The 144,179-nt window shown below is 47.1% G+C and overlaps 1 protein-coding gene and 1 pseudogene across 5 annotated transcripts; both read right to left on the bottom strand.

Moving 5' to 3' along the window:
• Window positions 1-28,013: 28,013 nt before the first annotated feature.
• LOC141241680 (uncharacterized) lies at window positions 28,014-48,131 on the bottom strand. 5 transcript variants are annotated; one of them, XM_073668794.1, is made up of 12 exons: window positions 47,845-48,129; window positions 47,356-47,496; window positions 46,857-47,036; window positions 46,195-46,315; window positions 37,793-37,920; window positions 37,291-37,473; window positions 36,567-36,690; window positions 34,337-34,434; window positions 34,180-34,258; window positions 33,764-33,861; window positions 33,524-33,641; window positions 28,014-29,561 (listed from the first exon to the last, which is right to left on the bottom strand). In XM_073668794.1, the coding sequence occupies exons 2-12, from the start codon at window positions 47,437-47,439 to the stop codon at window positions 28,153-28,155; spliced, it is 2,622 nt and encodes an 873-aa protein (XP_073524895.1). In that variant the 5' UTR covers window positions 47,440-47,496; window positions 47,845-48,129; the 3' UTR covers window positions 28,014-28,152. The 5 variants fall into 5 exon arrangements, with proteins under 5 accessions (XP_073524895.1, XP_073524894.1, XP_073524897.1 ...); XM_073668793.1 differs by having other exon boundaries at window positions 47,915-48,128; XM_073668796.1 differs by lacking the exons at window positions 46,195-46,315; window positions 46,857-47,036 and having other exon boundaries at window positions 47,915-48,131.
• Window positions 48,132-101,864: 53,733 nt separating this feature from the next.
• LOC141241681 (uncharacterized) lies at window positions 101,865-144,162 on the bottom strand (annotated as a pseudogene).
• Window positions 144,163-144,179: the final 17 nt, after the last annotated feature.

Here is a 144,179-nt window from a genome sequence, read left to right as displayed (position 1 = left end):
CTCTGCCCTTCAAAGCGCAGGCCCCCATCACGGACATTTGTGCCGAGTACTTGGCCTCCTACTTCACAGAGAAAATAGACACCATCCATCAGGAAATCAGCTCCCAGCCACCAAGAGCCGTGAATCCCATCCCTCCCCACATCCCCTCTGCATCACTCTCCACATATGACCCAGTCACAGAAGACAAAGTCTCCAGGCTCCTCTCTTCTTCCCATCCCACTACATGCACCACTGACCCCATCCCCTCACATCTACTCCAGTCTCTTTCTTCAGTCGTCACTACTCGCCTAACTAAAATCTTCAACCTCTCCCTCTCTTCTGGTATCTTCCCCTCCTCCTTCAAACACTCCATCATTACTCCATTATTAAAAAAGCCCTCTCTTGACCTTTCCTGCACAAACAACTACAGACCAGTCTCCAATCTTCCCTTCATCTCTAAACTCTTGGAGCGCCTGGTCTACTCCCGCCTTACCAGTTACCTCTCCACTCACTCTCTTCTAGACCCATCACAGTTCGGCTTCCATCCCCTATATTCTACAGAAACTGCACTCATCAAAGTAACCAATGACCTTCTGACAGCAAAATGTAATGGTGACCCTCATTCTTCTTGACCTCTCTGCAGCCTTTGACACCGTTGACCACCACCTCCTACTCTCTACGCTCCACTCAATCGGCATTAAGGACACTGCTCTCTCCTGGTTCTCCTCCTACCTATCTGACCGCTCTTTCAGTGTATCGTTCGCTGGCTCCACTTCTTCCCCTCTTCCTCTCACTATTGGGGTTCCTCAGGGTTCAGTCCTTGGCCCTCTTCTATTCTCTCTCTACACAGCCCCAGTTGGACAGACCATCAGCAAACTTGGTTTTCAGTACCATCTTTATGCTGATGACACACAACTATACACCTCATCCCCTGACCTTACCCCCGCTGTACTACAGAACACCAGTGACTGTCTGGCCGCAGTTTCTAACATCATGTCCGCTCTCTACCTGAAACTCAACCTTTCCAAAACTGAACTTCTTCTACTCCCGCCGTCTGCTCACCTCTCTAAATCTGACATCTCTCTTTCCGTGTGTGGCACCACAATAATGCCGAGCCAGCAGGCGCGTTGTCTGGGCGTTGTGTTTGACACCAAGCTTTCCTTCACCTTCCACATACAATCTCTTGCCCACTCTTGTCGCTTGCACCTGAAGAACATCTCTAGAATCCGCCACTTTCTCACCTTGAAAACAACAAAAACCCTCACTGTTGCCCTGATCCACTCCCACCTCGACTACTGTAACTCTCTATTAATTGGCCTCCCCCTCACTCGACTTTCCCCCCTCCAGTCCATCTTTAATGCTGCTGCCAGGGTCATCTATTTGGCTAACCGTTACTCAGACTCCTCCGCTCTGTGCCAGTCATTGCACTGGCTGCCCATGAATTATAGGATCCAATTTAAATTGCTTATTCTCACCCACAAAGCTCTCCACAGTGCGGCACCACCCTACATCTCTTCCCTCATTTCTGTTTATCGGCCTACCCGTTCTCTACGCTCCGCAAGCGACTTTCGACTAACATCCACACTAATCCGTACCTCCCACTCCCTGCTTCAAAACATCTCCTGAGCTGCACCTATTCTTTGGAATGCTCTACCCCAAGAAATTAGGATGAACCACTATTTACACAGTTTTAGGTGCTTCCTAAAACACACCTGTTTAGGGCAGCCTATCACCTTCCCTAATCGAAGTCCTTTATCTTCTTATAGCCCATCCCTTATTTCTCCACACAACTCTCCACCGAACCAAAAAGCACCACAAATACTGGCTGGTAATGAGCTCATGCAGCCTTTATCTATCCCTCATCCCCTCAAGATGGCTGGACCATCCTTGCAAATAAGCCATTGTACTTTGTGTCACCCCACGTCATTGTAGATTGTAAGCTCTTACGAGCAGGGTCACCATTATTTTTGCTGTAATTATTGTATTATCTTTAGCTATGTTACTTATGACTGTTGTTTATGAACCTGTGAATTGTTAAGAGCTGCGGAATATGTCGGCGCTATATAAATAGATTATTATTATTATTATATTATACAGGCTGCTCCTGAGGGCATGCAGAATAATGCACACCCTGTCCTAGGAGCTTACAATCTAATATACAATATACAGGCTGCTCCTGAGGGCATACAGAATAATGCACACCCTGTCCTAGGAGCTTACAATCTAATATACAATATACAGACTGCTCCTGAGGGCATGCAGAATAATGCACACCCTGTCCTAGGAGCTTACAATCTAATATACAATATACAGGCTGCTCCTGAGGGCATGCAGAATAATGCACACCCTGTCCTAGGAGCCTACAATCTAATATACAATATACAGACTGCTCCTGAGGGCATGCAGAATAATGAACACCCTGTCCTAGGAGCTTACAATCTAATATACAATATACAGACTGCTCCTGAGGGCATGCAGAATAATGCACACCCTGTCCTAGGAGCTTACAATCTAATATACAATATACAGACTGCTCCTGAGGGCATGCAGAATAATGCACACCCTGTCCTAGGAGCTTACAATCTAATATACAATATACAGACTGCTCCTGAGGGCATGTGGAATAATGCACACCCTGTCCTAGGAGCTTACAATCTAATATACAGTATACAGGCTGCTCCTGAGGGCATGCAGAATAATGCACACCCTGTCCTAGGAGCTTACAATCTAATGTACAATATACAGACTGGTCCTGAGGGCATGCAGAATAATGCACACCCTGTCCTAGGAGCTTACAATCTAATATACAATATACAGACTGCTCCTGAGGGCATGTGGAATAATGCACACCCTGTCCTAGGAGCTTACAATCTAATATACAGTATACAGGCTGCTCCTGAGGGCATGCAGAATAATGCACACCCTGTCCTAGGAGCTTACAATCTAATGTACAATATACAGACTGGTCCTGAGGGCATGCAGAATAATGCACACCCTGTCCTAGGAGCTTACAATCTAACATACAGTATACAGACTGCTCCTGAGGGCATGCAGAATAATGCACACCCTGTCCTAGGAGCTTACAATCTAATATGCAATATACAGACTGCTCCTGAGGGCATGCAGAATAATGCACACCCTGTCCTAGGAGCTTACAATCTAATATACAGTATACAGACTGCTCCAGAGGGCATGCAGAATAATGCACACCCTGTCCTAGGAGCTTACAATCTAATATACAATATACAGACTGCTCCTGAGGGCATGCAGAATAATGTACACCCTGTCCTAGGAGCTAACAATCTAATATATAATATACAGGGTGCTCCTGAGGGCATGCAGAACAATGTACACCCTGTCCTTTGAGCTTACAATCTAATATACAGTATACAGACTGCTCCTGAGGGCATGCAGAATAATGCACACCCTGTCCTTTGAGCTTACAATCTAATATACAATATACAGACTGCTCCTGAGGGCATGCAGAATAATGTACACCCTGTCCTAGGAGCTTACAATCTAATATATAATATACAGACTGCTCCTGAGGGCATGCAGAATAATGTACACCCTGTCCTAGGAGCTTACAATCTAATATACAATATACAGACTGCTCCTGAGGGCATGCAGAATAATGCACACCCTGTCCTAGGAGCTTACAATCTAATGTACAATATACAGACTGCTCCTGAGGGCATGCAGAATAATGCACACCCTGTCCTAAGAGCTTACAATCTATTATACAGTATACAGACTGCTCCTGAGGGCATGCAGAATAATGCACACCCTGTCCTAGGACCTTATAATCTAATATACAGTATACAGGCTGCTCCTGAGGGCATGCAGAATAATGTACACCCTGTCCTAGGAGCTTACAATCTAATATACAGTATACAGGCTGCTCATAAGGGCATGCAGAATAATGTACACCCTGTCCTAGGAGCTTACAATCTAATATACAATATACAGGCTGCTCCTGAGGGCATGCAGAATAATGTACACCCTGTCCTAGGAGCTTACAATCTAATATACAATATACAGGCTGCTCCTGAGGGCATGCAGAATAATGTACACCCTGTCCTAGGAGCTTACAATCTAATATACAATATACAGACTGCTCCTGAAGGCATGCAGAATAATGTACACCCTGTCCTAGGAGCTTACAATCTAATATACAGTATACAGGCTGCTCATAAGGGCATGCAGAATAATGCACACCCTGTCCTAGGAGCTTACAATCTAATATACAATATATAGGCTGCTCCTGAGGGCATGCAGAATAATGCACACCCTGTCCTAGGAGCTTACAATCTAATATACAATATACAGACTGCTCCTGAGGGCATGCAGAATAATGTACACCCTGTCCTAGGAGCTTACAATCTAATATACAGTATACAGGCTGCTCATAAGGGCATGCAGAATAATGCACACCCTGTCCTAAGAGCTTACAATCTAATATACAGTATACAGACTGCTCCTGAGGGCATGCAGAATAATGTACATCCTGTCCTAGGAGCTTACAATCTAATATACAATATACAGACTGCTCCTGAGGGCATGCAGAATAATGTACACCCTGTCCTAAGAGCTTACAATCTAATATACAGTATACAGGCTGCTCCTGAGGGCATGCAGAATAATGCACACCCTGTCCTAGGAGCTTACAATCTAATATACAGTATACAGACTGCTCCTGAGGGCATGCAGAATAATGCACACCCTGTCCTAGGAGCTTACAATCTAATATACAATATACAGGCTGCTCCTGAGGGCATGCAGAATAATGCACACCCTGTCCTAGGAGCTTACAATCTAGTATACAATATACAGACTGCTCCTGAGGGCATGCAGAATAATGCACACCCTGTCCTAGGAGCTTACAATCTAATATACAGTATACAGGCTGCTCCTGAGGGCATGCAGAATAATGCACACCCTGTCCTAGGAGCTTACAATCTAATATACAATATACAGACTACTCCTGAGGGCATGCAAAATAATGCACACCCTGTCCTAGGAGCTTACAATCTAATATACAATATACAGGCTGTTCCTGAGGGCATGCAGAATAATGTACACCCTGTCCTAGGAGCTTACAATCTAGTATACAATATACAGACTGCTCCTGAGGGCATGCAGAATAATGTACACCCTGTCCTAGGAGCTTACAATCTAATATACAGTATACAGACTGCTCCAGAGGGCATGCAGAATAATGCACACCCTGTCCTAGGAGCTTACAATCTAATATACAATATACAGACTGCTCCTGAGGGCATGCAAAATAATGCACACCCTGTCCTAGGAGCTTACAATCTAGTATACAATATACAGACTGCTCCTGAGGGCATGCAGAATAATGTACACCCTGTCCTAGGAGCTTACAATCTAATAAACAATATACAGACTGCTCCTGAGGGCATGCAGAATAATGCACACCCTGTCCTAGGAGCTTACAATCTAATATACAATATATAGGCTGCTCCTGAGGGCATGCAGAATAATGTACACCCTGTCCTAGGAGCTTACAATCTAATATACAATATATAGGCTGCTCCTGAGGGCATGCAGAATAATGCACACACTGTCCTAGGAGCTTACAATCTAATATACAATATACAGACTGCTCCTGAGGGCATGCAGAATAATGCACACCCTGTCCTAGGAGCTTACAATCTAATATACAATATACAGACTGCTCCTGAGGGCATGCAGAATAATGCACACCCTGTCCTAGGAGCTTACAATCTAATATACAATATACAGACTGCTCCTGAGGGCATGCAGAATAATGCACACCCTGTCCTAGGAGCTTACAATCTAATATACAGTATACAGACTGCTCCTGAGGGCATGCAGAATAATGCACACCCTGTCCTAGGAGCTTACAATCTAATATACAATATATAGACTGCTCCTGAGGGCATGCAGAATAATGTACACCCTGTCCTAGGAGCTTACAATCTAATATACAGTATACAGACTGCTCCTGAGGGCATGCAGAATAATGTACACCCTGTCCTAGGAGCTTACAATCTAATATACAGTATAGAGACTGCTCCTGAGGGCATGCAGAATAATGCACACCCTGTCCTAGGAGCTTACAATCTAATATACAGTATACAGACTGCTCCTGAGGTCATGCAGAATAATGTACACCCTGTCCTAGGAGCTTACAATCTAATATACAGTATACAGACTGCTCCTGAGGGCATGCAGAATAATGTACACCCTGTCCTAGGAGCTTACAATCTAATATACAGTATAGAGACTGCTCCTGAGGGCATGCAGAATAATGTACACCCTGTCCTAGGAGCTTACAATCTAATATACAATATACAGACTGCTCCTGAGGGCATGCAGAATAATGTACACCCTGTCCTAGGAGCTTACAATCTAATATACAATATACAGACTGCTCCTGAGGCCATGCAGAATAATGCACACCCTGTCCTAGGACATTACAATCTAATATACAATATATAGGCTGCTCCTGAGGGCATGCAGAATAATGTACACCCTGTCCTAGGAGCTTACAATCTAATATACAGTATACAGACTGCTCCTGAGGTCATGCAGAATAATGTACACCCTGTCCTAGGAGCTTACAATCTAATATACAATATACAGACTGCTCCTGAGGGCATGCAGAATAATGCACACCCTGTCCTAGGAGCTTACAATCTAATATACAATATACAGACTGCTCCTGAGGGCATGCAGAATAATGTACACCCTGTCCTAGGAGCTTACAATCTAATATACAATATACAGACTGCTCCTGAGGCCATGCAGAATAATGTACACCCTGTCCTAGGACATTACAATCTAATATACAATATATAGGCTGCTCCTGAGGGCATGCAGAATAATGCACACCCTGTCCTAGGAGCTTACAATCTAATATACAATATACAGACTGCTCCTGAGGGCATGCAGAATAATGTACACCCTGTCCTAGGAGCTTACAATCTAATATACAGTATACAGACTGCTTCTGAGGTCATGCAGAATAATGTACACCCTGTCCTAGGAGCTTACAATCTAATATACAGTATACAGACTGCTCCTGAGGTCATGCAGAATAATGTACACCCTGTCCTAGGAGCTTACAATCTAATATACAGTATACAGACTGCTCCTGAGGGCATGCAGAATAATGCACACCCTGTCCTAGGAGCTTACAATCTAATATACAGTATACAGACTGCTCCTGAGGTCATGCAGAATAATGTACACCCTGTCCTAGGAGCTTACAATCTAATATACAGTATACAGACTGCTCCTGAGGGCATGCAGAATAATGTACACCCTGTCCTAGGAGCTTACAATCTAATATACAGTATAGAGACTGCTCCTGAGGGCATGCAGAATAATGTACACCCTGTCCTAGGAGCTTACAATCTAATATACAATATCCGAATGTAAAACCTACAAAAGACAAAAGACAAAATATATCTCATACCCTACCATCATTATATATAAATGTAAAGCAAAGTTGCATAATAAATATAGGGTACTTAGTGAACTATTTTTGATCAAAAAAAGTATACAAGCCGTCCCACCAGCGGAAAGGTGACCCTAAATTGGGACGGTACCTATACTGCCTATATTAAAAACCTTACTGTATATCAAAGTTGAAGTAATGCATATAAAAGGGTAGACAAATAGGACCGGGTCCCAACTCCAGACCACCCAGGCCCGTGGTAAGCTACATATATACCAGTCAGCTCAGCTAGTGTGAACATGCTCCTATTTCTTGCATGTCTACCATCTTAGACCTCAGTTCACATTGCCTGGTTTTTTGTCTTGTTTGCATTCTGTGCAATTTAAGGGTGTGGCATGCCCTTTGTTGAGCTGACTGGTATATATGTAGCTTACCACGGGCCTAGGTGGTCTGGAGTTGGGACCCGGTCCTATTTGTCTACCCTTTTATATGCATTGCTTCAACTTTGATATACAGTAAGGTTTTTAATATAGGCAGTATAGGTACCGTCCCAATTTAGGGTCACCTTGCCGCTGGTGGGACGGCTTGTATACTTTTTTTGATCAAAAATAGTTCACTAAGTACCCTATATTTATTATGCAACTTTGCTTTACATTTATATATAATGATGGTAGGGTATGAGATATATTTTTGTCTTTTGTCTTTTGTAGGTTTTGTTTCTTTTTTGCTAGTGTGAACATGCTCCTATTTCTTGCATGTCTACCATCTTAGACCTCAGTTCACATTGTTTAATATCCGAATGTAGCTTACTGGGGGTTGGTTGCGGTGGAGCGCGGTCACAGGAGGCCGGTGTCGGCGGGCCCTGGGCTCTCATAAGATGTCGGCGCCGGTGAGCAGAGTAGCTTTTCCCATTTATCGCCCTGCAGTGGGCTTTGGGAAAATGGACGCTTGAGGCGGCGCATGCATCTCCCGAGATCTCAATCTGCACATGCGTCACCTCCAGCAGCCATTTTCCCAAAGCCTACTGCAGGGCAATCTATAGGAAAGGGGACTCTGCTCACCGGCGCCGACATCTTATGAGAGCCCAGGGTCCGCAGCATCGCCCCACTCCTGTCGCTGCCGACTGCCTAAAGCAGTGGCCCTGCCTCCTGTTACCCCGCTCCACCACCGCCACCCCCTGGTAACCTACTGTTAAACGGACTATAAGAGGCACCACCATTTTATTTAAAAAAATGATTTTCCACCCCAAAATTTGGGGTGCGTCTTATAGTCTGCAAAATATGGCAATGGCAATGCAAGTCTATGCGCTTGTGGAAAAATTGGACCGCGCTTTGACATCGGAGTGTGGTCCGATTTTCACCGACTTGCAGAAGGGAGAAGGTGAGAAACCTTTTCTTTCTCCTCTCCATGTCCGAGAAAACCTGATACCACTCTGATGAAAGTCTGATCAGAGTCTGTCCCTCTATTATACCAGGTGCCGCTGCTTCAATTCTGCTCCTGATTTCCTGTGGTTCCAGTGCTGGTCTTCCTGCTGCCATCAAGCCACGGCGTTCTCTGTTGTTTCTGCTCGGCCATCCTGCTGCGCCGCCGTCATCTGTCCGTGCTTCATTACTGCTGCTCATCTGAACTAGATGAGACATAACACCTATCATTACAAAAAAGAGGATTACATGATAGGTCCTATTTAAGGAATCATCCTGATGCACAAGAGAGAACACGTCGCTCAGAGATGTTTGCTGAGATTTTTTTAGGGGTAAATGATGAAGTTCTAAACTTCACCAGAAACTCCGCACAGCTACACAATGTGTGAACAGGGCCTTAGTGCTAAGTGAAGAGCTACCTACATAGACTTGTCTTCCTCAAGATGCCGCCTCTGGGACACAAGATGGTTCAGGATTAGAACTTTACACATTCTGTACCAACTGTGATGTCATGTGATATCTATGATGTCATGTGCCCTGTGATGTCATGTCCCCTGTGATGTCATAATAACTGCCACTGCTGTGTTATGTATCGAGTTTCCAACATCAACGAAGAGTTGAATTAATAAAAAGAAATCACCGGCTGCAAATAACCACCGGCCTCATTTTTAATTGAGTCATGACGCAGATAATAACCGAAACATTTCCACTCTTTTATTCTAATCCGCATCACCTACTGCTCTATGACCTAAAGGGAAACACCGGCGCCATCCTGCAACTCCTGATCACCATAAACCGTCAGCTCCCGGTCACTCCGGATCCAGCAGGACCATGAGAGCGGATAATGGAGAACTGGACCCGTCTGCTATTAAATGGATGTTCTGAAAACGCTAGGTTCTGACAACATTAATGGCAAAGCTGCTCAAAAATGGAGCCAAATGGGGTGGTGTCAGCTGGCGCTCCCCTTTCTATATGCTTTTATTAGAGCACATGGGGGTCATAGAGGGCAAAGCCAGCCGATTGCTGAGGGTCTTCAAGACCAGTGATACATGATCAGGTGATCTCCAGCAAGTCCTCATTTAGGGAAGGGTTTGTCCAGATTGGTAGCCCCTGTTAGGCCGGGCTCACACTGCTTTACTAAAGCCCCCAAATGATTTTCCATGGAATCTGCTCAATAACATTTTTTTGTAAATCATAGACTCATTCTAACAATCCCAGCACGGGACACATGATCCAGCGCCATCTGCTGAGATTTTCAGGTTAATGATGCAGTTCTGAATCCCACTACTAGCCCCCCATCTATACAATGTATGAGTGAGGTCATAGGTGAAGAGTTCCCGACCTGGACTTGTCACCTTCCAGCAGTCAGCCTGGAATGACACAAGATGGCTCAGGAGTTACACTCTGTACATTCTATACCAATTGTGATGTCATAGGATGTCTATGATGTCTATGTGCTTTGTGATGTCATCAGAACTGCCTGTTTAACCCCTTCCAACCCAATGACATACTTTGATTTTGTGAACAGGTTATTTGGATGCAACGACGCAGACAATGAAGGGACAATAGTAATCATCCAAAACTATAACTATAGGGACACATACACACACAGCTGACACCAGAAGTTTCCATACACTATATAAAAAGACGCAGGTTTTTCTCAATATCTGACATGAAATCAGAATAAACCTTTCCCGTTTTAGGTCAATTAGGATTTTACCATCATTTTTAATATTTGCCAAATGCCAGAATAATGAGAGAGAGAGAAGGTTTTAAGGCATTTTTATTACTTACTGATTCCAGTGATTCAGCTCCAGGTGCGATATCACAGTGTTCAGGATCCAGCAGGATGGATCAGTGTTCTGGTCAGTATGAGGAGTGAGCCGCTGTCTGCAGCTGGAGAGATTCAGTGACCCGTGCACTGCTCTCCCGGGATGTCTAATGCTGGGAGGAGCAGTCAGCAGCACTCAGTGCACTAGCACATGACATGCTGCAAGCACGGCAGCTCACACGTGTCACTGATTACTATTCACCGCTCCTCCAGCATTAGACATCCCGGCAGAGTACGGGAGTCACTGGATCTGTTCTGCTGCAGTGCAGACAGCAGCTCACTTCAGGGACTGACTGATCGCTGATCAATAATGCTGAATCTCTGCCTCTGCGATACCGCACCTGGAGCAACCAGGGAGAGCGGTGCTGCTGCTGGTAAGTCTAATAGTGATTGGCAGCATCGCAGCCAATCAGTGTTAGTTTTGTTTGTGGCCTCTTCCCCGTGCTGACAGCAGAGCTGAGGTAATGAGCCATGATGTGCTGAGTAACAGCGCTCCTCCCTAACTGTGTCCCAGGCTGACAGTGAGAAGCACAGGGAGATGGATGGCCGCCTGCTACATCACTCACCAAAGGTCAGATATATGTAGCTGAGCAGGATTATCACATAACTAAGTGACCCCCATCAACACCAACAGTGAGGGGCTTTACTCATTGGTGATAGAGGGTGAGAGGGCTCAGTCACTAAGGGAGGATTTCCCTCAATGTTTTGTTTCACCCCTGACTGACTGAGCCTCCCCTGTATTACCCCTGAGTGCCCCTGTATCAACCCTGACTGATGCCCACCCTGTACCACCCCTGACTGATATAATGTCCCCATTTTGGTATAATGTCCCCCATCCTGGGCTCCATGCTATAACCATGTCCACCATTCTGGTGTAATGTCACTCATCCTGGTATATTGTCCCCATCTTAATATACTGTAATGTTCCCAGCCTGGTATCTTATCTCCCATCCTGATATAATGTCCTTCATTCTGATATAATTTCCCCATCCTGATATAGTGTCCGACATCCTGATATAATGTCCGCCATCCTGATGCAATGTCCGCCATCCTTATGTAATGTCCGTCACCCCAAGGTAATGTCCGTCACCCGGATGTAATGTCCGCCATCCTGGTATAAGGTCCGCCATCCTGGTATAAGGTCCGCCATCCTGGTATAAGGTCCGCCATCCTGGTATAAGGTCCGCCATCCTGGTATAAGGTCCGCCATCCTGGTATAATGTCCGTCATCCTGATATAGTGTCCGCCATCCCAGTGTAATGTCCGCCATCCTGGTATAATGTCCTTCATTCTGATATAATTTCCCCATCCTGGTATAAGGTCTGCCATCCTGGTATAATGTCCGACATCCTGATATAGTGTCCGCCATCCCAGTGTAATGTCCGCCATCCTGGTATAAGGTCTGCCATCCTGGTATAAGGTCCGCCATCCTGGTATAAGGTCCGCCATCCTGGTATAAGGTCCGCCATCCTGGTATAATGTTCCCCCAGCCGGTAGCTGACTTCTGCGGGCCGCCAGCACCTGCTGCTTGCCTCTGATTGGCTGGCAGCATGTCTTGAAGTGCAGGGATCCGGCGGGTCTCAGCGTCACAATACATTTCAGCAGAATGTGTGTCAGAGAATGCACATCCAGGTGAAATTGGTGTCGTCGAGCCACGCACAAGCATGGGTCTGGTCCCGGTTGTACCCTCTATGACCGCGATCATTACGCCCCTGCTTGTTTTGTGTGTTTTAATATAACAGTAACAGTATTGCAGTATATAGTGGAAATAATGATCCCATATGAATCCAGCCTAATGCTGGATATCACAGGAGTATCAAGATGGGTGCGCACAGCTGAATGGTCGCCATACAGGCACATGCCCGCTGTATGTTGCGTGTGCACAGCTGAATGGTCACCATACAGGCACATGCCCGCTGTATGTTGCGTGTGCACAGCTGAATGGTCACCATACAGGCACATGCCCGCTGTATGTTGTGTGTGCACAGCTGAATGGTCACCATACTGGCACATGCCCGCTGTATGTTGCGTGTGCACAGCTGAATGGTCACCATACAGGCACATGCCCGCTGTATGCTGCGTGTGCACAGCTGAATGGTCACCATACAGGCACATGCCCGCTGTATGTTGCGTGTGCACAGCTGAATGGTCACCATACAGGCACATGCCCGCTGTATGTTGTGTGTGCACAGCTGAATGGTCACCATACAGGCACATGCCCGCTGTATGTTGCGTGTGCACAGCTGAATGGTCACCATACAGGCACATGCCTGCTATATGTTGCGTGTGCACAGCTGAATGGTCACCATACAGGCACATGCCCGCTCTATGTTGCGTGTGCACAGCTGAATGGTCACCATACAGGCACATGAACGCTGTATGTTGCGTGTGCACAGCTGAATGGTCACCATACAGGCACATGCCCGCTGTATGTTGCGTGCGCACAGCTGAATGGTCACCATACAGGCACATGCCCGCTGTATGTTGCGTGTGCACAGCTGAATGGTCACCATACAGGCACATGCCCGCTGTATGTTGTGTGTGTACAGCTGAATGGTCACCATACAGGCACATGCCCGCTCTATGTTGCGTGTGCACAGCTGAATGGTCACCATACAGGCACATGAACGCTGTATGTTGCGTGTGCACAGCTGAATGGTCACCATACAGGCACATGCCTGCTGTATGTTGTGTGTGCACAGCTGAATGGTCACCATACAGGCACATGCCCGCTGTATGTTGTGTGTGCACAGCTGAATGGTCACCATACAGGCACATGCCCGCTGTATGCTGCGTGTGCACAGCTGAATGGTCACCATACAGGCACATGCCCGCTGTATGTTGCGTGTGCACAGCTGAATGGTCACCATACAGGCACATGCCCGCTGTATGTTGCGTGTGCACAGCTGAATGGTCACCATACAGGCACATGCCTGCTGTATGTTGCGTGTGCACAGCTGAATGGTCACCATACAGGCACATGCCCACTGTATGTTGCGTGTGCACAGCTGAATGGTCACCATACAGGCACATGCCCGCTGTATGTTGCGTGCGCACAGCTGAATGGTCACCATACAGGCACATGCCCGCTGTATGTTGCGTGCGCACAGCTGAATGGTCACCATACAGGCACATGCCCGCTGTATGTTGCATGTGCACAGCTGAATGGTCACCATACAGGCACATGCTCGCTGTATGTTGTGTGTGCACAGCTGAATGGTCACCATACAGGCACATGCCCGCTGTATGTTGCGTGTGCACAGCTGAATGGTCACCATACAGGCACATGCCCGCTGTATGTTGCATGTGCACAGCTGAATGGTTACCATACAGGCACATGCCCGCTGTATGTTGTGTGTGCACAGCTGAATGGTCACCATACAGGCACATGCCCGCTGTATGTTGCATGTGCACAGCTGAATGGTTACCATACAGGCACATGCCCGCTGTATGTTGCGTGTGCACAGCTGAATGGTCACCATACAGGCACATGCCCACTGTATGTTGCGTGTGCACAGCTGAATGGTCACCATACAGGCACATGCCCGCTGTATGTTGCGTGCGCACAGCTGAATGGTCACCATACAGGCACATGCCCGCTGTATGCTGCGTGTGCACAGCTGAATGGTCACCATACAGGCACATGCCCGCTGTATGTTGCGTGTGCACAGCTGAATGGTCACCATACAGGCACATGCCCGCTGTATGTTGCGTGTGCACAGCTGAATGGTCACCATACAGGCACATGCCCGCTGTATGTTGCGTGCGCACAGCTGAATGGTCACCATACAGGCACATGCCCGCTGTATGTTGCGTGTGCACAGCTGAATGGTCACCATACAGGCACATGCCCGCTGTATGTTGTGTGTGTACAGCTGAATGGTCACCATACAGGCACATGCCCGCTGTATGTTGTGTGTGCACAGCTGAATGGTCACCATACAGGCACATGCCCGCTGTATGTTGTGTGTGCACAGCTGAATGGTCACCATACAGGCACATGCCCGCTGTATGTTGTGTGTGTACAGCTGAATGGTCACCATACAGGCACATGCCCGCTGTATGTTGCGTGTGCACAGCTGAATGGTCACCATACAGGCACATGCCCGCTGTATGTTGTGTGTGCACAGCTGAATGGTCACCATACAGGCACATGCCCGCTGTATGTTGCGTGTGCACAGCTGAATGGTCACCATACAGGCACATGCCCGCTGTATGTTGCGTGTGCACAGCTGAATGGTCACCATACAGGCACATGCCCGCTGTATGTTGTGTGTGCACAGCTGAATGGTCACCATACAGGCACATGCCCGCTGTATGTTGCGTGCGCACAGCTGAATGGTCACCATACAGGCACATGCCCGCTGTATGCTGCGTGTGAAGTGGTCTCCACTCCTGAGCCAACTCCACACACGTGGACCCTGCTGTGGACGTACTGGTACTGTATGTTCATCTGTGCCAAGGGATTAATATATTTCTAATTGATTTGATGTATGTGCTGGGGACAGGAGCACCCTGGCACCGGCTGTCTTAAGAAAGGCGCGGAACAAATGCATTCATATTAAAACCATTTTTACATGCAGAAAAAGTTGCAATTTGTACAAAATGATATTACTATGCAACATTTGACCCACTGGATGTCAGCTCTTTTTTAACATTGAGACGTGTGCTACCATGCTTAAAATGTTCTGCTTAAATAATTTGCACCAAATGTATCATTAGTGACGAAATGTGATAAATATGGAATAATGGAGTTGAAGTGAGTACAAAGGATTTTGCTCAAATTCTGCCATTTTTGATAAATGTGAACCATTGTGTTTTTATGTTACACCACAATACTAGCATATTTTATCTCACAATTGGTGGGCTTGTATTATTTCTATGTAGTTACATATTGGGCCCCAGGAATAATTTCCTCTGGTGGGCCCAAGGCTCAGCAGTACGAGGCTGCACCTGAGTATGGAGCTAGCATTGGAGCGCCCCCCCTCTGCTCTGCAATCTTGCCCCTCTGTCTGATACACTGTGACTGGCAGCCGCCTACAGACCTGTGTCTAGTGTCTCTGAGGGGGCAGCAGCTGCCTACAGGCCTGTGTCTAGTGTCTCTGAGGGGGCAGCAGCCGCCTACAGGCCTGTGTCTAGTGTCTCTGAGGGGGCAGCAGCCGCCTACAGGCCTGTGTCTAGTGTCTCTGAGGGGGCAGCAGCCGCCTACAGGCCTGTGTCTAGTGTCTCTGAGGGGGCAGCAGCAGCCTACAGGCCTGTGTCTAGTGTCTCTGAGGGGGCAGCAGCTGCCTACAGGCCTGTGTCTAGTGTCTCTGAGGGGGCAGCAGCCGCCTACAGGCCTGTGTCTAGTGTCTCTGAGGGGGCAGCAGCTGCCTACAGGCCTGTGTCTAATGTCTCTGAGGGGGCAGCAGCTGCCTACAGGCCTGTGTCTAGTGTCTCTGAGGGGTCAGCAGCCGCCTACAGGCCTGTGTCTAGTGTCTCTGAGGGGGCAGCAGCCGCCTTCAGGCCTGTGTCTAGTGCCTCTGAGGGAGCAGCAGCCGCCTACAGGCCTGTGTCTAGTGTCTCTGAGGGGGCAGCAGCCGCCAACAGGCCTGTGTCTAGTGTCTCTGAGTGGGCAGCAGCCGCCTACAGGCCTGTGTCTAGTGTCTCTGAGGGGGCAGCAGCCGCCTACAGGCCTGTGTCTAGTGTCTCTGAGGGGGCAGCAGCCGCCAACAGGCCTGTGTCTAAGGTCTCTGAGTGGGCAGCAGCCGCCTACAGGCCTGTGTCTAGTGTCTCTGAGGGGGCAGCAGCCGCCTACAGGCCTGTGTCTAGTGTCTCTGAGGGGGCAGCAGCTGCCTACAGGCCTGTGTCTAGTGTCTCTGAGGGGGCAGCAGCCGCCTACAGGCCTGTGTCTAGTGTCTCTGAGGGGGCAGCAGCCGCCTACAGGCCTGTGTCTAGTGTCTCTGAGGGGGCAGCAGCCGCCTACAGGCCTGTGTCTAGTGTCTCTGAGGGGGCAGCAGCCGCCTACAGGCCTGTGTCTGGTGTCTCTGAGGGGGCAGCAGCCGCCAACAGGCCTGTGTCTAGTGTCTCTGAGTGGGCAGCAGCCGCCTACAGGCCTGTGTCTAGTGTCTCTGAGGGGGCAGCAGCCGCCTACAGGCCTGTGTCTAGTGTCTCTGAGGGGGCAGCAGCCGCCTACAGGCCTGTGTCTAGTGTCTCTGAGGGGGCAGCAGCCACCTACAGGCCTGTGTCTAGTGTCTCTGAGGGGGCAGCAGCCGCCTACAGGCATGTGTCTGGTGTCTCTGAGGGGGCAGCAGCCGCCTACAGGCCTGTGTCTAGTGTCTCTGAGGGGGCAGCAGCCGCCTACAGGCCTGTGTCTAGTGTCTCTGAGGGGGCAGCAGCCGCCTACAGGCCTGTGTCTGGTGTCTCTGAGGGGGCAGCAGCAGCCTACAGGCCTGTGTCTAGTGTCTCTGAGGGGGCAGCAGCTGCCTACAGGCCTGTGTCTAGTGTCTCTGAGGGGGCAGCAGCCGCCTACAGGCCTGTGTCTAGTGTCTCTGAGGGGGCAGCAGCCGCCTACAGGCCTGTGTCTGGTGTCTCTGAGGGGGCAGCAGCCGCCTACAGGCCTGTGTCTGGTGTCTCTGGGGGGGCAGCAGCCGCCTACAGGCCTGTGTCTAGTGTCTCTGAGGGGGCAGCAGCTGCCTACAGGCCTGTGTCTAGTGTCTCTGAGGGGGCAGCAGCTGCCTACAGGCCTGTGTCTAGTGTCTCTGAGGGGGCAGCAGCCGCCTACAGGCCTGTGTCTAGTGTCTCTGAGGGGGCAGCAGCCGCCTACAGGCCTGTGTCTGGTGTCTCTGAGGGGGCAGCAGCCGCCTACAGGCCTGTGTCTGGTGTCTCTGGGGGGGCAGCAGCCGCCTACAGGCCTGTGTCTAGTGTCTCTGAGGGGGCAGCAGCTGCCTACAGGCCTGTGTCTAGTGTCTCTGAGGGGGCAGCAGCAGCATTCTGCCACCCCTTTCACACAGCTCCAACAAGTGCCTGGGGCAAGATGCTCATCTCACCTCATGACAGAAGCAGCCCTGGTTGACATATAGAGAATGAGTAGAAGGAATGATGGTGCAGAGAACCGCTACAGTACAGACCAAAAGTTTGGACACACCTTCTCATTTAAAATTTTTTCTGTATTTTCATGACTATGAAAATTGTACATTCACACTGAAGGCATCAAAACTATGAATTAACATGTCTTGAAGCTCATCAAGAGAATACCAAGAGTGTGCAAAGCAGTCATCAAAGCAAAAGGTGGCTACTGTGAAGAACCTAGAATATAAGACATATTTCCAGTTGTTTCACACTTTTTTGTTAAGTATATAATTCCACATGTGGTAATTCATAGTTTTGATGCCTTCAGTGTGAATGTACAATTATCATAGTCATGAAAATACAGAAAAATCTTTAAATGAGAAGGTGTGTCCAAACTTTTGGTCTGTACTGTATATACAATGTGTGTACATTTCAATTCCACTACATTGCAGTCTATGAGGATCCGGGAATCTGCTCCATTCTGGACATTGGAGATGAGTTTTTGAGGAACATCACTGTAGAAACTGAACTGTCTAGAATGGAGAAGCTGCAGAGAGATCATCAAAAGATCCACTCCGATCCAGTCACCTCCCCAGTGATCAGCGAGAGGGAGACGCTAAAATGAGGTCCTCAAAAACATGTGACTACAGTGAGGCCTCAAAAACTCAACTCCAATCCAGTCACCTCAGCAGTGAACCGTCTAGAGGGGAGATGCTGGAATGAGGACCACAAAGTATCCCCCCGATCCAGCCACTTCAGTGGTGACCGCCTAGAGAGGAGCTGATAAAATGAGGCCTCAAAAAATCACCTCCCAACCAGACGCAACCATAAACTATAAAGTTATTATAATGGTGAAGGAGCTGTGATGAGGCTGCGGTCATGTGACAGTGATGACGTCACAGCAGCTCCTCCCCCTCAGGGGTCATTGCCCCGCCCAGATCTGCAGATGATCCCGGCAGTCGCTCCTCCGGCTCCTCCTCCCTCTGACGTCACATAGTGGCCGCTTTCTCCAGTGATAAGGATTTCTCCGCTCCCGGAGGTTTTGTAAGTCCAGTAGTCTCATCAGGTCCACATCTATAGTAAGTTCACCTGTTTCCCCAGTCAGGGCTCGCTCTCACTTGTGATTAAATCGGATGAATGCAATCAGATAAAACATCAGACTCCATTGTACCCATTTAGTCCTATGTTTCTCTGCTCAGTGCTGTTTTTTTTTCCAGCTCCGATCGGATTGCGATCGGGCTGGAAAAAAATCGCAGCATGGTGGATTAGGATCGCACGCATCTATATAATCTACAGGTGCGGGTGAAACATCGCACTGCACTCAGATACCACCCGAGTGCAGTGCGATTCCTGCAATTCCAGCACCAGAGGAGATGGAGATAGTGATTTCCCCATCCCCTCCGCAGCCGTGCGAGAGGATCAGAGCATGGAGCACTGACATTCGGCTCCCGCTCGCAGCAGAGCAGCAGCGAGTGTCATTAGCATATCGCATCGGGGGTCTCGCATCGGATACCGTACGCTAGTGGGACCCCGGCCTAAGAGATACGTCTGTGTCTTGTATAGCAGAGCGGAGTTGTACAGATACCTGTCTTTACGTAGGCTCAGGTTCTCCCGGGTGCGACTCAGCCTCAGCATCCTCCCGCGCCATCTCCTCCTCTCCATGTTGTTGTGCAGAGTTCTCGGCGCCATCTTGTGATGAGGGTCTGGCGAATTTTTCATATTTTATTTATTATTTTTTTTCTATTTTTTTAATTTTAAAATTTTTTATTAAAATGTTCTAATGCTGATAATTTAGTCGTCCGTTCAGATATTAAAATATTCACCCAATGAGAAATGAAAGCAATTCTAAACCCATAACCCTTCTATGACCTGATCACTGTCTACATACTGAAAAACCAATGAGTATACCGACATTATCACAACATAAGAGCCGAAGCCACAAATAGTAATGTGAAAGCTTCTTCCCCGGAATCCAATGTTGCTCTATCCATAAAAAACCTTCATCAAATCTCAACTTCATTCCTGACCCCGATCATTTCTATAACCATAGATGTGTTAGTGCACAATGCGGTATCTGCTCCAGCGAGACCACCGTGTCTGTACTGTCTGCAAGAAGAAAGAAAAGAAAGGGAACATTTGTCCCCCAGCTCTACTGACGGACTCACATTATACTCTAGATTCAGGCCTTTAGGAGACAGACGATTTACAGTCAATATCCAGAAGGCTTCCCTCCTTAATAACCTTCTCTTAATGCCGCCTCCTCTCCTACGAGCACTCACTTGTTCTATCACCTGGGATTTTGTCTCAGACAACGATATCTACGGACTTTCTCAAAATATCCACAAGTGAATTCAGGAGACGTGACTGGGAAAAGAATCCAAAAGGTGAGTCTCCTATGAACTTCATGCTGCAACTGTAATGGAATACTGTGGAGAAAAACGCCTATCGCGAGGACTGCGAGTCCATCTGCGCCCCACTCTGTTTTCAGAGGATGGGACTTTCTGCGATCAATTCGAGCAGATTAATAAGTGTTCCCTGGATTTAATCTTGTTGACTGCTGATAGACTTCACGCAGCAGATACAGATTTAAAAGTGGAGATTGCGAAAAATATAAAATAAATAATATATAAATTAGGTCAATAATTTTTCCTTCCCATTTATGATATACAGAGGAGAATTAGAATGTGTTGTGGGTGAATGATGATATGTTTTTTAGACTTTGGTGCGTATAGTTAAATGGTACAATGATTATTATCTTACTTGTTTTAACTTCTGCTTTCTCACATCTCGCCCACCCTTTAACACATTCTGTGCACTCTCTCCATATCCACCCCTCCCTTCTCCCCTCTCATGTATAAATCTGAGGCTCTACTGATATTTCTCACCCACTCCAATCCATCCACTTCCTCCGTACAGCACTCAAAACGTTCCTACAAATCATTGCACCACCTGCTCTTTCTCTTTTATCTCCTTCTTCTTGTCGCTGGCGACATCTCCCCCAACCCTGGACCTCCCTCCACTAGCATACACCACTCTCCTCCAGCTGCATATAGAAACCCTGCTAATCGTATTAACATTCTGTGTATGCCCTCTCCTATTGCTTTCCATTGTGCTCTCTGGAACGCACGGTCTGTGTGTAACAAACTAACTTACACTCACGATTTTTTCCTCACTAATTCCCTTAACATTCTGGCTATTACAGAAACCTGGATCCAGCATTCAGACACCACCGCAGCTGCTGCTCTCTCATTTGGTGGGCTGAAATTTTCACATATGGCCAGACCTGAGAACAGACAAGGTGGAGGTGTTGGTTTGCTCCTTTCACCACAATGTGCTTTCCAGGTCATCCCCGGTTCCCTCACTTATGTTTCCTTCCTTTGAAGTCCACACCGTCAGACTCTTCAAACCCTTCTCCCTGTGAGTGGCGGTTGTGTATCGCCCTCCAGACTCCTGTCGCCAGTTCCTGGATCAATTTTTCATCCTGGCTTCCTCACTTTCTATCCTGTGACTTCCCCACCATCATCATGGGAGACTTTAACATCCCCATCAATGATCCCCTCTCCCAATCTGCCTCTCATCTACTTTCTCTAACCCCCTCATTCCGCCTCTCACAGGTTACTAATTCTCCTACACATGAAAACGGGAATACTCTGGACCTGGTTTTCTCCCGTCTCTGCTCGCTGCATGACTTTACTAACTCAACTCCCCTCTCCCGCTCTCGGACCACAACCTTCTTTCCTTCTCTGTCAAGAACTTTCTCCTCCCCCGGGACACCCCCACTTACCAAAGTTATAGGAATACACCTACCATTAATACCCAGCAGCTTATGGACAATCTCCACACATCTTCTGCCCCCATCTCCTCCCTCTCCTGTCCAGACTTGGCATTATCACACTACAATAATACACTGAAGAGCGTCCTAGATGAAGCAGCACCTTCTACACGCAGAAAGACCCTACACAGACAATGGCAGCCTTGGCACACGATGCAAAAACGTTTTCTTCAGCGTTGCTCAAGGTGTGCGGAGCGAAAGTGGAGAAAATCACTTTTAGCAGAGGACTTCATCCATTATAAATTCATGCTCAAATCCTATAACTCTGCCCTTCATCTGGCCAAACAATCCTACTTCACCCCCCTCATCACTTCACTGCCCAACAATCCAAAATGACTTTTTGAAACCTTAAACTCCCTCCTGAAACCTAATGCACAGGCCCCCACCACCAACCTCAGCGGGGAGGATCTGGCCACTTATTTCCTAGAAAAAATCAACCACATCCATCAGGACATCTCAGCCCAATCTCCTCAGTGCCTGGATCCCCTTCCCTGCCGCACTTCAAGCTCACTAGCCATCTTTGAGCCAGTTACAGAAGAAGAAGTTACCCAGCTCCTCACTTCTTCTCGACCTACAACCTTCACATCTCATGCAGTCTCTCTCACCGGTGGTCACCACTCACCTGACTAAAATATTTAACCTCTCCCTTTCTTCCGGTATCTTTCCCTCCTCATTTAAACATGGTATCATAACCCCTTTACTTAAAAAGCCATCCCTGGACCAGAACTGCACTGCTAACTACAGACCTGTCTCTAATCTTCCTTACATCTCTAAACTCCTGGAACGCTTGGTCCACTCCAGTCTAATACGCTATCTCTCAGATAACTCTCTCCTCGACCCTCTACAATCTGGTTTCTGCTCCTTACACTCCACTGAAACTGCCCTCACTAAAGTCTCTAATGATCTACTAACAGCTAAATCCAAAGGTCACTGCTCCCTGCTGATTCTCCTGGATCTCTCCGCCGCATTTGACACTGTGGATCACCAGCTCCTCCTCACTATGCTCCGCTCTATAGTTCTCAAGGAAACCGTCCTCTCCTGGTTCTCCTCCTACCTCTCTGACCCTCCTTCACTGTATCTTTTGCCGACTCCTCTTCCTCTCCTCGTCCCCTTACTATCGGGGTCCGCATGGCTCAGTCCTAGGCCCCCTCCTCTTCTCTCTATACACTGCCCCTATTGGACAAACAATCAGCAGATTTGGGTTCCAGTATCATCTCTCTGCTGAAGACACCCAATTATACACCTCTTCCCCTGACATCACCCCTACCCTAATAGAAAATACCAAGGATTGTCTGTCTGCTGTCTCTAACATCATGTCCTCCATCTAAACTTAAACTGAATCTCTCCAAAACTGAACTTCTTGTGTTTCTCCCCTCTACTAACCCAACTATGCCTGACATCGAAATTACCTTGGAGGGTTCAACCATAACCCCCAAGCAGCACGGCCGCTGCCTTGGGGTCATATTCGACACTAACCTTTCCTTTACTCCCTATATCCAATCACTCACCCACTCTTGTCACCTGCATCTTAAAAACATCTCCAGAATCCGACCTTTTCTCACCTTTGAAACTGCTAAAACTCTTACTGTCGCTTTTATTCACTTTCACCTGGACTACTGCAACTCTCTTCTGATTGGTCTCCCTCTTACCAAACTTTCTCCTCTTCAATCCGTCCTGAATGCAGCAGCCAAGGTCGTATTTCTGTCCAGCCGCTTCACCGATGCCTCCATCTTGTGCCAGTTATTACACTGATTGCCCATTCGCTACAGGGTCCAATATAAACTCATCGCTCTCACCCACAAAGCTCTCCACAGTTCTGCGCCGCCTTATATCTGCTCTCTCATCTCTGTCTATCGCCCTACACGTGCCCTCCATTCTACAAATAACCTAACATCCCCCATAATCCGAACCTCGCACCTTTGTTTGCAAGGCTTCTCTCGTGCTGCGCCAGTTCTCTGGAATGCTCTACCCCAGACGATCCGACTGATGCCTAGCCCCCATGTCTTCAAGCACGCTTTAAAAACCCATCTCTTTAAACAAGCCGACCACCTTAACTACTCAGTAAACCAACTTTCCCCTGTTAAAAATTAACCTTTAATAGAAACGTTTAAAATAGACCCAAAGTGCAATTGTGCATCCAAAAGTATAAGATGTACCATATAGTACTAAATGGTATAATGAAAAATCGCATAAAGGCGGAGGTAGCGGTCCTGCTGCTGGGTTGTTGCCCTCCTACGGCTCCCTCCACGTCTCCTGGTGTATTGGCCTGTCTCCTGGTACCGCCTCCAGCCTCTGGACACTAAGCTGACAGACCCAGAAAACCTACTTGCCACAGCTCGCATTGATGTGCCATCCTGGATGAGCTGTACTACCTGAGCAACTTCTGTGGGTTGTAGAGTTGGTCTCATGCTAACACGAGTGTGAAAGCACAACCAACATTCAAAAGTGACCAAAACATCAGCCAGAAAGCATTGGTACTTTGAAGTGGTCTGTGGTCCCCACCTGCAGAACCACTCCTTTATTGAGTGTGTCTGGATAATTGACAATAATTTCCATTTGCACAACAGCATGTGAAATTGATTGTCAATCAGTGTTGCTTCCTAAGTGGACAGTTTGATTTCACAGAAGTTTGATCCACTTGGAGTTATATTCTGTTGTTTAAGTGTTCCCTTTATTTTTTTGAGCAGTGTATATTTTATATAATGAGACTAATATGATTATATTGTTATGGAGACCCTCTTTGTTTTAAGGAGAACTTTGGAATAGACAGCAAAGGGTCTTCACATTGCCAGTGAGATTCAAATTAAGATACTTCATCGATGAAGGAAGAGAGACAGAATACATGTGACATATATTGTCAGCAGGTAGAGTCTTCCTCGTGTGGCAGCAAAGACTCGCCATATTTATTAGCTAGACAGAACAGAACTTCATTGTTACAGAAAACTGAAATAGACTTATTAGTAACAAATTTCCCTTGGCTCAGCGTAAACCTTCTTGACAAGGACTTTTCAGGAAACAAGTATCTTAGTCAGACATTCCACAATGTAAAATTAGAAAACACTCAAGCAGACTTCAGACATAGCAAAAATATACATTGTTTTTATCTAAATTAATAATGATATCTAGATATTAAAAAAATTAACCACAACAATATGAATGTTTGTGGTTTTCTTCATTTTTTATTTCATTGTGATGTCATTTCCTTGTTTTTTTTCTATATAAATGTTGTATTTCTATGTGATTGCCCACAATTGACAAAAGCTCTGGAGGAGCTGAAACGTTTTGCAGATTTGTGGATGTGAAATAAATGATTGACTACAGGTGAGTGCCGGGATCTCTTTCCTTTCCCTCTCCATTACTAACCTGAGGCCTTGAAGACAGCTGTGTTTTTTGACAAATCACAACTGTCCTCAACGCTAACCACCATTACCCCGATTGCCACCGCACCAGGGCAATCGTGAAGAGCTGTGCAAAGCACCTGAATTGGTGCGCCATTTCTGAGGCGGCTGAGGGCTGGTATTTTTAGGCTGGGAAGGGCCCAGTAACCGAGGACCTTCCCACCCTGATAATATCCGCTCACAGCTGTCTGCTTTACCTTTGCTGGTTATCAAAAATAGGGAGGATTCCACGTCTCTTTTTTAATTTATTAGCTAAACACAAGTACAGTAAACTCCACACACAGGGCAGTAATTATATATCTCACGGATATCTATCATCTATCTCGCTCTTTGCACATCTAACACCTAAATATCTGTCATTTCTATTCTGCACTCTCTTCCGGCACGTGTCACACAGACGTGTGTGCGGATGTCACACTTTATGTCATCTGTGTGCAGGACGTACTGACGTCTGAGCTGCAGACAAAAAACGGACATGTCCGGTCCGTGTGACCATGTGCGCAGCCTATAGATTATAATGGGTGTACGTGTGTGTCTCCGGTACGTGTGAAGGGGGCCTAAAGGGAATGAGCACTTCTAGTATGAATTACCAGTAGGGGGCGTGACCACTTAAAGTGTCTAGGGCAGCATGAATGCCAGATACGGCCCTGAGCACAGCCCTAATAAAGTCATTAGAGCTGCAGATAAAGGGGGCTCGATTACAGCTCTGGATAGTGGGTTGTATGAGCCGGAGGTTATGAACATGGATGACGATACTAATATATGCCGCACTCTAGATGGAGATCCTACTAATTCATACAATACCCCCTTACATTGTCTTTTGGAGGAGGGTTTGGTATCGGCTGTACTTAATGCCAAACAAATACAACGATTAAAGGAAAATCACTCACAATGTCCAATATTTCATACATTACCGAAAACGCACAAAGAAGGAAACATCCATCAGTCTAGAGATACATTCAATACTGGCTGCAGAGAAGATTCCTATAATATAGTGAATATTACCAGAAAACATTTACCTATGTTATACACCGACAAGGATCCAGCAACAAGAAAGACAACTGACACGTGGAGGACAAACACCAAAGGTTTCATTGAATGTGGGAGAAATAAATGTGGTTTGTGCAAGTCTGTGCACAAAGCAAAAATGTCTGCATCTACTAACCATAATAAACCCTATAATATCCGACATCTCATTAGTTGTAGCTCCACACGTCATTGACACCATACAATGTGAAGCTTGTCTGCTGCAATATGTGGGGGGCACGGTCAGACCCTTACGTCACCGCATTGGGGGACACGTTAGGGACGTTCTTGGCCCCACAACACGTAATACATCTGCAGCATCACAACATCTCATACAACACAATAGGGATTAATCACTTTACAGTTGTGGGTATTGAATATGTCACCAGACCAGCTAAGGGGGGAGATTGGTATAAAAAGTACACCCCCGAGAAGCCTTGTGGATTCTGGAATTGGCCTCCAGATTCCCCAGTGATATGAAGCTTCGTTCAGACCTTGTATCCATTTACTGAATTGTGTTTTTCCTCTTTTATAGTAATTATACATAATATACACATTATAGATGCAGACACTTCATTCTTCTATTGCACGGATGCTTCTTGTTGTGGACATATGATCATCCATAGGGGTAATGTAGACATACTTGCACACGTCCATTTGGGGCTGGGGGTCTCCGCTGTGCATTAGACACTATGATGTGTAGAAGAAGCCGGTTACTGGTGATTTATTATGTCATGAAGAAGAACTGAACACAAATACCAGGTAGAAACGCAGAGATGTTTTGCTCCTATCTGTTTTTTAATGTTTCTATGATTTTAATTTGGATTGTTCAATAAAAGTTTTTGGTTTTATTCACACTGGAAAACAAGTGCTGGATTATCAGTAACTTTCTTTGTCCCGTCCATTCTTTCCCAACTGTGATTTTTCATCCAAGCATTGAGAGATGAGCTGAAAGCAGACAATGTTTTCTATAGAGGAATGGCAGACATGGGTGTTGTCCACATAGAAAGCCTCTCCTAAATCCCATACACAAAAAAGCCGCCCTACAATCTGCCAGGACACATGCGGAAACATATGAAGACTCCTGGGACTTTATACTCTGGAGTGATGACACCAAGATAAAGGTTTTTTTTGGAACTGATGGCTTCAAAACTGTATGACATTGAAGAGGTGAGGAATACAATGAGAATGCATGGTGTCTACAGTGAGACCTGGTGGTGGCCGTGTCCTTATGTGCGGCTGCATGAGGAGCTACATTTCATTGATGGTATCATGAATTCACAGATGTTCTGCTCTGTAGTGACAGAAAAGATGCTGCCATCACTCTGTTCCCTTGGTAGGCCACTGTTACATTTCTGAAGAACAGGGTGACAGTGATTCTGTGGCCAAGTGTCTCCTGATCTGAACCCAACCAAACACCTATGGGGAATTCTGAAGAGACAAGTTGTCATCGCTCCCTCCAGCATCCAGGCTCTAAGAGCTCGTTATCGAAAGAGAGATAAAAGATAGATGTAGTATTGTCACTAACTTGTTCATTCCAGGCCTAGAAAACTTGGTGCCGTCCTTTAAAATTATGGAGGCCATACAAAATAATAGATGTAGTAGCTTTTGATGTGGGGTGTACTCATTTTTGCATCAACTAATTTGAGTAAAACTGAAGATTTTGTAATGAGAGTTATATTATTACCTTTTACTTTCATGTTTTGATTGCAAAAAAATGTTCTATGAAACTTAGTGTTGACAAAATTGTAGAAATTGATCTTGTGTTCAGTGAGCTATTAAATAAAATCTTACTCATTAAAGGGGGTGTACTCATTTATGCTGAACAATGTTTATTAAACTTTATAAAACACAGTGAACATAATTACAGTTTCTTTCCCATATGACTTCTCTCATGTTTTACAAGGTGTGATTTTTGTATAAAAGATTTCCCACATTCTGAACATGAATACGGCTTCTCTCCTGTGTGACTTCTCTCATGCTGCACAAGATAATTTTTTTTTGTAAAGCATTTCTCACAGAATGAACATGAATACGGCTTTTCTCCTCTGTGAATTCGTTGATGTATAACAAGCTCCGATTTATTTGCGAAGCATCTTCCACATGCAAAACATGAAAAAAGTTTTTCTCCTGTGTGAATTCTTTGATGTATAACAAGCGCTGATTTATATATAAAACATTTCCCACATTCTGAACAAGAAAATAGCATTTCTCCTGTATGAATTTATCTTATGAGCAGAAAGATTTGATTTACGCATAAAAGATTTCCCGCATTCTGAACATAAATACGGCTGCTCTCCTGTGTGAATTTTCTGATGTGTAATAAGATTCCCTTTATTTGTAAAGCATTTCCCACATTCTGAACATGAATACTGCTTTTCTCCTGTGTGAATTCTCTGATGTTTAACAAGATCTGATTTATAACTAAAACACTTCCCACATTCTGAACATGAATATGGCTTCTTTCCAGTATGAATGTTCTGATGTCTACTAAGATGCCCTTTAGCTGTGAAGGTCTTCCCACATAGTGAACACAAAAATGGTTTTTCTCCTGTGTGAATTCTCTGATGTGTTATAAAACTCCCTTTATTTGTGAAGGACTTCTCACATAGTGAACATGAAAATGTTTTTTCTCCTGTGTGATTTCTCTGATGTGTAATAAGACTCCCTTTAAATGTAAAGCATTTCCCACATTCTGAACAGGAATATGGCTTCTCTCCTGTGTGAATTTTCTGATGTGTAATAACACTCCCTTTAAATGTAAAGCATTTCCCACATTCTGAACATGAATACGGCTTTTCTCCTGTGTGAATTCTCTGATGTATAACAAGCTGTGATTGCTCTGGAAAGCACCTTCCACATTGTAAACATGAAAAAGGTTTTTCCCCTGTGTGAATTCTTTGATGTTTAACAAGGTCTGATTTACTTCTACAACATTTCCCACATTCTGAACATGAATATGGCTTCTCTCCTCTGTGAATTCTCTGATGTATAATAAGACTTCCTTTACCTGTGAAGGACTTTCCACATTCTGAACATGAATACGGCTTTTCTCCTGTGTGAATTCTTTGATGTTTAACAAGGTCTGATTTATTTTTACAACATTTCCCACATTCCGAACATGAAAATGGCTTCTCCCCTGTATGATTTCTCTGATGTGTAATAAGATCCCCTTTATGTTTGAAGGACTTCCCACATTCCGAACAAGAAAATGGCTTCTCTCCTGTGTGAATTCTCTCATGTATAACAAATTGTGATTTATATGTAAAGCATTTCCCACATTCTGAACAGGAGTATGTTTTTTTTCCTTTGTGTTTTCTGTGTGTTAAAAAATCTGAGCTTTTTGTAAATTTCTTGTCACTCTGAAATCTTGAATCCATTTTGCCCCCTGGACTTTTGGTAATAATGCGAGATTGCTCAGGAGATGATTCCTCATGATTAGGATTATAAGAAGGTGAAGTGCTGTGAAGTCCAGGAGGTGCAGGAAGGGTGATGAGGTTTTCTCCATTAGAGTGCTTCATGATATCTTCTTTTTTACAATTTAGTGATGAACCGTTATTCTCACAAGGATTTCCTATCAGGAGGAAAGATAAATTAGATGTGAGTTTTTTCTTCAACACAAAAGAGATTTCTGAATGTATTTTCTGGATCTCACAATAAAGACCCTCGTCAGTGAAAGTACCAGTAATAAGGAGGACAACTACATGCCATAACATTAACACAATGACGGGTAAAGTGAATAACACTTATAAACTGGTGACATTGGCACAAGTCAGGGGTGGCAGAGATTAGACAGCAAATAGTTCGTTAAGTGGTAATTACTGATGACAGGTTCCCTTAATGGACCTCCAGTGCCATTTCACTCTCTCAAGCTTCGTATCTTGGCCTTAGTATAGAAAAGTGTCCACGTAATTAAAGAAGTTGTACACTACTATTAAAAATGCCCCCAATGTAATTAACCCATTGAGAGAAGATTTCTTTTAATTACCTAGCTTTGTCTTTATTGGCTGTGAGCGGCGCTATCGCTGGCCACTCACCGGCATCACGCGACCCCCGGCTGCAGCCGGCTCTTGCTTCCCCTGATGTCACGTCAAGTGAGGCGTGACTCGGTGATGCGATCCCCGCGGTGGATGCCGGGCTGTGGGTGGGGTTTCCCCGCGCGTCACACCCAGCATCCACCGCGCACTTTCCCAATGAATACAAGGTAATTGTGATTCACAAAATGTTATACAATTGAACGGTGAAGAAAAAAAAAAAAACATTTTTACCACTATAATGTTATTTTAGCCCCAGATTTTACATTTTCACAAGGGAAAATGGGTAAAAATGACCACATAATTTGTTGTACAATTTCTGCTGAACGGGGCAATACCCCACATGTGGCTGTACTGTACTGCTTAGCCACATGGCGAGACTCGGGAGGGAAGGAGCGCTATTTTACTCTTGGAGAACAAACTTTAGTAGAACAGTTTGCAGACTCCATATACAGAGCCCCAAAGTGGCAAAAGAGCAGAATCCCCCCTCAAGTGACACCAGTTTGGAAATTACACCCCTATGGAAATGTATCTACAGGTGTAGTGATGAATCTGACTCCATGGGTGCTTTCCAGAAACGAGCAGTAATGGATGTTGCAAAGTAAAAATGCAAATATTTCATTATAGTGGGCAGTACATTGTAGTGTCCGGTACATTGCAGTGCCCTTACGTTGTAGCGCCCAGTACATGATTCCCAGCTAGTGCCTTCTGGAGAAATAAATTGGCTCTCCTCGCTACAGTAATGCCAAACATGTGGATGCTAACTGCACACGGTGGGGCCCAGGAGGAGGGGGCATTTGGATTTGGGAGCGCAGATGTCACTGGATTTCTTTAAGTGGGAGCCAAGTCACTTTTCCAGAGACTTTGTGCTACCAGTAATATGGACACCCCCTATATTACCGTTTACAGATGATGAACCTGAGTGGGGACTTGTTTTTTGTGGGTTGAGTAGAAGCTCTTGGTGGCATTTTGGGGTACAGAATATTTTGGATCATATTTATCCTGTGAAGTACGCTGAACACTTACAGTGGGTACGGGAAGTATTCAGACCCCTTTACATTTTTCACTCTTTGCTTCATTGCAGCCATTTGGTAAATTCTAAAAAGTTCATTTATTTTTCTCATTAAAGTCCACTCTGCACCCCATCTTGACTGAAAAAAAAGCAAAAATGCAGACAATTTTGCAAATTTATTAAAAAAGAAAAACTGAAATATCACATGGTCATAAGTATTCAGACCCTTTGCTCAGACACTCATATTTAATTCACATGCTGTCCATTTCCTTGTGATCCTCCTTGAAATGGTTCTACTGTTCTACTCCTTCATTGGAGTCCAGCTGTGTTTAATTAAACTGATAGGACTTGATTTGGAAAGGCACACACCTGTCTATATAAGATGTCACCGCTCACAGTGCATGTCAGACCAAATGAGAATCATCAGCTCAAAGGAACTGCCCAAGGAGCTCAGAGACAGAATTGTGGCAAGGCACAGATGTGGCCAAGGTTACAAAAGTATTTCTGAATTACTCAAGGTTCCTAAGAGCACAGTGGCCTCCATAATCCTTAAACAGAAGACGCTTGGGACCACCAGAAGTCTTCCTAGACCTGGCCGTCCAGCCAAACTGAGCAATCGTGGAAGAAGAGCCTTGGTAGGAGAGGTAAAGAAAACCCCCAAGATCACTGTGGCTGAGCTCCAGAGATGCAGTAGGGAGATGGGAGAAAGTTCCACAAAGTCAACGATCACTGCAGCCCTCCACCAGTCAGGCATTTATGGCAGAGTGGCCAGATGGAAGCCTCTCCTCAGTGCAAGACATGAAAGCCCGCATAGAGTTTGCTCAAAACACATGAAGGACTCACAGACTGTGAGAAATAAGATTCTCTGATCTGATGAGACGAAGATAGAACTTTTTGGTGATAATTCTAAGCGGTATGTGTGGAGAAAACCAGGCACTGCTCATGATCTGCCCAATACAATCCCTACAGTGAAACATGGTGGTGGCAGCATCATGTTATGGGGGTATTTTTCAGCTGCAGGGACAGGATGACTGGTTGCAATTGAAGGAAACATGAATGCAGCCAAGTACAGAGATATCCTGGATGAAAACCTCTTCCAGAGTGCTCTGGACCTCAGACTTGGCTGAAGGTTCACCTTCCAACAAGACAATAACCCTAAGCACACAGCTAAAATGACAAAGGAGTGGCTTCAGAACAACTCTGTGGCCATTCTTGACTGGCCCAGCCAGAGCCCTGACCTAAACCCAATTGAGCATCTCTGCAGAGACCTGAAAATGTCTGTCCACCAACGTTCACCATCCAACCTATGGAACTGGAGAGGATCTGCAAGGAAGAATGGCAGAGGATCCCTAAATCCAGGTGTGAACAACTTGTTGCATCATTCCCTAGAAGACTCATGGCTGTACTAGCTCAAAAGGGGGCTTCTACTCAACACTGAGCAAAGGGTCTGAATACTTATGACCATGTGATATTTCAGTTTTTCTTTTTTAATAAATTTGCAAAAATGTCTACATTTCTGTTTTTTTTCAGTCAAGATGGGGTGCAGAGTGTACTATAATGAGAAAAAAATGAACTTTTTAGAACTTACCGAATAGATGCAATAAAACAAAGAGTGAAAAATTTAAAGGGGTCTGAATACTTTCCGTACCCACTGTACATCGGGGTTTCCATCTAAATCTACAAAACACATGATTCAGATGACACCCCCGAGGGATCCATTCAGAATAATGAGGCAGCAGAGTTACACCGGACTCTGTCTAGCCTCTGGTCGACTGCGCTTTTATGCACGCTGAAAAAGATGGACATCACTGGATCATAGGCCAGACGGCGTCCACAGCGCCTCATTATACGGAATCTTCCCCCGGGGTTCTTTCCGAACCGCAAGCTCGGTTATTTATATGGCAGCATGAGACTTGTGTAAGAATAATATGAAAATAAAAGATATAATAAGTAATATTAAAAAACACAATTAGGAAAATTAAAAATGTGCTTATTAAATCATTAAGAAGAAGTGTGAATGCGGCCCAGTTATTCATCGGTGCGCAACCGGACTCTGTACAAGAGCAGCCGCGCCATCACCGGACGCTTCTGCTGTGATGTGGACGGCGGATAAAGATTCACTGCACCGGAGACTTCATACAATAATCACACACCGGTCATCGTCAGGCACCGCTAATCATAGTCACATGCCAATCATCATCATCATACGCCAGTCATCATCATCACACGCCGCTAATCATAGTCACATGCCAACCATCATCGTCATACGCCAGTCATCATCATCACACGCCGCTAATCATAGTCACATGCCAATCATCATCGTCATACGCCAGTCATCATCATCACACGCCGCTAATCATAGTCACATGCCAATCATCATCATCATACGCCAGTCATCATCATCACACGCCGCTAATCATAGTCACATGCCAATCATCATCGTCATACGCCAGTCATCATCATCGTCATACGCCGGTCATTATTACACACCTGTGGAAACATCTACCGGAATCTCCTCCTTCCCGTCACTCACACACGGCTGATCCCCCCTCGTCATCGCTTCTTCTTCTGTCTCGTCCTTCACTTTATTCTTAGTCGGATCTTCCTCCTGATATATCAGATGTAACAATCAGCACAATACAAGAAACCACCAAAATCTGTGACATCTATGACCTCGATCAGAAATGTCCCCCCATATACAGATCCGGTACAGGGCTCAGCACCGTCTACCTGATGACTCTCCGGGATGTTGTGATTCTCTTCTGGACAGTCCTGGGGATACAGAGGACGGGGACATCTCTCTGGTGGATTTCTTTCCATGAGTCCTTCTGTAGGAGACACATAGTGACAGAATACAGTGACATGTAAAAGTTTGGGCACCAATGGTCAAAATTACTGTTATTGTGAACAGTTAAGTTGAAGATGAAATAATCTCTAAAAGGCCTAAAGTTAAAGACGACATTTCCTTTGTATTTCAGGCAAAACAATAAATTATATATATTTTCATCTTTTACATTTAAAAAAAAATTCAATAAGGGAAAATAAGGGGTGCCTATACTTTTACATGACACTGTAGGTTGTGTCATGTGATGATGGGAGTAGCAGTAGGTGACAAAAGAACAGACATGACAGTCTCCCCTCCTCACCCTGCTGATCGGCCCATAATGTGGTCGCCTCTTGTGCTCCATGTATAACCTCAACCTTAATATCAATCAGATCTTCACCCTAAAAAGAAAAATGTAAGATGAGCTCAGGTCCCATCACGTCATGGTCAGATGTTGTGGGGACTTCAGTGTCATCTACCTGATGATCCTCCGGGATGCTGTGATTCTCCTCTGGACAGTCCTGGGGATACAGAGGACGGGGACATCTCTCTGGTGGATTTCTCCTCCTGGATCCATCTGTGGAGACACAGAGACTGAATACATGACCTGCCGTGTATCTGTCTATATATGAGACTCGTCTCTCAGAACCAGTAATTCTATATTTATGTATCTGGGAATAAATTACATTGTTGTGGTCCTCACCCCCGATACCAAGGACCCAGCACATTGTGGGTCTCAAGTATGAAGTGATAATCAGCGAGGCCAAAGCCTAATGCTCTCTGCTCTGCACTCTGAGGAAGAGGACCCAGAGGAGAGGGACAGAGAAGACCCTCGTCAGTCAGATGAAGGAGCCGTACTAAAAAACACAACTTCTCCAAGTTTCGTCTCCAGGGATGGAACCACAGAGGAGCTGGAGAAAGCTCCACATTTCTATCCATTGGTTTCCTCTCCTAATTCACTGTATGGAGATTGGGGGAAGGACGGTGACCATTTACCAGTGATTGTTTTTTGAGAGCTCATGATTTCACCATGAGGACACGGCCTCCCTCCTGGACAGGATCCTCTGGGATCACTAAGAGGAGAGAACCTGATCTATTAAAAGACGAGTTACCATGTTTTTCTTCTTCTCTAAATAGAGATAAATCTCAACATCCACCTCGGTATAAACACTTAAATAAGCAGCAAGTTCTGCGTTTGTCTCTAAAGGAGGAAAAAAAAGGCACATGTACGACTAACAGATGAAGTCACAGAACCCGGAAGGACGGTGTTGAGGGGAGCACCCAGTACGCAGCGGTTAGTGCCTATCAATGTGTAGAAAGGACAACTAGAGAGCAGGCACCGGGGTCATGGGCGCTTACTGATGCACACGGGGAGCCAAGGAGAGATTGTCTGGTCAGACTCCACAGAAAAGCTCCATAATACATATTCTTCTGAACAAACATCCCTTTAAGGGAGACTTACAATTATTACCACCAGACCAGGATCTCAGATTGAAGTCCCCATTAAATTTGCTTTGTCTCCCAAAATTAGAATAAATGTTTTTGTATAAAATATAAATATTATATATATACATACACACACACATACATTAGTTTGCCAAATAAAATATATACATACAGTACAGACCAAAAGTTTGGACACACCTTCTCATTTAAAGATTTTTCTGTATTTTCATGACTATGAAAATTGCACATTCACACTGAAGGCATCAAAACTATGAATTAACTCATGTGGAATTATATAATTAACAAAAAAGTGTGAAACAACTGAAAATATGTCTTATATTCTAGGTTCTTCAAAGTAGCCACCTTTTGCTTTGATGACTGCTTTGCACACTCTTGGCATTCTCTTGATGAGCTTCAAGAGGTAGTCACCGGAAATGGTCTTCACTTCACAGGTGTGCCCTGTCAGGTTTAATAAGTGGGATTTCTCACCTTATAAATGGGGTGAGGGGCCATCAGCTGTGTTGTGCAGAAGTCTGGTGGATACACAGCTGATAGTCCTACTGAATAGACTGTTATAATTTGTATTATGGCAAGAAAAAAGCAGCTGAGTAAGGAAAAACGGGTGGCCATCATTACTTTAAGAAATGAATGTCAGTCAGTCCGAAAAATCGGGCAAACTTTGAAAGTGTCCCCAAGTGCAGTTGCAAAAACCATCAAGCGCTACAAAGAAACTGGCTCACATGAGGACCGCCCCAGGAAAGGAAGACCAAGAGTCACCTCTGCTTCTGAAGATAAGTTTATCCGAGTCACCAGCCTCAGAAATCGCAGGTTAACAGCAGCTCAGATTAGAGACCAGGTCAATGCCACACAGAGTTCAGAGGTATGGACAAGCGACAGCAGATTAGGTGGAAAATCATCAGTAAATTAACCCCGACTCTGCTGAGTAACGATCAGACTCCGGTACCGAAAGAAATCATAGGAGAGAATGGACAGAAGAGTTGGGACAACTGCAGACAAAATGTGACCGATGCTCTAAGGAAGGTGAAAGTTTCTGAAAGAAGCCGCCGAGGACGAAGACTCAAGACTGATGAAGACGACAGCGGAGAAACCGCGACTCACAGATCAGAAGAGAAGAATCAGGGAATGAAAGCTGTGAGAAAATGTAGAGAAAACCAGAGCAAGTCTGGAGAAAAATCATCTATTATAGGACGAGGCCGAGAGACGTCATCACATCCACCGGAGCCAACAAGAGTCTCCTCTCACCTGGTGATGTCAGAGGCCGGAGCTCCTCCATCATCGCCTCCTGGTACCGATCCTGGTGTCCTTCTAGATACTCCCACTCCTCCATGGAGAGATAGACAGCGACGTCCTGACACCTTATAGGAACCTGACAACAACGACACCGTCATCACCCAGAATCCTCCAGTGCTGTCCTGTATAATGTCCCAGCAGTCACCTCTCCGGTCATCACCCAGAATCTTCCAGTGCCGTCCTGTATAATGTCCCAGCAGTCACCTCTCCGGTCATCACCCAGAATCCTCCAGTGCTGTCCTGTATAATGTCCCAGCAGTCACCTCTCAGGTCATCACCCAGAATCCTCCAGTGCTGTCCTGTATAATGTCCCAGCAGTCACCTCTCCGCTGATCACCCAGAATCCTACAGTGCTGTCCTGTATAATGTCCCAGCAGTCACCTCTCCAGTCATCATCCAGAATCCTCCAGTGCTGTCCTGTATAATGTCCCAGCAGTCACCTATCCGGTCATCACCCAGAATCCTCCAGTGCCGTCCTGTATAATGTCCCAGCAGTCACCTCTCCGCTCATCACCCAGAATCCTCCAGTGCTGTCCTGTATAATGTCCCAGCAGTCACCTCTCCGGTCATCACCCAGAATCCTCCAGTGCTGTCCTGTATAATGTCCCAGAAGTCACCTCTCCGGTCATCACCCAGAATCCTCCAGTGCTGTCCTGTATAATGTCCCAGCAGTCACCTCTCCGCTCAGCAGCTCAATCATCTTGTTGCTGAGCTCTAGGATCTTCTTCCTCTTCCTCTCATGTATCGGGGGGTGCGGGGGAGGCTCTGTGATGGGGCCCGGGCTCCGCCCTCCTGACTCCTGGAGATGGATGATGGGAGTCACACCCTCCCCCGGTGTCTTCCTCACTATTGTGTAATCCTGTGTATGGAGAGAGACACTTAGGGAGAAGAATTCCTTCCCGACTCCAGATCTGACAATCAGTAGAAATCCCGGGATCAATAACCGTCTCCAGTAATCTGGGGCCATAACCTGGAATATTATTACACTCAGGACAGACATCCAGGCCCCTCTACAGCTCTTATAGGGAATCCCCATGACAACTCCTCCTGGCAGAGAGCTGCACACAATCACTGCTCTTACAGTAAAGAATCCTTCTCTTCCTCTTCTGGATTTCCTCTTCCTGATGTCGAACTGGTTACATAACACAATAAAGCTGATAGAAATGTAGAGGAGTTACCTCTCCGCTCAGCAGGGAGATGATCTCCAGGGTGAAGTGTAATAATCTTCTGGTGGTCTCGTCCTCGTCCATCCTCGGGGGGTCATTCAGGAGAAGGAGGAATGAACACTGGATCAGCTGGAGGGCGTCTTTACAGTAAAAGGAGAAGATGAAAATAGAGGACAACATCAGAATCCATTAAAAAACCTTCAACAAAGGTTTGGGTGTGTCAGTGGTTTGTTTGCTAAGCTGCAGAGCAGGAGGCGCTGTACAATGCAGCCTGGGTGAAGGTACAACAAAGGCTTGTGAAGGCAACGTAACTGGCGCACCCGAGTGAAACGGCGGCAGGTTTACACGGACTGTTTGGATCACCCGGCTGCGACCCGGAGGACATTGTGCAAATAAAGACATTTAAAGTTGAACTTTCCTTGGGTCACTGCCTCATTACAATTTGGTGCAGAATGCGGGCAGTGTGAACTGAGGCATACCCCAAAAGCAGCATGTCTGTGATCAAGTCTGCAAAGCTACAGCTCAAGCCTGCTGACATGGAGGGGCTACTAAAGCAGTTAGTACTCACCCAGCAGTACCAACATCTCCAGAGGCAACAGCAGGAGCAGCAACAGCAGGAGCAGTACCAGCAGCGCACTAATGACTTGATCGTGCAGCAGATTGCGGCTCTGCGAGAGATGCCACCAGCACCGATCCCGGAAACTCGTGAGGCCCGGGACAAGGTCCGTTCAGTCTTGAGGAAGCCGAGTCCGGAGGATGACGTAGAAGCCTTCCTCACCATCTACATGCACACCATGGAGTGGGAGAACCTGCCAACTTCCCAGTGGGCTGACGTGGTGGCTCAGTTTCTGATAGGCGATGCGCAGAAGGCCTACTTTGGCCTGAGTTGCGATGATGACCAGGACTATGGGAAGCTGAAAGGTGAGATCCTTGCCCTACTGGGAGTTAATACATATTTGACAACCCAACAGGTGTTTTCATGGACCTTTGTGGAGGCCCGGCCCGCCAGGTCTCAGGCATATGACTTGCTGCATCTAGTTAAAAGGTGGCTCCAGCCTGAGACTTTGACTCTGGCCCAGATGGTGGAGCGGGTGGTGGTCGATCGGCTAGAGAGGACTCTGCCAGTAGCTATACAGAGTTGAGGTCGGCAAGGGGACCCGGGCACTTTAGACCAGGTGGTTAGCCTGATTGAGCAGTACACGGCCCAATCAGGGCCAAGGACTTCATACGGGTCTCTGCCCCACTGCTACTATCATGCAGGACCCTGCAAGCCCAGGAGCCGGTGAAACGGTCACGTCCCTCTACTGGGGACAGTCAGTACCGAGCCCATAATGAGGGGGTACCCTGGAGTGAGGGAGGCAGACCAGTGTCCCCTAAAACGGTCTCAAAGACAAATGGTGCCTCCACTATCAGGTGCTGGCAGCGCCAAGGGCCAGGACATGTGGCTGACAACTGCCCCCTGACTGTTGAACCCATGGACTGTGGGTTCACGCGCAGAGTCTCGATGTATACCCAGACAGTCTGCACCGTGACTGCAGACGCTGCGGGCAGCAAACCCCAATTGTGCCAGGTACTCGTCAAAGGGTACCAGAAGGAGGCTCTCTTGGACTCAGGGAGCCTAGTGACTCTGGTGCATGGGTCACTGGTTGCCAAGGAGAACCCCAGTGGACGGAAAGTCGGCGTTGTTTGCTTACATGGGGACCTCCGAGAGTACCCGACAGCAGAGGTTACTTTTTCCACCCAGTGTGGGGAGATGAAACATGTGATGGGAGTGGTGAAGACCCTTCCTAATGGGACTGTTTTGGGAAGATACTTGCCCCTATACTGGTCCCTATAGGAGAACAAAGTTAACCCTCCCAGGGTAAATGTCCAGGCACAGAACCCAAAGATTCCGAGTCAGGGATACCTGCCGTAGGGGGTCGCTGACCTAGAGACAGAGTGTAACCCCGATAGGTTCCCCTTGAGGTATTGGCAGGAGAGGTTGAGGAGACCCCGTCGATCCCAGAGCTGGAAGTGTCCCCTGGTACTTTTGGGACAGCTCAGCTGCAGGATCCCACTCTAGCACGCGCACGAGAAAGGGTGGTAGAAATAAAAGGGGTGCCTCAGCAACCGGGTGCAGAGGCGGTTTTCCCACGCATGGCTGTCAACCAGGATCTATTATATAGAGTTGAAAAAATCCGGGATGAAGTGGTGGAACAGCTGGCAATCGTACCGCCGGGCGCTGCTAGAGATGTCTCACACACACACACGCTGGGTGGACACCTAGGGGTGAAAGAAAAACACAAGAACGTATTTTGCAGCGGTTCTTTGTCCCAGGATTTATGCTGAGGTACAGAGGTATTGTGAGTCGTGTCCCAAGTGTCAACTTACCACACCCACTGCAAATTTCCGGACTCCATTGGTACCTCTACCCATTATAGAGGTACCTTTTCAGCGGATTGCGATGAATCTGGTGGGGCCTATAGTAAAATCTGCCCGTGGCCACCAACATATTTTGGTGGTAGTAGATTATGCCACCTGTTACCCGGAGGCAATACGTATCCCCTGCGAGCTGTTTGCCATATTCTGCTGCCTTGGGCTACCCAAGGAGATCAAGTGGCAAGGGCCAAATGAAGTCCGGGAAAAGGTCGGGGAGGTGAATTACCGAGTGTACCAGCCCGGAAAGAGAAAACCGGAACAACTGTATCATGTGAACCTGCTAAAAGCCTGGAAAGTCCGGGAATGTTTGATTATGGATGAGACGCCAGTCGTACCGTCTCGGAACCCTTTGACACCAGCCAGGGACGAGTGTGAGGTTAAGATAAGTGATGCTCTCACTAAACAGCAGCGATGGGAGGCTCGGAATTTGATGCAGCAGAATACAGACGTATTCTCAGTACTGCCTGGCTGTACATCTGTGATCCGACATGACACTGTCACCGAGCCTCGGGTAAGGGTAGGAGTGAAACAGTACTGTGTACCACCCTCCAGGCTCCTCCCGCCAGTTCCTGGATCATTTTGCCACCTGGCTTCCTCACTTTCTATCCTGTGACATCCCCACCCCCATCATGGGAGACTTTAATATCCCCATCAATGATTCCCTCTCCCAATCTGCCTCTCATCTACTTTCTCTAACCCCCTCATTCGGCCTCTCACAGATTACTAACTCTCCTACACATGAAGACGGGAATACTCTGGACCTGGTTTTCTCCCGTCTCTGCTCGCTGCATGACTTTACTAAATCCCCTCTCCCGCTCTCGGACAACAACCTTGTTTTCTTCTCTGTCAAGAACTGTCTCCTCCCCGGGACAACGCCACATACAGCAGCTTATGGACAATCTCCACACATCTTTAGCCCTCATCTCCTCCCTCTCCTGTCCAGACTTGACATTCTCACACTACAATAATACACTGAAGAGCGCCCTAGATGAAGCAGCACCTTCTACACGCAGAAAGACCTGACACAGACAACGGCAGCCCTGGCACACAATGCAAATACGTTTTCTTCAGTGTTGCTCAAGGTGTGCTGAGCGTCAGTGGAGAAAATCTCTTTTAGCAGAGGACTTCTCCACTATAAATTCATGCTCAAAACCTATAACTCTGCCCTTCATCTGAACAAACAATCCTACTTCACCCCACTCATCACTTCACTGTCCAACAATCCAAAATGACTTTTTGAAACCTTAAACTCCCTCCTGAAACCTAATGCACAGGCCCCCACCACCAACCTCAGCGGGGAGGATCTGACCACTTATTTCCTAGAAAAAATCAACCACATACATCAGGACATCTCAGCCCAATCTCCTCAGTGCCTGGATCCCCTTCCCTGACGCACTTCAAGCTCACTAGCCATCTTTGAGCCTGTTACAGAAGAAGAAGTTACCCAGCTTCTCATTTCTTCTTGACTTACAACCAGCAACAGTGACCCCATTCCTTCACATCTCCTGCAGTCTCTCTCACCGGTGGTCACCACTCACCTGACTAAAATATTTAACCTCTCTCTTTCTTCAGGTATCTTTCCCTCCTCATTTAAACATGCCATCATAACCCCTTTACTTAAAAAGCCATTCCTGGACCAGAACCGCACTGCTAACTACAGACCTGTCTCTAATCTTCCTTACATCTCTAAACTCCTGGAATGCTTGGTCCACTCCCATCTAATCCGCTATCTCTCAGATAACTCCTCGACCCTCTACAATCTGGTTTCCGCTCCTTACACTCCACTGAAACTGCCCTCACTAAAGTCTCTAATGATCTACGAACAGCTAAATCCAAAGGTCACTGCTCCCTGCTGATTCTCCTGGATGTCTCAGCCGCATTTGACACTGTGGATCACCAGCAAATCCTTACTATGCTCTGCTCTATAGGCCTCAAGGAAACCGTTCTCTCCTGGTTCTCCTACTTCTCTGACCGCTCCTTCACTGTATCTTTTGCCGGCTACTCTTCCTCTCCTCATCCCCTTACTATCGGGGTCCCGCAGGGCTCAGTCCTAGGCCCCCTCCTCTTCTCTCTATACACTGCCCCTATTGGACAAACAATCAGCAGATTTGAGTTCCAGTATCATCTCTATGCTGAAGACACCCAATTATACAGTTCTTCCCCTTACATCACCCCTACCCGAATACAAAATACCAAGGACTGTCTGCTGTCTCGAACATCATGTCCTCCCTCTATCTTAAACTGAATCTCTCTAAAACTGAACTTCTGGTGTTTCTCCCCTCTACTAACCCAACTCTACCTAACATCGAAATTACCTTGGATGATTCAACCATAACCCCCAAGCAGCACGCCCGCTGCCTTGGGGTCATATTCGACACTAACCTTTCCTTTACTCCCTATATCCGATCACTCGCTCACTCTTGTCACCTTCATCTTAAAAACATCTCCAGAATCCGACCTTTTCTCACCTTTGAAACTGCTAAAACTCTGACTGTCGCTCTTATTCACTCTCGTCTGGACTACTGCAACTCTCTTCTGATCGGTCTCCCTCTTACCAAACTTTCTCCTCTCCAATCCATCCTGAATGTGGCAGCTGGGGTTGTATTTCTGTCCAGCCGCTTCACCGATGCTTCCATCTTGTGCCAGTCATTACACTGGTTGCCCATTCGCTACAGGGTCCAATATAAACTCATCGCTCTCACCCACAAAGCTCTCCACAGTTCTGTACCGCCTTATATCTCCTCTCTCATCTCTATCGCCCTACACGTGCCCTCCGTTCTACAAATGACCTAAGACTAACATCCCTCATAATCTGAACCTCGCACCTCCGTCTCCAAGACTTCTCTCTTGCTGCGCCAGTTCTCTGGAATGCTCTACCCCAGACGATCCGACTGATGCCTAGCCCCATGTCTTTAAGCGCGCTTTAAAAACCCATCTCTTTAAACAAGCCTACCAACTTAACTACTCAGTAAACCAACTTTCCCCTGTTCCCTCCTTCTAAATATTATTCAGAATCTGTTCCCTACTCTTCATCTGTCTCCACACCCTCCATGCACACGATAACTGCACTCGATACTTGATTATTGCACTTACAGTGCCTACAAGTAGTATTCAACCCCCTGCAGATTTAGCTGGTTTGATAAGATGCAAATAAGTTAGAGCCTTCAAACGAGAGTAGGTTTTATGAACAGAAGCATAAATCTTACAAACCAAAAAGTTATGTTGCTCAGTTGAATTTTATTACATTTTAAACATAAAAGTGTGGGTCAATTATTATACAACCCCTATGTTTAATATTTTGTGGAATAACCCTTGTTTGCAATTACAGCTAATAATCGTCTTTTATAAGACCTGATCAGGCCGGCACAGGTCTGTGGCGTTATCTTGGCCCACTCCTCCATGCAGATCTTCTCCAAGTTATCTAGGTTCTTTGGGTGTCTCATGTGGACTTTATTCTTGAGCTCCTTCCACAAGTTTTCAATTGGGTTAAGGTCAGGAGACTGACTAGGCCACTCCAACACCTTGACTTTTTCCCTCTTGAACCAGGCCTTGGTTTTCTTGGCTGTGTGCTTTGGGTCGTTGTCTTGTTGGAAGATGAAATTACGACCCATCTTAAGATCCTTGATGGAGGAGCGGAGGTTCTTGGCCAAAATCTCCAGGTAGGCCGTGCTATCCATCTTCCCATGGATGCAGACCAGATGGCCAGGCCCCTTGGCAGAGAAACAGCCCCACAGCATGATGCTGCCACCACCATGCTTAACTGTAGGGATGGTATTCTTGGGGTCGTATGCAGTGCCATCCAGTCTCCAAACGTCACGGCACCAAAGATCTCGATCTTGGTCTCATCAGACCATAGAACCTTGAACCAGTCTGTCTCAGAGTCCTCCAAGTGATCATGAGCAAACTGTAGACGAGCCTTGACATGACGCTTTGAAAGTAAAGGTACCTTACGGGCTCGTCTGGAACGGAGACCATTGCGGTGGAGTACGTTACTTATGGTATTGACTGAAACCAATGTTCCCACTGCCATGAGATCTTCCCGGAGCTCCTTCCTTGTTGTCGTTGGGTTAGCCTTGACTCTTCGGACAAGCCTGGCCTCGGCACGGGAGGACACTTTCAAAGGCTGTCCAGGCCGTGGAAGGCTAACAGTAGTTCCATAAGCCTTCCACTTACGGATGATGCTCCCAACAGTGGAGACAGGTAGGCCCAACTCCTTGGAAAGGGTTTTGTACCCCTTGCCAGCCTTGTGACCCTCCACGATCTTGTCTCTGATGGCCTTGGAATGCTCCTTTGTCTTTCCCATGTTGACCATGTCTGAGTGTTGTTCACAAGTTGGGGGAGGGTCTTAAATAGTCAGAAAAGGCTGGCAAAAGAGATCTTTAATCCACACATGTGAAGCTCATTATTCTTGGTGCCTGAACTACTTCTTAATACTTTAGGGGGACCAAACAGAATTCTTGTGGTTTGAGGGGTTGAATAATAAATGACACTCTGAATTAACTTTTAACGTTTTAAAAAAAAATAAAAAAAAAGTTGCTGCAGTGCATTTCCCACTTCCAGGCTGATCTACATTACAAATGTCACAATGCCAAGTTAATTCCGCATGTGTCAACCAGCTAAATCTGCAGGGGGTTGAATACTACTTGTAGGCACTGTATACATACGGGCTGATGACTGGATCATGCAGCTTTATATTAAAATCCCTATTTATTATAAATTGTCAGACCTGAAATAACAAGCACTTTTCACCTATTGTGTCCCCCCATTCCCTTGTAGATTGTAAGCGTGTGAGCGGCCGGACCCTCGCTCCTAATGTAACTGTTTAAACTGTCTTACCTTGTGTTGAATTTATTGTCTGTACATGTCCCCGCTTAATTGTAAAGTGCTGCGTGTCAGGGACGGCATCGGCAGGATCACACAATATCCCACCGCTGCCACCAATTTGTCAGGGACGGCACCGGCAGGATCATACAATATCCCACCGCTGCCACCAATTTGTCAGGGAATCCCCAACACACACAGTCAGGACGACACCGGGGAGATCACACAATATCTCACCGTGCCGTCACGCTGTCCGTATTTCGTCCAGAGTCGCAAGCACGCGATCCAGACTACTCTCTACGTAGGTATCGGTAAGTGACCAGTGAGCGTATGGCACAACACCCTGGGTTCCACAGCCTGGAAACCGTATTTAACGCCTTCCATACGGTCACTGTCAGCTTCACGATAGCCCAATTATTAATGCTCGGTGACAGTAGGTGCGTTGGAGCCTGCATGACTGAAAGCCGGTGGCTTCTCGATGCCGCACACTCAGTACAGCGGCCGGGCACCTCCCTAATGCTATTAACAAGTGGATTAACCCCATATGTGCATGATACTGGCGATATCCAACCAGACAGGTTCCCTGTAAGGAACAATGCACAATAAATGTAAATCACTACAAATCTGAGACCTCAGAGAAATGTAACATCTTATTCTGGTCGTGTCCGATACGAAACTCTTTCTATTCCCCCCTAACATGTAGACTGAGCAGGGCCCTCCCTTATATTGTACCATACTGATACCGGGGGAGGGACGTCACCAGAGTAACCGACCAGTGTGGGACGTCGGATCAGGGGACAGAGGACCCCATCAGTCACCAGAACAGGAGTCCTGAGACCCCAACTAGCTCAGGAGGAACGACCCTTCATAGCCCTCATTACTGATCGGCCATTATGTCATGAAGCGATGAATCTTCCTAATATTTCTTCTGCTGTCGCCTTATGAGGCTTCATTCTCCTCCAAACACAATCAGAAATCTGCAGATTTATCCACAGAATTTAAAATCAAACGCTGTGGACAATCACTCTCCTGTGTGAGCGATGGGGGAGGGGAGCGGAGAAGACGAGACAGGGAGGGAGCGAGAACAGCAGCACAAGAGTCACATGTACAAGGCAAAAAAAGAGGAGAAAAGACGAAAATGGGAGATTCATCATTACACGTCATCTACAGCGAACCTGGTGTAAGAGGCCGGAGCTCCTCCATCATCACCTCCTGGTACCGATCCTGGTGTCCTTCTAGATACTCCCACTCCTCCATGCAGAGATAGACAGCGAAGTCCTGACACCTTATAGGAACCTGACAACAACGACACCATCATCACCCAGAATCCTCCAGTGCTGTCCTGTATAATGTCCCAGCAGCCACCGCTCCGGTCACAACCCAGAATCCTCCAGTGCTGTCCTGTATAATGTCCCAGCAGTCACCTCTCCGGTCATCACCCAGAATCCTCCAGTGCCATCCGGTATAATGTCCCAGCAGTCACCTCTCCGCTCATCACCCAGAATCCTCCAGTGCTGTCCTGTATAATGTCCCAGCAGTCACCTCTCCGCTCATCACCCAGAATCCTCCAGTGCCGTCTTGTATAATGTCCCAGCAGTCACCTCTCGGGTCATCACCCAGAATCCTCCAGTGCTGTCCTGTATAATGGCCCAGCAGTCACCTCTCCGCTCATCACCCAGAATCCTCCAGTGCTGTCCTGTATAATGTCCCAGCAGTCACCTCTCCGGTCATCACCCAGAATCCTCCAGTGCTGTCCTGTATAATGTCCCAGAAGTCACCTCTCCGGTCATCACCCAGAATCCTCCAGTGCTGTCCTGTATAATGTCCCAGCAGTCACCTCTCCGCTCAGCAGCTCAATCATCTTGTTGCTGAGCTCTAGGATCTTCTTCTTCCTCTCATGTATCGGGGAGTGCGGGGGAGGCTCTGTGATGGGGCCCGGGCTCCGCCCTCCTGACTCCTGGAGATGGATGATGGGAGTCACACCCTCCCCCGGTGTCTTCCTCACTATTGTGTAATCCTGTGTATGGAGAGAGACACTTAGGGAGAAGAATTCCTTCCTGACTCCAGATCTGACAATCAGTAGAAATCCCGGGATCAATAACCGTCTCCAGTAATCTGGGGCCATAACCTGGAATATTATTACACTCAGGACAGACATCCAGGCCCCTCTACAGCTCTTATAGGGAATCCCCATGACAACTCCTCCTGGCAGAGAGCTGCACACAATCACTGCTCTTACAGTAAAGAATCCTTCTCTTCCTCTTCTGGATTTCCTCTTCCCGATGTCGCACTTGTTACATAACACAATAAAGCTGATAGAAATGTAGAGGAGTTACCTCTCCGCTCAGCAGGGAGATGATCTCCAGGGTGAAGTGTAATAATCTTCTGGTGGTCTCGTCCTCGTCCATCCTCGGGGTCATTCAGGAGAAGGAGGGATGAACACTGGATCAGCTGGAGGGATCTCGTCCTGCCGGCGTCTTCATGATAAAGGAGAAGATGGAGATCACAGGGGACGATATAACGACAATCACTGAATTCTGCCCCAAATATCCGACATTTATCAGGAAGAATCTGGAGGAAAAGCCACAAACTCCACCGCGGCCTCCTCCGCCGACCTGACCGCTCATTATCAGCCTCGTAGGAGGACGGTCACCGTGGTAACTACACCGCCAACAGAGGACGGTCACCGTGGTAACTACAGCGCCAGCAGGGGGCGGTCACCGTGGTAACCACACCACCAGCGGGGGGGAACGGTGACCGTGGTAACTACACCTCCAGCAGGGGGTCAGGGAGATTCCATGCAAGTAACAGGACCCCCTCCTCACCCGCAGTCTCACACCGCTCCCTGTGCAGCCCCCATACAGGAACATCCACTTATCTGCGCCCCCAAATCACCTCAGCTCCTCGGTGTAATCACCACAGTCTCAGCAGCAGAGAGCAATGGAGCGCGAGGCCCCGCCCCTTCCGGTGACATCATCAAGTCACATGGGTATGTCGTCCTTTAGCCCACGTGTATTTAGTCTCTACCTCTCCTGAGCCCCGCCCCTGATCACATGACGGTGACGTCACCACAGGTCCTCCGCTCTCAGTGCAGCAGCCTCTTCCTGTGGTGTCTCTCTCTTCCCCCTCCTCCGCCGTCTCTCTCTCCCCCTCCGTCGTCTCTCTCCCCCTCCTCCGTCGTCTCTCTCCCCCTCCTCCGCCGTCTCTCTTCCCCCTCCTCCGCCGTCTCTCTTCCCCCTCCTCCGCCGTCTCTCTTCCCCCTCCTCCGCCGTCTCTCTTCCCCCTCCTCCGCCGTCTCTCTTCCCCCTCCTCCGCCGTCTCTCTCTCCCCCCTCCGCCGTCTCTCTCTCCCCCCTCCGCCGTCTCTCTCTCCCCCTCCGTCGTCTCTCTCTCCCCCCTCCGCCGTCTCTCTCTCCCCCTCCGTCGTCTCTCTCCCCCCCTCCGCCGTCTCTCTCTCTCCTCCGTCGTCTCCCCCTCCTCCGCCGTCTCTCTCTCCCCCTCCGTCGTCTCTCTCCCCCTCCTCCGTCGTCTCTCTCCCCCTCCTCCGCCGTCTCTCTTCCCCCTCCTCCGCCGTCTCTCTTCCCCCTCCTCCGCCGTCTCTCTTCCCCCTCCTCCGCCGTCTCTCTTCCCCCTCCTCCGCCGTCTCTCTTCCCCCTCCTCCGCCGTCTCTCTCTCCCCCCTCCGCCGTCTCTCTCTCCCCCCTCCGCCGTCTCTCTCTCCCCCTCCGTCGTCTCTCTCTCCCCCCTCCGCCGTCTCTCTCTCCCCCTCCGTCGTCTCTCTCCCCCCCTCCGCCGTCTCTCTCTCTCCTCCGTCGTCTCCCCCTCCTCCGCCGTCTCTCTCTCCTCCTCCGCCGTCTCTCTCTCTCCTCCGTCGTCTCTTCCCCCTCCTCCGCCGTCTCTCTTCCCCCTCCTCCGCCGTCTCTCTTCCCCCTCCTCCGCCGTCTCTCTTCCCCCTCCTCCGCCGTCTCTCTTCCCCCTCCTCCGCCGTCTCTCTTCCCCCTCCTCCGCCGTCTCTCTCTCCCCCTCCTCCGTCGTCTCTCTCCCCCCCTCCGCCGTCTCTCTCTCCTCCGTCGTCTCTCTCCCCCTCCTCCGCCGTCTCTCTCCCCCTCCTCCGCCGTCTCTCTCCCCCTCCTCCGCCGTCTCTCTCTCCCCCTCCTCCGCCGTCTCTCTCTCTCCTCCTCCGCCGTCTCTCTCTCCTCCTCCGCCGTCTCTCTCTCTCCTCCTCCGCCGTCTCTCTCTCCCCCTCCGCCGTCTCTTTCTCCTCCTCCGCCGTCTCTCTCTCCCCCTCCTCCACCGTCTCTCTTCCCCCTCCTCCGCCGTCTCTCTTCCCCCTCCGCCGTCTCTCTTCCCCCTCCTCCGCCGTCTCTCTCTCCTCCTCCGCCGTCTCTCTCTCTCCTCCTCCGCCGTCTCTCTCTCTCCTCCTCCGCCGTCTCTCTCTCTCCTCCTCCGCCGTCTCTCTCTCTCCTCCTCCGCCGTCTCTCTCTCCCCCTCCTCCGCCGTCTCTCTCTCCCCCTCCTCCGCCGTCTCTCTCTCCCCCTCCTCCGCCGTCTCTCTCTCCCCCTCCTCCGCCGTCTCTCTCTCCCCCTCCTCCGCCATCTCTCTTCCCCCTCCTCCGCCATCTCTCTCTTCCCCCTCCTCCGCCGTCTCTCTCTTCCCCCTCCTCCGCCGTCTCTCTCTTCCCCCTCCTCCGCCGTCTCTCTCTTCCCCCTCCTCCGCCGTCTCTCTCTTCCCCCTCCTCCGCCGTCTCTCTCTTCCCCCTCCTCCGCCGTCTCTCTCTTCCCCCTCCTCCGCCGTCTCTCTCCCCCCTCCTCCGCCGTCTCTCTCCCCCTCCTCCGCCGTCTCTCTGTCTCATAGTCAGGATCAGACGCTGTCTCTGTGTTGCTGCCCTCTGCTGGTTGTTGGAGGCAGCGCGCAGAAGCTGTCTGTTCCGGCCTGCTGTCTCTGCTCTTCGTGCAGCCTTAGATCCCCCGATAAGGGCAGACAGCGGCGGGCTAGTCCTGGGGCAGAAGGGCAGATGCCCCCCGGGCCGGTCCTCCAGCAGAGGTTTTGGGCCCCCGGGCATCAGCCATCGTCTTCATACAGCCGCGGCCACTGTCCTCCGCACGCGGCCTGAAGGGAGCGGCCCCGGCGCTGGTGACCGGGAGAGGCCTGTGGGCCCGGGGGTAGAGCACCGTGTATACTGTGCGGAGCCGTGTATACTGTGCGGAGCAGCATGCGGGGCCGTGTATACTGTGCGGAGCACCGTGCGGGGCCGTGTATACTGTGCGGAGCACCGTGCGGGGCCGTGTATACTGTGCGGAGCACCGTGCGGAGCCATGTATACTGTGCGGAGCACCGTGCGGAGCCGTGTATACTGTGCGGAGCTGTGTATACTGTGCGGAGCACCATACGGAGCCGTGTATACAGTGCGGAGCCGTGTATACTGTGCGGAGCACCGTGCGGAGCCGTGTATACTGTGCGGAGCACCGTGCGGAGCTGTGTATACTGTGCGGAGCACCGTGCGGGGCCGTGTATACTGTGCGGAGCACCGTGCGGAGCCATGTATACTGTGCGGAGCACCGTGCGGGGCCGTGTATACTGTGCGGAGCACCGTGCGGAGCCGTGTATACTGTGCGGAGCACCGTGCGGAGCCGTGTATACTGTGCGGAGCACCGTGCGGGGCCGTGTATGCTGTGCGGAGCCGTGTATACTGTGCGGAGCCGTGTATAGTGTGCGGAGCACCATGCGGAGCCGTGTATACTGTGCCATGCGGGGCCGTGTATACAGTGCGGAGCACCGTGCGGGGCCGTGTATACTGTGCGGAGCACCGTGCGGGGCCGTGTATACTGTGCGGAGCACCGTGCGGGGCCGTGTATACTGTGCGGAGCACCGTGCGGGGCCGTGTATACTGTGCGGAGCACAGTGCGGGGCCGTGTATACAGTGCGGAGCACCGTGCGGAGCCGTGTATACAGTGCGGAGCACCGTGCGGGCCGTGTATACAGTGCGGAGCACCATGCGGGGCCGTGTATACTGTGCGGGACCGTGTATACAGTGCGGGGCCGTGTATACAGTGCGGAGCACCGTGCAGAGCCGTGTATACAGTGCGGAGCACCGTGCGGAGCCGTGTATACTGTGCGGAGCCGTGTATACTGTGCGGAGCAGCGTGCTGGGCCGTGTATACTGTGCGGAGCACCGTGCGGAGCCGTGTATACTGTGCGGAGCCATGTATACTGTGCGGAGCTCCATGCGGGGCCGTGTGTACTGTGCGGAGCACCGTACGGAGCCGTGTGTACTGTGCGGAGCACCGTGCGGAGCCGTGTGTACTGTGCGGAGCCGTGTGTACTGTTCGGAGCACCGTGCGGGGCCGTGTGTACTGTGCGGAGCACCGTGTGTACTGTGCGGAGCACCGTGCGGGGCCGTGTGTACTGTGCGGAGCCGTGTATACTGTGCGGAGCACCGTGCGGAGCCGTGTATACTGTCTGGAGCACCATGCGGGGCCGTGTATACTGTGCGGAGCACCATGCGGGGCCGTGTATACTGTGCGGAGCACCATGCGGGGCCGTGTATACAGTGCGGAGCACCATGCGGAGCCGTGTATGGAGGGCTGTGTGGGGCCCATTATACTGTATGGAGGGCTATGTGGGGGTCATTATACTGTATGGAGGATTGTCTGTGGGGCCCATTATACTGTATGGAGGACTCTCTGTGGGGCCCATTATACTGTATGGAGGGCTGTGTGGGGGCCATTATACTGTATGGAGGGCTCTCTGTGGGGCCCATTATACTGTATGGAGGGCTCTCTGTGGGGCCCATTATACTGTATGGAGGGCTCTCTGTGGGGCCCGTTATACTGTATGGAGGACTATGTGGGGCCATTATACTGTATGGAGGACTGTGTGGGGGCCATTATACATGTATGGAGGGCTGTGTGGGGGCCATTATACTGTGTGGGGGCCATTATACTGTATGGAGGACTCTGTGGGGGCCATTATACTGTATGGAGGGCTTTATGTGGGGCCCGTTATACTGTATGGAGGGCTGTGTGGGGATTACAGTTGGAGAATCATACTGTGATGGGGTCACCATTCTTTGTTGGGGGAATTGAGGGAGAGGGGTACAGTAGGGTCATCATACTGTGAGTGTGGGGGTATCATACTGTGTTTGGGGGCACTTTTGTTTGCATCATACATTATCTATTTCATTCAAGGATTTTTATCCTCTATTAAATTACATATATAAATTAGGCCATTGGGCCATATGCTTTTTATTGCTTTTACATAACATATTATAATATTCCACTATAATTTTTAAATTAATCGTTTTAGACATATATTTTAATAAATATCCAGGTTGGTCGGCGACTTTGTCCGAGCTTTGACCTTTGGCCTCTGTGTATTTGAATGTGACATCCCTGGCTGTAAAGGGAACCTGTCGCGTCCTGGCTGCGCTCTACACGGCCCCCATTGCTTTGCTAGTGATGCAATGTGCATCACACTAACAAGCTTTTTTCATTAAAATCGGTGGTAGTATAATGATTTTATAACATTATATATACATTGTCCTACCTGCTCGTTTTCAGTCATAGGGGTGTGATCCTGCTATTCAATCAGGGGCAGCGCTGCATACAGTCACTGCTGGCGCCGCCCACGTATTGGAATGTTGCTCCCGGAAAGCTCTGATATTGTGGGGCGCATGCGCATTTCTACATGTCCGGCCGCTGGTCCCGCGCCTGCGCAGTGAGGCTGTGGCTCCACAGATATTTCTATACTGTACGTATATTTTATGGAAGCATAATTGCCGTTTATGTTTTGTCAGGAGCAGCTTTCTTATAACATTACCTGATCACAGTATGTACATATGATCCACAATTGGTTAACCTCAAATGGTCTATTGTAACCGTACAATGACAACTAGTCTAATGCTGCTGTCAGATTACTCTGGGCCAGGGGCTCCTTCCCTGTCTTAACTCTAGGGGCACCCTAGTCATCCCTGATCCCCAGGTTACTTCTGATGGTGAAGATGCTGGGGCCACCGACCTTGCCGTACTCCTGAATCAACCCTTTTCTGTCCCCTCCCCCACCCAGGGAAGTGGGGGGAGAATAATGTATATAAATACGCAAGGATAATAAAAATACCAATCATACTGATATGTACTGACAGACAACAGAGAGGAACACCGGGGAGGAAAGGAAGGAAAAACCAAATAGGAGAGGATGGGACAATGCACACAACCGAAACACCAAGCAACAGTCAAAGATCAACACTCCATATGCCTCTACCGAACACTGAATCCTGCGCTCCTCACCAGGCTGTACAAGACTTACACTGGCAATGCAGATAGCCAGAGCAAAGACTATATAGGAGAGGGGAGTGGCTGATGCTGCACAGCTGAGAACCTCCAAGAAGAAAGCTACAGAGACGCAAAGCTGAGCAGTTTAACTCCTGCACTGCTGACAGAAGCCTGAACTGTTCAATATGAAGGAGAAGTGCTTCTATTCGATGCAGGAGTACGTGAACTCAGACGCTGCTGTCTTCTGACCTCTCTCTGTTGCGGTAAACCTGTGACAGCTGGGTTTTCTGTTCCATGTCTGTTCTCACTTGTTCTCAATGAGTAACTTTGCAATTTAATTAAGATACCTGTGTGTTAACCGGAACTCAGTATATAAGCAGCTACTCACCGTTGTCGATCATCATGATTAAGGGTAGATATCGCCTGTCATGTGAGCTGTATTGTTGATGGCTTGTTTTATCCTCCACTGAGCACTTTGTCAATAAAGCCATTTCACAGTCCGTTGAGCTGGATTCCCCTCTCTTCTTTGGGTAACAGATATTCCCTGGACCCACTGCTTGAAGTTGCTTCTCAGCCCATCCACCACATCAGAACTTTTTGCGGTGCACCTCAGGAGTCAGCTGTTATTTCCTTATCAGGGCCTATTTGGTGGCCTCATAGTCTCCGTCTTGATCTTGAGGGAGAGAGGCGAACACATCCAGAGCTTTGCTTTATAGCAGTTACATATCGGGCTCACTGGTAATCAGGCAGTTGGTATTGACAGCAGAATTTCGCAAATCTTCTCAAAAATGTGTCCCGATCAGCGTCTTTCTCCATGACAGGATAATGCTCAGGACTGGATTTAACCCTTACTGAAATTGTAAGTAATAGTACGTCCCTGTGCCCTTGGCCTTATGGACCAAGTACGTACTATTACGCGCAATGTCATAGTGCCCGCACAGCTTCTGTGCGGGGAGATCGTCGCCGGGTGTCAGCTGACTCTCACAGCTGACACACTGTGCTATATGCCAGGAGCAATCCCGCACCGCTCCCGGCACATTAACCCCTGAAATGCTGCGCTTGAAGTCGATCGTAGCATTCTGGGAGCAAGCAACACTCCTCTTACCTTGAATGGGGACTCCGTGATGTGTGCTCAGGGTCCCGATCGATGTCATGGTGACCCAGCGACATCTGGGACGCCAGACATCAGGAAGTTAGGTAGCTTGTGCTCAGTGCATGCTCTACTTAACTTGCGTCTGCAGGACTGACAGCCTGCAAAGCATAGAGATGCTACTGCTGCATCTGTATGCTATGCAAGCGATGAGCCTGCAAAAAGTGAAAGTCCCATAGTAGGACAAAGTGTAAAAGAAAGTGTCAGAAAGTGAAAAAAAAAATTAAAAATATTAAAGGAAAAATAATCCAAAAATAAAAACTATATACTGTACTAATAAATATTATGAAAAATAAATAAAAGTACACATATTTGATATCGCCACATCCAGAACGACCTGAGCTATAAAACTGTTCCACTAATTAACCCCTTTAGTGAACATTGTAAAAAACAAAACATGAAGCAAAAAACGATGCTTTATCAACATACCGCCAAACTGAAAATGGAATAAAACACAATCAAAAAGACAAATGTAAATAAAAATGGTACCTCTGAAAACGTCATCTTGTCCCGCAAAAAAACAACCCACCATACAGCTCAATCAGCCGAAAAATAAAAAAAAGTTATAGCTCTCAGAATAAAGCGATGCACAAAAAAATTCTTTTTTCTATAAAATAGTTTTTATTGTGTAAAAGTGCCAAAACATAAAAAAGATATAAATGTTGTACCGCCGTAAAAGTACTGGCCTTATCAATTTTACCACACGCGGAACCGCATAAAAAAAAAAAAAAAAAAATCCTGAATTGTTGTTTTTTGTTTATTCTGCCTCCCAAAGATCCCAAAAATCGGAATAGAAAGCGATCAAAAAATGTGTGCCCGAAAATGGTAGCGATAAAAACGTCAACTCGTCCCTCAAAATACAAGCCCTTACATGACTGTTGGCCAAAATATGGAAAATGTATGGCCGAAATATGGAAAAATGATTGCAAAAACTAGTCTTTGCAAAAAATAGCATCTTTTAGTGTTTGACCGCTGCCAAACATAAAAACCCGAAATGAATCCAGTATCGTTGTAATCGCACCGACCCGAAGAATAAAGTCATCTAATCACTTATACCGCACGAGGAACAGCTTAAAAAATAAACTCTAGGTTTAGGGTTGTGCTAGGTTTAGGGTTGTGCTAGGGTTAGGGTTATGCTAGGGTTAGGGTTGTGTTGGGGTTGGGAGTTTTTCAAAAGTAAAGAAAAAAAAATAATGACAATATAGCGACTAGTGTTGAGCGCAAGTGCTCGCTTCTTGAGTTTGCATCGCGTGCTCGGGTATGCACCGCGTACTGCGGGTGCTCGAGCGACATGCTAGAGTCTCCACCCCATATGTTTCGCGGCTGTTATACAGCCAAAAAAGCCTTCCGAGGATTGCCTGCCATGCACGAGCGATTCCCGGATTCCAGCGAATTTTCTGTTCAAAAAGTCACACTGTGTTCTTTCCCTTGTGAACCCTGCTGTGTGCCCAGTGTATTTTTCCCACATATGTGGTATCGATGTTTTGTAAATTTTGTTGGAAAAATGAGCAATCGCTGGTCAACTTTTAACCCTTATAACTTCCTAACAAAAAAAAAATTGTGCTGATGTAAAGTAGACATGTGGGAAATGTTATTAACTATTTTGTGTGAGATTTCTCTCTGACTTAAGGGCATGAAAATTCAAACTTTGAAAATTGCGCAATTCATATCAAATAAATTTTGCCACTATCATGAAGGACAATATGTCACGAAAAAACAATCACAGAATCCGGGGGATCCGTTGAAGCGTTCCAGAGTTATTACCTCATAAAGTGACAGTGGTCAGAACTGTAAAAATTGGCCTGGTCAGTAACCCTAGAACGCATGACCATAAAAATCTACTTTTTCACATACCTGGGGCCTTTTAGGCCCGTGTGCAAATAACATGGAATAACTTAAACAAAAATGACAAACAACTACATACCTGAGGAATACCTAGAGTTTCTAAATTCTAACTAAAGTAATCTTGCAGAAAATAGAAAACAATTAACAGGGCGGGCCTGCGAGGCCCCAGGTATGCGTTCTAGGGTTAACGTGCAAACCACCTTCAGGGGTAAAGGGCTTAAAGGTGTGGACATTACTGGACTCGCTGTTTAGTAGGGTGGATGGCTCCGTCTGGAGTCGTGCTAACGCCAGCTGGTGCTCTCGTTCGAGTTGGGCCTGTTGCTCGGCTCTCTCAGCCTCCCGCTTGGCCTGACACTCAGCAGTCTTTCACACGGCTTGTTGCTCAGCCTGTGCCTGACGATCGGCTTGTGGAACAGCAGCCTCTCACTCTTGATGTTGCTGAATCTGCTTTAGTTGTCCCTCACAATCGTTTGCGTCGAGTTGCAGGAAGGCCATCTGCAGGTGGTGGTCCATGCTAGGCTTACCAAGTGACGGGTTAACAAACACAGCTTATCAAGGAAAATACCAGCCAAAATATAACATTTATTAGATCATATAATTAAAATAGTCAAAGACCAGAAAAAAAACACTCCATATGGGACAAATACGCGCAATAACACTTTTAGATAATATAAAACTTGCTGCCCCAAAAATAGGTATGGAATGATAAATCTCTATCTCACCCTAGTGATACCTTGAAAAGTGTCCCTCCCTGGCCGCGGAGGTTGGCACCCTAGCTTTGACGTAATGTGGCGCCCCTGCCCACTGACGGCTAGCCCTGGTAGACCACTTATTTCCACCAGAAATACCAGTTGACCTGAAGTCCATCACCCACCAGACAAAATACAATGCTTTACTAATATGAAGGAAAGTCAGAGGAAAAACCTAATAGTTAGATAAACCTTAGTATGCTTAAAAGGTATATCGCGGGTGAGAGTATCACAAATAATTAAAAAATCCCATTTACCAGGCATCAAATGCTCAAAACAAGGCATAGAAATTGGCATCAATTTGTTTCAGCCTCGGTGAAGTAAACATAGTCTCTATAGGCCGTGCAATAACAATAATATCGGTAGATACAGTTATATGAAAAAGTTTGGGCACCCCTATTAATCTTAAGCTTAATGTTTTATAAAAATTGGTGTTTTTGCAACAGCTATTTCAGTTTGATCTATGTAATAACTGTTGGACACAGTAATGTTTCTGCCTTGAAATGAGGTTTATTGTACTAACAGAAAATGTGCAATCTGCATTCAAACAAAATTTGACAGGTGCATAAGTATGGGCACCCCACCAGAAAAGTGACATTAATATTTAGTAGATCCTCCTTTTGCAAAAATAACAGCCTCTAGTGGCTTCCTGTAGCTTTTAATGAGTTCCTGGATCCTGGATGAAGGTATTTTTGACCATTCCTCTTTACAAAACAATTCCAGTTCAGTTAAGTTTGATGGTCGCCGAGCATGGACAGCCCTCTTCAAATGATCCCACAGATGTTCAATGATATTCAGGTCTGGGGACTGGGATGGCCATTCCAGAACATTGTAATTGTTCCTCTGCATGAATGCCTGAGTAGATTTGGAGCGGTGTTTTGGATCATTGTCTTGCTGAAAGATCCATCCCCTGCGTAACTTCAACTTTATCACTGATTCTTGAACATTATTGTCAAGAATCTGCTGATACTGAGTGGAATCCATGCGTCCCTCAACTTTAACAAGATTCCCGGTGCCGGCATTAGCCACACAGCCCCAAAGCATGATGGAACCTCCACCAAATTTTACTGTGGGTAGCAAGTGTTTTTCTTGGAATGCTGTGTTTTTTTGCCGCCATGCATAACGCCTTTTTGTATGACCAAACAACTCAATCTTGGTTTCATCAGTCCACAGGACCTTCTTCCAAAAAGAAATTGGCTTCTCCAAATGTGCTTTTGCATACCTCAGCCGACTCTTTTGTGGCGTGCTTGCAGAAACGGCTTCTTTCGCATCACTCTCCCATACAGCTTCTCCTTGTACAAAGTGAGTTGTATAGTTGACCGATGCACAGTGACACCATCTGCAGCAAGTTGATGCTGCAGCTCTCTGGAGGTGGTCTGAGGATTGTCCTTGACTGATCTCACCATTCTTCTTCTCTGCCTTTCTGATGTTTTTCTTGGCCTGCCACTTCTGGCCTTAACAAGAACTGTCCCTGTGTTCTTCCATTTCCTTACTATGTTCCTCACAGTGGAAACTGACAGGTTAAATCTCTGAGACAACTTTTTGTATCCTTCCCCTGAACAACTATGTTGAATAATCTTTGTTTTCAGATCATTTGACAGTTGTTTTGAGGAGCCCATGATGCCACTCTTCAGAGGAGATTCAAACAGGAGAACAACTTGCAAGTGGCCACTTTAAGTAGCTTTTCTCATGATTGCATACACCTGGCTATGAAGTTCAAAGCTCAATGAGGTTACAAAACCAAAAAAGTGCTTTAGTAAGTCAGTAAAAAGTAGGTAGGAGTATTTAAAACAAGAAAATGATAAGGGTGCCCATACTTATGCACCTGTCAAATTTTGTTTGAATGCAGATTGCACATTTTCTGTTAGTACAATAAACCTCATTTCAAGGCAGAAACATGACTGTGTCCAACAGTTATTACATATATCAAACTGAAATAGCTGTTGCAAAACCACCAATTTTTATAAAACATTAAGCTTAAAATTAATAGGGGTGCCCAAACTTTTTCATATAACTGTAAAAGAGTTTATTGCCTAGACAAGCGAATGATATAGTAACCTAACTTCTTGTCCTATTAAGTCGCTAGTAGGTGTCCCTGCCTTGCTGCGGAGGTTGGCAACCTAACTTGAAGGTAACATGATGCCCCCGCTCACCAACGACTCCTAATACAATCTGATATGTGTCCTATGCTGAAGCATACCCAAATAACCACATAGCATCCATGAAGTGAAGTCAACCAGTCTGACTGTACAGACCGCAGCAAGAACCTCCTTATTCAGCTGTCTGTACCAGACCTCCCCAACTGTAGCCATGATTCCCAAATAGAAGATTGGTGAGAAAAACAGGAAAGGGTGCAACTGCTACACGTACACTATTGTCCCAGGTAAAAAATGAAACATTGAGTCTGATCCTCAAAACTCTGCACAGAATCCTCGCAAGGACCGTGCAAGTTTTAGTGACAGGAATGATTTCTCAAACTAGATCATTGATGTTCTGTAATGTTCCATCCCTGCCACCAATTGAGAGATCACCCAGATCCCACTGCTGTCACCAGTTTGTCAGGGGACGCAACTCCGTCGCCTCCAATCGTCAGGACAATTACACAGTTGACTGACGAGTGATGGACGATGCTGCAGCTGCTTCCACTGCTAGTTCGGCTATTGGGCAACTAACAGTGAGCGTATGGTATATACACCTCCATTTCCAATGCTTGGATATATGTTTTAGATACACCCCTACCCCTTACAGTCACTGCCAACTCCACGATAATAAAAAAGGAACCACTACTAGCTACCACTGCCAATCGTTTATACAGGCCAATTGGATACCCGTTACAGGCAGCATAAGGGTATGTGCACACGGTGCGTTTTTGATGTGGTAAATCTGTGTGAATTTGGCCCCAAAAACGCATTGCAAACCTTATCCCAGCATTTTCTATGAGAATTTGTAAGATCTGTGCACATGATCAGGAATTGCTATTAAATTTTATATATTTATGCCAGAAAGATAGGCAGTGTTTATAAAAAATATACAAGATGATATAAAATGGTAAAAACACAACACGATATATACAATTACATGAAATAAAAAGGAATAATGAAAGAAAACCACTAAACCTGATGTCACAGAAATGGCTCACAGCTTAGCGGAGGGAAGCACTCCGATTGGGAAAATGGTCAGAACCCACAACAAACTACACTGGCTTGCCAAAGTATTCAACCCCATGGCATGTTTTGTGTTTTGCTACCTCACAACCTGGAATTTCCTTTTTTCTAAAGGTTTGTATCAGTTCATATAAAGAACATACCTACAACTGTGAACATTTGGTTTTCTTTGTATTTTGAAGCAAACAACAAATAGGACAAAAAAACTGAAACCCAGTGTCCATAACTATTCACCTCTCTAGAGTCAGTACTTTTGTAGATCCTCCTTTTGCAGCAATTACAGATGCAAGTCGCATTGGATAAGTCTGTATGAGCTTTCCACATCTTGCCACTGGGATTTTTGCCCATTCCTTAAGGCAAAACTGCTTCAGCTCCTAATAGAGGGTTTCCTTGGGGGAACAGCAATCCTCTGGTCTGACCACAGATTTTCAATTGGATTAAGGTTTGGGCTTTGACTAGGCCACTCCAAAACATTTACACGTTTCCCCTTAAACCACTCGAGTGTTGCTTTAGCAATATGCTTTGGATCATTGTCTTGTTGACAATGTTACTGTATGTCTTCCAAAGACTGACAAATTAACCAAACTCTAATACTGCTTTTTATTAGCTCAAGGTTACACCCACATACCCCCTATATGATCTTATGTTGGGGCTGTTTGTGGGATGTGCTTGGCCCTTCAGAATTTTAAGCAATCACCAACCTACAGGATATATTGCCCCTGGAGGTCCCAGGTGGGAGATGTTGTCTTGTTCATTATTGCGATTTTATCTTTTTATAGAGATGAAACACGACATGTATAGCACCATCACTTGGACTGATATTAAGTTGGAGGGGTTCTAATGGCTGTAGGGATTGTACTGACTCAGGTGCGATGAGAAGCAAACAGGAGGCATGTTCCTTTAAATGTCCATAACTGTTTATTTGCTTCATCAAACAGTCAAAAGCAAAATGCAAACGAACAATGCGGACAAAAATAAAGAAGACAGTCGTTTTCGCAAAGTCTCTGTTTAGCCAGCGCTGTCGTCACACAGGCTGGTAAGCATCCAGTCTGGAGACAACCACACTCAGGAGGCCTCCTCCCTTCACATACACAGACCATGTGCCAAACAACAGCCTCCATTATATGGGCTGTTAACCACACCCAGAGGTGAGCTAGACCGCCAAACTCTCACAGCTACCTGTAACCCGTCCCAGGTGCAACAAACGATCCTCTTAGTGCTTACATGCACTAGAGAAAACATTCCAGGTTACATCACAGAGACCAGCCATCTCTGTGACACATACAACCTTCGACTAGGTGACCATTACACATTTTACATACCTCCCCCCTCTGCTTAAAACCATGGGGCTTGGCATTTACTACTACCAGACAGGGGATTCTCGATAGGGCATCAGCATTACCATGTAGCTTCCCGTCTCTATGCTCTACATGGAAGTTGAAATCTTGTAGGGCTAAGAACCAGCAGGTGACCCTAGCATTTTAACCCTTTGTTTCCCTCAACCATCTAAGTGGGGCATGGTCGGATACCAATCTAAACTTACGTCCTACCAGATAGTATCGTAAAGTGTCCACCGCACACTTTATGGCCAAGCACTCCTTCTCTATGACCAAATAATTCCTCTCACATGAGGACAGCTTTCTACTCCGAGAACAAGAGAATGTGATTCTTCCCGTGTATCTCCTGGGAAAGGACTGATCCTAAACCGACATCTGAGGCGTCCGTTTGGAGCATAAACTCTTTCTTAAAGTCAGGGGAAACCAGGACTGGTTGCTTACACAGAGCTCCTTTCATTTTTTGAAAGGCAGTCTCTGCCTCTTCAGACCATTTGGCCATTGCCGATTTCATCCCCCTAAGAAGGTCAGTCGGGTGTGGCCATCATGGCGAAGTTTGGTATGAACGTCCTGTAGTATCCCACGATCCCCAGGAAGGCTCTAACCTGCTTTTTTGACAGCGGTCTTGGCCTGGTTTGGATTGCCTCCACTTTACTGATTTGGGGTTTGATCTCGCCTCTACTCACTACATAACCCAGGTATTTGGCTTCTTTCCCCATGGCACATTTCTTCGGGTTTATTGAAAACCCCGCCTTCCTTAGAGCATCAAACACCACCTGGACCTGGTGACTCAGATAAACTTATCCTTAGAAGCAGAGGTGACTCTTGGTCTTCCTTTTCTGGGGCGGTCCTCATGTGAGCCAGTTTCTTTGTAGCGCTTGATGGTTTTTGCAACCGCACTTGGGGACACTTTCAAAGTTTGCCCAATTTTTCGGACTGACTGACATTCATTTCTTAAAGTAATGATGGCCACTCGTTTTTCTTTACTTAGAATTTGTATTATGGCAAGAAAAAAGCAGCTAACAGTCTATTCAGTAGGACTATCAGCTGTGTATCCACCTGACTTCTGCACAACACAACTGATGGTCCCAACCCCATTTATAAGGCAAGAAATCCCACTTATTAAACCTGACAGGGCACACCTGTGAAGTGAAAACCATTTCCGGTGACTACCTCTTGAAGCTCATCAAGAGAATGCCAAGAGTATGCAAAGCAGTCATCAAAGCAAAAGGTGGCTACTTTGAAGAACCAAGAATATAAGACATATTTTCCGTTGTTTCACACTTTTTTGTTAAGTATATAATTCCACATGTGTTAATTGTTACGCACACGCCCGGACTGACTGGCGTGAGCGTGATTAGTGATCCCACTGGACCATGAACCGAGGAGTGCCTGGAGGGGCGTAACTAAGTATCAACTTGGTCCAACCATGGTCACACGGCAGCTCAGTCGACTCAGTGAACCAGGGAGGAACCGAGCAGAGGGACCAGGTGCTACTCCAGGTCAGACCCCGGTCACAGCTGTTTACCCACACCGGGGAATGCAGGAACAGGCAGGTTAGGCTGGCATACAGACAGGTGGGTACTGGCAGGCACGGCTGGTATGCAGACAGGTGGGTATAGGCAGGCACAGCTGGTATGCAGACAGGTGGACACTGGCAGGCACGGCTGGCATGCAGACAGGCGGGTACTGGCAGGTAGGAACACAGGCAGAATAGGGACCAGTACAGACTGGGACACAGGAACGGAGCCGCAGGTGCGGTAGACAAGCAGAGCAGAGCAAAACCTGCAGGTGCGGTAGACAATCAGAGCAGGGCAAAACCCGCAGATGCAGTAGACAAGCAGAGCAGAGCAAAACCCGCAGATGCAGTAGACAAGCAGAGCAGAGCAAAACCCGCAGATTCAGTAGACAAGCAGAGCAGAGCAAAACCCGCAGACCGGTAGACAAGCAGAGCAGAGCAAAACCCGCAGATGCAGTAGACAAGCAGAGCAGAGCAAAACCCACAGATGCGGTAGACAAGCAGAGCAGAGCAAAACCCGCAGATGCGGTAGACAAGCAGAGCAGAGCAAAACCCGCAGGTGCGGTAGACAAGCAGAGCAGAGCAGAAACCGCAGGTGCGGTAGACAAGCAGAGCAGAGCAAAACCCGCAGATGCGGTAGACAAGCAGAGCAGAGCAAAACCCGCAGATGCGGTAGACAAGCAGAGCAGAGCAAAACCCGCAGATGCGGTAGACAAGCAGAGCAGAGCAAAACCCGCAGATGCGGTAGACAAGCAGAGCAGAGCAAAACCCGGAGATGCGGTAGACAAGCAGAGCAGAGCAAAACCCGCAGATGCGGTAGACAAGCAGAGCAGAGCAAAACCCGCAGATGCGGTAGAAAAGCAGAGCAGAGCAAAACCCGCAGATGCAGTAGACAAGCAGAGAAGAGCAAAACCCGCAGATGCAGTAGACAAGCAGAGCAGAGCAAAACCCGCAGATGCAGTAGACTAGCAGAGCAGAGCAAAACCTGCAGGTGCGGTAGACAAGCAGAGCAGAGTTAAGCCTGCAGGTGCGGTAAACAAGCCGAGCAGAGCAAAACCTGCAGGTGCGGTGAACAATCAGAGCAGAGCAAAACCACAGGTGCGGTGAACAAGCAGGGCAGAGCAAAACCGCAGGTGTGTTGAACAAGCAGAACCAGATACACACAAGGTACTTACAATGAAGTAGCGAATGTACACAAAACTCACAAACAGAAGTTCAGAGACAACGAGTTGGAGTTAGGTGCAGGTTCAGACACTGCACGAAAAGGGAAGGTTCGGACATAGAGACAAACAAGTAACGGGCTAGGACACAGTTCAGACAGAAACTGAACCAGGAATAAGATACAGGAATGAGCCTGGGAACTCAGCCCCCAGGGTGGCGGAGACAGACTAGAAGTCACAGATACAGGTAACAGGCCTGGGTATTCAGCCCCCGGGGGCAGAAACAGACAAGATACAGGACAGGACCTGGCAACTCAGTTGCACAGAACACACTGAATGAAAGTGTTGCTCAGGCACCCCCTACTGGGTGGAGGGGGTTTAAGTATCCAGTGATTCACAGCAATAGGTTGGGGAGGCATTAGGAATGCGCACACAGTAACTATAAGAATCAGGCAGTAGCCGCGCCGCCGCCCTAAGCAATCAGACAAGAGACACAGCAGGTACAGGAGCAAAGTGTGCAGCCTGGATTGATAGGTAAGATGGCGGTCTTGCATGGTGGGAGGTGGTAAGCCATGCCAGCACGCCGCCAGGGATGTTACATTAATTCATAGTTTTGATGCCTTCAGTGTGGATGTACAATTTTCAAAGTCATAAAAATACAGAAAAATCTTTAAATGAGAAGGTGTGTCCAAACTTTTGGTCTGTACTGTAGTTGCTTGGGTTTCCTCTTCCCGGGCTCATATACCCTGTAATTCACCTCCCCAATCTTTTCCCGGACTTCGTATAGCCCTTGCCACTTGGCAATGAGCTTACTTTTTGCTTTGGGCACTGTAAGGTGGCTGCCGGACACACAGTGGATGAGAGATATGCATCACCAAGGTGCATGTCTTCTGTGATATAAGCCTGGAGTAATGCTCTAGTACGCATAGTACTAAGAGAGGTTAATCGGCCATGTTACGTCCAGCTCTAATTGTGAGCATCTGAAGAGTTAGGACGTGTGGGCTGCTCACCATATCTCCACACCTGGGTGTGGTTCACATGATAAAATGTAGTCTGTTTATGGGTACCCCCTCTATATCTGTTCTTTACTCTGTAATGATGTCCAATTTACTGGGGGTGTGTGACACCCCAGGGGTCTGGTTGCCACAGTAATAGAGATATTATGTCTGAGAGCAAGTGGGAGGTTTCTCTGGTCAGGAGCCCTAAACATGCAACACGGCCCACCCAGACCTGGGAGGGGAGGAATCTGCCCTTATAAACTGGGTCTGGGGCGGGATTAGAGAGAGAAGCTGCAGACAGAGTCAGAGTCAGAGTCAGAGTGGAGCTGCAGACAGTTCCAGACACAGGGAAAGCAAGAACAGGAGCTCTGTAGGAGCAGTAGCAGAAGTCCAGGGGCTGGAGCTGAGCAGAGTTCGCCCTGGACGAAGATACTAAAGCCGGACACAGGAGTCCGAGGCTGTGGGGACTGATATACACCCAGCAGCAGAAACCAGCCGGCAGGGGATTCCAGGTCCTCTGGCCATAGAAGCCCGGAGGCTCAGTCACAGAGAAGGGACCAGCGCCGCCATCCAGGAGCGGAGGCTAACAGAAGGCCCCAAGTCACCAGCCATACGGGTGAGCACCACACGGTATACCCAGGGACGTGGGCTACTTGTAACCGCTGACAGCAAGGTAGCCAGGAAGAGTGCAGATTAACGGGGAGGCCTACAACTCCACCTGGCCAGGGGAACTCCTGCTTGCTCGCAGACTGACCAGGCCCCTTATACTAGCCAGTACTCCCGGGAGGGTCTGCCTTGTACCATCAGTAAAGACCCTGAACTGCACCACACGTCTTTGTGATTCCTTGCCGCACCAGCACCATTAGTACTGGGACGCTCACACCATCACTCCCATCATCTTCCACCTTAGCTGCCCTGAGGCAATACTTCTCTCGTGGGGAGTCATCCCATACTCGGCTGCGCAAACAACATCAGCCTCAGCGGTCTGCAGCGCAGCGGCGGTCCCCACTGACCGCAATCCACGGGTGGCGTAGTCGGACACTTATTCCAATACAAATAGACTGCCACTGGTTTGACCACCCTGGGCACGGACCGGGTCACCGCCACACGGAGACTACAACCCCCAGCATTCTACAACAGGCCTGGTTCCGGGTTCCCCTGCACAGCACAGGCCCAGGGGGCGCGTCAACTTTGGCGTAGTCGGCAGGATTTCGTGCCCGCAACCACCGGGTACTGCGTGCCTGAAAAAGAGACTTTTATACTTACCTGTGGTGAAGTTTCCCGCCGTCCGGAGTCGTTTCCCGCCATCCGGAGCCGATTCCCGCCATCAGACGCCATCTTGGACCGTTTCCCGCCGTCTTCTGCATTCTTCCCGCCATCCGCAGCTGCTTCCCGCCTTCGGACGCCATCTTCAGGACGCCGCACGGGAAGAAGAGGGGCGTGGACGCCGAAAGCGCGCGAGATCCGAAGCTCCGCCCCACGCTCCGCCCCACGCTCTGACGCTGCGCAAGGTCCTGGAAGGGAGGAAGAGCGATGCTGACGTCATCGGAGCGCGACGCCAGGTCCTCAACCCCGACGATCGACTGCGGAGCCGCGGCCTACGGAAGAAGAGCATCGCAAGGTAGGCCACGGTCCACTAGGGGGGAGGAGGATGCCGGATACCGAGGGGAGCTCCACTGCCACAGCCACCGCCAGCGCAACCGCTGCAGCAGTCATGCCATTCACCATGCCCTATATCCCGGGGGCAACCTGGCTACCCCAGTACTCAGGGGAGTCACATACTCTAAATGACTTTAGAGAAACACTGGATAGCCTCTTCCAGGTGTACCCCCTCACAGAAGAGCAAAAAGTGAGCATCCTGGTGGCCCAATTAATCGGGGCAGCCCAAAGGGAGGTAAAGTCCTGGCCACCTGGGAGGAAGAGGACTGTCAGAGAAATACTAGCCCGGCTGAAAGACACATTTGATACCCGCACCTCAGCCGAAATAAAGCTCAGATTTTACGGGTGTAAACAACGGGCACATGAGAGTATAAGAGACTATGCGCTAAACCTACAAGAGGCCCTGAGAGCCATTAAGCAGGCAGACCCTGACAGCGTGGGAAATGAAGATAAGCTGTTGACTGAACAATTTATTGAGGGTCTACTGTGCAATGCCCACCGAACCCAGTTGCGGGCAATGGCCTTACAGGACCCTGACCTGGACTTTGCACAGTTCAAGGACAGAGCCATCCGGGTGCTCCGAGAACCGGCACCAGGTGGCGCTGTGACCCACAGGCGCCCTGCTATCACTTACCACCAGGAGACGGCGCCCTTGTCTGCAGGGCCTGTGGGAGCTGATGCGCAGGCTTTAAACAGTGACCCGGCTACAGACCTGCACCATCAGGTCCAAGAGCTGACTAAGAGCGTTGCCGCGCTAACCAGAACTGTGCAGTCTTTACAGGTCTCTTCTCCAGGAAAGATCCAGCTGGCATCCGGACCGGAGGACGTCCCGTGGCGCCGACTGAGGAGGACCCCACCGGCCAGAGGAAGACCCAGCGACAGATACAACGAGGACGGACGACCCATCTGCCGCCGCTGCAATCAACCCGGACATGTGGCAAGGTACTGTCATTTAAACGGGCACAACCTGGGGTAGAGGGCCAACCCCCAGGCATAAGACCATCAGGCCCATCAAACTGGCGTAATAAATACGTAGGGGGACGTCCAATCTTGCCTGTGGTACTGAATGGCATTCCTATGAGTGCCCTACTAGACACTGGGTCACAGGTGACCACCATCCCGTACGTGCTCTTTAAACAGTACTGGAATGACTCGGACATAACCCGCTACCCAGATGACGACCTGAGTATCATCGCCAGCAATGGTCAGCCCGTGCCGCAGGTGGGATTCAAAGAGGTGACCATTAAGATCGGTAAAGTCGAACTGGCGGCACAAGGACTGATAATAGTGGACATAGACCGTCATGAGAGTCACCCTAGAATAACCTTGGGAACTAATGTGATTGAAAATTGTCTTGCAGAGGTGATTCTCATTTTACAGCAGGTTGCCAAGAACGCCAGTTCCGGCCAGCAGCGTGTGCTCCAAAAAGAGATCCGGGCACTGATGAAGCGGCAACAGGTGGAACTATCTGGTGGTGAGATAGGTAGCGTGAGAATGTGTGACCCGTTCCCTATTGCCATGCCCCCAAAAAGTGAGATGATGATTTGGTGCCGGGCAGCTATTGGTCTAAGAGGTAGAGACTACCAAGCAATGGTAGAACCCGTCTACTCAGACAGTAGGCCCACCATTTTGACAGCACGGGGGGTGGTCGATGTACGCCATGGGAGGGTGCCCGTTCGCATCATAAATATCGGGGAGAGAGAAGTACACCTGCCCCGGTATGCCACGCTAGCCAAATTGTTCACCATAAACCAGAATTCTGTACAGGCCGTGGAACCCTTGCCTCCATCTCAACCAGAGGAAGGTAACGGCTCTAAGAAACCAATGGAGGACTGGTGTCAGCAACTGCATTTGGGTACTGACTCCACTCCCTCACACCAGAAACAGGGAGTCTATCGGGTGGTTCGAGAGTACGAGAGAGTGTTTAGTAAACACCCGCTAGACTTCGGGCGAGTAAAGGGGGTAGAACACCACATCCCCACGGGAGACCATCCTCCCATAAAGGAGAGATACCGACCCGTACCCCCTGCACACTATCAACACGCCAAGGGGATGCTTAGAGACATGAAGGAGGCTGGGGTAATCAGGGACAGCTGTAGCCCCTGGGCAGCTCCACTAGTCTTAGTGAAAAAGAAAGACAACACCATGAGAATGTGTGTAGATTACAGGAAGGTCAACCGTATCACACACAAAGATGCGTACCCGTTACCAAGGATAGAAGAGTCTTTAGCTGCCTTAAAATCTGCTAACTTCTTCTCTACTTTGGATCTCACTAGCGGGTAATGGCAGGTTCCTGTAGCAGAGGCGGACCGGGAAAAGACCGCATTCACCACCCCGATGGGTCTCAGTGAATTTAACTGCATGCCGTTCGGGCTCTGCAACGCACCAGGAACCTTCCAACGGTTGATGGAATGCTGTCTGGGACACCGGAACTTCGAGACGGTCCTGTTATACCTGGACGATGTCATCGTCTATTCCAAGACCTACGAGGACCACCTGAAACACCTGGCAGAAGTGTTCGAAGCTCTGGCAAACTACGGCCTAAAGGTGAAACCCTCCAAGTGTCACCTCCTGAAACCAAAGGTGCAGTACCTGGTACACGTGGTGAGTGCTGACGGAGTGGCTCCCGACCCTGATAAGATCACCGTGATTAAGGACTGGCCAAGACCCTCCAGCATAAAGGAAGTGCGGCAGTTCCTCGGGTTGGTAGGCTACTACCGAAGATTCATTCCCGGTTTCACCAAAGTGGCAGCCCCTATGCAGGACCTCCTGATAGGTCAATCTCGGAAAGCCAAAAACCAGAAGCCGCCCTTTAGGTGGGAAAAGCTGGAAGAGGAGTCCTTCTGCCAGCTGAAGATGGCCCTCACGGGGGATGAAATCCTGGCATATCCAGACTACAGCCAGCCCTTTATCCTCCACACAGACGCAAGCAACATCGGGCTAGGAGCCGTACTGTCCCAGATCCAGCAAGGGAAAGAACGGGTAATCGCTTACGCCAGCCGAAAGCTACGGCCCACGGAGAGGAACCCTGAGAATTATAGCTCATTCAAGCTGGAGTTCCTGGCAGTAGTGTGGGCAGTGACCGAACGTTTCAAGCATTACCTTGCCTCCTCCAAATTCACTGTGTACACGGATAACAACCCGTTGACACACCTGGACACTGCAAGGCTCGGTGCCCTGGAACAGAGATGGATGGCCCGCCTGTCCAACTTTGAATTCACCATCAAATACCGGGCAGGACGATCAAATGCCAACGCGGATGCCCTGTCTAGAATTCCGAACTTACCGGACGTGGGGGAAGATCCAGAAGATCTGGAAGAAGTTGAGCTCCCTGCGTTCCACCGTCATGGGATTACCCTGTATTCCCACCGTGTGAAGGACAGGCGCTCCGTGACGTTCAATCCCTTGCCCCACTACAACTGGGCGGAGACGCAAGACAGTGATCCCGCAGTCCATTTGGTGAAGGAAATGCTGACCCAGGCCGATGCCCGTCTTGACCCAGATGCTCCGGAGGAGACCAAGCAACTGTGGAAGGAGAAAAGTAAGCTGTTCCTCTACAGGGAGAAGCTGTGCCGGAGAATGGTTAACTCTCGAACACATGAGTTGACCTGGCAGGTAGTGGTCCCAAGACGAGACGCGGCTATGGTTCTAGAGGCATACCACAACGGAGCAGGGCATTTCGGATGGAAGAAGCTGGAGTTCTTGTTGCGTGAACGGTTCTACTGGGTAGGCATGAGAGGAGCCATCGAGAGGTGGTGCAGAGACTGTGGCCCGTGCCACCTGAGAAGAAAAGACAGAGCCAGCCAGAAGACTCCCCTGCAGCCCATCATCACCAGACAGCCACTGGAACTGGTAGCCCTGGACCATGTGAAACTGGCTCCAAGCAGATCTGGGTATGTTTACGCCCTCACAATCGTGGATCATTACTCCCGGTTCCTGGTGGTGGTCCCGGTCAAGGACTTAACGGCTCAAACAGCAGCTAGAGCCTTCCAGCAGCACTTCTGCCGTCCACACGGGTACCCGGACCAAGTGCTGACAGACCAAGGACCAGCCTTTGAAGCGGAGGTCTTCCAGGAGTTCTGCAACCTGTGTGGCTGCAAGAAGATAAGAACAACGCCCTATCACCCTCAAACCAATGGACTCTGCGAGAAGATGAACCAGGTGGTGATAGATCTGCTAAAAACATTGCCCCTGGAAGAACGCAGTCTGTGGCCTGAGAAACTGCCCGATCTGGTGGACCTGTATAACCACATCCCTGTAGGTTCCACCAACTGTACCCCGGCTTACCTAATGAGAGCAAGACCTGGTAAGCTGCCTATTGACCTGGATATGGGAGGACGCCTGAGGACACCTCGCCAGGGGCAGACTGGGATACAGAACGGCAGCAGCAGTATCGGAAAGTGCAGGAGAGCGTCGAGCGAAGTCTGTCTCAAGCTAGAGAAAGGCAAGAGAAGGCTTATAACCAGTATGCTCCCGCTGTTCCCCTGGTACCTGGAGAGCAGGTCTTGAAGAGGAAGAGGCGGCTCCACAAGTTGGACGACCAGTGGGAGAAGGACCCGTACACCGTACTGCCATCAAGCCATGAGAACCCAAAAATCTGCGTAATCAGTAAGGATGGAGGAGAAACCACAGCCATTGTCTCCAGAGACCACCTGAAGAAGTGTCCCGAGCAGCTGCAAAGCCCTGAAGAAGATCAAGAAAACCCTCAACCCGCAGAGGAAAGGGAAGAAATGATCAGTACCGTACTCGGAGACTTCCCCCGGTCTTGGACACAAGTAAACGGCGCTGTCGTAGTACCCGTCCTCACCTTTGTCCAGCCAGCCCCGCAAGTGCCTACAGAGGAACCGGTAGAGCTGGAAGAGCAGCCGGCCCAAGAGGCAGAAGAGTCCACACCAGCAGTACAGGAGGATCAACCCTCTGCTAGTAGTGAGCCTGCCGTGCCCCTAGTGAGCCAAAGAGTGCGCAGAAAGCTGCCCAGCTTGCCCATAACACCTCCTACACCCTGTAGTGCAGAACCAGTTAGTGAGCTCCGTAGGTCCACGAGAGTCACTAGAGGTCAGATGCCCGCTCGCTGGAGAATCTAAACCAGTGCACTGTAAAGTTGACTGTTTATTGAAAAATGTTTATGGTTTATGTTTGTTGCCTGTTACTAATTATGTTTCTCAGTTACCCTGCAGATTTATTTGGACTAACAGGTTATGGACACTGGATAACCGGAACAATTCTTGTAGATAGTTGCACCTTGGTGCCTCTTGCGAAGACGGTCGCAGAAGAGAAAACCTGTCTGGCGTGGCCTCCTTGCGGCCCAAAGTAGTTAGTCTACCCTTGCAGCCACGCCCAAGGACAACGCAAGGGGTTTGCTTTGGACAGGTCCCCTATTCTGTGCCAAGACTTCGCCTTGTTGGGTGACATGGACACCCCCTTTGTTTCATAAACTTCACCTTGGGTGATATGGACACCCGGTCACGGAAACGCCGTGACCTCTACAGACTAAAGTTTCTTGTGAATATGTTATTGTATTATTGTTATACCTTGTATTTATGTTTCTTTAAAAAAATGTGTTTAGTCCCGGAGTACTAAAATTTACTAGGGGGGAATGTGACACCCCAGGGGTCTGGTTGCCACAGTAATAAAGATATTATGTCTGAGAGCAAGTGGGAGGTTTCTCTGGTCAGGAGCCCTAAACATGCAACACGGCCCACCCAAACCTGGGAGGGGAGGAATCTACCCTTATAAACTGGGTCTGGGGCGGGATTAGAGTAGTCAGAGTGGAGCTGCAGACAGTTCCAGACACAGGGAAAGCAAGAACAGGAGCTCTGTAGGAGCAGTAGCAGAAGTCCAGGGGCTGGAGCTGAGCAGAGTTCGCCCTGGACGAAGATACTAAAGCCGGACACAGGAGTCTGAGGCTGTGGGGACTGATATACACCCAGCAGCAGAAACCAGCCGGCAGGGGATTCCAGGTCCTCTGGCCATAGAAGCCCGGAGGCTCAGTCACAGAGAAGGGACCAGCGCCGCCATCCAGGAGCGGAGGCTAACAGAAGGCCCCAAGTCACCAGCCATACGGGTGAGCACCACACGGTATACTCAGGGACGTGGGCTACTTGTAACCGCTGACAGCAAGGTAGCCAGGAAGAGTGCAGATAAACGGGGAGGCCTACAACTCCACCTGGCCAGGGGAACTCCTGCTTGCTCGCAGACTGACCAGGCCCCTTATACTAGCCAGTACTCCCGGGAGGGTCTGCCTTGTACCATCAGTAAAGACCCTGAACTGCACCACACGTCTCTGTGATTCCTTGTCGCACCAGCACCATTAGTACTGGGACGCTCACACCATCACTCCCATCATCTTCCACCTTAGCTGCCCTGAGGCAATACTTCTCCCGTGGGGAGTCATCCCATACTCGGCTGCGCAAACAACATCAGCCTCAGCGGTCTGCAGCGCAGCGGCGGTCCCCACTGACCGCAATCCACGGGTGGCGTAGTCGGACACTTATTCCAATACAAATAGACTGCCACTGGTTTGACCACCCTGGGCACGAACCGGGTCACCGCCACACGGAGACTACAACCCCCAGCATTCTACAACAGGCCCGGTTCAGGGTTCCCCTGCACAGCACAGGCCCAGGGGGCGCGTCAGGTGCACCGGGACTACTTTTTAAAATATTGGAAGCAACAGTTGGAGGATGTGGAGATTCCCGATAATAAATTCCAACCTGTCCTAATCTTAAGAAAACACATTATAAATGAAGCATGGAAAGAAACTCAGTATAAAATTATGCATGGGGCCATTTATGCCTTTAACATACCTAAGAAAAATCCACTAGCAAATAGGCTAACTGCATGTCCTAAAAGCCACCTTCCTTATTCCGACCTTATACACGGCCTTTGGTCATGCCCTGCGTCAGTTTCATATTGGGGACAGGTATCAGATATGATTAACACCATTTTGGGGTCCAGGATATACCCTCTCTCCTTATCTCGCCTTGTTGCACTTCTGGAGTAACACAGAGAACCCTAGTGGAAAGATAGGAGGCCCACCCAAATTGCTCCACACCCTGCTTATCCTGGCAATAAAACAGATACTTAAATATTGGCTAGACCCCAACACCCCCCATTGCAGAAATGGCATCTCAAATTAAACATTTTATGGAGGTGGACCAACAAGAAGCCCTTTGTAATAAGGAAACGCAAGCTAGCAAATGTCTTCCAAAATGGAAACAGTTTATTGTGAACTGTTACTCACTAAATGAAAAAAAGAAAATGGTGGACCCCTTCACTTCTACAGCTTGGGTACAAATCGGGGGATCTTAGAAATAGCCTGGGAGCACAATGCGTAAATTAAAGAAGGGGAAGAAAGAGTAGAGAAATCACTAGGCAAGTAGTCTCATTATAGATTGATCACTTTTCCATGACGGCTTTTATAAGTTATATTATCAGTTAGATTTTATGTCAGCTTAGTTGATGAAAGTTATAAAGTTATAAGTTCTTTAGTCCTGGTTTTGTTTGTCTTACCAGTCAATCCTATGAACAATGTAATTATCTACCCAGTCTGCGTACGGGGATCTGATTATCTTCTTTAACCGGTTCCCGACCGCCCACTGTACATAAACGTCCGCGCTGCCTGGGCTCTGTGCAGCGCCGACGTTTAAAAACGGTGGGTGGTCCCACAGCGCTCAGGACCCCCAGGGTCCTGCTAGCGCTGCGATTCTGGTGCAGAGCGATAGCTCTGACAGGGGACATCATCGGGACCTGATTGGATCAGGTCCCAATGATGTTAATTAACCCTTTGCTATCTTCTATATGCCACGATCTATAGTGATCGCGGCATATAGAACATAGTGAGAGGAGAGGGGGTCGTCAACTTTCCTCTCCGACGGCCCCCTGATAGCTTCCAGGACCTTCCGTTGTTATGGCAGCTGGAGGTCACATGACCGCCTCCAGATCTGCCATATATGGTGTCCTGCTATGCTCAGCCCTGCAGCTGAGTCCAACAGGAGACACTGACTGTGAAACAGTCAGAAGATATGTCATGCAATGTAATATATGTCTATTACATTGCATGACATCAGTGATTAGAAAAGTAAAAATGTAAAAAAAAGTCAAAAAAATGTTTTCAAACTGTTAAAAAAAATCACAAAATAAATAAAAATAAATAAATAAAATATTAAACCAATAAATCCGTATATTTATGCAAAACCAAAAAGAGTACACATATTTGGTGTCGCCGCGTCCGAAACAACCCGATCTATAAAACTGTCACACTAATTAACTCCTTCTGTGCGCACCGTAATAAAAATAAATAAAAAACGGAGCAAAAAACTATGCTTTTTCATCATATCTCCAAACAAAAAGTGGAAAAAAATGCGATCAAAAAGCAAAATGGAAATAAAAATGGTACCGCTGAAAACGTCATCTTGTTCTGCAAAAAAAAAAGCCGCCATACAGCTCCATCAGCCGAAAAATAAAAAAGTTATAGCTCTCAGAATAAAGCGATGCAAAAAAAATATTTTTTCTATAAAATTGTTTTATTGTGTAAAAGCGCCAAAACATAAAAAAAATACAGTAAGTGTAGTATCGCTGTAAACGTACTGACCCGAAGAATAACGCTGCCTGATCACTTTTACCACACGCAGAACGGCATAAAAAGAAAACCTCAAAAAACAATTCCTGAATTGTTGTTTTTTGTTAATTTTACCTCCCAAAAAACGGAATAGAAAGCGATCAAAAGATGTCACGTACCCAAAAATGGTACCAATAAAAATGTCAACTCGTCCCGCAAAAAACAAGCTGTCACATGACTCTGTTGGCCGAAATATGGAAAAATTATATCTCTCAAAATATGGCGATGCAAAAACTAGATTTTGCAAAAAAAGCGTCTCTTAGTGTGTGACAGCTGTCAGTCATAAAAACCCGATATAAATCTGGTATCTCTGTAATCGCACCGACCAGAGGAATAAAGTAATCTCATCACTTATACCGCACGAGGAACGGCGTAAAAAATAAATAAAACCAATTCTTCACCTGCTACTGATTTGTTTATTATGTCTCCCAAAGATCGCAGTAAGGCTCTGCTCACATTTATCCTGCGCTCTGCGCTGAGCACTTACACCAGAGTTTCCGTGTAAATCTCTGAAATACGTGATTCAGCCGGAACCCATGACGGAAGATTCCCTGTAATGAGGCAGATATAGGCCACGGTGGACGCCGTCTGGCCTGTGATCCCACGGTGTCATTTGTTTTAGGCGTGCATAAAAGTGCGGTTGGCCACAGTTTTGTGCACTTCTGAGAAAAAGGACACCGCTAAACAGAGGCCAGACGGAGTCCAGAGTAACTCTGCTGCCTTATTACAGTGAATGGATCCCGCAGGGGTTTCATCTGAATTACATCACTTGGAAATTTAGATGGAAACCCCGATGTAAGTGCTCAGCCTAGAGCGCCGGATAAATGTTACGTAAAATGTTCCCAATAAAAGCTTCAACTCAGTCCTCAAAAAAAGCTAGTCCCCACTCAGGTCCGTCATCTGTTAAAAATATAAGGGACTTCCAAGTTACTGGTAGCAGAAAGGCTCTGGAAAAGCGAAATGGCCCTTGCCCCCCAAAAGAAATCCAGAAAATGTTGTGCTCCCAAATCCAAATGCCTATTCTACAATAATTTGTTCTCCAATTGTCAAATAGCGCTCCGTCCCCCTCAGATCTCGCCGTATGGCTGAGCGGTACGGTACAGACACATATGGGGTATTGCCACTTTTAGAAGAAATTGTGTGACACATTTCGGCACCATTTTTACCCATTGCCCTGTGTGAAAATGTAAAATCTGAGGGTAAAACATTTTTTTGTGGTAAAAATATAATTATGTTTTTTTCACTGCCCAATGGTATAAATTTAAAAATTAAAAAATACTCACTACTTCCCTAGATGAATTCCTTGAGAGGTGTAGTTTACAAAATGGGGTCACTTGTGGGGGTTTCTGCTGTTTTGGCATGTCAGCGACTCTTCAAATGTGACATGGTGTCTGCCACCTATGCCAGCCAACATAGCGCTCCTTTCTCTTCCGAACCCTGCGTACACCAAAGCAGTGGTTTTCCCCCACATATGGGGTATCGGCGTACTCAGGAGAAATTGCACAACAAATTTCATGGTGTAATTTATCCTGTTACCCTTATAATAATACAAAATTAGGGGATGAAAAACATTTTTTGTGGGAAAAATGTGAAAATTTTATTTTTACGGCTCAATATTATAAACTTCTGTGAAGCACCTGGGGGTGCAAGGTGCTCACCACACATCTATATAAGTTCCCTAAGGGGTCTAGTTTCCAAAATGGTGTCACTTGTGGGGGGTTTCCACTGTTTAGGCACATCAGGGGCTCCCCAAATGCAACATGGCGTCCGCTAATTATTCAAACAAATTTTACATTCAAAAAGTCAAATGGTGCTCCTTCCCTTCCGAACCCTGCCGTGCGCCCAAACAGTGGTTTTCCCTCACATATGGGGTATCAGCGCGCTCATGAGAAATTGTACTACAAATTGTGTATTCCATTTTTTCCTGTTACCCCTGTGAAAATAAAAAAAATGGGTCTAAAGTAACATTTTTGTGAAAAAAAGTTAAATGTTAATTGTTTTCTTCCACATTCCAAAAATTCCCGTGAAACACCTGAAGGGTTAATAAACTTCTTGAATGTGGCTTTGAGCACCTTGAGGGGTGCAGTTTTTAGAATGGTGACACTTTTGGGTATTTTCTGTCATAAAGGCCCCTCAAAGTCACTTCAAATAAGATGTGGTCCCTAAAAAAAATGTTTTTGTAAATTTTGTTGGAAAAATGAGAAATCGCTGGTCAACTTTTAACCCTTATAGCTTCCTAACAAAAAAAAAATTTGGTTTCAAAATTGTGCTGATGTAAAGTAGACATGTGGGAAATGTTATTTATTAACTATTTTGTGTGACATATCTCTCTGATTTAAGGGCATGAAAATTCAAAGTTTGAAAATTGCAAAATTTTAAAAATTTTTGCCAAATTTTCGATTTTTCACAAATAAACGCAAGTGATATCGAAGAAATTTTACCACAATCATGAAGTACAATATGTGACGAAAAAACAGTCTCAGAATCAGGGGAATCCGTTGAAGCGTTCCAGAGTAATTACCTCATAAAGTGACAGTGGTCAGAATTGTAAAAATTGGCCCGGTCACGAAGGCAAAAACAGGCTCTGGTGCGAAGTGGTTAAGTGTGACAAACATGCCGAAAAAAAGAAATCAGGAAGGGGCAAACACTTTTCACACAACTGTATAATTTTTTGGGCTAACTGCAAAATGCTGTGTGGTGGAAAACAAACACTGGGGGTACATGGGGTGCAGGCTGTATATGGGGTGCTGCCTGTATGGGGAGTACATTGGGGTGGTGAGCAAATGAGGATGTTGGCTGTGTGGTGAATACATGGCATGTTGGCTGTGTGGTGGGTATATGGTGCGTTGGCTGTGTTGTGAATACATGGCATGTTGGCTGTGTGGGGGGTACATGGTGCGCTGGCTGTGTTGTGAGTACATGGCACGTTGGCTTCTCATGGGGTGCTAGATGCATAGGGTGTTTGCTGTGTGGTTGGTACATGGGATGTTTGCTGTGTGGTTGGTACATGGGGTGCTGGCTGCATGGGGGGTACATGGGGTACTGGATGTATTTGGGAGGTACATGTGGTACTAGCTGTGTGATATAGCGACATAAATGAGGGGAAGCTAAGTGCTCCTAAGTGGAGCTGAATATTCAGTAAGGGCACAGTATGGGAGGCAGTATATACGGAGGGACATTGTGTAGGCACAATATGGAGGGAGTACAGTGTGGAGAGGGGGCACAGTATGGGAGGCAGTGTATAGGAGGGACATTATGTAGGCACAATATGGAGGGAGTACCGTGTGAAGATGGGGCACAGTATGGGAGGCAGTGTATAGGAGGGACATTATGTAGGCACAATATGGAGGGAGTACCGTGTGAAGATGGGGCACAGTATGGAGAGGGGGCAATGTGGAGAGGGGCACTGAAGATGGGGACAGTGTGGTGGCTATAGTACATAACGTAGGTGTAGTGTGTAGGATGGACAGTGTATAGGTCATAGTTGTTAAGGGGCGATGGTGTGGTGGATATCTTTAATATAACGGGGGATGCGTGTCTCTGTCTGAAGCCTTTATAGACTGCACAAGCGCGACACGCCTGCGCAGTCTGGCTCCAGACAGAAGACCGCATGGAGCCGTTACAGGTAAGAAGAGTGTATGGCGCCGGAGATCACGGTATGCGTAGACACTGAATGCATACCGCGATCTCCAGCGCCATACTTACATACTTACCTGACCGGTAGGAGTGTTGCCGTGGCGTCTCTCTTTGCCGGAGACCGGGGCGTCGGAATCGGCGCATGCGTATAGCGCTATCCAGCGCCATTTTACTGAAGACATATTTACAGAGTGTCTTCAACAAAATGGCGCCAGACAGCGGGGTATGGGCACGCGCGTACTGCGGTGCCACACTCCTCCGGCAGAACAGGACACCACAGCGCTGGAGCACAGGGAAGAAAGGTGAGTACAAGTGTTTATTTTTTGTATGTGTGCAGCGTGAAAGGGATGAGGGGTGCCATACATACCAGGATAAAGAAAAAAATCGCTGCACAGCTGTTTAGTCGGTGCTCGAGTAGGGGCCGAACCCATGCAATATAGTGGAAAAACCTCGGCACTCAGATTAGATCAAGTAAAAGAAATTTTAATGCAGTCCAAAAATTAAATAAATGACAAACGTTTCGGTCAAACCGACCTTCATCAGTACAACAGACTGCCTGATACGAGGGGGTTAAGGCATGAGAATCATGGTGCCATGAACTAGCGGTGGAACCGCGTTCTACACCAGGCTCCCCATATACTCCATGGTTAAGGTAGTTTCCGCTATATTGAGACATTTTGTCCTGATTCCTGATTCTCATGCCTTAACCCCCTCGTATCAGGCAGTCTGTTGTACTGATGAAGGTCGGTTTGACCGAAACGTTTGTCATTTATTTAACTTTTGGACTGCATTAAAATTTCTTTTACATGATCTAATCTGAGTGCCCAGGTTTTTCCACTATACATACCAGGATTGGGGGGTGAGGGGTACCACACATACCAGGATTGGGGGGTGAGGGGACAATGCATACCAGGATGAGGGGTACCACACATACCATTATTGGGGGGGTGAGTGGACCATGCATACCAGGATTGGGGGGTGAGGGGACCATGCATATCAGGATTGGGGGGTGAGGGGACCATGCATACCAGGATTGGGGGATGAGGGGTTCCATGCATACCAGGATTGGGGGATGAGGGGTTCCATGCATACCAGGATTGGGGGGGTGAGGGGACCACACATACCAGGATTGGGGGGTGAGGGGTACCACACATACCAGGACTGGGGGGTGAGGGGACCATACCTACCAGGATGAGGGGTACCACAAATACCAGGATTGGGGGTGAGGGGACCATGCATACCAGGATCGGGGGGTGAGGGGACCATGCATACCGGGATTGGGGGGTGAGGGGTGCCATGCATACCAGAATAGGGATGAGGGGTACCATACATACCAGGATAGGAATGCGGGGTACCATGCATACCAGGATAGGGGTGAGGGGTGCCATGCATACTAGGATGAGGGATAAGGTGCCATGCATAACAGGTTTCTGGGATGAGGAGGCCATATATACCAGAATTGGGATGAGGGGTGCCATGCATACCAGGATGAGAAATGGGGTGCTATGCATACCAGGATGAGGGGTACCATACATACCAGGATTGGGGGATGAGTGGTGCCATGCATACCAGGATGAGGGATTGGGTACCATACATACCAGGATTGGGGGATGAGAGGTGCCATACATACCAGAATTGGGATGAGGGGTGCCATGCATACCGGGATGAGGGGTGCCATGCATACCAGGATAAGGGATGGGGTGCCATGCATACCAGGATAGGGATAAGGGGTGCCATGCATACTAGGATGAGGGATTGGGTGCTATGCATACCAGGTTTCTGGTATGAGGAGGCTATACATACCAGAATTGGGATGAGAGGTGCCATGCATACCAGGATGAGGGGTACCATACATACCAGAATAGGGATGAGGGGTACCATGCATACCAGGATGAGGGATGGGGTGCCATGCATACCAGGATAGTGATGAGGGGTACCATACATACCAGGATTGGGGGATGAGGGGTACCATACATACCAGGATGAGGGATGGGGTGCCATGCATACCAGGATTGGAGGATGAGTGGTGCCATGCATACCAGGATGAGTGATTGGGTACCATACATACCAGGATTGGGGGATGAGGGGTGCCATACATACCAGGATTGGGATGAGGGGTGTCATGTATACCAAATTTGGGATGAGGGGTGCAATGTATACCTGATTTGGAATGAAGGGTGCCAAACATACCAGGATTAAGGATGAGGGGTGCCATGCATACCAGGATTGGGGATGAGGGGTGCCATGCATACCAGGATTGGGGATGAGGGGTGGCATGCATACCAGGATAGGGATGTGGGGGGGCCATGCATACCAGGATTAGGATGAGGGGCCATGCATACCAGGATAGGAATGAGGGGTACCATGCATACCAGGATGTGGGTGAGGGGCCCATGCATACCAGGATGAGGGATACCATACATACCAGGATAGGGAAGAGGGATGGGGCACCATGCATACCAGGATAGAGATGAGGAGTACCACACATACCAGGATTGGGTATGAGGGGTGCCACGCATACCAGGATTGGGGATGAGGGGTGCCACGCATACCAGAATTGGGGATGAGGGGTGCCACGCATACCAGGATTGGGGATGAGGGGTGCATACATACCAGGATTGGGGATGAGGGGTGCCACGCATACCAGGATTGGGGATGAGGGGTGCCACGCATACCAGAATTGGGGATGAGGGGTGCCACACATACCAGGATTGGGGGTGAGGGGTGCCATGCATACTAGGATTGGGGGTGAGGGGTGCCATGCATACCAGGATTGGGGGTGAGGGGTGCCATGCATACCAGGATTGGGGGTGAGGGGTGCCATGCATACTAGGATTGGGGGTGAGGGGTGCCATGCATACCAGGTTTGGGAGTGAGGGGTGCCATGCATTACAGGATTGGGGATGAAGGGTGCCATGCATTACAGGATAGGGATGAGGGGTGCCATGCATACCAGGATAGGGATGAGGGGTGCCATGCATACCAGGATAGGAATGAGGGGTGTCATGCATACCAGGATAGGGATGAGGGGTGCCATGCATACCAGGATAGGATGGTGGGGACAGGATTGGGGCAGCACATACCAGCATGGGAGACGATATACCAATAAAAATGCTCGCCACCCGGACGTAGAACGGGTTCAATAGCTAGTAGTATATAAGGGAGGATGGTGTGGAGGCAATATTTTATAGGAGAGGAGGCCATGTATCATAAGAGGGTCAGTGTGGATGTCATTTTTTGTGTATGGAGCACAGGGAGGCGCTATTATTTATTCCGGAGTACAGCACAGGCTTATTTACGGCACAAACAAAAACCGAAGGGAAGACCCGACCATAAAGTCCCAAACATCAAATATAGTGAAAAAAATATTATTTTATTTATTAATTACAGGTGACGGACAAGTGGATAGCAAACAATGATAATGATAAAACGTATAATTAAAAACATTTAAAAACAGAGGCGCATATCCGGGTGGTGTATGAGAAAATTCATAATGGAAGCAGCCAATTAATAAATAGGATTACCAGTCCATACACATTGGATTATAAATGTATACATATGATTGTCACATAAAAACTATATAATAAATTGACCAAAATATATGAAGTGCAAATGCATATGCTATGTTACACCCTCTTCCATCAATATGTACAGTACAGACCAAAAGTTTGGACACACCTTCTCATTTAAAGATTTTTATGTATTTTCATGACTATGAAAATTGTACATTCACACTGAAGGCATCAAAACTATGAATTACCACATGTGGAATTATATACTTAACAAAAAAGTGTGAAACAACTGAAAATATGTCTTATATTCTAGGGTCTTCAAAGTAGCCACCTTTTACTTTGATGACTGCTTTGCACACTCTTGGCATTCTCTTGATGAGCTTCAAGAGGTAGTCACCGGAAATGGTCTTCCAACAATCTTGAAGGAGTTCCCAGAGATGCTTAGCACTTGTTGGCCCTTTTGCCTTCACTCTGCGGTCCAGCTCACCCCAAACCATCTCGATTGGGTTCAGGTCTGGTGACTGTGGAGGCCAGGTCATCTGGCGTAGCCCCCCATCACTCTCCTTCTTGGTCAAATAGCCCTTACACAGCCTGGAGGTGTGTTTGGGGTCATTGTCCTGTTGAAAAATAAATGATGGTCCAACTAAACGCAAACCGGATGGAATAGCATGCCGCTGCAAGATGGTGTAGTAGCCATGCTGGTTCAGTATGCCTTCAATTTTGAATAAATCCTCAACAGTGTCACTGTGACGCCTCAAAGCCTCCTGTAAGCCCTTTTCTTACCCTGAGAGATGGGGACTCGAAGTCGGGTCCTAAGTTGGAGAGATGGGATGCAGTCGTGGCCCGGACCCGCTCCGTGCCCAGGGCCATCACATTAAAAAAAGATGGTACGGGCTTATCCGGGTTGAGTGGCTGATTACGACTACGCCACCTGTGGCACCTGGTGAAGGCCACCAGCGCCGCTGCAGTCCGCTGAGGCATGGTTGTATAGTGGCCGACGTTGTTACTACTCCCCACAGGCGGAGCAAGGCCTCAGGGCAGAGAGACAGGATGACGGGGGTAGTAGTCTAGAAAGTCTGTGTCGTGCGGTGTAGCGCAGAATAAAGAGTCCGGAGGCCATAGGGGTGAACTTCCAAGGCTTTACTCACATCAGAGATGGCAGAAGGAAGGCGACTCCCTGCTCCTCGCGGAGTTCTGCGGCCACCAGAGACAAGGGTCCGACAACCTCCGAGTAAGTCCAGCGTTAAATCAGGACCCTGCACCAGAGTGTTCCTAAACTTCAGACCGGGTCCTTTCCTGTCTGTGTGTGTAGATAGGCCGGGTCTCCCTCTGAACTCCTCTCAGAAAAAGGGCACGGGTGGCAGCTCTGCTCTTTCCGTTACCCGGTGGGATCCTCAGGGCCTACCGGGCTTTCCCGACCAGGACGTGGAGTAGCAAGGTCGCGTGTCGGGGGCCGGAACCCCTCTTGCAGCCGGGCTCCCTCTGAATACATCAGGTGGGCGAGGACAGGTGGCGTACACCGCTCCGTCTGCATCCTCCCTGGGACCCATTTGCGGTGGAGCTACACTCTTAAGCTCCGGGCCTTCTTGGTCGTGGTCCTTGACTGGGTTGAGACCTTCCTTGTCTGCAACCTGCCCCTCGTCCCAAGGTCGGGGTATGAGGGCTGTGCCTCCATCCCCTGCAGGTCCACACAGGATCCACTTTCAGGGTAGGAGATCACAGTACATGACAGCCAGTAAACTTGACTAACAAGGACCAAGAACGAAGATGGCTTTTTATTAAATATGAATTTTACAGTGTCACTAAAATGTGAGTCCTCCACCCTCACCCACTAAATGGTTCCCCTAACTCTTGGTTCCCCAGTCTCCCTGTAACCAGGAGGGCAGCACCTAGTGCATTCTAGCCCCCTCTGGTGGAGAAGTGTGGTGTTGGATGTAAAGGAAGGGTCCTGAGCATCGCACTGTTCTTACCTCAGAGGAGGAACACTCCACTCCATTAAAGAAGTGCAGCATCCCTGTGGTGGTCGAACCCCCAGGGGCGCCACATCACCAGCAAAGCACCCCCACACCATCACACCTCCTCCTCCATGCTTCACGGTGGGAACCAGGCATGTAGGGTCCATCCGTTCACCTTTTCTGCGTCGCACAAAGACACGGTGGTTGGAACCAAAGATCTCAAATTTGGACTCATCAGACCAAAGCACAGATTTCCACTGGTCTAATGTCCATTCCTTGTGTTCTTTAGCCCAAACAAGTCTCTTCTGCTTGTTGCCTGTCCTTAGCAGTGGTTTCCTAGCAGCTATTTTACCATGAAGGCCTGCTGCACAAAGTCTCCTCTTAACAGTTGTTGAAGAGATGTGTCTGCTGCTAGAACTCTGTGTGGCATTGACGTGGTCTCTAATCTGAGCTGCCTTTAACCTGCGATTTCTGAGGCTGATGACTTGGATAAACTTATCCTCAGAAGCAGAGGTGACTCTTGGTCTTCCTTTCCTGGGGCGGTCTTCATGTGAGACAGTTTCTTTGTAGCGCTTGATGGTTTTTGCAACTGCACTTGGGGACACTTTCAAAGTTTTCCCAATTTTTCGGACTGACTGACCTTCATTTCTTAAAGTAATGATGGGCACTCGTTTTTCTTTACTTAGCTGCTTTTTTCTTGCCATAATACAAATTCTAACAGTCTATTCAGTAGGACTATCAGCTGTGTATCCACCAGACTTCTGCACAACACAACTGATGGTCCCAACCTCATTTATAAGGCAAGAAATCCCACTTATTAAACCTGACAGGGCACACCTGTGAAGTGAAAACCATTTTCGGTGACTACCTCTTGAAGCTCATCAAGAGAATGCCAAGAGTGTGCAAAGCAGTCATCAAAGCAAAAGGTGGCTACTTTGAAGAACCTAGAATATAAGACATATTTTCAGTTGTTTCACACTTTTTTGTTAAGTATATAATTCCACATGTGGTAATTCATAGTTTTGATGCCTTCAGTGTGAATGTACAATTTTCATAGTCATGAAAATACAGAAAAATCTTTAAATGAGAAGGTGTGTCCAAACTTTTGGTCTGTACTGTATATATACCACAATATATGTATCACTATTTCTCCAAGAATGTGCAAAGTTGCAATTATATATACATATATGTTCACAAGGTGTGTGAAATTATGTAAACATTATCCCATGTTACCACAGGTATGCAAAATTTACAAATAAATTAAATATGGCAAAAAGAATAAGTAATAAGGAAATCCTTAACATGGAATGAACCACAAAAATGTGCATATGAGGTAATCCCTAAATGTTAAGCCATATAATTGGCATGCATCAGTTGGACCACATAATTGGCATATATCAAGCTAATGGGTACTTACAATGAATAGCCACGTTCCCGAACCCGGGCATGCGTACACACCGACGCGCGTTTCGGCAAGCGCCTTCGTCAGGGGGTGGAGACATCAGGAAAGCTGACACTATAAAAAGGGGCCAAGTGCCAATCAGAGAAGGAAGGTGTGTTGCGGTGGACCAATCGACATGGAGGGGGCGTGATGTGACGCGATGCGGGCTACGGTGCGAGCCCGCCCCAATGACAGCCACGTCAGGTGACCGGCAGCTCCGAGAACACGTGGTGTCCACGTGACCCGGAACTGCAGGACCGCTGTGGACGCGGCCGGCATGGAGGTGAACAAGCGCGGGAGCGCGCCTGCGTGCCGCCATCTCCAGGACAGAAAAGGAGGCGTGGTGTGACACATGTAGTGCCGCGAGGGCAGCCGCGACCACCGCGTCATGCGACCCAGTGCCAAGACCACGTGATCGCATGAACCACGTGATCCAGCGCAGAGGGCCACATAAAGACGCAGCGGACACAGGTGCCCAAGGGCAGCAGGGCAGACATGCGTACCGTCTCCCTTCTGATAGTAATATCAAGATATATAAAAGAAAGAAATAGGGCAGATCTCTAAACCCTAAGAAATGATATGCCAAAATGTGTCCAGCAAAGAATACACCCAATTAATAGGATAGTTCTGTCATAGGAGACATAATAATTTTATGAAGCGAAAATAATGAACGATCAAAAATAGATAAAATAATATAATAAGTAATAATAGATAATTAATTATAAATAAAAGTTGAAAAAATAAAATAAATGGTGATTAATTAATCAATCAAATAATAAACCAAATAATAAATACAAAATACATATTAAAAATGAGTAATAATAATGTGTGAAGAAAAACATAAATAAGATTATAATGAATATAAAAATAATAAGGTGAAAAAATAACAAAAATAAAATGACAATGTATAATGAGGTGGTGATGAAAAATATATAAATAGATATATAAATATAAAGATAAATATAATAAAGTGAACGTAAATTATGATAAAGTGAAAAAAATATAAATAAAAATAAAATAAATTAAATGTGTAATTGAATACCATATGTATAATGTGTAAGAATGTGCAGAGATGACATATGCTGATGAAAAGTGATGTGAAAGAAAGTAATAATGTGCAAAAAAGAAAGACAAGTAACAAACCAAAACAGAACACCACGAAACAACAAAACAAACCAAGTAAAGTGCCATGATGAATACTAGGATTGGGGGTGAGGGGTGCCATGCATACCAGGTTTGGGGGTGAGGGGTGCCATGCATACCAGGACAGGGATGAGGGGTGCCATGCATACCAGGATAGGGATGAGGGGTGCCATGCATACCAGGATAGGGATGAGGGGTGCCATGCATACCAGGACAGGGATGAGGGGTGCCATGCATACCAGGACAGGGATGAGGGGTGCCATGCATACCAGGACAGGGATGAGGGGTGCTATGCATACCAGGACAGGGATGAGGGGTGTCATGCATACCAGGATAAGGATGAGGGGCCATACATACCAGGATAAGGATGAGGGGCCATACATACCAGGATAAGGATGAGGGGTGCTATGCATACCAGGATAGGGATGAGGGGTGCCATGCATACCAGGACAGGGATGAGGGGTGCCATGCATACCAGGATAGGGATGAGGGGTGCCATGCATACCAGGATAGGGATGAGGGGTGCCATGCATACCAGGACAGGGATGAGGGGTGCCATGCATACCAGGATAGGATGGGGGCAGCACAATTACCAGGAGGGGGGCAGCACATACCAGCATGGGAGACCATATACCAATAAAAATGCTCGCCACCCGGGCGTAGAACAGGTTCAATAGCTAGTAGTATATAAGGGAGGACGGTGTGGAGGCAATATTTTATAGGAGAGGAGGCAATGTATCATAAGAGGGACAGTGTGGATGTCATTTTTTGTGTATGGAGCACAGGGAGGCGCTATTATTTATTCAGGGGCACAGCACAGGCTTAATTACGGCACAGCAGGGGCAGCTATTTTTATTCAAGCGGCATTATAATGACACTTTTATTATTAAGGGCACTGTGTCGACATGTGCTGCCGAAGACTGAAGAAAAGAACATCTGTTGAGACGAGCTACGGATGTAAAAACTTACCCTGGAATCAGGGTCAGATGAAGAAGAAAAGGATGTGAGCAACCAGAGAAGACGTCTCCTATAAGGTACCGGGATCTAAGGCTGCATTTACAATGGACAAACGCGGCACCTAAATGCCCCCTGACTGGTTATATGGAGCCGATCGGCAGTCGTTTAATCGCCTGTGAACCTTATTATGATGGTTCTGTGGGCAGAGAATAACACTGTCCTCGGCAGCACGTTTACACAGGATGATCTGCTGCCCAGAACAGGAATATTTAAGCTTAATGATTTCACCTGATGAACTAATGTTTTGCTCGTACATCGGGTGACTGTCAGCCTGTTTAGATCGGCCGATCAGTATCCGATTATTGGCCGGTGTAGATGCACCTTAAAGAGTCGCCCTGTGTTCCCCCAGGATTCCAAAGAATTCATGTAACCAGTCTCGCCCCTATCTGAACCTAGCGGCGTGCGTGTAACATTGGTGGCCCGTACGGGGAGTCCTGAGCAGGAATTAGCGTGTAGAGGGAGAAGAGGAAAACTGTCTGGAAAAAAACAGCAGCACAGCACCTCAACTCTACTCTGCTACACCAGTTAAAGGGGACCAGCCCTAAAGAAAACTCACTAGCAGCAATGGATGTGGAAATACAAATGGAGAGAATTAGTGAGCTGCTTCTTCAGTTAACCTGTGAAAAATTGAGAACAGTAGCAGAACATATAAAGATGTCAGAAAAACAGATTTCGAAAGCACACAACCGCAGACAACTGTTAGCTGCCATTAATTAAAAAATGGATGAGCTGGGGGAGAAAGAAGCTGAAGACGTCATGGGGACTGTCCTCCAGGAGCTAACACAGTTTCTAACCAGGTTGAAGTTGGAGGATGGAGGGACAGCACCAAATACCAAAAGCGGGAATCTCTGTCCGCAGACTGAACTACAGGTATTGGAAGAACTAGTAGACTACCTGGTAAAACCACCCATCTTGGGATATCCTGATTTCAATTTACCATTTGTTCTTCATTGTGACGCCTCTCAAGTTGGACTGGGAGCTGCCCTGTATCAGCATCAAGATGGAAAAATGAGTCATCGGTTACGGTTCTAAAACGTTGAAAGACGCCAAGGAGAATTATCATCTACATTCCGGAAAATTGGAGTTCCTGGCATTGAAATGGGCTATCTGTAAACAATTTAGAGATTATCTCTACTATAGCAAAGAGTATGAGGTATACACTGACAACAACCCTTTGACCTATGTCCTTACTACAGCCAAACTGAATGCAAAGGGTCAGAGATGGGTCGCTGAACTAGCTGACTTCAATTTCAGCATCAAGTACAGGCCAGGAAAATGCAATGCGGATGCTGACCCGTACACAAATCGCAGAAAAGAGAGGTAATATTGTACAGTAAAAAATACATTTTAATCGGCCCTGGAGAGTTTTTTTCGGACGTGGCAAGAACAAACTGATGTATTCGACGACAATGAACACTCATCTCCAGATGATGATACCTTGCACCTGTCCATATTGCAAATGGAGCTGACAGCGGTATCAATAGGGAATAAGATAGATTTTTACAAATATTTTGCAGCACGCAGTATAAGGTAATAACACCTGGCTGTATCGGTGTAATATGCTTTCCATACTGCGATAGCTCACCCATAAACAAATTTCAGATAAGAGAGGTAATTTTGTAGAATATGGAATCAATTTGAATTGGCCTTTCCATTATTAAATGTAAAAATAGTGAAAAAAACAAGACAAAACAAGCCAAACAAAGTTGGCAAGAAAAAGAGGGTATATATATTATGTAAACCAAACAGAAAAAAATACCCAGTAAAATTTAACTTTTAATAATTAACATTAAAGGTGTACTAAATAATCCAAATGGGACAAAAACATAACTACACCTATCAATAAAAACATATATGGGGAAGGATAGTCAGGGTAGAAAAAATATGTATGCAATCAGACTTACCCTAAATAACCCTTGTGGGATGGAATACCCTACCTACCAGCGGAGTATTTTCACCTTAACGATACGAGTTGGTGTCCCCGCTCCATGGAGGCTGTCCCTAACCTGTCCCTAGATCTCCCTAAACAAACACACAGATGACAAAGTTTGACCAGCATCGAATACAATCATGTCATAATTGACATGCTAAATATCACACAACATGTATGTAAATAGGGAAAAAAAAAAAAAAAAAATGCAAAGACAGAGGAAATGTTATCCCCTAAATATAACAGGGAACAGGAACTAGCCTCCCAACACTAGTATATATAAGTGGGAGCCCCACAATAGCCACTCACAGGATCCCACACAATTAGACAGAAATACACTGGTCAAAGACAAGTAAATGGACTTATCTGGTCTCTAGTCCATCTGGGGGTCCCGACAGATGTCTTAGAAGATAGTCCTTTAGGCCCTTTGATAGGTGGCTATATAGTCCCAATCACAGGATAAATTCACACTTGTGGACTTCACACAAAATTTTCAGTCGAGCCGGGCATCCACTTTCTTGGTCACTCAGGGTGATATAGACCCAGCAGCAAACAATGTCCCTTTTAAAGTAGTCCCAATGCGTTTCGCCCCCTCCTCGATCCAGGGCTCATCAGGGGACAAACCAAATGTTAGAGGAGAAAGACCAGAGTTGTTGCACTGATAATAAGTGCTTCCATGCTGGAATATAGCCGTGCCTGGAACAACAAACAACACCATATATTTATACCTCCTCTCAAGATAATGTGCGCCAATTCATTCAAAATTCCCCCGGAAGAAGATCTCCATTGATTGCGGTCTCTTCCGGTATACCCTGGAGGTGAACCGCAAAGCTGCGTTCCATAATTTGTATAGTCCTATAGTCGCGCGTTGGTGTATATTACGTAACTTCCGGTTGCGTAATTGTGGTCACTTCCGGTGTTACCCTGGAGGTGGAACGCAAGCTGCGTGCCATAGTTTATATGATTCCACAGTTGTGCAGTACATCGTAGGGCGAACTTAAAGCTAATGCCACATGGCTCACATTGTGACGTATATCGCGTCACTTCCGGTAATACCATGGTGATGAACCGCAAGCCTCATTCAACCACGAGACCACGGTAACCACGGGAATTGGACGCACACAGCGTTCTACATAATGATGTCAGTGTATGTCTAATAGACTCTCTCTTTCTCGATATGGCAGTATTCGCTGCAATAACAGAACAGCAGACATTCCCATCATAAAGATGGTAGAGCGCACAAAGTTGCAAGTGTAAAACTTCTCAATAGAAAAATCTTCGAAACGCTTGTATCATAAGGGGGAGTCAATCCTACCCCCAAGAGGGAGGTATTAAATATACCATAATAAGTACTGACAAGTCCATCACAATAAAGCACATGTACATGAGTACCTATATAGTAGACCATCCACTGTCAATAGGCAGCGTGTTGTAAGAAAATGCAGTTTTAACCCAATGTCAATCATAACATATGGAGTATGAATAAATAGTCCCAATCAACCAGTAAAAAAGATACAGTTACTGGGATCGAATACAAATAGAAATCCATTCAAGGGGCCAAAAATGATTTCATCCGTTAGGGCTAGTCAGAAAAAGAGGCTAAACAAAGCTAGAGAAATTCAGGTGTTCATTAATGCCTCCAGGGTTCAAAGATTCAAGCCAGAAAATCCATCTGGATTCCCGCTGTAAAATCCTCCTATTCCAGTTGCCCTGGCGAACTGAGGGGCCAACAACTTCGATTGAGCGGAACGTAATAGATTTAAGATCTCCTCCATGAGCAATGTTCACATGTTTCGCTCGGGGTGTGTCTCTTTTATTTCTAATATCCCGCAGATGTTCACCAACGCGAACTTTAAATTGTCTCTTAGTTTTTCCCACATAGTCTTTTGGACAGGTGCATGTGCACATGTAGACAACGCCCATAGTTTTGCAATTGGCAGAATGTTTGTTCCTATACGTGCGTCTGGTTACCGCACTCTGAAAGGTATCTGAAGGCGAGACGTATCTACAGAAACTACATTGGCCACACCTAAAAGTGCCCACTGACCTTCTATCCAGCCAGGTGCCCTCTTTTTTAGGTGGAACAAAGTGGCTATGTACAAGATGGTCTATAACTGATCTGCCTCTCCTAAAGGTCACTGATGGATAGTCCGTAATCCACTTAGATATATCAGGGTCAGTCCTTAAAATGGCCCAGTGTTTTCTCAAAATTGTCATAATCCTTGGATGTTGATCATCACACGTTCCGATTAATCTAGTCAGAGGAGTCTGTTCAGACCTGGCTCGGGGTACCAGCAGTTTAGACCTATCCTGTTTCAAAGCATGATTATATGCTTCAGTAACCACCTTAATCGGATAGTTTCGATCAATGAATCGTTCCTTCAAGTCCTTTGCCCTATGGAGAAAGTCTGACTCAGAGGAACAATTTCTCCTCAGTCTTAAAAATTGACCTTTAGGGATTCCCTGTTTTAAGGGGGTAGGATGATAACTCCCCCATCTTAGTAGACTATGTGCCGCTGTCGGCTTCCTAAAGATAGATGACCTCAGGGAACCAGATCCATCAACTGAAATAATAACATCCAAAAAGGCAATTTTATTGCCACCAATCTCATAGGTGAATTTTAGGCCAAGATTATTTATATTAAGACGCTGTATAAACCTAATGAAGGACGCTTGGTCCCCAGTCCAGAGGACGAGGATATCGTCGATGTAACGGCCCCATATTGATAGGTGTAGTTATGTTTTTGTCCCATTTGGACTATTTAGTACACTTTTAATGGCAATTATTAAAAGTTAAATTTTACTGGGTATTTTTTTCTGTTTGGTTTACATAAATGTAAAAATAGAAGTTCCAGTGGAGATCCAACAGTAAATGAAGATTAAGTTTATTCACAAAGTAGTTAAATGGCAGCAACACGACCAGCTAGTGTGAATACCAACGCGTTTCCACCACCTAAGGGGAATCATGTATTTATCGTCATGTGCATGCAATAAATAATAGTATGGGGAATAATACCTGACTGCAGTGATAAATATTTTAGATTAAATCCTGCCTCACGTTCAGACCTAGCAGCACCCTGGTGCCGAGTTGGAAGATCCAATAGGATTCTCGGTTTAGTACCATTCTTCTGTAATTGCCACCTCTGTTAGATTTATGGACTTTATCAATAACTCTAAATTTGAGTCCTGACAAATCACCCTTATGTACAGTATAATAACAAAATGACGAGATACTGCAGAGATCAGAGAGATGTTAATAGCTGTTGTGCTGGTTGCATCCGACATACTGAACGCGGCCCTGAACACAATCGACTAAGTAAACCACACCCGGTGTAATTCATAAACTGCTGAATATGGTGCGTTTTATTACTGGAAAAGGAAGTGGATTCGTTACCTTTTAATACATCTAGTCCGGCCGCACTGGAAATATCCTTTTAAGCACAGCCATGTGTCTGAGATCTGCAGCTGAATTGATGGATCCGTGCTAGGAGCCAATACAGAGTCAGTAGTGGGGTCTCCTGGGGGTCTATCTCATGTGATTTTCTTTTAGGACACGTGACAATGTTTCATCTTGTTCTCGTACAGGTAAATATTTCTTCATTATTCTAACCCCATTATAATAACTGGGACTATACTCCGTGGATAATGTAATGACATTATTGGTAGCGGCTGTCGTGCATTATATTATGTGTGAATATGGGATATTATATGTTGTATGCTTCCTTCCCGCAGATACTATACTCCGGCTCCATTTAACTCTTTCCATGCAGGACTCTTTTTTCCCTATAGGACTCATGAGATTTGTATGCAGACCCTGATGGTAACAGTTTCCTGGCTCCTCAGCTAAGTACAGGTGTGATGTAATTATCATAATTAACCTGTTACATTCATTGGTCGCCATTAACATGGGACTTGTGTATTTGTTTCTTGTAAATAGCACCATTGTGTTTTCAGCAGAGAGCCCTGCGTAAGACCCCTCAGGGGGTGGGAACACTTTGGTGTTCACACTAGCTGGTCGTGTTGCTGCCGTGTATTGTAACTACTTTGTGAATAAACTTCATCTTCTGTTACTTTTGGATCTCTGCTGGAACTTGTATTGTTACATTTGCTGTTCAGGCCGGTCCCGGGACTTCTGAGCGGATCCCTGCAGCTGTGTCCTGGATACTACTTACTGCTGAGCTGATCTTCCATTCTCCTCCTCCCTGCATATATCATTCCCATTATTAAGGAGTGGGTCTCCTACATATTTATTGTGTATATGTTATAATACCCCCGGTGGCACTAAAAACCATCTCTGACAAAACGCCAGCGGCCTGGACCTCCAAGGCGTAGAGAGCCAGTTCATGCCACTTGTGTAGCTTGGATACCCAATAGCTGTAAGGCACAGAGGAATCACGGAGGACGTTGATACGGTCAGCAAGGTACTCCTTCAGCATCTTCCAAAACTTTTCCCTTCTTGTCAGAGTACCTCACGAATCAGGGCCTAGGCGCTGGGAGGGTCTGAGAAAACTGTCCCAGACCTTTGACAGTGTTTCCCTGTCTCTGGTTTGTGTATCCCTCACCTGTACTCCTTGGTTATCCAACAAAATGTGACCTCTGCCACCAGCGTTGTCAGATAATTCTTCATCAAGGGCCTTCTGGTACTGCAACATTTTAATAGACTTCTCTGCCAGACTAGAACGTTCTCCTTGTAGCGCGGGTCTAGAAGTGTGACCAACCAATGATTACTGTTGCTCAAAATGCATATAACGCGAGGGTCACGGGAAAGGCAGCAGAACATAAAGTCAGCCATGTGTGCCAGACTGCCAACAGTCAAGACTTCCCTGTCCTCACCAAGAGGACGACTGTCCATGTTCTCCTCCTCATCGCTCTCCCTCTTCTCGGGCCATCCAAGCTGAATAGACGGTACGAATGTGGTGTGGGTAGTACCGTCTGTAGCGCTGGAACCCAGCTCCTGATCTTCTTCACCCAATCCACATTGAGATGAGATAAGGCTGGGCTGTGTAGCATCAACCTGTATAGTTCCTTGCTCCATCTCATTGTGCTCTGCCTGCAAAGCCTCCTCTTTAATTGTGAGCAGCGAGTGTTTCAGTAAGCAGAGAAGAGGAATGGTGACGCTAATTATGGAGTCATCACTGCTCACCATCTTGGTTGAGTCCTCAGTTTTGGAGGATGGCACAGATGTCAGACATCCAGGCCCACTCATCAGCTCTTATGTGCAGAGGCTGACCTGAATACCGATAGGCGTGTTGAAGATGGTACTCAACAACTGCCCTCTGTTGCTCACAAATCCTTCCCAACATCTGCAACGTTGAGTTCCAATGCATGGGCAGTGGAAGCTGTAGCTGACTTTCTAAAATGGGCACACACGCAGTGTACTTTCACAAGGAGCTCGGGCAGATCTGGGTAGGTTTTGAGAAACCGCTGAACCACTAAATTGAGCACATGGGCCAGGCTTGGTACGTGTGCGAGATTGCCAAGCCTCAGAGCCTCCACCAGGTTCTGGCCATTGTCACACATGACCATGCCTGGCTGTAGGTTCAGAGGTGAGACCCACAGATCTGCCTGCTCTGTTACAGCTTTCAACAACTCTGCAGCAGTGTGCGGTTTGTCACCTAAGCATATTAGCTTCAGCAGAGCCTGTTGCCACTTGGCCGTGGCAGTGCTTCCAGCTTGCAACTGATGTGGTCATTTCGGATATGCAGGCTGAAGAGGAGGAATAGGTGTAGGAGCTGTAGAATGTGTGGGCAACTCTGATTGACCCAGGGCCCGCAATCCTCAGCATCGGGAGGACGTGTTCCGTCCCAGGGTCCCACTGGGTCCTGGCTTCCACAGTTTTAACCTAGAGTGCCGTCAGTGAGATGTAAAGTCCCTGACCACAAGCACTTGTCCATGTGTCTGTGGTTAGGTGGACCTTCCTAGTAACTGCATTGGTGAGCGCACGGGTAATATTCTGGGACACGTGCTTGTGTAAGGCTGGGACTACAAACTGGGAGAAATAGTGGTGGGTGGGGACCAAGTACCGAGGGATGGCCGCCGCCATGAGGTTGCGGAAATCCTAAAAGGCAACATTTCCAGTGCAAGCAGTCGAGAAATGTGGCAGTTTAGTATTGTGGCCTGAGGGTGGTTGGCTGCGTATGTGCGCTTGCATTCCAAGGGCTGGGGTAGGGACAACTGAACGCAGCACTGGGACAAGAACGTGGTTGCTGTTGGTGGTGGTTGCAAGTGTGCAATGACAGGTGCAGGGCGGGAGGCATCTTCGCCTGCGCCATAGACAGGGGATTGTCGTGCATGCACAACAGCGGAACAGGTAGTGGTGTCACCCGCAGACACTGTTGCTGGACCCTGGCGCTCTGACCAACTAGTTGGGCGCATTGCTGTCATGAGCCTGAGCATGCTGGTTGTAGTCAGGCTGGTAGTTTAGCTGCCCCTGCTGATGCTGGCATTGCAGATGTTGCAAATGGCCTTTTTTGGGTTAACTGGACAGTCTTTAAAAAAGAGCAAGACTCGGGAAGACCTAGCAGTTGGACTGGCAACGTCCACTTCCCCGTACCTTGCCACACGCCTTGCCAACTTTAAATGGGTATAATATTTGTCACATTCCCAAAAATGTCTGTATTATTACTGCAGTAATATAGGATCATGTCTAATGACCACAGTTTTAGGTAGTGGCCTAATAGATATGCTAATGGTCAGCGACCAAGTGTGAATAGGTTTGAACACACAACTGGCAGGCTTTAAATGGAGTATAATATCTGTCAAACAGGAGAAAAAAGAAACCAGCTTACCCACACTTCCTGGCGTCCTGAAGCATGGAACTCAAGGGACCACTTGAGTTAGAAGGAAAAATACAAAATGTTCCAGCTTCTGTCATGCGCAAAAAGATTTTAATGGTAAAATGGAAATTCCATGGAGAAAAAAGGCAAAGAAACGCGTTTCAGACGCAAGCCTGCGTTCTTAGTCAAAGCTATACCTGGAATTAACATGTGTGATTATATATAAAAGGCCCTCCAATACAATTCAAGATTGTCTTTTGTATTGGTAGTTTAATCGTGTGATTTCAATCAAGATAACGTCACATAATAAAGTCATCAATAGATAAACCCCAATATAAAACTACACAAATAAGAAAGTACAAATATATATATATTTTTTAAATAACTAATACTACCCGGATACCTGGGGTTAGAATTATAGAGTGTTGCATCGTCCTGAAGAATAGGTAAAAATGTTAAGATTATCTTTCTAATACTTTAGTACTTTCTTTATAATTCAGTCCACAATTTTATAGTATTAAAAAAGATAATCTTAACATTTTTTTTTACCTATTCTTCAGGATGATGCAACAGACTCTCTATAATTCTAACCCCAGGTATCCGGGTAGTATCCAAAAGAGCACAAACCTTGGGAAATATTTTATCCCCAAATGTATGTAATCCAATACAAAAACGCCACACCGGGCTTAATTGCCAGGGATTTTATAAGTGTGGACACAGTCGATGTAATTTATGCCAAAATGTAGAAATAACAAAGGACTTTCATAATTCAGACAAATCACAATCATATCAAACAATACATTAATTGTAACAGTGATCGTGTGGTGTATGTTATTAAATGTAATTCATGTGACAAAATGTATGTGGGGTGCACCATACGAAGATTAAAAGAACGAATCTCTGAGCAGATCACAGATGTATATAATATGTCAGATACAGCCGCAACACATCCTATGCTTCCAGGCACTTCATACAATGCCACAACAAGAAGATTTCACTGCAGGTTTTCAATATCGAAAAAATTATACCCAATCCCAGAGGAGGAGACATCAGAAAACGTCTCCAAAACCCAGAGGCATAATTGGATGATGAATTTGGATACATGTTATCAGGGCCGGCGTCAGCACCCGGCGCACCCGGGCAAATGCCGGGGCCCTGAGCAGGCAGAGGGGCCCACTGGCGGTCGCGCACCCCGCTGGGCTATGGGCGGAGGAGAGCGGTGTCAGCGCCCGCCCTTCTCCGCCGCTTGCTCAGGGCCCCGGCAGCTGGATACTTACCTCTCCCCGTGCCTCCGCAGATCCGCTGTCTTCCTGCTCTGCGCTCCATGTGACGTCTTTTCACCGCGCCCTCCCCTGAGCCGTCACAGGGAGCGCTGAACGGGAAGACGCCGACAACGCTGGAGTTCGGAGCTGAGCAGCGAGCAGCGGGCAGCGGCAGCAGGTGAGGAGAAGGGAGGTGAGTATTTGATTTTTTTTTTTTAATGTATGGAGGCATGGGGCATTATAAAGAGGGGGGGGACATCCTGCATGGGGCATTATATAGAGGGGGGGGCAGCCTGCATGGGGCATTATATAGAGGGGGGTGCAGCCTGCATGGGGCATTATAAAGAGAGGGGGAGACATCCTGCATGGGGCATTATAAAGAGGGGGGGGACATCCTGCATGGGGCATTATATAGAGGGGGGTGCAGCCTGCATGGGGCATTATAAAGAGAGGGGGAGACATCCTGCATGGGGCATTATAAAGAGGGGGGGGACATCCTGCATGGGGCATTATATAGAGGGGGGGGCAGCCTGCATGGGGCATTATATAGAGGGGGGTGCAGCCTGCATGGGGCATTATAAAGAGAGGGGGAGACATCCTGCATGGGGCATTATAAAGAGAGGGGGGGACATCCTGCATGGGGCATTATAAAGAGAAGGGGGGGGGGCATCCTGCATGGGACATTATATAGAGGAGGGGGGGGAACAGCCTGCATGGGGCATTATAAAGAGAGGGGGAGACATCCTGCATGGGGCATTATATAGAGGGGGGGGCAGCCTGCATGGGGCATTATATAGAGGGGGGTGCAGCCTGCATGGGGCATTATATAGAGGGGGGGGGACAGCCTGCATGGGGCATTATATAGAGGGGGGGGACAGCCTGCATGGGGCATTATAAAGAGAAGGGGGGGGGGGGCATCCTGCATGGGACATTATATAGAGGAGGGGGGGGAACAGCCTGCATGGGGCATTATAAAGAGAAGGGGGGGGCATCCTGCATGGGGCATTATAAAGGGGGGGGGACATCCTGCATGGGGCATTATATAGAGGAGGGGGGGGGGGGGAACAGCCTGCATGGGGCATTATAAAGAGAAGGGAGGGGGCATCCTGCATGGGGCATTATAAAGGGGGGGACGACATGCTGCATGGGGCATTATAAAGGGGGGGCAGCCTGCATAGTGCATTATGTGGGGGGGAACAGCCTGCATGGAGCATTATAAGGGGGGTCTGCCTGTATGGGGCATTATGTGGGGGGTAACAGCCTGCATGGAGCATTAAAAGGGGGGGGCCTGTATGGGGCATTATGTGGGGGGGAACAGCCTGCATGGAGCATTAAAAGGGGGGGCCTGTATGGGGCATTATGTGGGGGGTAACAGCCTGCATGGAGCATTAAAAGGGGGGGCCTGTATGGGGCATTATGTGGGGGGTAACAGCCTGCATGGAGCATTAAAAGGGGGGGGCCTGTATGGGGCATTATGTGGGGGGTAAGAGCCTGCATGGAGCATTAAAAGGGGGGGGCCTGTATGGGGCATTATGTGGGGGGTAACAGCCTGCATGGAGCATTATAAGGGGGGGACAGCCTGTATGGGGCATTATGTGGGGGGTAACAGCCTGCATGCAGCATTATATGGGGGCCAGTATCCTGTATGGAGAGTTATAAGGGGACCGGTATCCTGTATGGAGCGTTATAAGGGGACCGGTATCCTGTATGGAGCGTTATATGGGGGCCAGTATCCTGTATGGAGTTTTATAAGGGGACCAGTATCCTGTATGGAGCATTATATGGGGGCCAGTATCCTGTATGGAGCTTTATAAGGGGACCAGTATCCTGTATGGAGCGTTATATGGGGGCCAGTATTCTGTGTGGAGCGTTATATGGGGGCCAGTATCCTGTATGAAGCGTTATATGAGGGCCAGTATTCCGTATGGAGCCTTATATGGGGGCCAGTATTCCGTATGGAGCCTTATATGGGGGCCAGTATTCTGTATGGAGCGTTATATGGGGGCCAGTATTCTGTGTGGAGCGTTATATGGGGGCCAGTATCCTGTATGAAGCGTTATATGGGGGCCAGTATTCCGTATGGAGCCTTATATGGGGGCCAGTATTCTGTGTGGAGCGATTCACCGGTTTCTGAGCTATTGTGGAATTTACAATAGATATCACTCATGTAATGTAAGAAGTGAAATCTTTGCATTGTACTATATATATATATATATATATATATATATATATATATATATATATATATATATATATATATATTTCTCCGCTGTATCTCTGCATGATGAATCGTGGTATGTGTTAAAGGGGCCCACTGAGACTCTTTCGCCCGGGGCCCAGAAAAACCTGGAGCCGGCCCTGCATGTTATCCTACCGGCCTGAATATGCGACGCGAACTTACGCTCCACTATTAACATCGCATCTTATATGCTCGCATGTATAATTATTTAAAATCTATATATTATTGTACTTACTTGTGTAGTTTTATATTGGGGTTTTTCTACTGATGACTTTATTATGTGACGTTATCTTGATTGTCTTTTGTATTGGTAGTGTAATCATGTGATGTCAATCTTGAATTGTATTGGTGGGTCTTTTATATATAATCATGCATGTTCACTCCATGTATAGCTTTGATCATGTTTTCAGGATTTAGTATTGCACAGGTGATGGGATTATTGCCTGTGCAGGTGATGTAAATGTCACCTGTGCAATACTAAGGAAATCCTGAAAACATGGCCTGTTGGTGGGCCTTGAGGCCTGGAGTTGGGGAACACTGCCCTAATAGATAAGCTATTGGTCAGCGACCAAGTGTGAATAGGTTTAAACACACAACTGGCAGACTTTAAATGGAGTATAATATCTGTCACGTTCCCAAAAATGTCTGGATTATTACCGCAGTAATATCTGACCACCTGAGATGATGGAGAAGTTTCTGTTCTTCCACAATACAGCAATGCTATTCAAATCAACCAAATCTGGCTGTATGCTGCTAACAAGCAAATGGAGCAGTAAAAATGGTGTATTATATTGCTTTCACCAAAATTATCAGGATTAAGAGCAATAAGAATATTAGCCCTGATATCTAGAACTATGGATATGAGTAACAGCAGCAGAAAGAACATGCAAAGGATCCTATTGTGTTGTATACACTCTCCACAAACTCTGCCTGCCTAACTCCTGCTATCACCAGGATTAATATTCAGTAGCATTAGTCCTTAGAAGGACTGTTACTGTAGATTTGTAATGCTGTGGAATACCTCACTAAAACAACCGCCAATTCTCTCCCTCGCTCAGCAGCACCTCTCCCTACACTGTCTGATTCCACAGTAACTGTGTCAAGCATGGCGGCGCCAGGTCTTATATAGACCCAATGACGCTATGCGGCCAGCCAATCACTGTAATGCCACAACCAACATGGCTGAGGCATTACCATGGCTGGCAGGCAATCTCTGCATGTTAATTGGCTGTCTAAATGTCTAAACAGCACCAAACATGCAGGGCGAGGACTCAGGCTCCCGCCCAAGCATTCAAAATATGCTCGCTGAGTACCAAACATCTCGAGCACTGAGATGCTCGGGCGAGTACCAAATCACTAATCAACCTTACTTTCATGTTTTGATTCTAAAAAAATTTCTATGGAATTCAGTGTTGGCAAAATTTTAGAAATTGTTCTTGTGTTCAGTGAGATATTAAATAAAATTTATCAAAAGGGGTGTACTCATTTATGCTGAGCAATGTTTATTAAAATTGATGAAACACAGAGAACATAATTACAGTTTCTTTCCTGTTTGACTACTCATGTTTTACAAGATATGATTTATGTATAAAAGATTTCCCACATTCTGAACATGAATACGGCTTCTCTCCTGTGTGACTTCTCTCGTGGCTCAAAAGACTTGATTTCTTTTGTAAAGCATTTCTCAAAGTCAACATGAATACGGCTTCTCTCCTGTGTGAATTCTCTGATGCATAAGAAGTTTTGATTCATCTCTAAAGCTTTTTCCACATTGTAAACAAGAAAACGGTTTCTCCCCGGTGTGAATTCTTTGATGCCTAACAAGATCTGATTTACTTCTAGAACATTTCCCACATTCTGAACACGAATATGGCTTCTCTCCTGTGTGAATTTTATGATGTTTAACAAGATCTGATTTACTTCTAGAACATTTCCCACATTCTGAACACGAATATGGCTTCTCTCCTGTGTGAGTTCTCTGATGTTTAATAAGATTCCCTTTGACTGTAAAGCATTTCCCACATTCTGAACATGAATATGGCTTCTCTCCTGTGTGGATTCTCTGATGTGTAACAAGATGTGATTTATTTGTAAAGCACCTTCCACATACTAAACATGAAAAAGGCTTTTCTCCTGTGTGAATTCTTTGATGTTTAACAAGCACTGAATTATCTATAAAACATTTCTCACATTCTGAACATGAATATGGCTTCTCTCCTGTGTGAATTCTCTGATGTGTAATAAGACTCCTTTTATCTGTAAAGCATTTCCCACATTCTGAACATGCATACAGCTTCTCTCCTGTGTGGATTTTCTGATGTCTAACAAGATGTGATTTATTTGTAAAGCACCTTCCACATACTAAACATGAAAAAGGCTTCACTCCTGTGTGAATTCTTTGATGTTTAACAAGCACTGAATTGTCTATAAAACATTTCCGACATTCTGAACATGAATATGACTTCTCTCCTGTGTGAATTTTCTGATGTTTGATAAGATCCCCTTTATGTCTAAAGCAATTCCCACATTCTGAACATGAATATGGCTTCTCTCCTGTGTGAATTTTATGATGTCTAATAAGGCTTCCTTTATCGATGAAGGACTTCCCACATTCTGAACATGAATATGGCTTCTCTCCTGTGTGGATTTTCTGATGTGCAACAAGCTGTGATTTATCTGGAAAGCACCTTCCACACTGTAAACATGAAAAAGGCTTTTCTCCTGTGTGAATTCTTTGATGTTTAACAAGCACTGAATTATCTATAAAACATCTCCCACATTCTGAACATGAATACGGCTTCTCTCCTGTGTGAATTTTCTGATGTTTTGTAAAACTCCCTTTATCTGTGAAGGACTTCTCACATTCTGAACATGAATATGGCTTCTCACCTGTGTGAATTTTCTGATGTTTTATAAGACTCCCTTTATCTGTGAAGGACTTCCCACATTCCGAACATGAAAATGGCTTTTCTCCTGTGTGAATTCTCTCATGTATAACAAATTTTGATTTACTTGTAAAGCATTTCCCACATTCTGAACAGGAGTATGGCTCTTCTCCTTTGTGTTTTCTTTGTATTAAACAATCTGAGCTTTTAGTAAGTTGCTTGTCACACTGAAATCTTGTATCTGTGTCACCTGGAATTGTGGTAACAATGTGAGATTGCTCAGGAGATGATTCCTCATGATTAGGAGGATTATAAGAAGGTGAAGTGCTGTGAAGTCCAGGAGGTGCAGGAAGGGTGATGAGGTTTTCTCCATTAGAGTGCTTCCTGATATCTTCTTTTTCACAATTTAGTGATAAACCGTTATTCTCACAAGGATTTCCTGTAAGGAGGAAAGATAGATTTGTGTTAAAGAAAAAAATCATATCCAAAGAGATTTCTAAATGTATTTTATGGATCTCACAATGAAGACCCTCGTCAGTGAAAGTACCGGTAATAAGGAAGACAACTACATGCCATAACATTAACACAATGACGGGTAAAGTGAAGGCGGCCCTACATCCAGGAGCAGTCGAGCTCCGGCCACCGTAATCAGGTCCACACCATGTATAAGAGCATAATAGGAAACCTTAGAAGACTGCAATAGTGCTGAAGGTACATTAACCCCTAAAGGACCAAGATACTTTGCTCGTTATGTGGGTTAATGACCAGGCCTCATTTTACAATTCTGACCAGCATCACTTTATGTGGTAATTCAACGTATCCCACTGATTCTGAGACTGTTTTTTTTCGTGACAGATTGCACTTTATGTTAGTGGTAAATTTTGGTCGTTATTATTTGCCTTTAATTATGAAAATATAAAAATAAATTGGCAAAATTTTTTTGAGTATTTTGCAATTTTCAACCTTTGAATTTTTATGCCCTTAAACCAGAGAGTTATATCACACAAAATAGTTAATAAATAACATTTTCCACATGTCTACTTTACATCAGCATCATTGATGAAACTTGTTAGGAAGTTAGAAGGGTTAAAAGTTTATCATTTCTCATTTTTTCCAACAAAATTTACAAAACCATATTTTTTAGGGAAAACATCACATTTAAAGTGACTGAGGGTCCTGTGATAGAAAATACCCAAAAGTGACACCATTTTAAAAACTGCACCCCTCACAGTCCTCAAAACCACATTCAAGAAGTTTATTAACCCTTTAGGGCCTTCACAGGAATTAAAGCAATGTGGAAGGGAAAAGTTTTTCCACAATAATGTTATTTTAGCTCAAAATTTTTAATTTTCAGAAAGGTAGCAGGAGAAGATGGACCATAACATTTGTTGTACACTTTCTCCTGAGTATGTCAATGCCCCATATGTGGAGGAAAACTACAGTTTGGGTGCACAGCAGGACTCAGAAGGGAGGGAGCGCCATTTGAAGTTTGGAGTGCAAAAGTGGCTGATGTAGATAGCGGACGCCATATCGCATTTAGAGAGTCCTTGATGTGCCTAAACAGAAGGAACCTCACACAACGGACTCCATTTTGGAAACTAGACCCCTCAAGGAATTTATCTAAAATGTATGGGGAGCATTTTGAAACCACAGGTGCTTCACGGAATTTTAAGAAATTGGACCGTGAAAGTTAAAAAAAAAAAAATTATTCCATGAATAAGGTTTAGCCGAAACGCGTTGGAATGTGCTGTACCTAAGAGCCGCTATATTGCTCATTGTGTAACTCATCCTTGGCTTTTATAATTTGAAATTAAAAGTGAAGTTTTAACAAGATATATACAACCCTGGTCCTGCTGGAGACATCTTTGCTTGCTTTCTCATTACTTGAACTTTGGTAGCCCGTGACCTGGGTGTCTCCGCTGCAAGACTTCGTTGGGACTGGATGAGTCTGGCTATTACATGGTGAGCTGACATACGTTTTCCCTTTCCCTTTCCCCTTGTTTTTTCATTGAACGGAGAAGACACAAAAAAATAGCTGGATAATTGGGGGTGATAGCTGGACAAGGCGGTTGGGTGGAGGGATGGCTTTTTGCGGATGAGCGTGATTGTGGCATTTTTGAAGGCAGTGGGGAAGGTACCAGAAGTTAGTGATAGGTTGAAGATATGGGCTAGGGATGGGGTGAGTGTGGGGGTAAGGTTGGGGACGAGGTGGGAAGGGATGGGGTTGAGTGCACATGTGGTGTGTGATTTGGAGAGAAGACGAGTAAGGTCTCTTTCCGTGATGTTGGGAAGGGAGGTTATAGAGGTAGGGAAATGGTGTGGAAAACAAAGGGATTGTGGTAGTTGGGCAGTAAAGACTTGCCGTGTTTGGTCAATCTTGTTTTTGAAGTGTGTGGCAAACTCCTCAGCAGAGAAGACGGAGGTCGGAGGGGGAAGTGGAGGGCAGAGGAGAGAGTTAAAAGTGTTGAATAACTGTTTGGGGTTGTAGGACAGGGAAAATATGAGGGATGTGAAGTAGGCCTGTTTAGCAGAGGTGAGTGCTGATTTGAATGTGAGTGTTGCTTCTTTGAATGCAGTGAAGTCATCTTGAGAATGTGTTTTCTTTCAACGCCGCTCTGCTACCCTGGATGCTTGATTGGAGCCGTTTAGTGAGGTTTTTATGCCAGGGTTGCCTATTGACTCGTCGCGCTCTGCCATGCATAAGAGGGGCAACCGAGTCAATAGCTGATGCGAGAGTGGCATTGTAGAAAGCAGTGGTGCTGTCTGTGTTTTGGAGTGAAGATATGGATGTCAGTGGTAGAATAGAGTCAGAGAGTGTGTGAGTGTCTAGATGTACAAGGTTTCTGACGGGGTGTGCTAGTTGCTGGACATGGGTGACAGATGACCAGGACAGGGATGAGAAAGTGAGTAGATGGTGGTCAGATAGGGGAAGGGGGGAGGTTGTGAGGTTAGATAAGGAGCAGAGTGGGGTGAAGATCAGGTCTAATGTGTGTCCGTCTGTGTGGGTGGCTGAGGAGGACCACTGAGTAAGTCCAAAGGATGAAGTAAGTGACAGGAGTTTGGATGCTGTTGACTGGCAAGTGTCAGTGGGGATGCTTAAATCGCCCATGATTGTAGGAATGTCAGCAGAGAGAAAGTAAAGAAGACAGGTGGTGAATTGGTCAATAAAGGCAGTGATCGAGCCTGGAGGTCGGTATATGACAGCCACTTGGAGGTTGGAGGGAGAGTAGATGAGGACAGAGTGGACTTCAAAAGAAGGGAGAATAAGGGAGGGTAGAGGGGGAGTAGGGCCAAAGGTGCAGATGTTAGAAAGGAGAAGACCCACTCCTCCACCATGTCTGTCACCAGGGCGAGGAGTGTGGGTGAAGTGGAGGCCACCATAACACAGCGCAGCAGATGAGGCAGTGTCGGAAGGTGTCAGGTAGAGGGGGAATAGGGCCAAAGGTGCAGTTGTTAGAAAGGAGAAGACCCACTCCTCCACCATGTCTGTCACCAGGGCGAGGAGTGTGGGTGAAGTGGAGGTCACCGTAACACAGCGCAGCAGGGGAGGCAGTGTCGGAAGGTGTCAGCCATGTCTCTGTGATGCCCAAGAAGGAGAGACTGCGAAAGGTAAAGAGGTCGTGGACAAAATGGAGCTTGTTGCAGACAGAGCGGGCATTCCAGGGTGCTCCAGAGAGAGGGAGCATGGGGGTGGGCATCATGGGCACGGGTTTTACATAGGAGAGGTTGTGGTAGTTTGCAGTTGGTTTGAAGCGATAGGTGGGGGAATTGGTGGAAGGTGCAAGCTGTGGGGGTCCAGGATTGGGAGATATGTCGCCAGCAGTGAGGAAAAGTAGAGAGAGGGAGAGCAGGTGGGAGAAGGAGAGTGTCCGGCTTGTGTTATGTTTTGGTAGGATAGACCTGAGGTTGAGGAGCAGGTCTGTAGATGAGGTCAGGTGGGGAGGTAAGAGGGAAGGAGAGATGATGATTTGGTTAGAGGGTGCTGGGGTTTGGGGATAGCGAAGCACAGTGAGGATTAGTGGGGCAAAAACAGTAAGGGTGTATGTTAGCATAATGAATGTTAAGTGTGAATGAGAAAGAGAATCTAAGTACAATTAGTAAATAGTTATTCGCACATTCTGGTCACTTCTGTCCCATTTCTGGCATATTTCATTTTTAGACCCTTAAAAAGCGACCCTTTAGAAACTAGACCCGTCTGTGCCAGACTTGGCTCACTTGATTTATGGAGCTCTGAACAGCACATGGGGTGGGTAAGGTGTGCAGGAGTCGCAGGAAGACTGCTCACAAAAGCATGGGTGGAGTGGGGGAGGGGGAGAGTAATTAGGACACAGAGGCTAAATGTATTCAGGAAACAGACAGTCAGGGACCAGTGTGTATTGGGATCAAAGGATTGAGGTGATGAACGTGCAGATGGGATCAAACATACCAAGGACAGATAGAATGAAATTAGCAGGGATAAGCGGATACACAGAAGATATTGGATGCAGGGAACACACCGGGAGACAGATACATACAGCTTGGAAAAGACGGTCAGATATGCAGCGTGGGGCAGCATATAGCGAGCGCTACTGGACTCTAGGAGAAAATTTTTTTTTAGAATACTTTGCGGACTCCATATATGGAGCCCCTAAGAGCAGAAGAGCAGAATCCTCCCTCAAGTGATCCCGTCTTGGAAATTACACCTATCTGGGAATTTATCTACAGGTGTAGTGATGAATTTGACTCCATCGATGTTTTTCAGAAACGAGCAGCAATGGATGTTGCAAAGTGAAAATGCAAATATTCCATTATAGTGCCTGTGAAGACCCGGGGTCTTCCATGGGCGATATGCTACTCAGACAACACAGGGTGAGGGTAAAACAGCGTGGCAATACTTTACTGAACCACAAAGAGGACAATAAACACACAGAACAGTCCCAGCAAATACCTAAGATGGTGCAACATTACACAGTCTCGCCCTTCCTTCTCCGCCCAAATGGGATAGAACAGCTGCGAGTTTGGAAACTTCCATGGCCGACTACCTCAACCAGTGGCTTCCCGCTTCTGGCGGCTCCCCACAGAGAGAAGGTAGCGGTAAGCTTAGGAAGCTAGTAGTCCGTCAAGGTACAAGGCCAGGTGACCCGAGGGTCCCACCCTGGCTTTTCCGAGAGTTTCCATGGGGCCAGATGACCGGTGGGTCACAATCTGGCTTCTTTGAATGTCTCCATGGGCTCCAGGCGACCGGTGGGTCCCTCCTGGCAACTCCAAACAACATATTCATGGGGCCAAGTGACTTCATCGTCCCAACCTGGTCTCCCCAAATGTATCCTTGTTCTCTGATGGTCAATAGAGCAGAGATCCGTATCTTTCCAGTCAGGGCTGATACCCTTATGCCGGAGTCATGTAGAATCCAAATCTGTGTCTCTTTGAATGGAATTGCCATGCTACCTATCTACTGTCCTGAAGGATGTCTCTCATTCTCCTTTCTGATTCTCTGCATCAAGACTAACTACTACAGAAGCACATGTCCCTTAACAATAGCTACAGTTGTCTGTGCAATTACACATTCACAGGTAAGGTGTTAGGAAGGGCATTGTTTGAGCTAATCAATTTACATAGTTGGTCTTGTAAATAAACATCTAGTTGCCTTTTAGTGCAACATGTCTTTAGCATAGTAAACATCCTTGTTTCCAAACGAATAGAAGTTAATATTCAGGGTAATACAAATACTGGTCTGTTCTTATTGACCAGGCACATAAATACACAAACATTTACAAGTCAACACCAAGATAATAGTGTATTCATTTATTTATTTTACTCACTTATATAGTTCCATTAATTCCACAGCGCTTTACAGACATTATGGGCACTGTCCCCATTGGGGCTCATAATCTAAATTCCCTATTAGGATGTCTTTGGAATGTGGGAGGAAACCAGAGAACATGGAGGAAACCCAAGCAAACACGGGGAGAACATACAAACTATTTGCAGATGTTGTCCTTGGTGGGATTTGACCCCAGGAGCCCAGCGCTGCAAGGCTGCAGTGCTAACCACTGAGCCACTGTGACTTAACAAATCTAATCGTCTGGATAATTAAAATTTTAAGCTGTACAATCACAGTGCCCATACGATGTAGTGCCCAGTACACAGTAGCGCCCGGTATACTGCAGTGCCTAGTACATTATGCTCAGCTTGTGCTTCTGGAGACACGCACCCTGTAAATTAAGTGGGCTCTCCTAGCTACAATAATGCCAAACATGTGGACGCCAAGGCGGCGTGCACACGATGCGTTTTTCATGCGTTTCCGCTGCGGAATTTCCGCAGCGGAAACGCATCAAAAACGCATGGTAATCCGCACCCCATGGTCCCCAATGGCATTCTGCAATCTCCATGCACATGCTGCGGATTTTTCCGCAGCGTTTCTGCAGCGCAAATAAATCCGAAGCATGTTCATTAATTTTTCGGAAGCGCCGCCATTGACTTGCATTGAGACGCATAGAATCCGTGTCTGTACATTTGTACAAGCGGATAATATGCGTTTCAATGTGCGGATGGTACCCAGTTCTGGAGGAGAGAAGACTCTCATCCAGACCTGGGTACCATTGTACCTGTAAAAAAAAGTATAAAATAATAAATAAAGTTATATTCACCTGTCCGACGGCCCCTGCAGCGCTTCTCCTTCCAGGACCTGAGATGACGTTGCGGTCATGTGACCGCAGGCTGTCTCGCGAGATGCCGGCAACCAGGAAGGAGCGCGACCGCACACGCGGCGGCATCGGGGGTGAGTATAGCTTTATTTTTTTATTTTTACGGTCACACTGTATAAATCCATGCCGTTTGCATTTATATAGTGTGACCTAGTTGTCAAGCACTTTCCAAGTGATGCTTTCGCCTGGAAAGTGCTTGTCAGTCCGCATGCGGAAACACATGCGTTAACGCACGTGGGTACGCATGTGAATCCGCATGTATTCCACATGTATTCTGCAGGAAAAACGCATGCACAATCTGCATGCAATTTTTCTGCCAGGGAGATGCAGAAATGCTGCAGAATTTTTCTGCTTCATTTCTGCATCGTGGGCACATAGCCTTACTTGTGGTTTAAGCGTACTGTGGGGCACAGGAGGAGAGGATATTTAGATGAGCAGATCTTGCTGGATTTCATTAGGTGGGAGCCATGTCACATAATGTGGACACCCTATGTTTTTGTTAATATGATGAACCAGAGTGGGGACTTGTTTTTCGTGGGTTGAGTAGAAGCTTTTATTGGTGGCATTCTGGGGTACAGAACATTTTAGATTACATTTATCCTGCACTCTACGCTGAGCACTTACATCAGGGTTTCCATCTAAATCTACAAAATACGTGATTCAGATGATACCCCCAAGGGATCCATTCACTATAATGTGGCAGCAGAGTTACTCTGGACACCGTCAGGCCTCTGTTCAGCTGTGTCCTTCTTTTCAGAGATGCACAAAACTGTGCTAACGGCTCTTTTACGCACGCTGAAAAAGACGGAGAATGCCAAATCCAGGTCAGACGGGGTCCACAATGCCTCCATCTGCCTCATTACAGGGAATCTTCTGCAAAAAGTTCTGTCTGGATCACAAGCTCAGTCATTTATATGGCAGCACGGGACTTGTGTAACAAAAATATGGAAGTAATATTAGAAGTCATATAATTAGGAAAATTAAGAATTTGATTCCTAAATCATCAAAAACAGGTGTGGAGGCGGCCCCGTTAGTCATAGGTGCACAGCCGGACTCTACAGGAGCAGCCGCGCCATCACCGGACGCTTCTGCTGTGATGTGGACAACGGATAAAGCTTCACTGCACCGGAGACTTCATACAATATCACACACCGGTCATCGTCATCATCACACGCCGGTCATTATTACACACCTGTGGAAACATCTACCGGAATCTCCTCCTTCACGTCACTCACACATGGCTGATCCTCCCTCGTCATCGCTTCTTCTTCAGTCTCGTCCTTCATTTTATTCTTAGTCGGATCTTCCTCCTGATATATCAGATGTAACAATCAGCACAATACAGGAAACCACCAAAATCTGTGACATCTATGACCTCGATCAGAAATGTCCCCCATATAGAGATCCGGTACAGGACTCAGCACCGTCTACCTGATGACTCTCCGGGATGTTGTGATTCTCCTCTGGACAGTCCTGGGGATACAGAGGACGGGGACATCTCTCTGGTGGATTTCTCCTCCTGGATCCATCTGTGGAGACACAGAGACTGAATACATGACCTGCCGTGTATCTGTCTATATATGAGACTCATCTCTCAGAACCAGTAACTCTATGTTTATGTATCAGGGAATAAATTACATTGTTGTGGTCCTCACCCCCGGTACAGAGGTCCCAGCTCATTGTGGGCCTCAAGTATGAAGTGATAATCAGCGAGACCAAAGCATAATGCTCTCTGCTCTGGACTCGGAGGATGAGGACCCTGAGGAGAGGGACAGAGAAGACCCTCGTCAGTCAATGAAGGAGCCGTACTAAGAAACACAACTTCTCCAAGTTTCATCTCCACCAGGGATGGAGCCACAGAGGAGCTGGAGAAAGCTCCACATTTCTATCCATTGGTTTCTTCTCTCCTAATTCACTGTATGGAGATTGGGGGAAGGACGGTGACCATTTACCAGTGATTGTATTTTGAGAGCCAAAAAAAAACACGAGTTAATGCGTTTTTATTCCTTTTTAAATAGAGATAAATCTCCACATCCACCTCGATAGAAACACTAAAATAGGCAGCAAGTGCTGAAAAGTTCTGCATTTGTCTCTGCAGGAGGAAAAAAGGGCACATGTACGGCTGACGGATGAAGTCACAGAACCCGGAAGGACGGTGTTGTGGGGAGCACCCGGTACACAGCGGTTAGTACCCATCAATGTGTAGAAAGGACAACTAGAGAGCCGGCACCGGGGTCATGGGCGCTTACTGATGCACACGGGGAGCCAAGGAGAGATTGTCTGGTCCGATGCCACAGAATCTGTTTAACCCAAAAAATATATTAAAAAAACAAACCCAGAAGTTTGGAATCGCTGTACCTGTTCTGACCTGGAAAATCGCCACAAGGTCGTTCTTACCGCCCAATAAATGCAGAGAAACAAAAAACAAAATATAAATGTGGAATTGCATTTTTTTTTTTTTTAACTGTCTCACCTCAGCTGGATTTTTTTTCCTGATTTCAGCACATTATATGGTAAAATGCACAATTTGTCCTGCAAAAAAAACACAAAACCTCAAACATCTGTGGATAGAAAATAAAAATGTTCTGGCTGATGGAAGGAGAGGAAAAAAAAATTGGAAATTTTCCCCAACAGGATGGGGTTGAAACATTGATATTGACTCCTAGGATTGCTGCCTCCTGTAGGTGGCGCTAGAGACCCCGTTCTCTGCATATCTTATTTCCCATGGGGCATTGCATGGCCTATAACTCTCCATACTCAGAATCTCCGCTCTACTCCAGGAGACACATTCCCCCCTATAGAGAGGAGTGCGCGGTGATCCGACCTTCTCCTCCAGGAGACACATTCCCCCTATAGAGAGGAGTGCGCGGTGATCCGACCTTCTCCTCCAGGAGACACATTCCCCCTATAGAGAGGAGTGCGCGGTGGTCCGACCTTCTCCTCCAGTGCGGAAAGTTCTGTGCTTCTCCTCCTGCAGAGCGAGTGGTGAATAGACGCGGGGGCCGAGAACTGCTGGAGCCTCCATGTCCGGCTCTGGGGGGTGATCGGCTCCACCACGCTCCATCTTCATGTCAGGACTCGTGTTTCGGGGTCTGAGGGACGGTCCGGTGCCGATATTTATCCAGGACTTTGTGATCAGTACGGAGAAAGTGATTTGTCACAAAGAAGAAGAATGAACCAGGAGACCAAGGAAGGTCACACAAGTGTCAGCAAGAGGGAGAAGCCGGACGCCTGACCACGACTGATGACGACATTGAGCCGGCACCGATTCTGAGGGACGGACAAGTGACAGCGGATTAGGGGGAAAATCATCAGTAAATTAACCCCGACTCTGCTGAGTAACAATCCACGACAGACTCAGGTACCGAAAGATCTCACAGGAGAGAACGGACAGAAGCGCTGGGACATCTGCAGACAAAATGTGACTGATGCTCTAAGGAAGGGGAAAGATTCTGAAAGAAGCCGCCGAGGACGAAGACTCAAGACTGATGAAGACGACAGCGGAGAAACCGCGACTCACAGATCAGAAGAGAAGAATCAGGGAATGAAAGCTGTGAGAAAATGTAGAGAAAACCAGAGCAAGTCTGGAGAAAAATCATCTATTATAGGACGAGGCCGAGAGACGTCATCACATCCACCGGAGCCAACAAGAGTCTCCTCTCACCTGGTGATGTCAGAGGCCGGAGCTCCTCCATCATCACCTCCTGGTACTGATCCTGGTGTCCTTCTAGATACTCCCACTCCTCCATGGAGAGATAGACAGCGACGTCCTGACACCTTATAGGAACCTGACAACAACGACACCGTCATCACCCAGAATCCTCCAGTGCTGCCCTGTATAATGTCCCAGCAGTCACCTCTCCGGTCATCACCCAGAATCCTCCAGTGCTGTCCTGTATAATGTCCCAGCAGTCACCTCTCCGCTCATCACCCAGAATCCTCCAGTGCTGTCCTGTATAATGTCCCAGCAGTCACCTCTCCGGTCATCACCCAGAATCCTCCAGTGCTGTCCTGTATAATGTCCCATCAGTCACCTCTCCGGTCATCACCCAGAATCCTCCAGTGCTGTCCTGTATAATGTCCCAGCAGTCACCTCTCCAGTCATCACCCAGAATCCTCCAGTGCTATCCTGTATAATGTCCCAGCAGTCACCTCTCCAGTCATCACCCAGAATCCTCCAGTGCTGTCCTGTATAATGTCCCAGCAGTCACCTCTCCGCTCATCACCCAGAATCCTCCAGTGCTGTCCTGTATAATGTCCCAGCAGTCACCTCTCCGGTCATCACCCAGAATCCTCCAGTGCTGTCCTGTATAATGTCCCAGCAATCACCTCTCCGGTCATCACCCAGAATCCTCCAGTGCTGTCCTGTATAATGTCCCAGCAGTCACCTCTCCACTCATCACCCAGAATCCTCCAGTGCTGTCCTGTATAATGTCCCAGCTGTCACCTCTCCGCTCATCACCCAGAATCCTCCAGTGCTGTCCTGTATAATGTCCCAGCAGTCACCTCTCCGGTCATCACCCAGAATCCTCCAGTGCTGTCCTGTATAATGCCCCAGCAGTCACCTCTCCGCTCATCACCCAGAATCCTCCAGTGCTGTCCTGTATAATGTCACAGCAGTCACCTCTCCGGTCATCACCCAGAATCCTCCAGTGCTGTCCTGTATAATGTCCCAGCAGTCACCTCTCCACTCATCACCCAGAATCCTCCAGTGCTGTCCTGTATAATGTCCCAGCAGTCACCTCTCCGGTCATCATCCAGAATCCTCCAGTGCTGTCCTGTATAATATCCCAGCAATCACCTCTCCGGTCATCACCCAGAATCCTCCAGTGCTGTCCTGTATAATGTCCCAGCAGTCACCTCTCCACTCATCACCCAGAATCCTCCAGTGCTGTCCTGTATAATGTCCCAGCAGTCACCTCTCTGGTCATCATCCAGAATCCTCCAGTGCTGTCCTGGATAATGTCCCAGCAGTCACCTCTCCGCTCATCACCCAGAATCCTCCAGTGCTGTCCTGTATAATGTCCCAGCAGTCACCTGTCCGCTCATCACCCAGAATCCTCCAGTGCTGTCCTGTATAATGTCCCAACAGTCACCTTTCTGGTCATTACCCAGAATCCTCCAGTGCTGTCCTGTGTAATGTCCCAGCAGTCACCTCTCTGGTCATCACCCAGAATCCTCCAGTGCCATCCTGTATAATGTCCCAGCAGTCACCTCTCCGCTCATCACCCAGAATCCTCCAGTGCTGTCCTGTATAATGTCCCAGCAGTCACCTCTCTGCTCATCACCCAGAATCCTCCAGTGCTGTCCTGTATAATGTCCCAGCAGTCACCTCTTTGCTCATCACCCAGAATCCTCCAGTGCCGTCCTGTATAATGTCCCAGCAGTCACCTCTCCGCTCATCACCCAGAATTCTCCAGTGCTGTCCTGTATAATGTCCCAGCAGTCACCTCTCCGCTCATCACCCAGAATCCTCCAGTGCTGTCCTGTATAATGTCCCAGCAGTCACCTCTCCGCTCATCACCCACAATCCTCCAGTGCTGTCGTGTATAATGTCCCAGCAGTCACCTCTCCGGTCATCAACCAGAATCCTCCAGTGCTGTCCTGTATAATGTCCCAGCAGTCACCTCTCCCCTCATCACCCAGAATCCTCCAGTGTTGTCCTGTATAATGTCCCAGCAGTCACCTCTCCGGTCATCACCCAGAATCCTTCAGTGCTGTCCTGTATAATGTCCCAGCAGTCACCTCTCCGGTCATCACCCAGAATCCTCCAGTGCTGTCCTGTATAATGTCCCAGCAGTCACCTCTCCGCTCATCACCCAGAATCCTCCAGTGCTGTCCTGTATAATGTCCCAGCAGTCACCTCTCCGGTCATCACCCAGAATCCTCCAGAGCTGTCCTGTATAATGTCCCAGCAGTCACCTCTCCGGTCATCACACAGATACCCCCAGTGCCGTCCTGTATAATGTCCCAGCAGTTACCTCTCCGGTCATCACACAGAATCCTCCAGTGCTCTCCTGTATAATGTCCCAGCAGTCACCTCTCCGGTCATCACCCAGAATCCTCCAGTGCTGTCCTGTATAATGTCCCAGCAGTCACCTCTCCGGTCATCACCCAGAATTCTCCAGTGCTGTCCTGTATAATGTCCCAGCAGTCACCTCTCCGGTCATCACACAGAATCCTCTAGTGCTGTCCTGTATAATGTCCCAGCAGTCACCTCTCCAGTCATCACCCAGAATCCTCCAGTGCTGTCCTGTATAATGTCCCAGCAGTCACCTCTCCGCTCATCACCCAGAATCCTCTAGTGCTGTCCTGTATAATGTCCCAGCAGTCACCTCTCCGCTCAGCAGCTCAATCATCTTGTTGCTGAGCTCTAGGATCTTCTTCTTCCTCTCATGTATCGGGGGATGTGGGGGAGGCTCTGTGATGGGGCCCGGGCTCCGCCCCCCTGACTCCTGGAGATGGATGATGGGAGTCACACCCTCCCCCGGTGTCTTCCTCACTATTGTGTAATCCTGTGTATGGAGAGAGACACTTAGGGAGAAGAATTCCTTCCCGACTCCAGATCTGACAATCAGTAGAAATCCCGGGATCAATAACCGTCTCCAGTAATCTGGGGCCATAACCTGGAATATTATTACACTCAGGACAGACATCCAGGCCCCTCTACAGCTCTTATAGGGAATCCCCATGACAACTCCTCCTGGCAGAGAGCTGCACACAATCACTGCTCTTACAGTAAAGAATCCTTCTCTTCCTCTTCTGGATTTCCTCTTCCCGATGTCGGACTTGTTACATAACACAATAAAGCTGATAGAAATGTAGAGGAGTTACCTCTCCGCTCAGCAGGGAGATGATCTCCAGGGTGAAGTGTAATAATCTTCTGGTGGTCTCGTCCTCGTCCATCCTCGGGGTCATTCAGGAGAAAGAGGGATGAACACTGGATCAGCTGGAGGGATCTCGTCCTGCCGGCGTCTTCATGATAAAGGAGAAGATGGAGATCACAGGGGACGATATAACGACAATCACTGAATTCTGCCCCAAATATCCGACATTTATCAGGAAGAATCTGGAGGAAAAGCCACAAACTCCACCGCGGCCTCCTCCGCCGACCTGACCGCTCATTATCAGCCTCGTAGGAGGACGGTCACCGTGGTAACTACACCTCCAGCGGGGGACGGTCACCGTGGTAACTCCACCTCCAGCGGGGGACGGTCACCGTGGTAACTCCACCTCCAGCGGGGGGCGGTCACCGTGGTAACTCCACCTCCAGCGGGGGCGGTGAGGTGAGGAGGAGCCGCTGCACATCCCCCATACAACACTGAGGAGCCGCAGTCACATGGAGCAGGAGCCTCCACAGGAACAGCTCTGATCTCACCCCACACTCTCCTCTCACAGATTCACCACAAACCCTCCCTGTAATCTCACCGGAATGGCGGGAAGCGGAAACCTGCTGCTGGCTGATACCAGAGAGCAAGAGCTGCGCACAACCAGGACGGAGCTGCTGCACTGAGAGCGGGAGGAGCTGTGGTGACGTCACCGCCATGTGATCAGGGGGCGGAGCTCAGGAGAGAAGTGGTGGAGGGCCTGTGGGGACGTCACCGCCATGTGATCAGGGGGCGGGGCTCAGGAAAGAGGTGGTGAAGGACCTGTGGTGACGTCACCGCCATGTGATCAGGGGGCGGGGCTTCGGGTGGTGATTGGCTCCCGCAGTGTTTCCTCACAGACTGTAATGATTCTATAAACTATAAAGTTATTATAATGGTGAAGGAGCTGTGATGAGGCTGCGGTCATGTGACAGTGATGATGTCACCGCAGCTCCTCCCCCTCAGGGGTCATTGCCCCGCCCAGATCTGCAGATGATCCCGGCGCAGTCGCTCCTCTGGCTCCTCCTCCCTCTGACGTCACATAGTGGCCGCTTTCTCCAGTGATGAGGATTTCTCTGCTCCCGGAGGTTCTGTAAGTCCAGTAGTCTCATCAGGTCCACATCTATAGTAAGTTCACCTGTTTCCCCAGTCAGGGCTCGCTCTCACTTCAATCCGATAAAACCCCAGACTGCGTCCGTACCCGGTAATCCTCGGATTCTCTGCTCAGCGGCGTTTTGTTTTCCAGCTCCGATCAGATCGCACGCATCCATATAATCTACGGGTGCGTGTGAAACATCGCGCTGCACTCAGATACCACCCGAGTGCAGTGTGATTCCCGCCAATGCCAGCACCAGAGGAGATGGAGATAGTGATTTCCCCGTCCCCTCCGCAGCCGTGCGAGAGGATCAGAGCATGGAGCACTGACATTCGGCTCCCGCTCGCAGCAGAGCAGCAGCGAGTGTCATTAGCATATCGCATCGGGGGGTCTCGCATCGCATACCGTACGCTAGTGGGACCCCGGCCTAAGAGATACGTCTGTGTCTTGTATAGCAGAGCGGAGTTGTACAGATACCTGTCTTTACGTAGGCTCAGGTTCTCCCGGGGGCGACTCAGCCTCAGCATCCTCCCGCGCCATCTCCTCCTCTCCATGTTGTTGTGCAGAGTTCTCGGCGCCATCTTGTGATCAGGGTCTGGAGAATTTTTCATATTTTTTTTCTCCTATTTTTTTAATTTAAAAAAATGTTATGTAAATGTTCTAATGCTGATAATTTAGTCGTCCGTTCAGATAATAAAATATTCACCCAATGAGAAATGAAAGCAATTCTAAACCCATAACCCTTCTATGACCTGATCACTGTCTACATACTGAAAAACAATGAGTATACCGACATTATCACAACATAAGAGCCGAAGCCACAAATAGTAATGTGAAAGCTTCTTCCCCGGAATCCAATGTTGCTCTATCCATAAAAAACCTTCATCAAATCTCAACCTCATTCCTGACCCCGATCATTTCTATAACCATAGATGTGTTAGTGCACAATGCGGTATCTGCTCCAGCGAGACCACCGTGTCTGTACTGTCTGCAAGAAGAAAGAAGAGAAAGGGAACATTTGTCCCCCAGCTCTACTGACGGACTCACATTATACTCTAGATTCAGGCCTTTAGGAGACAGACGATTTACAGTCAATATCCAGAAGGCTTCCCTCCTTAATAACCTTCTCTTAATGCCGCCTCCTCTCCTAGGAGCACTCACTTGTTCTATCACCTGGGATTTTGTCTCAGACAACGATATCTACGGACTTTCTCAAAATATCCACAAGTGAATTCAGGAGACGTGACTGGGAAAAGAATCCAAAAGGTGAAACTCCTATGAACTTCATGCTGCAACTGTAATGGAATACTGTGGAGAAAAACGCCTATCGCGAGGACTGCGAGTCCATCTGCGCCCCACTCTGTTTTCTGAGGATGGGACTTTCTGCGATCAATTCGAGCAGATTAATAAGTGTTCCCTGGATTTAATCTTGTTGACTGCTGATAGACTGCAGGCGGCAGATACAGATTTAAAAGTGGAGATTGCGAAAAATGTAAAATAAATAATATATAAATTAGGTCAATAATTTTTCCTTCCCATTTATGATATACAGAGGAGAATTAGAATGTGTTGTGGGTGAATTATGATATATGTTTTTAGACTTTGGTGCGTATAGTTAAATGGTACGATGATTATTATCTTACTTGTTTTAACTTCTGCTTTCTCACATCTCGCCCGCCCTTTAACACATTCTGTGCACTCTCTCCATATCCACCCCTCCCTTCTCCCCTCTCTCATGTATAAGTCTGAGGCTCTACTGCCATTTCTCACCCACTCCAAACCATCCACTACCTCCATACAGCACGCAAAAGTTCATACAAATCATTGCACCACCTGCTCTTTCTCTTTTTTTCTCCTTCTCCTAGTCGCTGGCGACCTCTCCCCCAACCCTGGTCCTCCCTCCACTAGCATACACCACTCTCCTCCAGCTGCATATAGAAACCCTGCTAATCTTAGTAACATTCAGTGCATGCCCTCTCCTTTTGCTTTCCACTGTGCTCTCTGGAACGCACAGTCTCTGTGTAACAAACTAACTTACATTCATGATTTTTTCCTCTCTAATTCCCTTCACCTTCTGGCTATTACAGAAACCTGGAAACAGCATTCAGACACCATCGCAGCTGCTGCTCTCATTTGGTGGGCTGAAATTTTCACATACCACCAGACCTGAGAATAGACAGGGTGGAGGTGTTGGTTTGCTCCTTTCACCACAATGTGCTTTCCAGGTCATCCCCCCAGTTCCCTCACTTATGTTTCTTTCCTTTGAAGTCCTCACCGTCAGACTCTTCAAACCCTTCTCCCTGTGAGCGGCGGTTGTGTATCGCCCTCCAGGCGCCTCCCACCAGTTCTTGGATCACCTTGCCTCCTGGCTTCCTCACTTTCTATCCTGTGACATCCCTACCCTCATCATGGGAGACTTTAACATCCCCATCAATGATCCCCTCTCCCAATCTGCCTCTCATCTACTTTCTCTAACCCCCTCATTCGGCCTCTCACAGGTTACTAACTCTCCTACACATGAAGACGGGAATACTCTGGACCTGGTTTTCTCCTGTCTATGCTTGCTGCATGACTTTACTAACTCCCCTCTCCTATTGTCGAACCACAACCTTCCTTCCTTCTCTGTCAAGAACTGTCTCCTCCCCCGGGACACCCCCACTTTCCACACTTCTAGGAATACACGTACCATTAATACCCAGCTGCTTATGGACAATTTCCACACATCTTTAGCCCCCATCTCCTCCCTCTCCTGTCCAGACTTGGCATTGTCACACAACAATAATACACTGAAGAGCGCCCTAGATGAAGCAGCACCTTCTACATGCAGAAAGACCTGACACAGACAACGGCAGCCCTGGCACACAATGCAAACACGCTTTCTTCAGCGTTGCTCTAGGTGTGCTGAGCATCAGTGGAGAAAATCTCTTTTAGCAGCGGACTTCATCCACTATAAATTCATGCTCAAAACCTATAACTCTGCCCTTCATCTGGCCAAACAATCCTACTTCACCACCCTCATCACTTCACTGTCCAACAATCCAAAACGACTTTTTGAAACCTTAAACTCCCTCCTGAAACCTAATGCACAGGCCCCCACCACCAACCTCAGCGGAGAGGTTCTGGCCACTTATTTCCTAGAAAAAATCAACCACATCCATCAGGACATCTCAGCCCAATCTCCTCAGTGCCTGGATCCCTTTCCCTGCCGCACTTCAAGCTCACTAACCATCTTTGAGCCTGTTACAGAAGAAGAAGTTACCCAGCTTCTCATTTATTCTCGATCTACAACCTTCACATCTCCTGCAGTCTCTCACCGGTGGTCACCACTCACCTGACTAAAATATTTAACCTCTCTCTTTCTTCAGGTATCTTTCCCTCCTCATTTAAACATGCCATCATAACCCCTTTACTTAAAAAGCCATCCCTGGACCAGAACTGCGCTGCTAACTACAGACCTGTCTCTAACCTTCCTTACATCTCTAAACTCCTGGAACGCTTGGTCCAATCCCATCTAATCCGCTATCTCTCAGATAACTCTCTCCTCGACCCTCTACAATCTGGTTTCCGCTCCTTACACTCCACTGAAACTGCCCTCACTAAAGTCTCTAATGATCTACGAACAGCTAAATCCAAAGGTCACTGCTCCCTGCTGATTCTCCTGGATCTCTCTGCCGCATTTGACACTGTGGATCACCAGCTCCTCCTCACTATGCTCCACTCTATAGGCCTCAAGGAAACCGTTCTCTCCTGGCTCTCCTACCTCTCTGACTGCTCCTTCTCTGTATCTTTTGCCGGCTCCTCTTCCTCTCCATTTCCCCTTACTATAGGGGTTCACAGGGCTCAGTCCTAGGCCCCCTCCTCTTCTCTATATACACTGCCCCTATTGGACAAAAAATCAGCAGATTTGGTTTCCAGTATCATCTCTATGCTGACGACACCCATCTATACACCTCTTCACCTGACATCACCCCTACCCTAATACAAAATACCAAGGATTGTCTGTCCGCTGTCTCTAACATCATGTCCTCCCTCTATCTTAAACTGAATCTCCCCAAAACTGAACTTCTTGTGTTTCTCCCCTCTACTAACCCAACTCTACCTAACATCGAAATTACCTTGGAGGGTTCAACCATAACTCCCAGCAGCACGGCCGCTGCCTTGGGGTCATATTCGACACTAACCTTTCCTTTACTCCCTATATCCGATCACTCGCTCACTCTTGTCACCTGCATCTTAAAAACATCTCCAGAATCTGACCTTTTCTCACCTTTGAAACTGCTAAAACTCTTACTATCGCTCTTATTCACTCTCGTCTGGACTACTGCAACTCGCTTCTGATCGGTCTCCCTCTTACCAAACTTTTTCCTCTCCAATCCGTCCTGAATGCGGCAGCCAGGGTCGTATTTCTGTCCAGCCGCTTCACCAATGCCTCCATCTTGTGCCAGTCATTACACTGGTTGCCCATTCGCTACAGGGTCCAATATAAACTCATTGCTTTCACCCACAAAGCTCTCCACAGTTCTGCACCGCCTTATATCTCCTCTCTCATCTCTGTAAATCGCCCTACACGTGCCCTCCGTTCTACAAATGACCCAAGACTAACATCCTCCATAATCTGAACCTCGCACCTCCGTCTCCAAGACTTCTCTCGTGCTGCGCCAGTTCTCTGGAATGCTCTACCCCAGACGATCCGACTGATGCCTAGCCCCCATGTCTTCAAGCGCGCTTTAAAAACCCATCTCTTTAAACAAGCCTACCACCTCAACAACTCAGTAAACCTACTTTCCCCTGTTCCCTCCTAAATATTATTCAGAATCTGCTCCCTACTCTTCATCTGTCTCCACACCCTCCATGCACACGATAACTGCACTCGATACTTGATTATTGCACTTATACATACGGGCTGATGACCGGATCATGCAGCTTTATATGAAAATCCCTATTTATTATAATTATCAGACCTGAAATAACAAGCACTTTTCACCTACTGTGTCCCCCCATTCCCTTGTAGAATGTAAGCGTGCGAGCGGCCGGACCCTCGCTCCTACTGTAACTGTTTAAACTGTCTTACCTTGTATTGAATTTATTGTCTGTACATGTCCCCGCTTAATTGTAAAGTGCTGCGGAATATGTTGGCGCTATATAAATAAAAATGATTGTTTTTTTTTGCATTTCCTATATATATATTTGTGGCAGTGTATTGGTGTAAAATTAAATATTTTATTTGATAGTTAATATACTTTGTTATGGCCGTTTTTTCATCTTTGTGTATATACACTGCTCAAAAAAATAAAGGGAACACTGAAATAACCCATCCTAGATCTGAATGAATGAAATATTCTCATTGAATACTTTGTTCTGTACAAAGTTAAATGTGCTGACAACAAAATCACACAAAAATCATCAATGGAAATAACATTTATTAACCAACGGAGGCCTGGATTTGGAGTCAACCCCAAAATTAACCCCTTCAGGACCCAGCCTATTTTGACCCTAAAGACCTTGGCATTTTTGTCAATTCTGACCAGTGTCCCTTTACGAAGTAAAAACTCTGGAACACTTCAACGCATCCTAGCGATTCTGAGATTGTTTTTTCGTGACATATTGGGCTTCATGTTAGTATTAAATTTAGGTCGATAATATTTGCGTTTATTTGTGCAAAAATATGGGAAAAAATGTGAAAATTTTGCAATTTTCAAATTTTGAATTTTTATTCTACTAAACTAGAGAGTGATGTGACACAAAATAGTTAATAAATAACATTTCCCACATGTCTACTTTACATCAGCACCATTTTTGAAAAAAAAAAAAAATTTTGGTAGGAAGTTTGAAGGGTTCAAAGTTCATCAGCAATTTATCTTTTTTCCAGCAAAATTTACAAAACCATTTTTTTAGTGACCACATCACATTTGAAGTCCCTTTGAGGGGTCTTTATGACAGAAAACACCCAAAAGTGACACCATTCCAAAAACTGCACCCCTCAAGCTACTCAAAACTACATTCAAGAAGATTATTAACCCTTCAGGTGCATCACAGGAACTAAAGCCACATGGAAGAAAAAAATGAACATTTTTATTTTTCTAACAAAAATTTTCTTTTAGCCTAAATTTTTTAATTTTCACATGGGTAACAGGATAAAATGCATCCTAAAATTTGTTGGTCAATTTCTCCTTAGTACACTGATACCTCATATGTGGTCATAAACCACTGTTTGGGCACACGGCAGGGCTCAGACGGGAAGGAGCGCCATTTTACTTTTTGAATGGAAAATTAGCTCCAAAAGTCAAATTGCGCTCCTTCTCTTCTGAGCCCTGCCATGCGCCCAAACAGTGGTTTATGACCACATATGAGGTATCAGTGTACTCAGGAGAAATTGACCAATACATTTTAGGATGCATTTTATCCTGTTACCCATGTGAAAATTAAAAAATTTAGGCTAAAAGAAAATTTTTGTGAAAAAAAAAAAAGTACTTTTTTTGTTTTCACAGATCATTTTGTGAAGCACCTTGGGGTTCCAAGTGCTCACTATGCATCTAGATAGGTGCCTTGGGGGGGTCTAGTTTCCAAAATGGGGTCACTTGTGGGGGAGCTCCACTGTTTAGGCACATTAGGGGCTCTCCAAACGCAACATGGTGTCCGCTAACAATTTGAGCCGATTTTCCATTCAATTTGTTAGCGGACACCATGTCGCGTTTGGAGAGCCGCTGTGTGGCCAAACATTAGAGCTCCCCCACAAGTGACCCCATTTTGGAAACTAGACCCCCCAAGGCACCTATCTAGATGCATAGTGAGCACTTGGAACCCCCAGGTCCTTCACAAATTAATCCGTAAAAAAATAAAAAAGTGTTTTTTTTTCCACTTTTTCATTTTTATGAATCAATTTGTGAAGCACCTGGGGGTTCCAAGTGCTCACTATGCATCTAGATAGGTGCCTTGGGGGGTCTAGTTTCCAAAATGGGGTCACTTGTTGGGGAGCTCCAATGTTTGGGCACACAGGGACTCTCCAAACGCAACATGGTTCCAATTTGTTAGTGGACACCATTGTGTAGTGTATGTCAGGTTGGTGCGCGGTGTGGTATATTGTAGTGTATACACCACACACACCACACACACACACACACACACACACACTACAACACACACACCAACCTGACATAGCCTCCTAAGCTGAGTACGCCCTAGACTGGGATGAGTGGGACGGGCGGGACATTTTGTGTGCTGTGTGCGTGTGTAAAAAAAAAAAAAAAAAAAAAAAAAAAAAATCGAAACTTTATTATAGTGTGAGTGTACGTGTGTGTGTGTGCTTGTGTAACCTTCTGCAGTCACGTGTGGGGGCTGTCAGGCGTAGGGGGCTGTCAGGGGTAGGGGGGGCCTAAGGGAAGGAGGAGCCAACATCTGCAGCAAGGGGGGTGATCACTGGGGAAGGAGCCGGCAGCAGCAAGGGGGGTGATCACTGGGGCAGGAGCCGGCAGCAGCAAGGGGGGTAGGAGGCCAGCAGCATCAGGGGGGTGATTACTGGGGAAGAAAGCGGAGCAGGAGCCAGCAGCAGGGGGGTGATCACTGGGATGGGGGGGTGCACACTGGGGATGGGGAGTGAACACTGGGGACAGGGGGGGTGAACACTGGGGACGGGGGGGTGAACACTGGGGGGAGGGGTGATTATTGGGAGGTGGGGGGTGATATCACTGGGACTGGGGGATGGTGGGCTTGATCACAGGAGCAGGGCATTTACACTGAGCCTGCTGCTGCTGTGATCACAGTCCACCGGCTGTCAGAAGGAGAGCAGCAGCCGGTGGATGAAGACGTGGGAGAGGGAGCGGAGGTCGGGGTGCAGGTATGAAAGTGGAGGGGGGAGGGGGGAGCGGGGGCAATACTACCTGATGCAGATCAGCAGCGGCAGCAGGCGATCAGCGGCGGCAGAAGCGATCCACGAGCTCAGCAGCAGAGGGTCCACGGGGGGGCAGCTGCAGAGGGTCCACAACGGCCGGCACACAATCCATGGACGGGCAGTTGCGGCCATCATTAAAAACTCCCTCCACATCTGATTGGGGCTAGTATCCATGTGACGCTAGCCCCCCAATCAGATCTGGGGGGAGGGGGGGGCAGAGGTGACACTCCCCCCAGCCAATGGCTGATGCTGTAAGCATCAGGCCATGCCCAGATTTAAATATTACACCAATTTTCATTGGTGAAATATTTAATTCATACCGATTGGCAGTTTCATTAAAAGTGAAAATGAAACAGCCAATCGGAGGGGTCCCAGGCACGGGGGGGTTAATCCACCCCCCGGGGGGTCGACTTCAGGATGTCCAGTTGCAGTAGCAACTGTGAAACCTGAGCGACCCCGCTCGCAGGCGCTGCAGGGGCTCTTTCCCTCCATGTCACAGACGCTGTGATATGGGTCGGGAAGGAACTGTTTTCCATGTCACAAACGGTGTGACACGGATCGGGAAGGGGTTAAAGTGGAAAAACACACTACAGGCTGATCCAACTTTGATGTAATGTCCTTAAAACAAGTCACAATGAGGCTCAGTATTGTGTGTGGCCTCCACGTGCCTGTATGACCTCCCTACAACGCCTGGGCATGCTCCTGATGAGGCTGAGTATTGTGTGTGGCCTCCACGTGCCTGTATGACCTCCCTACAATGCCTGGGCATGCTCCTGATGAGGCTGAGTATTGTGTGTGGCCTCCACGTGTCTGTATGACCTCCCTACAACGCCTGGGCATGCTCCTGATGAGGCTGAGTATTGTGTGTGGCCTCCACGTGCCTGTATGACCTCCCTACAACGCCTGGGCATGCTCCTGATGAGGTTGCTGATGGTCTCCTGTGGGATCTCCTCCCAGACCTGGACTAAAGCATCCGCCAACTCCTGGACAGTCTGTGGTCCAACGTGACGTTGGTGGATGGAGCGAGACATGATGTGCTCAATCGGATTCAGGTCTGGGGAACGGGCGGCCAGTCCATAGCTTCAATGCCTTCATCTTGCAGGAACTGCTGACACACTCCAGCCACATGAGGTCTGGCATTGTCCTGCATTAGGAGGAACCCAGGGCCAACCGCACCAGCATATGGTCTCACAAGGGGTCTGAGGATCTCATCTTGGTACCTAATGGCAGTCAGGCTACCTCTGGCGAGCACATGGAGGGCTGTGCGGCCCTCCAAAGAAATGCCACCCCACACCATTACTGACCCACTGCCAAACCGGTCATTTTGAAAGATGTTGCAGGCAGCAGATCGCGCTCCACGGCGTCTCCGGACTCTGACACATGTGCTCAGTGTGAACCTGCTTTCATCTGTGAAGAGCTCAGGGCACCAGTGGTGACTTTGCCAATTCTGGTGTTCTGTGGCAAATGCCAAGCGTCCTGCACGGTGTTGGGCTGTGAGCACAACCCCCATCTGTGGACGTCGGGCCCTCATATCACCCTCATGGAGTTGGTTTCTAACCGTTTGTGCAGACACATGCACATTTGTGGCCTGCTGGAGGTAATTTTGCAGGGCTCTGGCACTGCTCCTCCTTGCACAAAGGCGGAGGTAGCGGTCTTGCTTCTGGATTGTTGCCCTCCTACGACCCCCTCCACGTCTCCTGGTGAACTGGCCTGTCTCCTGGTAGCGCCTCCAGCCTCTGGACACTACACTGACAGACACAGCAAACCTTCTTGCCACAGCTCGCATTGATGTGCCATCCATCCTGGATGAGCTGCACTACCTGAGCAACTTCTGTGGGTTGTAGAGTAAGTCTCATTCTACCACGAGTGTGAAAGCACAACCAACATTCAAAAGTGACCAAAACATCAGCCAGAAAGCATTGGTACTGAGATGTGGTCTGTGGTCCCCACCTGCAGAACCACTCCTTTATTGAGGGTGTCTTGATAATTGCCAATAATTTCCATCCATTGTCTATTCCATTTGTATAACAGCATGTGAAATTGATTGTCAATCAGTGTTGCTTCCTAAGTGGACAGTTTGATTTCACAGAAGTTTGATCCACTTGGAGTTATATTCTGTTGTTTAAGTGTTCCCTTTATTTTTTTGAGCAGTGTATATTTTATATAATGAGACTAATATGATTATATGAATGTTTGTGGTTTTCTTCATTTTTTATTTCATTGTGATGTCATTTCCTTGTTTTTTTCTATATAAATGTTGTATTTCTATGTGATTGGCCACAATTGAGAAAAGCTCTGGAGGAGCTGAAACGTTTTGCAGATCTGTGGATGTGGAATAAATGATTGACTACAGGTGAGTGCCGGGATCTCTTTCCTTTCCCTCTCCATTACTAACCTGAGGGCTTGAAGATAGCTGTGTTTTATGACAAATCACAGCTGTCATCAACCCTAACCACCATTACCCCGATTGCCACCGCACCAGGGCAATCGTGAAGAGCCGTGCGAAGCACCTGAATTGGTGCGCCATTTCTGAGGCGGCTGAGGGCTGGTATTTTTAGGCTGGGAAGGGCCCAGTAACCGAGGACCTTCCCACCCTGATAATATCCGCTCACAGCTGTCTGCTTTACCTTTGCTGGTTATCAAAAATAGGGAGGATTCCACATCTTTTTAATTTATTAGCTAAACACAAGTACAGTAAACTCCACACACAGGGCAGTAATTATATATCTCACGGATATCGATCATCTATCTCGCTCTTTGCACATCTAACACCTAAATATCTGTCATTTCTATTCTGCACTCTCTTCCGGCACGTGTCACACAGACGTGTGTGCGGATGTCACACTTTATGTCATCTGTGTGCAGGACGTACTGACGTCTGAGCTGCCGGCAAAAAACGGATATGTCCGGTCCGTGTGACCATGTGCGCAGCCTATAGATTATAATGGGTGTACGTGTGTGTCTCCGGTACGTGTGAAGGGGGCCTAAAGGGTATGAGCACTTCTAGTATGAATTACCAGTAGGGGGCGTGACCACTTAAAGTGCCTAGGGCAGCATGAATGCCAGATACGGCCCTGAGCACAGCCCTAATAAAGTCATTAGAGCTGCAGATAAAGGGGGCTCGATTACAGCTCTGGATAGTGGGTTGCATGAGCCGGAGGTTATGAACATGGATGACGATACTAATATATGCCGCACTCTAGATGGAGATCCTACTAATTCATACAATACCCCCTTACATTGTCTTTTGGAGGAGGGTTTGGTATCGGCTGTACTTAATGCCAAACAAATAGAACGATTAAAGGAAAATCACTCACAATGTCCAATATTTCATACATTACCGAAAACGCACAAAGAAGGAAACATCCATCAGTCTAGAGATACATTCAATACTGGCTGCAGAGAAGATTCCTATAATATAGTGAATATTACCAGAAAACATTTACCTATGTTATACACCGACAAGGATCCAGCAACAAGAAAGACAACTGACACGTGGAGGACAAACACCAAAGGTTTCATTGAATGTGGAAGAAATAAATGTGGTTTGTGCAAGTCTGTGCACAAAGCAAAAATGTCTGCATCTACTAACCATAATAAACCCTATAATATCCGACATCTCATTAGTTGTAGCTCCACACGTCATTGACACCATACAATGTGAAGCTTGTCTGCTGCAATATGTGGGGGGCACGGTCAGACCCTTACGTCACCGCATTGGGGGACACGTTAGGGAAGTTCTTGGCCCCACAACACGTAATACATCTCCAGCATCACAACATCTCATACAACACAATAGGGATTAATCACTTTACAGTTGTGGGTATTGAATATGTCACCAGACCAGCTAAGGGGGAGATTGGTATAAAAAGTACACCCCCGAGAAGCCTTGTGGATTCTGGAATTGGACTCCAGATTCCCCAGTGATATGAAGCTTCCTTCAGACCTTGTATCCATTTACTGAATTGTGTTTTTCCTCTTTTATAGTAATTATACATAATATACACATTATAGATGCAGACACTTCATTCTTCTATTGCACGGATGCTTTTTGTTGTGGACATATGATCATCCATAGGGGTAATGTAGACATACTTGCACATGTCCATTTGGGGCTGGGGGTCTCCGCTGTGCATTAGACACTATGATGTGTATGAGAAGCCGGTTACTGGTGATTTATTATGTCATGAAGAAGAACTGAACACAAATACCAGGTAGAAACGCAGAGATGTTTTGCTCCTATCTGTTTTTTAATGTTTCTATGATTTTAATTTGTTCAATAAAAGTTTTTGGTTTTATTCACACTGGAAAACAAGTGCTTGATTATCAGTAACTTTCTTTGTCCCGTCCATTCCTTCCCAACTGTGATTTTTCATCCAAGCATTGAGAGATGAGCTGAAAGCAGACATATTTTTCTATAGAGAAATGGCAGACATGGGTGTTGTCCACATAGAAAGCCTCTCCTAAATCCCATACACAAAAAAGCCGCCCTACAATCTGCCAGGACACATGCGGAAACATATGAAGACTCCTGGGACTTTATACTCTGGAGTGATGACACCAAGATAAAGGTTTTTTTGGAACTGATGGCTTCAAAACTGTATGACATTGAAGAGGTGAGGAATACAATGAGAATGCATGGTGTCTACAGTGAGACCTGGTGGTGGCCGTGTCCTTATGTGCGGCTGCATGAGGGGCTACATTTCATTGATGGTATCTTGAATTCACAGATGTTCTGCTCTGTAGTGAAAGAAAAGATGCTGCCATCACTCTGTTCCCTTGGTAGGCCACTGTTGCATTTCTGAAGAACAGGGTGACAGTGATTCTGTGGCCAAGTGTCTCCTGATCTGAACCCAACCAAACACCTATGGGGGATTCTGAAGAGACAAGTTGTCATCGCTCCATCCAGCATCCAGGCTCTAAGAGCTCGTTATCGAAAGAGAGGAAAAAGATAGATATAGTATTGTCACTAACTTGTTCATTCCAGGCCTAGAAAACTTGGGGCCGTCCTTTAAAATTATGGAGGCCATACAAAATAATAGATGTAGTAGCTTTTGATGTGGGGTGTACTCATTTTTGCATCAACTAATTTGAGTAAAACTGAAGATTTTGTAATGTGAGTTATATTATTACTTTCATGTTTTGATTACAAAAAAAATGTTCTATGAAACTTAGTGTTGGCAAAATTTTAGAAATTGATCTTGTGTTCAGTGAGCTATTAAATAAAATCTTACTCATTAAAGGGGGTGTACTCATTTATGCTGAACAATGTTTATTAAACTTTATAAAACACAGTGAACATAATTACACTTTGTTTCCCATATGACTTCTCTCATGTTTTACAAGGTGTGATTTATGTATAAAAGATTTCCCACATTCTGAACATGAATACGGCTTCTCTCCTGTGTGAATTTTCTGATGTGTAATAAGATTCCCTTTAGTTGTAAAGCATTTCCCACATTCTGAACATGAATATGGCTTCTCTCCTGTGTGAATTCTCTGATGTGTAACAAGATGTGATTTATCTGGAAAGCATCTTCTACATTGTAAACATGAAAAAGGTTTTTCCCCTGTGTGAATTCTTTGATGTTTAACAAGGTTTGATTTACTTCTACAACATTTCCCACATTCCGAACATGAAAATGGCTTCTCTCCTGTATGAATTCTCTGATGTGTAACAAGCTCTGATTTACTTCTACAACATTTCCCACATTCCGAACATGAAAATGGCTTCTCTCCTGTATGAATTCTCTCATGTATAACAAATTGTGATTTATATGTAAAGCATTTCCCACATTCTGAACAGGAGTATGGCTTTTTACCTTTGTGTTTTCTGTGTGTTAAAAAATCTGAGCTTTTTGTAAATTTCTTGTCACACTGAAATCTTTTATCCACTTTGCCCCCTGGACTTTTGGTAATAATGTGAGATTGTTCAGGAGATGATTCCTCATGATTAGGAGGATTATAAGAAAGTGAAGTGCTGTGAAGTCCAGGAGGTGCAGGAAGGGTGAAGAGGTTTTCTCCATTAGAGTGCTCCCAGATATCTTCTTTTTTACAATTTAGTGATGAACCGTTATTCTCACAAGGATTTCCTATCAGGATGAAAGATGAATTAGATGTGAGTTTTTTCTTCAACACAAAAGAGATTTCTGAATGTATTTTCTGGAGCTCACAATGAAGACCCTCGTCAGTGAAAGTACCGGTAATGAGGACAACTACATGCCATAACATTAACACAATGACGGGTAAAGTGAATGACACTTATTAACTGGTGACATTGGCACAAGTCAGGGGTGGCAGAGATTAGACAGCAAATAGTTCTTTAAGTGGTAATTACTGATGGCAGGTTCCCTTAATGTACCTCCAGTGCCATTTCACTCTCAAGCTTCGTATCTTGCCCTTAGTATAGAAAAGTGTCCACGCAATTAAAGAAGTTGTCCACTACTATTAAAAATGCCCCCAATGTAATTAACCCGTTGAGAGAAGATTTATTTTAATTACCTAGCTTTGTCTTTATTGGCTGTGAGCGGCGCTATCGCTGGCCACTCACCGGCATCACGCGACCCCCGGCTGCAGCCGGCTCTTGCTTCCGCTGATGTCACGTCAAGTGAGGCGTGACTCGGTGATGCGATCCCCGCGGTGGACGCCTGGCTGTTGGTGGGGTTTCCCCGCGCGTCACACCCAGCATCCACCGCGCACTTTCCCAATGAATGCAAGGTAATTGTGATTCACAAAATGTTATACAATTGAACGGTGAAGAAAAAAAAATTACGTTTTTACCACTATATTTTTATTTTAGCCCCAGATTTTACATTTTCACAAGGGAAAATGGGTAAAAATGACGTCATAATTTTATACAATTTCTGCTGAACGGGGCAATACCCCATATGTGGCTGTACTGTACTGCTTAGCCACATGGCGAGACTCGGGAGGGACGGAGCGCTATTTGACTCTTGGAGAACAAACTTTAGTAGAACAGTTTGCAGACTCCATATACAGAGCCCCGAAGTGGCAAAAGAGCAGAATCCCCCCTCAAGTGACACCAGTTTGGAAATTACACCCCTATGGAAATGTATCTACAGGTGTAGTGATGAGAAATAAATTGTCTCTCCTCGCTACAGTAATGCCAAACATGTGGATGCTAACTGCACACGGTGGGGCCCAGGAGGAGGGGGCATTTGGATTTGGGAGCGCAGATGTCACTGGATTTCTTTAAGTGGGAGCCAAGTCACTTTTCCAGAGCCTTTGTGCTACCAGTAATATGGACACCCCCTATATTACTGTTTACAGATGATGAACCTGAGTGGAGACTTGTTTTTTGTGGGTTGAGTAGAAGCTCGTGGTGGCATTTTGGGGTACAGAACATTTTGGATCATATTTATCCTGTGCTGTACGCTGAACACTTACAGTGGGTACGGGAAGTATTCAGACCCCTTAAAATTTTCCACTCTTTGTTTCATTGCAGCCATTTGGTAAATTCTAAAAAGTTCATTTATTTTTCTCATTAAAGTCCACTCTGCACCCCATCTTGACTGAAAAAAAGCAGAAATGCAGACAAATTTGCAAATGTATTAAAAAAGAAAAACTGAAATATCACATGGTCATAAGTATTCAGACCCTTTGCTCAGACACTCATATTTAAGTCACGTGCTGTCCATTTCCTTGTGATCCTCCTTGAGATGGTTCTACTCCTTCATTGGAGTCCAGCTGTGTTTAATTAAACTGATAAGACTTGATTTGGAAAGGCACACACCTGTCTATATAAGATGTCACCGCTCACAGTGCATGTCAGACCAAATGAGAATCATCAGCTCAAAGGAACTGCCCAAGGAGCTCAGAGACAGAATTGTGGCAAGGCGCAGATCTGGCCAAGATTACAAAAGTATTTCTGAATTACTCGAGGTTCCTAAGAGCACAGTGGCCTCCATAATCCTTAAATGGAAGAAGTTTGGGACCACAAGAAGTCTTCCTAGACCTGGCCGTCCAGCCAAACTGAGCAATCGTGGGAGAAGAGCCGTGGTAGGAGAGGTAAAGAAAACCCCCAAGATCACTGTGGCTGAGCTCCAGAGATGCAGTAGGGAGATTGGAGAAAGTTCCACAAAGTCAACGATCACTGCAGCCCTCCACCAGTCGGGCCTTTATGGCAGAGTGGCCAGATGGAAGCCTCTCCTCAGTGCAAGACATATGAAAGCCCGCATAGAGTTTGCTCAAAACACATGAAGGACTCACAGACTATGAAAAATAAGATTCTCTGGTCTGATGAGATGAAGATAGAACTTTTTGGTGATAATTCTAAGCGGTATGTGTGGAGAAAACCTGGCACTGCTCATGACCTGCCCAATACAATCCCTACAGTGAAACATGGTGGAGGCAGCATCATGGTATGGGGGTATTTTTCAGCTGCAAAGACAGGATGACTGGTTGCAATTGAAGGAAACATGAATGCAGCCAAGTACAGAGATATCCTGGATGAAAACCTCTTCCAGAGTGCTCTGGACCTCAGACTTGGCCGAAGGTTCACCTTCCAACAAGACAATAACCCTAAGCACACAGCTAAAATGACAAAGGAGTGGCTTCAGAACAATTCTGTGACCATTCTTGACTGGCCCAGCCAGAGCCCTGACCTAAACCCAATTGAGCATCTCTGGAGAGACCTGAAAATGTCTGTCCACCAACTTTCACCATCCAACCTGATGGAACTGGAGAGGATCTGCAAGGAAGAATGGCAGAGGATCCCTAAATCCAGGTGTGAAAAACTTGTTACATCAGTCCCAAGAAGACTCATGGCTGTACTAGCTCAAAAGGGGCTTCTACTCAATACTGAGCAAACGGTCTGAATACTTATGACCATGTGATATTTCAGTTTTTCTTTTTTAATAAATTTGCAAAAATGTCTACATTTCTGTTTTTTTTCAGTCAAGATGGGGTGCAGAGTGTACTATAATGAGAAAAAAAATGAACTTTTTAGAACTTACCGAATAGCTGCAATAAAACAAAGAGTGAAAAATTTAAAGGGGTCTGAATACTTTCCGTACCCACTGTACATCGGGGTTTCCATCTAAATCTACAAAATACATGATTCAGATGACACCCCCGAGGGATCCATTCAGAATAATGAGGCAGCAGAGTTACACCGGACTCCGTCTAGCCTCTGGTCGACTGCGCTTTTATGCACGCTGAAAAAGATGGACATCACTGGATCATAGGCCAGACGGCGTCCACAGCGCCTCATTATACGGAATCTTCCCCCGGGGTTCTGTCCGAATCGCAAGCTCAGTCATTTATATGGCAGCATGAGACTTGTGTAACAATAATATGAAAGTAAAAGATGGAAGTAATATTAAAAAACACAATTAGGAAAATTAAAAATGTGCTTATTAAATCATTAAGAGGTGTGAATGCGGCCCAGTTATTCATCGGTGCGCAACCGGACTCTGTACAAGAGCAGCCGCGCCATCACCGGACGCTTCTGCTGTGATGTGGACGGCGGATAAAGCTTCACTGCACCGGAGACTTCATACAATATCACACACCGGTCATCGTCAGGCGCCGCTAATCATAGTCACATGCCAATCATCATCGTCATACGCCAGTCATCATCATCACACGCCGCTAATCATAGTCACATGCCAATCATCATCGTCATACACAGCTAATCATAGTCACATGCCAATCATCATCGTCATACGCCAGTCATCATCATCACACACCGGTCATTATTACACACCTGTGGAAACATCTACAGGAATCTCCTCCTTCCCGTCACTCACACACGGCTGATCCCCACTCGTCATCGCTTCTTCTTCTGTCTCGTCCTTCACTTTATTCTTAGTTGGATCTTCCTCCTGATATATCAGATGTAACAATCAGCGCAATACAAGAAACCACCAAAATCTGTGACATCTATGACCTCGATCAGAAATGTCCCCCCATATACAGATCCGGTACAGGGCTCAGCACCGTCTACCTGATGACTCTCCGGGATGTTGTGATTCTCTTCTGGACAGTCCTGGGGATACAGAGGACGGGGACATCTCTCTGGTGGATTTCTTTCCATGAGTCCTTCTGTAGGAGACACACAGTGACAGAATACAGTGACATGTAAAAGTTTGGGCACCAATGGTCAAAATTACTGTTATTGTGAACAGTTAAGTTGAAGATGAAATAATCTCTAAACGCCCTAAAGTTAAAGATGACATTTCCTTTGTATTTTAGGCAAAACAATAAATAATAAATTATATATATTTTCATCTTTTACATTTAACATGGTGTTATGTTTGCATCAAGAATTTGCTGAAATTTCATGGAATCCATTCTTCCCTCTACCCGTTCCCTGTGCCATTGGCTGCAACACAACCCCAAAGCATGATTGATCCACCACCATGCTTAATGGTTGGCGAGATGTTCTTTTCCTAAAATTATGTGACCTTTTTCTCCACACAACTTTTATCATTGCTCTATTTTAACCTCATCGGTCCACAAGACTTGTTTCCAAAATGCATTAGACCTTCTTAGATGTACTTTTGCATACTTCTGACGCTGAATTTCATGGTGAGGTCGCAGGAGAGGTTTTCTTCTGATGACTCTTCCATGAAGGCCATATTTGTGCAGGTGTCTCTGAAGAGTATAATAATGTACCACAACTCCAGAGTCTGCTAAATCTTTCTGAAGGTCTTTTGCAGTCAGGAGGGGGTTCTGATTTGCCTCTATAGCAATCCTACTGAAAATTTGCTTGGTCTTCCAGACCTTATCTTGACCTCCACTGTTTCTGTTAACTGACATTTCTTTATTACATTTTGAACCGAGGAAAGGGCAACTTGAAAACGCTTCGCTCATAGCCTTCTCCTGCTTTGTGGGCCTCCACCATTTTCAGAGTGCTAGACAGCGGATTAGAAGAAGCCATGGCTGCTGTTTATTTGGCACATTGTTAGAGTAGGCAGGGTTTTTATAAAGCTGGCCTTTCCTAATGATGATAGTGAACGAACCCTTACCCTAACAGGCTAAGTAAGGTCTGAATCATTGGTCAAAGTTATCTGAGCACACAAATGTCCAAGGGTAATACAAAGGAAATGTATCATCTTTAACTTTGGGTCTTTTAGAGATCATTTCATCTTCAACTTGCTTAACTGGTCACAATAACAGCAATTTTGACCAGGGGTGCCCAAACTTTTACATGCCACTGTAGATTGTGTCATGCAATGATGGAAGTAGTAGTAGATGACCACAGAACAGACATGACAGTCTCCCCTCCTCACCCTGCTGATCGGCCCATATTGGGGTCGCCTCTTGGGCTCCATGTATCACTTCAACCTTAATATTAATCAGATCTTCATCCTAAAAAGAAAAAATGTAAGATGAGCTCAAATCCCATCACATCATGGTCAGATGCTGTGGGGACTTCAGTGTCATCTACCTGATGATCCTCCGGGATATTGTGATTCTCCTCTGGACAGTCCTGGGGATACAGAGAACGGGGACATCTCTCTGGTGGATTTCTCCCCCTGGATCCATCTGTGGAGACACAGAGACTGAATACATGACCTGCCGTGTATCTGTCTATATATGAGACTCGTCTCTCAGAACCGGTAATTCTATGTTTATGTATCAGTGAATAAATTACATTGTTGCGGTCCTCACCACCGGTACCGAGGTCCCAGCACATTGTGGGCCACAAGTATGAAGTGATAATCAGCGAGACCAAAGCCTAATGCTCTCTGCTCTGCACTCGGAGGATGAGGACCCTGAGGAGAGGGACAGAGAAGACCCTCATCAGTCAATGAAGGAGCCGTACTAAAAAACACAACTTCTCCAAGTTTCGTCTCCACCAGGGATGGAACCACAGAGGAGCTGGAAAAAGCTCCACATTTCTATCCATTGGTTTCTTCTCTCCTAAATCACTGTATAGAGATTGGGGGGAAGGACGGTGACCATTTACCAGTGATTGTATTTTGAGAGCTCATGATGTCACCGTGAGGACACGGCCTCCGTCCTGGACAGGATCCTCTGGGATCACTAAGAGGAGAGAACCTGATCTACTAAAAGACGGGTTACCGTGTTTTTCTTCTTCTTTAAATAGAGATAACTCTCAACATCCGCCTCGGTATAAACACTAAAATAAGCAAGTTCTGTATTTGACTCTAAAGGAGGAAAAATGGGCACATGTACGACTATCTTCGTTGTTCCTATCTTCAAAAAGGGGAAGAAGGTGGACCCAGGGAACTATAGGCCGGTGAGTCTGACTTCTATACCAGGAAAGATCTTTGAACAAATTATTAAACAACATGTATGTAAGTACATGGATAAGAATGAAGTGATTAACCAGAGTCAGCATGGGTTTGTAACTAACAAGTCATGTCAGACTAACTTAATTTCCTTCTATGACAGAATCACTGACTGGGTGGATCAGGGAAATGCTGTAGATATAGTATATCTTGACTTCAGCAAAGCATTTGACAAAGTATCTCACACCATCCTTATTGAAAAAATGACCAAGTATGCAATGGACCAGGCAACTGTTAGGTGGATTCATAACTGGCTTAGTGATCGGACTCAAAGGGTAGTTGTAAATGGCTTCACATCCAGCTGGATGAATGTCTCAAGTGGGGTACCACAGGGCTCCGTCCTGGGACCTGTATTGTTCAACATCTTTATCAATGATTTAGATGAAGGAATTGAGGGTAAACTGATTAAATTTGCTGATGACACAAAGCTAGGAGGGATAGCTAATACTAGAGAAGAGAGAGAGAGGATTCAAAAAGACCTAAATAAACTGGAGCAGTGGGCAGCAACCAACAGAATGGTTTTTAACAGGGAAAAATGCAAAGTACTACATCTGGGCAATAAAAATGAAAAAAGCATATACAGAATGGGAGGAATAGAGCTAAGCAACAGTACATGTGAAAAAGACTTAGGTATACTAATAGATCATAGACTGAACATGAGTCAACAGTGTGATGCAGCAGCAAAAAAGGCAAATACAATTCTGGGATGTATTAACAGAAGCATACAGTCTAGATCACGTGAAGTCATTATCGGACTTTACTCCTCTTTGGTCAGACCTCATCTGGAATACTGTGTACAGTTTTGGGCACCACATTTTAAAAAAGACATAGACAAACTGGAGCAAGTTCAGAGAAGAGCGACCAGAATGGTGACTGGTCTGCAAACCATGTCCTATGAGGAACGGTTGCAGGATTTGGGAAGGTTTAGCTTGCAAAAAAGAAGACTGAGAGGAGACTTAATAGCTGTCTACAAATATGTCAAGGGCTGTCACATTGTAGAAGGATCATCTTTATTCTCATTTGCACAAGGAAAGACTAGAAGCAATGGGATGAAACTAAATGGGAGGAGACACAGATTAGATATTAGAAAAAACTTTTTGACAGTTAGGGTGATTAATGAGTGGAACAGGCTGCCACGAGAGGTGGTGAGTTCCCCTTCTATGGACGTCTTCAAACAGAGGCTGGACAGACATCTGTCTGAGATGATCTAGTGAATCCTGCTTTGAGCAGGGGGTTGGACCAGATGACCCTGGAGGTCCCTTCCAACTCTACCATTCTATGATTCTATGATTCTAACGTACGAAGTCACAGAACCCGGAAGGACGGTGTTGTGGGGAGCACCCGGTACACAGCGGTTAGTACCTATCAATGTGTAGAAAGGACAACTAGAGAGCAGGCACCGGGGTCATGGGCGCTTACTGATGAACACGGGGAGCCAAGGAGAGATTGTCTGGTCAGACTCCACAGAAAAGCTCCATAATACATAATCTTCTGAACAAACATCCCTGTAAGGGAGACTTACACTTATTATTACCACCAGACCAGGATCTCAGATTGAAGTCCCCATTATTTTTGCTTTGTCTCCCAAAATTAGAACAAATGTTTTTGTATGTATATATATATATATATATATATATATATATATATATATATATATATATATATATATATACATACACGGTTAGGTCCATACATATTTGGACAGAGACAACGTTTTTTCTAATTTTGGTTCTAGACATTACCACAATGAATTTTAAACAAAACAATTCAGATGCAGTTGAAGTTCAGACTTTCAGCTTTCATTTGAGGGGATCCACATTAAAATTGGATGAAGGGTTTAGGAGTTTCATATGGACCTAAGTGTGTGTGTGTGTGTGTGTGTGTATATATATACACATACATACAGTAGAGACCAAAAATTTGGACACACCTTCTCATTTAAAGATTTTTCTGTATTTTCATGACTATGAAAATTGTACATTCACACTGAAGGCATCAAAACTATGAATTAACACATGTGGAATTATATACTTAACAAAAAAGTGTGAAACAACTGAAAATATGCCTTATATTCTAGGTTCTTCAAAGTAGCCACCTTTTGCTTTGATGACTGCTTTGCACACTCTTGGCATTCTCTTGATGAGCTTCAAGAGGTAGTCACAGGAAATGGTTTTCACTTCACAGGTGTGCCCTGTCAGGTTTAATAAGTGGGATTTCTCGCCTTATAAATGGGGTTGGGACCATCAGTTGTGTTGTGCAGAAGTCTGGTGGATACACAGCTGATAGTCCTACTGAATAGACTGTTAGAATTTGTATTATAGCAAGAAAAAAAGCAGCTGAGTAAAGAAAAACAACTAGCCATCATTACTTTAAGAAATGAAGGTCAGTGCGAAAAATTGGGCAAACTTTGAAAGTGTCCCCAAGTGCAGTTGCAAAAATCATCAAGCGCTACAAAGAAACTGGCTCACATGAGGACCGCCCCAGGAAAGGAAGACCAAGAGTCACCTCTGCTTCTGAGGATAAGTTTATCCGAGTCACCAGCCTCAGAAATCGCAGGTTAACAGCAGCTCAGATTAGAGACCAGGTCAATGCCACACAGAGTTCAGAGGTATGGACAAGCGACAGCAGATTAGATGGAAAATCATCAGTAAATTAACCCCGACTCCGCTGAGTAACGATCAGACTCCGGTACCGAAAGAAATCATAGGAGAGAACGGACAGAAGAGTTGGGACATCTGCAAACAAAATGTGACAGATGCTCTAAGGAAGGTGAAAGTTTCTGAAAGAAGCCGCCGAGGACGAAGACTCAAGACTGATGAAGACGACAGCAGAGAAACCGCGACTCATAGATCAGAAGAGAATAATCAGGGAATGAAAGCTGTGAGAAAATGAAGAGAAAACCAGAGCAAGTCTGGAGAAAAATCATCTATTATAGGACGAGGCCGAGAGACGTCATCACATCCACAGGAGCCAACAAGAGTCTCCTCTCACCTGGTGATGTCAGAGGCCGGAGCTCCTCCATTATCACCTCCTGGTACCGATCCTGGTGTCCTTCTAGATACTCCCACTCCTCCATGGAGAGATAGACAGCGACGTCCTGACACCTTATAGGAGCCTGACAACAACGACTCCGTGATCACCCAGAATCCTCCAGTGCTGTCCTGTATAATGTCCCAGCAGTCACCTCTCCGCTCATCACCCAGAATCCTCCAGTGCTGTCCTGTATAATGTCCCAGCAGTCACCTCTCCGGTCATCACCCAGAATCCTCCAGTGCTGTCCTGTATAATGTCCCAGCAGTCACCTCTCCGCTCATCACCCAGAATCCTCCAGTGCCGTCCTGTATAATGTCCCAGCAGTCACCTCTCCAGTCATCACCCAGAATCCTCCAGTGCCGTCCTGTATAATGTCCCAGCAGTCACCTCTCTGGTCATCACCCAGAATCCTCCAGTGCTGTCCTGCATAATGTACCAGCAGTCACCTCCAGTCATCACCCAGAATCCTCCAGTGCTGTCCTGTATAATGTCCCAGCGTCAGCTCTCCGGTCATCACCCAGAATCCTCCAGTGCTGTCCTGTATAATGTCCCAGCAGTCACCTCTCCGGTCATCACCCAGAATCCTCCAGTGCTGTCCTGTATAATGTCCCAGCAGTCACCTCTCCAGTCATCACCCAGAATCCTCCAGTGCAGTCCTGTATAATGTCCCAGCAGTCACCTCTCCGGTCATCACCCAGAATCCTCCAGTGCTGTCCTGTATAATGTCCCAGCAGTCACCTCTCCGCTCATCACCCAGAATCCTCCAGTGCTGTCCTGTATAATGTCCCAGCAGTCACCTCTCTGCTCAGCAGCTCAATCATCTTGTTGCTGAGCTCTAGGATCTTCTTCTTCCTCCTCTCATGTATCGGAGGGTGCGGGGGAGGCTCTGTGATGGGGTCTGGGCTCCGCCCTCCTGACTCCTGGAGATGGATGATGAGAGTCACACCCTCCCCCGGTGTCTTCCTCACTATTGTGTAATCCTGTGTATGGAGAGAGACACTTAGGAAGAAGAATTCCTTCCCGACTCCAGATCTGACAATCAGTAGAAATCCCGGGATCAATAACCGTCTCCAGTAATCTGGGGCCATAACCTGGAATATTATTACACTCAGGACAGACATCCAGGCCCCTCTACAGCTCTTATAGGGAATCCCCATGACAACTCCTCCTGGCAGAGAGCTGCACACAATCACTGCTCTTACAGTAAAGAATCCTTCTCTTCCTCTTCTGGATTTCCTCTTCCCGATGTCGCACTTGTTACATAACACAATAAAGCTGATAGAAATGTAGAGGAGTTACCTCTCCGCTCAGCAGGGAGATGATCTCCAGGGTGAAGTGTAATAATCTTCTGGTGGTCTCGTCCTCGTCCATCCTCGGGGTCATTCAGGAGAAGGAGGGATGAACACTGGATCAGCTGGAGGGATCTCGTCCTGCCGGCGTCTTCATGATAAAGGAGAAGATGGAGATCACAGGGGACGATATAACGACAATCACTGAATTCTGCCCCAAATATCCGACATTTATCAGGAAGAATCTGGAGGAAAAGCCACAAACTCCACCGCGGCCTCCTCCGCCGACCTGACCGCTCATTATCAGCCTTGTAGGAGGACGGTCACCGTGGTAACTCCACCTCCAGCGGGGGACGGTCACCGTGGTAACTCCACCTCCAGCGGGGGACGGTCACCGTGGTAACTCCACCTCCAGCGGGGGACGGTCACCGTGGTAACTCCACCTCCAGCGGGGGACGGTCACCGTGGTAACTCCACCTCCAGCGGGGGACGGTCACCGTGGTAACTCCACCTCCAGCGGGGGACGGTCACCGTGGTAACTCCACCTCCAGCGGGGGACGGTCACCGTGGTAACTCCACCTCCAGCGGGGGACGGTCACCGTGGTAACTCCACCTCCAGCGGGGGACGGTCACCGTGGTAACTCCACCTCCAGCGGGGGACGGTCACCGTGGTAACTCCACCTCCAGCGGGGGACGGTCACCGTGGTAACTCCACCTCCAGCGGGGGACGGTCACCGTGGTAACTCCACCTCCAGCGGGGGACGGTCACCGTGGTAACTCCACCTCCAGCGGGGGACGGTCACCGTGGTAACTCCACCTCCAGCGGGGGACGGTCACCGTGGTAACTCCACCTCCAGCGGGGGACGGTCACCGTGGTAACTCCACCTCCAGCGGGGGACGGTCACCGTGGTAACTCCACCTCCAGCGGGGGACGGTCACCGTGGTAACTCCACCTCCAGCGGGGGACGGTCACCGTGGTAACTCCACCTCCAGCGGGGGACGGTCACCGTGGTAACTCCACCTCCAGCGGGGGACGGTCACCGTGGTAACTCCACCTCCAGCGGGGGACGGTCACCGTGGTAACTCCACCTCCAGCGGGGGACGGTCACCGTGGTAACTACACCTCCAGCGGGGGACGGTCTGCCGTGGTAACTACACCTCCAGCGGGGGACGGTCACCGTGGTAACTACACCTCCAGCGGGGGACGGTCACCGTGGTAACTCCACCTCCAGCGGGGGACGGTCACCGTGGTAACTACAGCGCCAGTGGGGGATGGTCACCGTGGTAACTCCACCTCCAGTGGGGGACGGTCACCGTGGTAACTCCACCTCCAGCGGGGGACGGTCACCGTGGTAACTCCACCTCCAGCGGGGGACGGTCACGGGGGAGACTCCACGCAAGTAACAGGACCCCCTCCTCACCCACGCAGTCTCACACCTACAGAATCCCCCCGCTCCCTGTGCAGCCCCCATACAGGAACATCCACTTATCTCCGCCCCCAAATCACCTCAGCTCCTCGGTGTAATCACCACAGCCTCAGCAGCAGAGAGCAATGGAGCGCGAGGCACCGCCCCTTCCAGTGACATCATCAAGTCACATGGGTATGACGTCAGGTCCTTTAGCCCACATGGATTTAGTCTCTACCTTTCCTGAGCTCCGCCCCCTGATCACATGACAGTGACGTCACCACAGGTCCTCCGCTCTCAGTGCAGCAGCCTCTTCCTGTTGTGATGCTCTGTTCTCTCTCTCCCCCCTCCGT

Source organism: Phyllobates terribilis, unplaced genomic scaffold (assembly GCF_046119375.1).
Source record: "Phyllobates terribilis strain yellow unplaced genomic scaffold, ASM4611937v1 Scaffold_1019__1_contigs__length_468203, whole genome shotgun sequence".
Classification (NCBI taxonomy): domain Eukaryota; kingdom Metazoa; phylum Chordata; class Amphibia; order Anura; family Dendrobatidae; genus Phyllobates; species Phyllobates terribilis.
Note: the sequence above shows the minus strand (reverse complement) of the source record. Positions and strands in the feature narration are given on the sequence as shown.

What these genes read in the sequence shown, in the direction of transcription:
- LOC141241680 (XM_073668794.1), bottom strand. Translation starts at nt 47,439, where the DNA reads ATGACCCCGAGGATGGACGAGGACGAGACCACCAGAAGATTATTACAC. An exon ending in TCTCCCTGCTGAGCGGAGAG is followed by an intron (nt 37,474 to 37,792) that starts GTAACTCCTCTA and finishes CTCCATACACAG; the next exon opens with GATTACACAATAGTGAGGAA. An exon ending in GCATCCCGGAGGATCATCAG is followed by an intron (nt 34,259 to 34,336) that starts GTAGATGACACT and finishes TTTTCTTTTTAG; the next exon opens with GGTGAAGATCTGATTGATAT.